Source organism: Cucumis melo, chromosome 4, assembly GCF_025177605.1.
Source record: "Cucumis melo cultivar AY chromosome 4, USDA_Cmelo_AY_1.0, whole genome shotgun sequence".
Taxonomy (NCBI): domain Eukaryota; kingdom Viridiplantae; phylum Streptophyta; class Magnoliopsida; order Cucurbitales; family Cucurbitaceae; genus Cucumis; species Cucumis melo.
The window spans coordinates 12,901,179-13,043,304 of NC_066860.1; the positions used below are offsets into that span (position 1 = coordinate 12,901,179).

Consider the following 142,126-nt stretch of genomic DNA (forward strand, 5'->3'; position numbering starts at 1 on the left):
CATTGAGGCATATACTGACTTGGACTGGACAGGATCTGTTGTTGACAGAAAGTCTACCTCCAGTTATTGTATATTTGTTTGGGGCAATCTTCTAACTTGGAGGAGTAAGAAGCAAAGTGTTGTGGCTAGAAGCAGTGCTGAGGCCGAATGTAGAGCTATAAGTTTGGGAATATATGAGAAAATTTGGCTTCAAAAAGTCCTGTCTAATCTTCATCGGGAATGTGAGACTCCATTAAAGCTCTTTTGTGATAATAAAGCTGCTATAAGTATTGCTAACAACCCAGTTCAACATGATAGAAATAAACATGATGAGATTGATCGGCATTTCATCAAAGAAAGACTTGACAGTGGAAGCATATGCATTTCGTACATCCCTTCGAGCCGACAGGTTACTGATGTCCTCACCAAGGGGCTTCTTAAGGCCAAGGATTCTAGGGACGCTTCATTTCTCGCATTAACCACTATTCCCCAAAACGAAGAACCCATCAAAACCATCTTGCCTCCAAAATCCCAATCCAAAATCAAAGCCAAAATTATCAGTTCACAATCTGACACACCACCACATCCTCCGACCAAGTCCAAAACACTACAAGCCTCTCCAAAAATCCAAAAGTTAACCTCCTCGCAATCTAAAATCAAATCGCCAAACCCTTCCTGTGAAATCCAAATACACACTTCCTATTCACAACAAAAGACCACTCCTCAATCTCTTGTTGCAACCTTGCTCGATCCATCCACCACAAAAACACCCAATCTTGAAGATCCCTTAACTAACCAGGGGATGAGTCAAACTAGGAGTTATTTCAAGATTCGCTCTGTGACCCACTTTCCTTCATTGATGATGCATTTAAGGAAACAGAGGATGTGACACTGAGTCTTGTGGTGTCGCCTAAAGAAATCCTGGAGAAGGTGGTTGATGACCCACTCCAAGAGGGGAAGCAAACAAACCCTAAGAAAGTTGGCGAGACAAGCTTACCCTCACCACCAAAACAAACTCCAAAGGTCTTAACACAGAATGCCAAATAGAAGAAGGCAATGAGGGAAGTTGAAGAAGAGGTTGATGAGGATTACATCTACAAATTTATTGATCATTATGTCTATAAGACAATGGAAAGAGGATTTAAAGATGCAATTCAATGCTAAAGTAACCTACAAGAAATGCATTTACGAAGTCAAAAGCAATTACAAAATTTAGAGCTTCTAGTTGACAATGCAAGTGCTCATCATCAGACTCAAATCGATGAACTCAAGGTTGAAATGCATGAGCTTATAACAAAGAACCAAGAGCTTAAGGCGCAGAATGAACTAATAATAGGATTTATAAAGCAAACCACCGTACGGAATAACATTCAGTTCAGGTTAGCATTACGTTATCTCCACACAGAAATCTACAACATTATACCTATACATGAAGTCCCGCTGGAAATATCAAGACCCCTTACACGAAATGATCCTGAAGTACAGGATGCGCAAGATCCTTCTCAACCACCGAGATTTGATATCTTCTTTTGTAATTTTTAATTTATACTTATGTAATTTGTATTATCTATCATTTATGTCATTCGCAATGAAAGTACAAGTTTTGATGCAATTATTACGAGTTTAGTTTCCCTTGTCGCAAGCTTGACTCCCGCATTTAAGTATTTTAATTTTTCTTTGCGCTTCAATGATAACTTCATTGATATAATTTAAGCGAAAAAAAGTTTCATTTGTTATTTAGGAGTTTAACTTGTTAAGAAAACCTACTTAGGAAATATTTCTAAATAGTTCACTAGGCGAGCAAGCTTTACCTCAAACCTCTTTTGTAAAGTTTTTCTACGATAAATCTTATCATTCTTTTTTTAGCAATGAGGATCTTGCTTCGTTCTAAATTTGGAGGTGTGAAAGCTCCGAGCTAAAGCTTTTGAAACTTTTTGAAAATCCTATAAGGCATTTAAATAAGACATTTTAACATGAGTTAACACAAAGCCATAAATGTGAAATTTTCAAAAATTCTTTCATTCTTTTATTCAATTGAAAATAACAACTCCATGTTGACTCCTCTCAACAAAAATAAGAAGCAAAGCTTCAAAACAAAAATTTAAGAGTTGAGTTAATAAGTGGCGATAAAAGTTATAGGTGAGGAGAGGAATGGTCTCATAGGGTACCTATGATTTCCAACTCAATGTAAAGCCCCAACCAAATAAGTAAATAAGACGTTCTCTTTGCCAAAAAGGATTCAAACTCTTTGAAAATTTTAGCCATTTCTAAAAATCGAAAATAGGATTTTCTAGGGAATGAACAAGGATATTTTGAGTATTAAGCTTGTCATATTCTGAACTTGAAAATATTTTCATAGTGGAGAGTACGCGATGAGAGTAAACCCTAAATGGTGAATAAGACTAACTCACATTATGAGAAGTTTAAGAATACGAAGAAGAAGGTAAGTTTTGGAGGTGGAATTGTGCTTGGGGACAAGTAGTGATACAGAGTGATGCTTGAGGACAAGCATTGTTCTAAATTTAGGGCTGTGATAACTTATAAAAATAAAAGTTATTATGGCCTTTTAGGTAGAACAATGAAGCCAAAACGCATGATAAATATGTTAAAACGCATAGCTTCTATCGCAAATTCATAACTATTAGATAATACAACTTGCATAAGTCTCCATGTCTGCTTTACCCTATTTTTCAATGTTTTATCGCAGGATTATTAAAAAAAAAGAGTCAGTGAATCGCAAAGGAGACGTGAGAAGAAGCTCGTCTGGCAACCAAACATCTCTAGACGAGGAGTCACATTAGCACGCGAGGAAGACTCGCTAGAAGACAAGAATGGTAGTTGGAGTTTATGTGGCTTGACAAACACTATAATGGGTGCTAACATGATCAAAAGAATAGAAGTTTACCATCAAAAGTAGCCAATCAAAAGACTTCATCTCTACCAAGTGAACTATCCGACCTGAATGGGCCAAACCCTAAAGAGCTCCATTAGAGCCGGCGAAAAGGACTAGCCTTTCCACCCTCTGTAAAAGTTCTTCTTCTCTAATCTATCTTGTAAGTGAGAGCTTTGAGAGAGATTAGAGACATATCATTTCCTTCTCCCTAACTTGTAATATTCTTCATTCTCTTTACTTTCCATTTTTTTATTTCATTGTAATGTATAGTGTTCATATTGTACGGTAGCCTAAGGCCTACATTCTTTAAAACATTACATATTTATACCTTTTCAATCTATCATTCCTTTATTGTTCATCCATCAAAGTGTTATAAGTTGTTTAGGCTCGTGATAAGTTCTTGATAAGAAGTCTAGCTTATAAGGTTTATCGTATTAATTGAGCTATAATCATTGCTTGGCTAGCGTCTGTTGTCAACTACTTGAGAGAGTAAGTAACAAGGATATAGCTAACGCCAGCAAGAGGGAGTTTGGAGACAAACTCCACCTTGGCGATTAAACCTCCATCATTTGTGTCCCAAAAGGATAACAAGTGTGGTGACTTGGCAAGTGTGGTAATATAAGTCTTATATGTAAACACTTCTAGATAAATATCACTTAACTAAGCTTTATCATTTGCATCCCAAGAGGCAAGCAAATGTGGCATTTAAGGTACTGAGAGGTGCTCACCTTAATCAAAAGCTAGTTGACTAATCTCAAGGTTGTTGCATGGCTTAATCGCCTATCGACGCAAAGACATTCCTTCACTCTTTCTTAATTCAAGTTAGTTCACATTCTATCTCTCCACCATTCTAATCACTTTCTACATAATCTCTAGTGTAGATATTAAGTCAGCATAGACACATTTACTTAATAAAGTATAGTTAGATATTGTATACCGCCTAGATGAAGAAGTAAGCTTTATAACTAAGATTTGATATTCATTTCCTATGTTCGACCATGGACTTCCCAGAAAATCTATCATTTCGCTTACAATTGGACAAGTGATAGGAAAACTTGTACTTAGCGAGAGGATTTAGTAACTACGCCAGGATTAGAGACATAGTGAGCATCTCGCATGAAATGACCATGACTCGCAGCATAAAGATTAAGACTATAAATAGAATAAACACTGGATCCCTAAATTTGAACTTAAATTCAATAAGAAAAATTTTAAAATGATGGAGGATTAATCACCAAGATGAAGTTTGTCTCTAAAGTCCCTCTTACATGTGTTAGCCATATCCTTGCTACTTACTCTCTCGAGTAGTTAGAGACAGATGCTGTCAAGCGATGATTATAGCTCAACTAATGCGATAAACCTTATAAACTAGGCTTCTTATCAAGAACTTGTCACAAATCTAAACTACTTCTAACACTTTGACAAATGAACAGTAAAGCAGTGATAGATTGAAAGTGGATAAATATGCAATGTATTGAAGAATGTAGGCCTTAGGCCACTGTACAATATGAACACTATAAACAATGAAATACAAAAATGGAAAATAAAGAGAATGAAGAATATTACAAGTTAGGGAGAGGGAAATGGTGGAATATTTCTCTAAGCTCTCACTTACAAGATTGATCGGAGAATAAAGTAGAATCTTTTATAGAGAGCAGAAAGGCTAGTCTTTTCCGCTAGCTCCAATGGAGCTCTCAACGTTTTGACCCATTCAGGCCAGCCAGTTCACTTGTAGAGATGAAGTCCTTTTATAGGCTACTTTTGGTGAGCTTCTATTCTTCTAATTATGTCAGTGTTGCTTGCACCATTTGTCAAGTCACATCAACTCCAACTACCATTCTTATTTATTAGTGAATCTTCCTCGCGTGTTGATGTGATTTCTCGCTTAGAGATGTTTGATCACTAAACAAGCTTCTTATTGCATAGTACACGCTCCTCTGCGATTCATTGACTCTTCTTTTCTTTATAGTCCTATGATGAAACACTGAAAAAAGGGTAAAACAGGCCTGGAGACTTACGCCAGTTGTATATTTTGATACTTATGAATTTGCGATAAAGCCACATGTTTTGACACATTTATCAAGCATTTTAGCTTCATTGTTCTACCTAAAATGTCATAATAACTTGTATTTTTACAAGTTATCAACTAGCATTATCCCTTAAAATGAATGAAACATTAATTTTAATCAAAGAAGGGAAAAGAAATAATTTTAAAAGGATCGGATAACCTAATAATAATAATTTGAAAAATAACCTAAAAATAAGATTAAAAAAATAATGAGAAGATGAATTTTAAAAATATTATTATAATTAAACTAAGAGCATATTTGGAAAAACTCAAAAAATATTTTTCAAAAATTCATTTTTATTTAAACACTTTTGATAAAAACTTCTTAAAATAAAAACACAAATGCATTTTAAAATTGTTTTAAAAAGTATTTATTATATATACTAAAAATGTTTGTATTAAAATTTTTCAAGGTTGATCAATGGCGATCAAATGTTGGTTGATGGCAGTCGCCCAATAGAAATTCGTTAATGGAGTCAAAGAAGGTGGTAGTTGGAGATTGGCAAGCAACGATCTTCGAAAGTGGTGTTGAAAGGTTGGTCGACGAACTTCCCAACCCTTGAAACAAATACCCCTTGGGGTTGAAGAATAGTAAGAACATGTGGGTTATTTTAAATCATAATCATAATCCCAACTAAAACTAAACATTGCCCCAAACAAAGAAAAATTATTATAGCCCACTTCACTCTACTCTTAGTCCTAACCATGTCCAAAATATTCATGATATCTATTACCAAAAAAAAAAAAAAAACAATTCATAAATGAAAAACAAAAAAAAATCACAAATTCATATTTTCTAAATTAAATATATATTTTTAACCAAAAAGATATTTTCAACTTGAGACCCAACCTAACCCAACAAAAACAATCTACATTCAAACAAACTCAACCTAGAAAACAAAATTATCCCAACCCAATCATCATAGTATAGGTTAGTAGTCAAGATTGTTCGGTTTATGTTAGATGATTTGAACACCCCTAGGTTTAGGAGGTAAATTGGTAATTCATTTTTTTTAAAAAAAAAGTTTAATAATAAAAAATACCCCTCAACTTTGTACTTTACGTTAAAAATACCTCTAAACTTTAAAAAATTTAAATAATGTCGTTAAACTTAAGAAAAAAATGTTAAAAGATATTCATACCGTTAGTTTTGAATGAAAACTGTTAAAGTTTTGTTTCAAAAATATCTCTAAGCTATTGAAAAGTTTCATACGTACCTTAAATTTAAAAAATAAAAAATAAAAAATAAAAAATATTTCCACTTATATAAATATTAAACCAATTTTCTCAACAACCAAACCAAAATTTTAAGTTAAAACATAAATTTTCACAAAATTTTCAAATAAAAACTTCTCCTTAAAACATACTAAAACAATTAATCAAACAAAAAATAAATAAATACTTTTGAAAATATCCTTAATCTTTCAACTTTTCAAGAATACTCATAACTTAAAGAAAAATGTTTTTGTTGTTTCATAGCGCTAGCCTTAGTACCGTCTTACTTTTCTATTTTTCTTCCTTTTTCTCTCATCTCTTCTACCATACAAATAAATAAATAAATTTACATACTTGAGTAAGATATTTTGACTCTAATAAGAATAAAGAGTAGAATGAAAATATGGAAGAATTTTAGGATTCAAATGTTTTAAGGAAGTTGTAAGTTAATAGTTTTGTGTGCGTTAATAGTCAAATTAATTTTTTATTGGTTTAGTATTCAAAGAGAAATTTTTGTTTTGAAATTTTGATCCAAAATAACAGTAGGGCTATTAGGAAAAATAAATCTCAACGTCGTCGTTTAAGCTAGCATCCTTCAAACTACCTTCGGTTCTTTCCTGACTACAAGTCGTTTCCATTTCTTCACCGCCAATCGCATTGAGTAGCTCTTCAATCTCTGCAATACGTTCTCCACTGGTTAGCAATCTTTCTTTAATTTGTGATCTTCTTCGTTTCTTGTAATTTCTAGACCTGGCATTTTGATTCGTTTTTGTTCTGTTACTCGTCTAATAGTTTTTTTTTTCCGTATTCCAACTTGGAATTGTTCTAATCTCCGATGTCTGTAATTTTACTGTCTTCTGCGATTCAAGGACTGTTTTCGTGGGTTTGTGTAATTATAAGTTTATTAGGTTTCTTGAACTATCTATGCTAGCAATTAATTATTTGTGTTGTGTGATTCTGTGATTAAATATTACAGCCTAGGTGTATTTTTCGGTTAATGATTTGAGATTTTATTATTAGTGTCTTGATGGGATGGAAATTGTGAGCATATGGGCCGTCATGAGAAGTAACTTTTATCAGTGTTCGAGGTTTTGGTGTATCTTGGCTATAATAGTCAATCCCAGGAGGAGATTGAAGTTTTTAAATCTTAGTTTTTACTTTGTTAGTTAAGAATGGATCGTCTTTTTTTATCCAAAGATTTTAATAGTAATTTATTGCCCTTTATTTTTTGTCTATTGCTGGGACACCTTTGACCTTCTATCTCTGTCTCTCTCTTGGATCTAACTCTTTTGGCACTCTCTTGGAATTCTTAGAACTTTTGGGTTTATTCTTCTTATGAGTACATCTTTGTTGAATTTCAGAATTTGTGCTTGCAAGAAAATAGATTTGGTCTATCTGGAAGTAACATTGCCATGGCTGGTTGAAATATTGGTCTTTCCAGATCAATGAAGGGGGAAGGGCATTAGAATGTTATAAGATTTTCTCACCAGCTGTACATCCATGGAAAGTTCAGCTGTGTTGCTTGGATCCAAGGGCCTAATAAGGAAACATGAGTTTGTTAGAGTCATTATACAATGTTTATATTCATTTGGTTACCAAAAATCTGCGCTATGTTTGGAAGCCGAGTCTGGAATTTCATACAAGTCTAGTGATTTCAAGTTGTTGGAGTCTCAAATTTTTAGTGGTAATTGGTATGGTTGCATTGACACAATAAATGGTATCAAGGGTTTGACTGATGATGTAAGAGTTTCCACCTTATTTCTTGTATTAAAACATTGTTTGCTCGAGTACTCTAACTGTGGGGATGATGCGTCAGCACTAGCTATGTTGCGTAAAGAGGCTCCAATATTCCATTTTAGTAAAGATAAAATCCACAAGCTTGCTTACAGCATATTTACTTCTAAGGACATGAATTTGGATTGTTCAAATGACAATGTCATTCATGAATTACGGAAAAAGTTGCTGCGAGATTTGGAGAAAACCCTACCTCCACCAACTTGTTTGCCTGATAGAAGGCTGGAGCAGCTCGTTGAAACCACTGTAATGGCGCAGATAGATTCATGTATGTATCATAATTTTTCGGGTGCAGTTTCAATCTACGAGGACCACTGCTGTGGCAGGGATCAAATTCCAACAGAGACAATTCAGGTGCATTTTATTATACTCATATCCTTGTTTATATTCTCCTTCGATTAGATGACTTTGAAAAAACTGATTTCATATGTATCATGATGGAACATAAATATTTGGGAAAATAGGTATATGTTTAAAAGGTCCCTCAATTAATTTTGTACTTTTATTTTAAATAATTATATGACATTTTAAATTAGAAGAATAATTTCTAAAAGTCATATCCTCTCTACAACTATTTTTTAAAAATTTAAATATCATATAATTATTTTTTAATAATCAAACAAAAAATACTTGTAGGACCCTCTAAACCTATTTTTAAAAATTCGATTACTAAAAATGTACATTTTGAAAACTTAGGGTTTAGGAACCAAATGGATCTATTATTATAAACCTAGGGACTAAAAAGGTACAATTCTAAAACTTAGGGACCAAACGCACATGTTCATGAAAACTTGGGGGACTAAAAAGGTAGTTTTCCCTAAATATTTTCACAATTGGATTGAGTCCTCTCAAAATCATTTGAGTAGGATATGAATATTATTTCTACAAGCAAATCCATCATGGATTAAATTCAGAAGTCATGGCTACATAGAGGCATAGATTACGTACTTGGAATAGTAAATATCTGTCGATTATTTCCTTTGTTAATTCTTTGCTTTCTTGTTAGTATATTCATTGCATGTAAAGATATATTTGTGTATTTATTCCTCATTTTGTATTTTCCGACATTGTATTGGGTATTGTATTGGGTATTTCTTCTATTTAAGAAAACCCTTTTTATTCTAAGTGAAATAAAAGAAAATACATTTTACACATGGTATCAAAGCAAAAATAACATGTAAACCCTAAAAACCCTAATTTTCTTAAAAACAAAAAAACCTTAATTTCCTACGCCGCCTCCATTGTCCTCTACCATCATTTTTGGCCCTTCAGAGTTTGTCGCCCACCACGTCTCCTTCGTCGCTCGTTTTAAGTCGTGTTTTGATTATTTTTTTTGCGGGTCCTTCTAGGGTTTGGCTTCTTTCTGTCGGTCGGACAAGTCTGAGCCATGGCCGCCATGTCCAACCTCATAACGCCGTAGGTCACCGTCTACTGCCGTCGCCACCAAATTTCTCTTTTTTTTCTTTTTTTTTCTTTCAGAATTGCTCTTTTTCCTTTTGGGTCCATATTTCTTCAGCAATATGGCAAACACTAAGTTCACTACCACTAAAGTCCTAGGCAACCGCACCCTAACCAACAGTCCCACTGTTCAAATCACTACCATTTGGCTTAATGGGGATAACTTTCTTCGTTGGTCCCAAAGTGTTCAGATGCATATTCTTGGACAATCGAAGAATGGTTACACTACTAGAGATAAAATCACCCCTAGACCAGCTGATCCTTCATTTGCCAGGTGGGATAATGAAAACTCCATGGTTATGACCTGGCTAGTAAATTCCATGGTTGAAGACATCAATTGTAACTGCATATACTACTCTACAGCCAAGGAATTATGGGATAGTGTTACTCAGATGTATTCTGATTTGGGGCAACCAATCACAAGTATTTGAGTTGAATCTTAAACTGGGTGATATACGACAAGGAGACAACTCCACTACACAATATTTTCACTCCATAAAAAGTATTTGGCAAGACCTTGATCTCTTTGATACATATGAATGGAAATCTATAGAAGACCAAAAGCATTACTGGAAAACTGTAGAAGATGGTTGTATTTACAAATTCCTTGCTGGCCTCTAAGTTAAGTTTCATGAGGTTAGAGATAGGATACTTGGTAAACTACTCTTCCATCAATTAATGATGTTTTTTTTAAGTTTGCTAGGAAGAAAGTCTTAGGAATGTTATGATTGGCAAAAGACCTGTTGATTCAGTTGAGAGTTCTACATTGGTGACTAAAAATACTGCTTTAAAGGCGTTTGACCAACCCGACAAGACATGAAAAATCTCGTGTCTAGTGTGATTATTGCAATAAACCTCGGCATACACGTGAAACTTGTTGGAAACTTCATTGAAAACCTGCGAACCGGAAAAGTTCTAAGAAAGGAGAGAGGAATTCTCATCAACATGCCTCTGATGCTACTGTTGTTGACTCCAACCCTTTTAACAAAGAGCATATCGATCAAATCTTGAAGCTGTTAAAAACTAATTCATCATCTAGTAATCCTAGTGTTTCCTTGGCACAATTAGGTAATTGTTCTCAAGCCAAAACTCCTCTTCGTGGATTATAGATTTAAGAGCATTGGACCATAGGACTAGTCTCTCATGCCTTTTCAAATCATACTCTCCTATATATTGCAATGAAAAAATTTGCATGGTCGATGGTAGTTTCGGAAAAGGAACTATTCCTTTGACAACAAAACTCACGTTACATTTTGTCCTTCATGTTTCAAAATTAGCCTTTAATTTTTCATATGTTAGTAAAATCTCTAAGGATGCTAATTGTCATGTTGTCTTTTGTGAATCTCATTGTACTTTTTAGGATCAGGACTCGGAAGAGACGATTGGACGTGCTAAGATGATTGGTGTTCTCTATTACTTTGATGAAGTTATAGTTAGTCATAAAATAGCTCAGGACTTGCGTAGTGCTTGTTCTTCTTCCGTTAAAGATACTATAGTTCTTAGGCATCGTAGATTAGTGCATCCAAATTTCTTTTACTTCCAAATTTATTTAAAATTGTTCAAATTTTCAGTGTGAAAGTTGCATTTTTGCTAAACATCGTTGATCCACGTATTTGCCCAAACCTTACACGGCTTTCTCACCGTTTTACTTGTTTCATACCGATGTGTGGGGTATGTCTAAAGTTTTGACTCATAGTGGTAAGCATTGGTTTGTTACCTTTATCGATGATCACACTCGTTTAACTTGGCTTTATCCTTTAACAAAAAAATCAGAGGTAAAAGAGGTTTTTGTTCGATTTTACAATATGATTCCGACCCAATCCCAAACTAAAATCTGCATTCTCCACTCAAATAATGGTACTAAATATTTTAACCAACAATTAACCAATTTTTGCAAGATAATGGTATTTTTCATCAAGCTACATGTCGACATACTCCTTAGCAAAATGGCATTGTTGAGCGAAAAAATACACTTACTTAAAGTTGCTCATGCCCTTATGTTTTGCATGTACCAAACTATTTGTGGGGTGATGCAGTCCTTACTATTGCGTATCTCATAAATCAAATGCCAACTAAAGTTTTGAATTTTAGAACGCCTCTGAATCACTTCAAATAGTTTTTTCCTACTGATAGGTTGCTTTTTTGACTTACTAATATAAAATTTTGGGTGTCCTACTTATGTTCATACTCCTACCCCCTACACTAACTAAACTTTACCCTCGAGCCATTAAATGCATTTTTATAGGTCATGTCTCCCATAAGAATGCTTACAAATGTTTCCATCGACCATTCAATCAAAAAGTTTCTTGAGAGTATGGACGTTTCTTTCTTAGAAATCAACCTTTTTTAGCCCAAATTCTCTTCAAGGGGAGACACCTAAACTTGAAGATAATTTATGGGACACTTCACCTACTCAAAACATCATTGGTCCTGAAATTATGAGTTCTAATCCTTTGATACCGAATGTGGAAAGTTCTTCTTCAGGGGGAGAAACACCACAAAAACCTGAACTTCAAGTATATACTAGAAGAAACTTACCTCAAAGTAATCGAGAATAGACAGTTGATCTTTCACAGGACCATTCTAATTCTCCAAGGAATGATTCTGCAAATCCAGGTAACATACATTCTCCTTCTCACAATTTGCCCAATACTTCTCATCATTTTCCTAGTCCTCCTTCTCATAATTCCTTACCCGGTGTTTCTAATCTTGAGATTCCAATTGTCCATAGGAAAGGTACCCGTCAATTTGCCAAATATCCCGTTGCAAACTATATTTCTTATCATAGATTGTCTAACAATCATAAAGCCTTCACATAAAAAATAACAACGTGTTCTAAGGAATATACAGGAGGCCCTAAATGATTTGAATTGGAAATTGGCTGTAATGGAAGAGATGAATGCGCTGAAACAAAATTCACATGGGACAGTTGAACTTCCTAAAGACAAGAAAACAGTTGGATGTGAATGGGTATTCATTGTGAAATGTAAAGATGATAGTAGAATTGAAAGGTACAAAGCCAGATTGGTTGATAAGGGGTTTACTTAGACCTATGGAGTTGATTATCAAGAAACATTTGCTTTAGTTGCTAAAATTAATTCCATTAAAATTTTGCTATATGTTGCAGTTAATTTTGATTGGCCTCTTTACCAACGGGATGTTAAGAATGTCTTTCTCAATGGGGATTTTGAAGAAGAGGTATTTATGGACTTGCCACCTGGTTTTGAGATAGATCTCGGGATTAACAAAGAGTGAAAGTTAAAGAAATCATTATACAATCTTAAACAATCTCCTAGAGCCTGGTTTGAATGTTTTGAAAAAGCAGTACGAGCTATGGATTTAGTCAAAGAGAAGCCAATCATACTATGTTCTATAAACATACAAGAAATGACAAGGCTATGGATTTGATAGTTTATGTTGATGATATCATTCTAATAGGTAATGATGACACAGAATTGACTTTCGTGAAAAAAAAAGTTAGCTGATGATTTCCAAATCAAAGACCTAGTAACTTTAAAATATTTCCTAGGCATGGAGTTTGCCAAGTCAAAAAGTGGCATTTTTGTTAACCAGAGGAATTATATTTTTTATCTACCGAAAGAAATAGGTTTACTTGGCTGTAGGGTAGCTGAAACTCCCATTGAGTAGAACCCGAAATTGGAAGTTGCTACGGAAAAGAAAATAAAAGAAAAAGAAAAATACCAGAAACTTGTAGGGGACTTATATCTCTCACACACGTCTTGACTTCACTTTTGCAACTAGTATGGCAAGTTAGTTCATGCATGCTCTTGGACCAGCTCATTTTATTGTTATTTATAGAATTCTAAGATATTTGAAAGGTACTCTAGGAAAAGGCGTATTGTTTAAAAAACATGACCACTTAAATGTCGAAGTGTACATTGATGCTGATTGGGCAGGTAGCACAACTAATAGAAGATCCACTTTTGGTGGTTGCTCCTTTGTTGGAGGAAATCTAGTTACTTGGTGAAGTAAAAAACAAAGCGTGGTTGCAAGTAGTGCAGAAGCAGAATTTAGGGCATTAGCTCATGGTATTTGTAAGGGTATATGGATAAGAAGACTATTAGAAGAATTGAGATTCTCTCAGACAATGCCTATGCGCATTTGTTTTGATAATAAGGCAGCAATTTCCATTGTCCACAATCTAGTCCTTTATGAGAGGACGAAACATATTGTAGTTTTCAACATTTCATAAAGGAGAAGATTATTCGAGGAATAATATGCATCCTTTATCTTCTGATAATGTAACAAATTGCAGTTGTGTTATAGGTCTTCCAAAGTGGCAATTCAATAACTTAATTTACAAGCCGTCTATGGATGGTATCTTCGAACCAACTTGAGGAGTGTTGATTATTTCCTTTGTTAATTCTTTACTTTATTGTTAATATTTTCATTGTATTTAAAGATATATTTGTCTATTTATTTTTTCCTTATTTGTATTTTCCTACTTTGTATTGGCTATTTCTTCTATTTAAGAAGACTGTTTCTTTCTAAGTTAAATAAGAGGATACATTTTACACAATATCTCATTGTTTCTGAAGGACAAAATATTATTAGATAAATCCAGTAGTCTGGAATATGTAGGAACATTTGGTTCTCTGGATTAAAAGAAGCTCCACGACGTTTGCTTTTTCTCATATAGATTTTGAGTGAGTGATGTTTGTGTTGGTTGGATTTTTTGGTAAATGCATCTGCCTCTTTGAAATTTTGCCTCTTTCTGTAATTTTTCTTCTAGCTCAATACATTGCATGAATATGATTGAAATTTGAAATTAAATGATCTTTGATCCTAGCCTTTTTCACTCCATGCTCAGTTTGCGAGGGCAAAAGAAAGAAAGTTTTACCCACGTTGGACTGCTCAATATCTTGTTGGACGCCTTAATTTTATTTTTTAAAACAAAATTTCTCGCTATGCAGGTTTTAACAGAGCATAAGAATGAAGTTTGGTTTGTTCAGTTTTCTAATAATGGAGAATACTTGGCCTCTTCATCCAGTGATTGTTCAGCTATTATATGGAAGGTACCCTTAAGATCTCATTTCTTTAATCTAATAATATTAGGGTTGTCATTCTTATTAATGTTTACTGAACAAACAAGGATTCATTAGTAATCAAAAGGAGTCGAAATGCACCAAAGGAAGGGAGACGAGCCATCTACCAGTCTTGGACCTAAATAAAACCTCCCCAATCGAGATTTAATTGAAGTTATCTTTTCAATGTTGCCTATCTTATAAACTTCGCATTTAGAATTAGAAAGACAAATAGATTCTAGATCAGATTTGCCAATTCATTCCAGGCCCCTCAAAACATTATCCATTTTCAATTTGACCTTAGAGATTGGATTGTGAACATTAGGTCTTCGAAGCATTGGTCTACCTTCTAGTACCTTGCATAAGGAATTAGGATTCTTAATTGATTGCGGGTTTAGAATGATCAAATCTTTAGTAACGTTTGAAGCATACTCAATTCAAGACATTAGCCTTAATTGGCTGGCATTCTTACATAAGTAGTCATTTTTTAGTTTCTAGTCTTATTTATTTTGGGGGATTTTTTTGTATTATCAGATTCTTTAATATCCTAGTGTTGTTTGGTAGTTTGTTGTCTTTGGTGTGTATTTTTCTTTTAGAGTTATGGTTCAAATTGTATCCATGTAGGTTTGGATTTTTCTTTTCAATCAAAGTCGGGATGTGATGAGAGTGCTATGGAGTGTCAACCTAGTTGTGATTTCCGGGTGCATTTACTGATCTCTTAGGCTTTGATCCTGTCTCTTCATTGTACTCAAACATTACTTCATCTAATCATTTTCTTAACGCTTTTTCAAAAAAAAGGATGATCAAATCTTTATTTTGATATCTATTATGAAGTGTATGCCTACTTTGTGTCACCAAATAAGTGGTTGGACATGCCCACAGGAAACTCTCTCGTGGTTTACTCATTAATTTAACATTTACAATTTCAACATCTCACCCCCACATAGCTTATTTCAAATGACGAATTTGAATCATGGGCTAGATTTCTATATTTTGAAATTATGAAATCAATCTAGGGTCATAGTCTTTATATGTGGCTGTGTGGGTGGTCTTACGAATTAACGACTTTATCTGTATTGGTTGTGCTCTTCATGCCATAGCTTTTAAAGAATTGACATTCAATTCATTGTTAGATGACTTTGTGGTTAGCCAACAACATGCGAAACTACTTTTCTTAAACTAGAGTGAAGTTCTTGCTCTTTTGATTTATGACCCAGTGCAATCTGGGGTAAATCCTGGAGTTGCTTTCTAACCAATTTCTTCATAAAACATTGAACTTTAGTTTCATTTTGGTTTGTCATTAGAACTATGCTTTACATTTGTAATTGTTGTTTTCTTGTAGAGAATGTTTGGCTTACCAGTTGAGTTCATATTTCTTCTCATGGCTTGGGGTGGAATGAACAAGGAAAGATTATATATGAAAGTATTTGGAATGTAAAACTTCTCCGATCTCAATATTTTTTCTGGCCCCACCACGACAGATAATGACTTGCGACATAAAATTGAACTTATAGAGCACTAAAGACATATTTCTAGTTTACAATCCCACAAATGAATAATATTTTTTACAAACCAAAATCAATATAATCTATTTTTATAGTAATTCAAGATTGAGCTAAATAATTCTAAAACTCTCCAAATCTAAGCTTATTAAGATTCCTTCCTCATTTTTTTCTCCATTTCCCTTCTCTCCTTTCCAGCCTCCCTCGGTTTTTCTTTCTGATCTTCTCTTATTGGCGCTTCCTCTCTTTTGGGTGTGGATGAAGTTTGAGTTTTCTTTTCAGTGTCCAGTCCTGTTAGAAGTCCTGGAAAATGCGTTCAATTACTTCTAAGTGTATCAGACAAAAGGAAATTTTAGTTATCGACTTGAAGGGATGAAGATAACTACAAAGTTAAAATTATTAAAAGAAATGAGATATTTATGAGTTCATGTTGTAAAGGGACTGTGGTTGGATTATGTTTTGGATGACATGATGTGTACCTCCTCTAAGTCTAAACTTTTTAGGCAAATCAAAAAAAAATTATGAAGTGCTGTAGGGGGGGGAGGGATTCCTACAAGTTTCAAACGTCGTGAGGAATGAACGTAACAGACAGAACTTACTAGTGTGCCAACTGGCATTGATACTTAATTCAAAGGGGTGGAAATCACTCAGGGTAACTTTAGGAATATTGTAATTTTAAAAAGTAACTTCTAAGATATAGTTGTTTGAAACTCATGACATAATTAGGCCATTTTAGCCGAGAGACAGATTTCAACTATAGGTTAGGCGAGTCTGACACCATGAATTCTGCTATCATGGGCTTCAATTTATCTATTTGTTCTAATGCCTCTTGAGATGGGCTGTTCGAGAGCTTTTGTGAAGGAGGCTGATGGTGATAGTTCTGCTAGAGGCCTTTCCTTGTGGTAGAAGGTTGGCGGATAAATTGGGAGAGAAGAATTATTATTTATAGGAGATGCTTGTATGATGATTGAGCTAAATGAGACAGTAGACTCTGAGGGCATTGTTAACCCCTCCCAACCAGACAGACACATGTTGCAGTACCCTTAAAACTGAAGCTAAACTCTTGTAATTGGCATATAATGGAAAATTTTGGTGAAATTTGGAAGTGAGATGCAACTATTGAAGGTATCAAGAAAAAACAAAGGTTAACCTGCACACACCTCGACTATTCTTATGGGACCGGCCACTGACCCTACAAATCTATGTTTTTCTGAGGAGCAGTCATTCTTCTTGCAAATCAGACTCGATTACTTGATTGAAAGTTTATTCTTTCTGAACATTCCTATCCGAATGTTAGCAGCCCAGAGAAAAGTCACTATGATTTAGATAAGGAAACTCACGTTTGAACAGTGTGAGAACAAGGCATCTCGGGTGAGAAATTAGTAGCTTCGTTTTGTTTTGGTTTTTTTTTTTTTTTTTTTGGGGGGGTGGTGGTGGTGGGGGGCAATAGCAGGATACCATCAGTCTAGCAATCTCAAGTGTCAATGAGATCTCATTTGGTAGTTGCAGCCTACAGGTGTTGGTGCTACCTCTCAATGGCCTCGATGAGAACATGCTGCGGGATGGTCTTGATGAACATCTCAAAATTCTATATCATATTGTGTTATATATTCCCTTTTCTTTTGGCATTATTATTTTTTAATAAGACTACCTTGACCCGAATATACTCTGTAAGTTTAGTTTTTTACGTATTCTGTGGTAGGTGCTGGAAGATGGTAAACTGACGTTGAGACACATACTTAGAAGCCACCAAAGTCAAGTTTCCTTTGTAGCATGGAGTCCCGATGATGCAAAGTTGCTCACGTGTGGACACGCTGAGGTCCTCAAGCTATGGGACGTTGAAACAGGTACCTGCAAGCACACGTTTGAAGATCATGGCTTTATTGTCAGCTCGTGCGCATGGTTTCCCGACTCAAAGAGACTTGTTTGTGGCAGCGCTGACCCTGAGATGGGTATCCACTTGTGGGACTGTGAAGGAAACGAGATAAAAGCCTGGAGAGGATCAAGGATGCCTAAGATATTGGATCTTGCAGTAACCCCCGATGGAGAAAATCTTATAAGCATTTTTTTGGATAAAGAAATCCGTATTCTTAATCTGGAGTCAAATGCTGAAAGAGTCATATCAGAGGACCACTCTATCTCATCATTATCAATCTCAGGAGATGGCAAGTTTTTCATTGTCAACCTCAACAACCAAGAGATACACATGTGGGATGTTGCAGGGGAGTGGCAGCAGCCGCTGAAGTACACTGGCCACCAACAGAATAAGTACGTAATTCGGTCCTGCTTCGGGGGGGTGAATAGTGCATTTATCGCCAGTGGTAGCGAAAATTCAGAGGTGAGAATCTGTGTTTGTGTCGGCATTTCTCATACGAAGAAAATCTCACTTCTGAACTTCCATATCCCAACAGTTATTCAATTAACTTCAGAAGTTCTTATTATGCAGGTTTACATCTGGAGCAGGCATAGCAGTAAGCCAATTGAGGTATTATCTGGACATTCAACGACTGTCAACTGCGTCAGCTGGAACCCGAAACGGCCAAAAATGTTAGCATCAGCAAGTGACGATCAGACGATACGTATCTGGGGACCAACGTCATCTAAGAATGTCAAGCCTGGACAAAGCTAATGAAACAAAACAACTTGGTAAAATCTACATAGCTTATTTTGTTTCTTGGATTGTATTCTCACTTGTGATGCCTTCATATATCTGTATATTTTCTGTTGTCATCCTTCAAAATTTTGGCATTTAAGTAAAGCTTCTTGTAAAATCCATCTCGTGTTCTCTGTTTTACTGTTAATACATTTTTGAGGAAGTTAGACCCTGACCACGATAGAATTCATCCATTCTTTATAAGCTTTCAAAGGCTTTTTTTCCTTTTTTTTTTCTTTATTTCTTTTCTAATCGCCGGAATAGATAACAATTTAGAGCTCTACCAATCCTCCTCTGGATGAGATTTTGTTTAACTTTTGAATTATAGTCCGCAATCAATTCCAATCCATGGTGGTCATTTATTTAGGAATTCTACAAGTTTCCTTGACATCCAAATGGTGTAGGATTAAGTGGGTTCAGATTGCGGTTCGAACAAGCTGATTTGAACACGCACGAATATTAAAAAAAAAAAAAAAAAAAAAAAAGATATGGTAATGGTTTCGAGATGGATAGCCAAGAAACAAAAGCATTAAAACTAAAATAAAACAATTGAAACTAAAATCACATTAACCCAAATGGTTGAATAGATTGTAATGGTACCATGTGAAAATGCTACATTAATATCTAAATTTATACTAGATGGCAAAAGAATATGATTAGATAGACTTGTTACCATGATGTTACGATGAGTCAACAATTCGACTCTTTAAAACTTAGATTTATTATTTGGAATTTTTTAGTTGGAAAAACTAGATGTGCAAATGAGGCTTAGACATTTGTTCATTCTATTCATGATCCGTTGCCCATGACTTAATTTTTCATGCTTGACAAAGTATATATTTGGCAATCTGGGTTGAAAGCCACCCTCCTTGGGTGGATCCTGCTATTTCTAAAGTTTTCTTATTCTTGTTCTTCTATTGTACTTTAAAAGGCTTGAAAGGGAGAAACAGTGGGTTATTGAGTTCGATTTGATATTGATGAATAATACATCCCAAACATTATTGAGTTATATTTATATTGACAATGCAACTGTGTTTTGTTTCTAAGCTTCAAATGTCTCTAAGTTTTAGAAAAAGGAATGTTAAAAGAGTTAAAAAGAAACATTGGCATCTAAATTTGAGAGATTGTCATTCTCTATTATGTGTGTAACAAACTGAGGACACAAATAGGACCGATTCTTAAAGGACCTTTTACAACTACACTAAAGTAAAGTAAAGTAAAAGTTTTACTCACAATTGTTCATAACAAAATGCAATATATATAATATGTAATTCACTTCGAAGGAAAGAAAAAGGCAAGTATTATTTTATATGAAACCAAAATCTAAAACTGTCATTACTTACAGACCCATAGAACAAAGAAAGAAAAAGAAAAACACAAACAAAAGTTAAACCTATATACAACAAAACAATCCTTAAGATATATTAAGTAAACAAAAAAAAACCAAAACTAAAAATGTACATCACCAACGATTCAATTTAAAGCCACAGAGAAAAAAAGAAATTTATTTCTTCCCTTCAAAGCTTCTCCTCTTCATCATTATACACATAAGCCAAACCACCGTGACTCGTCAAATCCATTCCGGCCATCTCCTCCTCCGCCGTGATCCTCAACAACTCAAACTTATGCAACAACCAAAAAACAACCCCCATTGTCACACTAACCCAACCAACAATCGACAAAATTTGCACCAAATGAGCGGCCAACAACCACCCTCCGCCACCCATCAGCATCCCGTACGGCCTTTCCGGCAACCCTGGATATATCTCATTCACGTAAGCTTGTTTTGCAAATAACCCTGTGAACAAAATCCCCCAGGCCCCACATCCCCCGTGTAATTGCGCCGCCTCTAATGGATCGTCGTACTTCAATTTCTCCGCTAATTTGTTGAAACCAATCAATACCCAAGCTGCGAAAAACCCACAAACAATCGCTGCCCATGGATCCACCACCGCGCACCCGGAGGTTATGGCGGCAAATCCACCTAATAGACCGTTGCAAACATCGGTCACATTCCAATGCCCGACGAGGAGCCGTTTGCCGAAGAGAGTGGTTAGTGCGGCTGTGCAACCGGCCAGGGTTGTGGTGACGGCGGTGCGGCCGATGGCGCTCCATTGGCCGTAATAAGGGGCGGCGGGGTGGCCGTAGGCTTTGAGGATGTTGAGGAATGAACCGGGGTTGAAGCCGTACCAGCCGAACCAGAGTAGGAAAGTGCCGAGAACCACCAGTGTGCCGCTGTGGCCACGCAGGGCGACGGACCGGCCGGCGTGATCGAACCGGCCGATTCGAGGTCCTTCTATGAGGGCGCCCCATAAACCGGCGATTCCGCCGACCATGTGAACGACGCCGGAGCCGGCGAAGTCGATTACTCCGGAGCCGAAAAGGAGATTGTCGGACCGAGCGGCACTTCCCCAACCATCGGATGACCAAAACCAATGAGAAACAATTGGATATACCAAACCTATGAATCAAATTTAAACAAACATTAATGGATCATTCCAATCATAAATTTTATTCTCATTGAATTTGTTAAATTACCATGTTAGGTCTTTAATTTTAATAAATTTCATTTTTTTTCTTTTCAATTTTTTAAAATCCTCAAAAGTTAAATTTTCTTTTTCTAACATTGAACAAGCAAAAATGATTTTATTTTGAATAATGTTTGTTTTGGTTAGTGATCAAAATAATGAAATTTTAAAACAATAGATTCAAGGAAAAATCCAATAATTCAACATAAATAATACTGGTTAAATCAAAATAATCATAAAATATAATATAAGATTCTCCACACAACTCACTTTAAAATTTTACTTTAAATTTAAAGAAAATAATAATAAATCTACCATATTCAAAGCTTCATTCATATCACAACTTTCATACACAAAAAAGGAATAAAAAAAAGAATTCCTTTTTCTTCTTTCAGATTCCAGAGTAGATAGAAATCAAAATCAAGCAACGAATTGGGTTGAAAATGGTTAAGAAACACTATCAAATTCAAAATTCACAAATAATAATAATAATAATTAGAAGAAAAAAAGACTGACCAGTCAAAACAGAAGAATAGATCAAATAAGCAACAAATTGAGTTCTTTCAGCGATGGATCCACTCGTAATTCCAGCAGCAGCAATTGCAAATGCCCATTGAAACAAAAAGAACCCATAATCAAACGAAGAAGATGGGAATTGTGAAAGCCCAAAATAATGATGCCCAATGAAGGAGTTTGAAGGTGTTCCAAATGCCAAAGCAAATCCAAACACATAATAAAATATTCCACCAGTTGCTGCATCAAGAACATTTGTTAACATTATATTCATTGTGTTTTTTGCCCTAACTGATCCAGCACAAAGCATTGCGAATCCAAGCTGCATTGCAAATACAAGGTATGCTGAAAACAAAAGGTATGTGTTGTCAACTGCGTAGGTCGTGTCCACGAATTTCGTCGAGACAGACTCAAATCGGCTGCAAATGTACTCGGCGACGGCAGTGGCATTGGCTGAGCCGCCGAGGAGGTGGTGGAGGTCGGCAGTGGAGCAGGCCATTTCTGCCATGGCTGGAGGAGGGGAGGAGGAGATGACAAATTGTAGGGTGAAAATAAGAGGGGGGGTTTATAAGTGGTTTGTAAGAAATTGAAAAAAACTACAATGCTTGCTGTTTTTGTGCAACCCAATTAAACATTACCACGTAGCAAACAAAACAAAAAGGTTAATCCCATCATTGTTTTTGTACCGTTTGATTGTTAAGGTAGGTGTGCTTCAAAGGGTGTCCGACGGTTAACATGAAACAGTGGAGTTGTAGGGGATTCATGGAATCATTTGTGAATCTATGGGGTCTGGTAATGAATGAGTCAAAGTAGAGAGAGATTCTTGTGGATTCCAAAGATGGAAGAGAGAAATGCCAAATGTGGGAACAGAGTTTCAACGAGATCCTCAATAATAGGCTAAGGGGTAACAGCCAAATAAACAAATCTACACTCCCATTCTCTATGCTGTCAACTATCGAAGAATTTGAAAATAATTTTTTCCTCAAAATGTAATGAAAGTTCTATAAATTGGAAAATTATTCATTAATGTAATTTGTTGGTTTTGATATAGTTAGATGTATGAGGTTAGAAACAAAGTTTATGGTACTACATCAAATATGTTAACCTACCTATGTACATATTGATGAACTCAAAAAAAATTCATAAAATATATAATACATACTTGAACCAGAAATGCGTGACAAGTAATAAATGGCTATAAAACTTAGTAGAAGTTTGAATAAATACATTCAATTGAAAGAGGGCAATTCTCTTTTAAAAGAAGGAAGAAAAGATTATGGCATTACCACATGCCTAATTTGCATCGACTAATTAGGCATTGACCTAGTTAATTTGAAAGAGTGAGAGTTATCGAATTTTATACGTCTAATCATTTTTAAAATAATCTTCCAACAAATACTTGTAAATATCTAAAGACCAAGAAATTTTGAATTCAAATATACCTATTTAGGTTTACACTTTAAAAAAAAAAAAAAACGTAATCTTGATAAATGATATAAATTAATTTGATAAAATTACAAGAAGTTATACATTTTTTTTCACAAAAATATTCAAATTAAATAGCAAAAATTTATTTTTGTGACAAAGAATCTGCTCATTGTTATATTAATAGAAAAAACGTAAAATAATTAAAATTCATCAGAATTCCAGAGGTGTCCATTGTTGAGATGCACTCTCATCCTTGATTGTTAAGATTCTCCAATTCCCTATTATATGGGATGCGAAGGAACATGTTGATAATAATAAAGTAATAAAGTAATGCTTAGACGAATATTAATTCTTCCATTTTCTTTTATTTACAAGTTTAAGCTAGGTAACAAAATTGAGATTTCATTGAATGAATTTGAATCGCAAGTCCAATCTTATTTCATTTACTTAGGATTATGAATAAAACTACTATTACTATTATTACTAAACATAACTTGCTTTATGGTTATTGATAATGCTAGACCCTAGTAACAAACCATAAATATGTTAGATCTCTGGGTTCATAACTCTATAACAGTAATAGTATTTGTAATGAAAACGATTAAGGTTAGTCGATCCCATGTAAATATTCCATCAATTCCTTAGTCATATTACATTCTATGATTACAAAAATTGATGTGGATCTCACGTTTCATAAACAAACAAATGTAATTAAATGAGACTCATTTTTTAAATTACCATCCTTTGAATTACGTTTTTTAATAGATAAATAATACCTTAATTGTGCATGGAATGGGAGATTTGAACATCTAGCTATCATAATCAACCGAAAGAAACTCATTAAGACCAGTGATGTGGGGGGATTTGATCCAATGTCTTTTAGGCCATAGGCATTTGTCTAAAGACCTACGTTTAGGTTAGCTTCTGACCAAATATTTCAATCAAATTGATTTTTAAATCAACTAAGAAAAAGGAAAATCTTGGAAAAATAAATAAATGTGATAATAATGGTAAAATGGTTTAGATTGCACAAGAACAAGTACTATAACCTATCCTAAGTCAATCATGAAAACAAAATTTGAGAAAAAACAGAAAATGGAGAGAACCAGGATTGACCTAAGCAAAAAGTTGCTATGGAACTTACACTGGTACAACATATGCTCTACTTGATCCAATAAACTTACGAGGGAGGAACCCATCTCCCAGCTTTGAAATCTTTATAAAATTTTGAGTTTCTTGAAACAAGATAAAAGACTGCATCCAAAAAAAACAAATATAGAAAATATAAAGTCGTTTTCATTAATTAAGATGCAAAGAGTAGTAGTTATGATGTTGGAAATTGATTGGGGTAACATCACACCTGGAATTCCTGGTATAATGTAGTTCGGCTCCTTTAGAACGTTGTGAAGCGTTCTCCTTTCATGAACTTTGATCCATTTAGAAGACCCTTTATCTGAAAAAATAGTGCAAATAAATCTGATGACACGACAGTTTCAAAAGTATAGTCACCAAACTCAAATATTGATCTCGTCTTTTTTAGGACAAAAGGAATATAAGAATTTGAACTTCCAGCCTCAATAAAAAAAAGTGCATGCCAACAATTACTATTGAGCTTTGTTCACTTTATCTGAACATTGAGCTCTGTAGAAGTGCTAACAGATGTTTATACGCACACAAAAAAAATCATCTGCCAACGTATGGAAAATGGGAAAAAATGAACTGTTAGGCCCCCAATTTCATACATATAGAAGGAGGAAATCAGGGGAGGGCATGTTGGGAAATAACAGAAGACGGGTGGAGGAGAGTATCTTGGAGGGGCCCACTAGTGAGGAATACATAAGGAGTGTTTCTGGGGATTGGGGAGGGAGGTCATATTTTGGGAAAAGCTATCAAGGTCTTTTTGGGAGATGAATTCAGCCTTCTCGAAGGAACTGGGAGACGAGTCTTTGTTTACTGCTTTCTGCTTTCCATTTCTGTGTTGCCATTTACATTTTTGTATTGCTCTTTTGTTGCTTGTGAACTCTTTGTTATTTTCTATTGATACAAAAATCGGATGTTTGAGCATTTCCAACCCACCGGAAAGGAGCTTAAGAGCTCAGTTGATTCAAATCAAGCAAGAAGGGACCTATCCCTAACCAAGGCCGAATGTTCACTGAAAACACTCACCAAGACCTGGGAAGAAGAGCAGGGATTCTAAATCGAATTTCACAATTTGGAAATTGAAATAGAAAGTGAAGGAATGGAAGAAACCAGTGAAAAAGGGGAGGGTGAAGAACTCCCACTAATCTGAGCATTGCTGATGCAAAATGCAACCGTCTTTTGGTTGCCAAAGGATTTGCCTCCAGAAAGAACTAACGACCATCATATCCTAACCTTGGAGGGACAGCCGCCAAAAAATGTTGCCGTACAAATATGGGTATATCTGGAAGGCTGAAATTGAGAAACTAAGATGCTATAGACCGGGATCATTCGGCTGAGTCGGAGTATGTACTTGAGTCCAGTACTTTTGGAGAAAAAGAAAGATACAGGGTAGAGGTTTTGCGTTGACTATTGCAAAACTCTACCAAGTCATAATAGCGGACAAGTTTCCAATACGAATGATTGAAGAACTGTTAGATGAATTACAAGGAGCTGCTGTCTTTTCTAAATTAGACCTGCGATCCGGGTATCATCAAATACGAATGAAAGAGAGCAACATAGAGAAAACTGTCTTTCAAACTCATGAAGGTCACTACGAGTTCTTAGTTATGTCGTTTGGATTGACCAGTGCACCGGCTACCTTTCAAACGTTAATTAATCAAGTATTCAGGCCGTTCCTAAGACGGTTTGTGTTGGTATTCTTTGATGACATATTGGTCTACAGTACGGATATAATCGAACATGAAAAACATCTAAGAGTGGTCTTTAACATCCTCAAGGATGATAAATTTGTTTATGTTAGAATTAGTAGGGCTTTGTCTTTAGAGTATTTTTGGAAAGAATAATATAGAAGATTTTATTTCCTAAATCTTTTCCTTTCTTACTCCGATTGTATTCTATTTATTCTCTCCCTTTGTACCTATTGTATTCATTCGTAAGAAAAATAATAAACTTAAGTATCGTGGTTTTTCTCCCGGTTCTCGAGTTTCCACGTAAGCCTCGTGTTGGTGTTAATTGCTTTTAATATGGTATCAGAGCAAAGCAATAACGAAACCTTAGAAACTAATCTAGGAGAAACCCAGATCGCAACTGAACCCGTCACTGTCGCTGCCGTCATGGAGAAACTGCTCCAAAACCTACAGAAACCACCGATCTACTCAACGGGAGTGGTTTCGCAGCCATACGCGCCACCGCCTGACCAAAAACTGCCTCACGTGCCGCTTCGGTCTGACGCATGGGCCCACGCGTCGACGTCTTTTCATCTCACCACCCAACCCATTTCCCTCTACGCGCCGTCGGATGTCCAACCGCCATACCCTTCCGGCCATCTGCATCATCACGCGCCGCCTATGCACTTCGAACAACAACCCTCAATTGTAGATCTGTCAAATCTGTACAGTAAGCATCTGTTGTATGTTGACTCTTTACAGCAACCGTTGTTTTCTGGTAACGGGATTGATCAACCCCAGAACCATTGAAGCAGGCGAGTCTTCGACGCATTCCAAACCAATCGAGTTGTCAATGTATTCCAAGAACCCGGTAACTTCATTCCCTAATTTACCGTCAAATTATATAATTGGCTCTTTGGGTTCATTTACAGAGAATTTTTCAGGTGAAATTAAATGGGCAAAATTATTTATCTTGGTCCCAATCAATAAAGATGTTCCTCAAAGTTCACCACCAGTTCGGCTTCTTAACTGGAGAGACTGTACGTCCTCCACCAGGAGACGCCTTGGAACGACTCTGGAAAGGGGAGGACTCACTTATTTTATTCGGTCCATGCTGATTAATAGTATGGAACCACAGATTGGCAAGTCTCTACTATATGCACAGCAAAATATTTGTGGGATACAACTCAGATCCTTTACTCGAAAGGACAGAATGCTTCTTGGTTGTATACACTGCGAAAACACGTCCATAATTGCAAACAAGGGACCCTGGACGTGACTACCTATTTTAACAAGCTCTCTCTCCTCTGGCAAGAGATGGATTTGTGCAGAGAGACAGTTTGGGACACACCAAATGACGGTACACAATATGCTAAACTTGAAGAGGCTGACCGTGTTTATGACTTCCTTGCAAGATTTAATCCCAAATTTGATACTGTTTATGGTCGTATACTCGGATAAAGACCTCTTCCCTCCCTAATGGGAGTGTGTTTTGAAGTCCACCTGGAAGAGGATCGCACTAATGCCATGGGTGTACTAACTACCCCTACCATTGACTCTGCTGCCTTTAGCGCTTAGTCCTCAAATCATGGTAGTGACAAGAATAATGGGAAGTCAATCCTTGTGTGTGAGCACTGCAAGAAATAATGGCACAACAAAGATCAGTGTTGGAAACTCCACGGTCGTCCCCCAGGAGGTAAAAAACGGTCCTCCAACGAGAAACAGAACTCAGGACGTGCCTACATTAGTGAGACTACCCCTGCCAGCACTTCTCAATCAACTGGTCCTACTGCAAGCCAGACCAAGACTCCGACTCTGGGTGCCATTGCTCAGTCAGGTATGCCTCAGTCCCTTGGGCTTATTAGCGTTGATGGGAAGAATCCCTAGATCTTAGACTCGGGGGCTACAGATCACTTGACATGTTCTTTGGAACACTTTGTCTAATATGCCCCGTGTGCCGGTAATGAAAAAATCCGAATAGCTGACAGCTCTCTAACTCCAATTGCTGACAAAGGACAAGTAGTTCCTTTTGACAGTTTTGCTCTCCAGAATGTTTTGCATGTCCCTAAACTATCTTACAATTTGTTATCTATAAGCAAGATTACTCGTGAGTTGCATTGTAAAGCTATCTTCTTACTTGAATCGGTTTATTTTCAGGACATGAGCTCGAGGAGGACGATTGGCACTACCCGACATAGCAGGGGACTTTATATCCTTGATGATGATACCTCCTGTAGTAGTTTCTCTAGGGTTAGTTTATTATCGTCCTACTTTAGCACTTCTGAACAAGATTGTATGTTGTGGCATTTTCGACTGGGCAACCCAAACTTTACATATATGCAATGTTTATTTCCCCACCTTTTCTCTAAACTTGACGTCTCTTCTCTATCTTGTGATGTGTGTACCCGAGCTAAACATCGGGTCTCTTTTTCCTCACAACCATATAAACCTACACAACCGTTTACCCTTATCCATAGTGACGTTTGGGGTCCTTCCAAGGTCAGCATTTCATCGAGAAAGCGGTGGTTTGTAACTTTCACCGATGACCATACCCGTCTTACCTGGGTCTACCTTATCACAGATAAATCCGAGGTTTCATCCATTTTCCAAAACTTCTATCATACTATTGAAACACAATTCCATACAAAAATTGCAATTCTTCGGAGTGATAATGGTCGAGAATTTCAAAACCATAACCTTAGTGAATTTCTTGCTTCCAAGGGAATTGTTCACCAAAGCTCGTGTGCCTACACTCCTCAACAAAATGGAGTGGCCGCGAACGAAAAAACCGTCACCTTATGGAAGTAGCCCGTTCCCTTATGCTTTCCACTTCCCTTCCATCATCCCTGTGGAGAGATGCTATTCTTACAAACGCTCACTTAATCAATAGAATGCTTTCTAGTATCCTCCACCTTCAAACTCCCTTAGATTGTCTTAAAGAGAACCCCTCTACTCGTCTTGTTTCTGAGGTTCCTTTTCGTGTATTTGGGTGTACCACTTATTTTCATAATTTTGGCCCTAATCAGACCAAATTTACCCCTCAGGCTCAGGCTTGTGTGTTTGTTGAGTGTGCCCTTCACCATCGCAGTTATAAATTGTTTTCACCCACCGTCTAGGAAATACTTTGTCACTATAGATGTTACTTTCTGCGAGAACCGACCCTACTTTCCCGTTAGCCATCTTCAGGGGGTGAATGTGAGTGAAGAGTCTAACAGCACCTTTGAATTTATTGAACCTACTCCTAGTACCGTATCTGACGTTGATCCTCATCCCATAATCCTACCCACAAACCAAGTTCCCTGGAAAACATATTACAGGAGAAATCTCATAAAGGAAGTTGGGTCCCCTACTAGTCAACCGCCAGCTCCAGTCCAAGACTTCGAACCTCCTCGAGACCAAGGTATGGAAAACCCTACAGAACCGTGTACTAATAATACGATGAGTGAGAATGACAGGTCTAGTGTTGTTCTTGAAAATGTGAAAGAAAATAACCGCGGTGATGAGATTGAGGTTAGAATAGAAACCAGTAGCAATGAAGCTGAACAGGGTCATATAAGGAAACTTGATGAGTATGATCCCTCTCTTGACATTCCCATTGCTTTGAGAAAAGGTACAAGGTCGTGCACAAAACATCCCATTTGCAACTATGTTTCCTATGATAATCTCTCTCCACAGTTTAGAGCGTCTACAGCAAACCTTGTCTCTACCATAATACCGAAAAATATCTACACTGCTCTAGAGTGTCCTTAATGGAAAAATGTTGTTATGGAAGAGATGAAGGCTCTTGAAAAGAATAGAACTTGGGAGATCTGTGCTCTACCAAAAAGACATAAAACTGTAGGATGCAAAAGGGTTGTTCTCTCTCAAATACAAAGCAGATGGTATGCTTGATAGACACAAGGCAAGATTAGTTGCAAAGGGATTTACTCAGACCTATGGTATTGACTATTCAGAAACTTTTTATCCAGTTGCTAAGTTGAATACTGTTAGAGTCCTACTATCTGTTGCTGTGAACAAAGATTGACCTCTATACCAGCTAGATGTTAAGAATGCTTTTTTGAATGGAGACCTTATGGAGGAAGTCTACATGAACCCTCCGCCAGGATTTGAAACCCAATTTGGTCAGCAGATGTGTAAACTCCAGAAATCCCTATATGGTCTGAAACAGTCTCCAAGAGCATGGTTTGAAATCAAGGATTTGGAAATCTGAAATATCCCTAAGGGTACAGGCAAGGGCACTCTTACCATACTTTATTTACAAAGGTTTCCAAGACAGGAAAGATTGTTGTTCTAATAGTTTATGTGGATGACATTGTTTTGACTGGAGATGATCAAACAGAAATCAATCAACTAAAGCAAAGAATGGGTGATGACTTTGAAATCAAGGATTTGGAAATCTGAAATATTTCCTTAAAATGGAGGTGGCCAGATCTAAAGAAGGTATCTCCGTGTCTCAGAGAAAATAAACCCTAACCGAGACAGGTATGTTGGGATGTTGTCCTGCTGATACTTCTATTGAATTCAACAGTAAATTAGGAAACTCTGATGATCAAGTTCCAGTTGATAAAGAACAATATCAACGCTTTGTAGGTAAACTAATTTACTTATCCCATACTCGTCTTGATATTTCCTTCGTTGTGAGTGTTGTCAGTCAGTTTATGCAGGCTCCCCATGAGAAACATATGGAAGCTGTTAACAGAATTCTGAGATACTTAAAAAATACACCTGGTAAAGGGTTGATGTTTAGATAAACCATTGAGGCATATACTGATTCAAATTGGGCAGGATCTATTGTTGACAGAAAGTCTACCTCCGGTTATTGTACCTTTGTTTGGGGCAATCTTGTAACTTGGAGGAGTAAGAAGTTAAGTGTTGTGGCCAGGAGCAGCGCTGAGGCTGAATATAGAGCTATGAGTTTGGGAATATGTGAGGAAATTTGACTCCAGAAAGTCTTGTTAGATCTTCATCAAGCATGTGAGACACTATTGAAGCTTTTTTGTGATAATAAAGTCACTTTTAGTATTGCTAACAACCCAGTTCAACATGATAGAACTAAACATGTTGAGATTGATCGGTATTTCATCAAAGAAAGACTTGACAATAGAAGCATATACATTCCGTACATTCCTTTGAGCCAACAGGTTGCTAATGTTTTCACCAAGGGGCTTCTTAGACTACACTTCAACCTTTGTTTTAGCAAGTTAGGACTCATTGATAGTTACATCCCAACTTTAGGGGGAGTGTTAGAATGAGTAGGGCTTTGTCCTTAAAATATTTTTGGAAAGAATAATATAGAAGATTTTATTTCCTAAATCTTTTCCTTTCTTACTCCTATTGTATTCTATTTATTCTCTCCCTTTGTACCTATTGTATTCATTCGTAAGAAAAATAATAAAAACTAAAGTATCGTTGTTTTTCTCCTGGTTCTCGGATTTCCACATAAGCCTCGTGTTGGTGTTAATTGCTTTCAATAGTTTATCTTGAGGACAAGGAGCACTTCGAGGTGAGCAATATTATTAGGCCCCCAATTATTCATAAAAGTAAAAGGAGAGAATCAGGAGAGCGCATGTTAGGAAATAAGTAGAAGACAGGTGGAGGAGAGTATCTTGGAAGGGCTCACTATTGAGGAATATATAAGGAATGTATTGGGGATTTGGGGAGGGAGATCATATTTTGCAAAAAGTTACTGAGGGCTTTTTGGGAGAAGAATCCATTCTTCTTGAAGGAGCTGGGAGACAAGTCTTTGTTTACTGCTTTCTGCTTTCCATTTCTGTGTTGCTGTTTACATTTTCGTATTGCTCTTTCGTTGCTTGTGAACTCTTTTAGTATTTTCTATTAATATAAAGATAGCAGAGAGTACTGTCTCTATTCTCCATTTGTATTGGGATTTTCTGAGTTTCAGGGAAGAGTCCTAACATAAACAAAAAGATTGAAGGAGAATAAATATCGAGCCCAACAATGCCCTCATTTCCCTTTCTTCCGAATGTACTTATGATTAGGCAGTCGCATGGATTCAGTGTTCAAGACAAATAATGAAGATTGAGAAGAATTTTCTTGCATAGCTATACATCTAATAAGGTATACGTCCAAATAACCAAAAAGGGAACTATGATGGTAACAGATAAATTTTTCTACAAAAACAAAAATGAAAGGCTTACTTACTTGCAGAAGTGGTATGATTTGAATCTTCAACTGCGTCTTTCTCGTCAAGCGCAATGCTTTGTGCATTAGAAGCAGCAGTTCCCTCTAGAAAATTTCTTAAAATTCTCTCTTTTGATAGACAAATTCCTGAACCAGCCTGATAAAACCAGAATTAAAGATCACTAATTTGGACAAAACTAATTGATTGAAAGGACTATAAAGCTCAAACCATCAACCAAGATGCAAAACCTGTCCCCTATCATAAGTACGTACATAAACAAGGAAAGTCGCATAACCCTACGCCAGAACTAGAAACCTCACTCCATTACTAGCTTGTAGTTCAGAAGAAAACAGACACAATTTATGTCCATGCAGAAACTTGCAAACACGTAGCTCAATAAAATAAATAAATAAAACTGTGAAGCTCTCAATGTATGTTCTATTTGATGAATTATCAAAAAGAGGGTATTTCTATGTAGCATAACCACATGTAATAGATACCTCATAATATAGTTCAACTGCTTCACGGGTATATTTGTTTTCTGCATCCCATGGCAAAGGAGGACAACCTTCTGCAAACATGTTTGAAAGTTAAGGATTCTAGAAGCAGAAAGACATACTTGATAATCGATGGTTTTCCAATATCACAAATTTGTCAGCTCAAATGAAAATCATTACAAAAGTTCTCATTTAATTAAAAATAAAAATAAAAAGAGGAAGAAAAAAAGGAAAAGAAAAAGAAAAGGGAAAAAAAGGATATCATATCCAGATGAGCTGAAAACATATCAACCTCACAGAAATCCTCGATGAAGTCGCTGGACATAACCTCTGCATACAGTAAAAGAACTGGCCAGTGGAGAATGTTATTTTTATCTAATACCGGCTTTCTTAATCCAGTTAGTTCTTGATATGCCGCCTTCCCAATCTTAAAACCTCTATGCACGATTGCAGAAACAAGTTTCTGCACAATTTACAAGAAAGCAAAAATTGAGCAACTAAATGATAAAGCAGAAGTATGATCATAAGTTGTTCTTACGAAACCTCTGCCTCTGCAATAGCCTTTGTAACTAGAGCCTCACGTTGTTCCTGCTCCAATATCAGTGAATCAATCTGCCTCTCAATCTTTTTGATTTCTACATTATTTGGGTCGCACCTTATACCACTTACACAGTAGGACTTTGCTTCATCTAATAAATTCAGGGAAAGAGATGCTTTAGCAGCTCGATAAATTGCCTACATAACAATCACATCATTTAATTAAACTACATAATTTTAATTCAAGCAAGAGGGGAAACATTATATTAGAGAGGCTCATAACTTAGTATAGAAGTTAAGATTATAACATTGATGGGTCTTTTTTCCTGAACAGAGAATAAAGTTACAAGAACGTAAGGAAACACATCTATCTGGAGAAAAAATAAATTATCACCTTGATGTTTGTGGGACACAAATTGATTGCCTCCTCAGCATCATTTAGGGCTCGTCTATTGTTTCCAAGAAGTAAATTCACATGAGCTCTATTTGCATAAAGAACAGAGTTCTCAGAGTTGCTTAGGACTTTCTGATTAATTGCCTTAGTGTAGCAATCAATAGCATCAGTATAGTGCTTTTTACCCAACCTGACAAATTCATTCCCCTTTTCCTGCAAAGAGAAAAAAATAGGAAACTTAAAAGATAAAACCGGATCTACCCAAACGGAGAGTGAGATTGATAGAGTTCATTCTAACATGTTATCAAATGATAGTATCTACCAACACCACATGGAGACTGATATTGATAGAGTTCATTTGAACTTGTTTATCAAAAGATATTGAGACATTGAGCATTAATGGTCATGTTTTAGTGATTTTGAAATTGGTAAAATCACTTTAGGCCTGTTAAAAATCACTTCAAAACATATCTTTAATCATTTATGACCAATTTTAATTGTATGAACAATGTGTACAAAAGTATAAAACCAAACATTAAACTGCTTTGAATGATTAAATATATGTTTATAGTGATTTTGTCGATGATAAAGTGATTTTTAACTAATTAAAAACCCTACCAATCAAGACCAAATTTCAGTTCCATTCAAATTTCAAGTTCAAACAATAGATTACCGGATTCAGAAACTTAATTTCCTCATCACAGATTAGACTTTACCAAATTTTCAGCAATAAACATATGAAAAGCCACCAGTATTAGATTGTACTTTCACAATACTCATACTGAAGAACAAAAAAAATACAAGATGACTAAAAAACGACGGGAAAAGCTACAGAAGAATAATAAATTATCACACCAAGACTTTCAAGTGATCACCTTCTGAAGTACTATTGAACATTGGCATACCCATCTTTAAAACAAAATAGAGAAAAAGAGAGAACTACAAGCTCAACTCAATCACTTCTATTCATGTCCAACTTCTTGTAAAAAAAGTATTCAGCCTAACTCGTAGGGATTTAGAGCAATTAAGCAAACCGCATGAATTTAAGTATTTAACAAACCACGATTAACAAATCAAGCTACAAAACAATGAAGTCATCCGCAACGGGCAAAAATAAATTTCCAATCATTTCAAGTCACCAGAAAGTAGAATTTCTTATTTAGAACTCGTGAAAACATAAATATGATATAGAGAGAGACCTTGAACTCGAGGGCAGAACTCTCTTTGAGAGCAGCTATGGCATCAAGGTCAGCTTTCTCATTCTCTGTTAAGGGATTCGAACCATCCTCCATCCATAGGGCCATAACTCTTTCCAACTTTTATCAGACCAAGGAAAGAGAAAGCAGAGAAGGAGCTCAACTCGAGAGGGAGGAGAAAAGATGGAAGGCAAGAGTGTTAGAGAATTAAGGAGGGGCACCGGAAAGTTTCACAAACTAACACAAAAAGAAAATTATATGAGTGGCCCTTTTGTTATATATAAAATGCCATTTTTATCCTTAGTATGGAATGAAATGTCACTTTGTTTGACTAATATTCCTAAAACATTGAGAGAATGTAAGTCGACTTAAAAAGAATTATTTTTATTGGACAATATCCAAACTAATTTTATTAACTGATATCCGAACTAATTTTGCTAAGTAGTCTCTCAATTTTTGTTAAGATGAAGTTCCAATTTTTATTAGAAGATGCCCTAATTTTTATTAAATGATCTATTAATCTTTATTAAGTCTATCTCTTATCTTTTATTAAGCAATCTTCCATTTTTTATTAAATGAACTCTCATTTTCTATTAGACGATGATCTCACAATTTTTATTAAATGATCTCCCAATTTTTATTAAGCAGACTTTTAACTTTTATTAAACGATTCCAATGTCTAGACGATCTTTGAACTCTTCGATCTCCCAACTTTTGTTAAACGATTTACCAACTCTTATTAAACTATTCTCAAGTTTTATTAAATGATTTTTCATCTCCTATTATCATGAAAGAAAAATATTTCGTAAAAACTTACATTCTCTTTGTTTTTGGATCTTGCTCTATAGAAGACAAGTTTATAGGAGAGAGAAAACTACCCTTTGTTAAGAATTTGAGGAGAGAGGATAAAAATAGTATTTCGCAGTTTACCGAAATGAGTCCGTCATAAAAAGGTTTTTAGTTATTGTTCTATATTAAGAAATTTTTGGAGGAGAGAGCACGAAGAAAGAAAAAGTGGAATGAATTGTGTCCTCATCTAGGGATAATTGTAAGAAATAGTTGAAAATTTAGGTTTGTATTTCACATATAATATAACACATTGTTTAGTCAATTGTTTCGATGAGGTTTCCTATCACAATCCAAAGCAACGTCCACATCTTTGTTTCATGAAACATGTTAACTGTCAATCATAATGACAAATCTCAATTGAGAGAAAAATTAGCCAGAATCTCCCATAATGCAGCATCAAATTATTTATACTTGTCTATTTACTTTTTAGAAAAAGAAATATCAGTTTGTATTTCTAAATTTTGAGTTGTATTAATAGAAAGACCATTGAAACAATTAAAATTGATACAATTTTCATTTTAATTAAAAATATTTACGAATAATAATCAAACTATATTGACCTAAATTTTGTAAATCTGTAATATATTTGCACTTTGTGCCTTTACATTGAAGCTTCTCACAAGATCAAAGAGGTCACTTGTAACCATGAATGGTTTTAAGTTGAATACTTCTAGGAGACACTACTCTGATGGAGTGTCTTTAAAATATATTTAGAATTTTTTAATTTAATTTTTCAAAAGTTCTTGTAATTAGCCCCAAAAAAATGTACAGGGGAGGTAAAGAACAACTCCAATTTCAAGTTATCAACAGTAAAGTTAGCTGGAACTACAGCAAGAGTATTGCACAAATAATATACACAAGGCAAGGGTATACTCATATCTAACAAAAAGAATGGTACAACGCTATATCTTTCCGGACCTAAATTCTTACTGGTTAACAAGTAGCCTGCTATACTATATCAAATCGAACTTGAGACTGCCAAAACTCCCACCACTTTGGCATGGCCGAAGGATCTGCAGCTTGGTCTTCCCGTCCCCTATTTGTCCGTCTCCAATTTTTTATCTCAACCATGACGGCCAGCAAAGCTAAACAGCACAACAATTGCATGTGATTGATCATTTATCTTCCTCCTCAGAATCAGACTTTGCGAAAACAGGTTCTGGCTGAGTATGTGAATACGCCGGTGCAATGTATTTTGGATCATTTGCTGCAACATCAGCATACTTCAGAATAGCTTCTCTTGGATCTTCTTCCATCCATGTCTCCTTAATCAAACCTCCTTGCTGTAAGATGTAAAACAATCAATTCGTTCCCAGTTCCAAAAACAAACAGAGAGAACAAAAAATGTTTTGAGTTTTGAAAAAAATTGGACGATGGTTACCTTCATAAGATACTGGGTTAGTAAACTTCCTTGACTTGTACCAACCCTTCCACCAAAGCCTGGTCCGTTAATCGGGAGTTCGGGTTTGTGAGACTTGAGTGGGTCCTTGAGTATCTTCTCTCGCTGGCGCTTTCGGCTTGGTGCATCTCTAAATAATGGTAGGGCATGTGGGTTGTGAATAACAGGTTTAGCCTCAAAATCATCAACAGATTTTTTCCTTGGTGCACGTGCGACACACACAAGAGCTCCTCTCTCACTTAGTGTTGGATCATACAGTACATGCGTTCCTCCCTGGCTTTTATCTCCAGAAGTAGCAAATATCTTGACAAGGGAAAAAAAAGAATGTGGAACTCGGTAAGTTATCTGCATTGTTTTAATTTACAGAGTAGGAAAAACTTCAAAAATCAAAATAAATAATGCATCCTAATTTGTTTATAGAAATAACTACTTTCTTGAAAGGAAAAGAAAAAAGAAAAGTCAAAAGAATGCCGCATGCAAAAAACCAAACCCCAAAAACCCATCTGAAGAAAGGGGGCCAGGTCCAAGGAATAACTAAAAAAGTCAAGGAATCACTTGGGTCCCTTCCGCACTATGTTATTTCTCTCACCCCAAAGGTTTCATAGCAAAGGACACCCCCGCTAAACATAAGAATCAACCCTTCACTCTAAAAGGCAGATGAAGGAGAAACTCCCCAATTGAGCTGTTAACATCCCACTGGTGAGTATGTGTAAAACCAAACTCCTAGAAGACGTGATTCCACACAAACCTCACAGACTCGCAACACGACATCCTGGCAAATGGAGAATCGATTACACTGTCAGCATCCCTCTGGTGAGTCTACGTAAAACCAAACTCCTAGGAGAAGCGATTCCACACAAACCTCACCGACTCATAATGTGCCGTCCTAATGACTCCAACCCAGCATGGGAACAACCAAAATACCAAGTGCAAACATTAAAATATTTACATGCGACTATGTGAGAGTAGAAAATTTTATATAATGCATTGTTCCATGCACGGAAAAATGTTTTAGGCTATATTGGGGATGATAATGTGGCAATTAACGACAGAAAGATGCCCTTACGCAATGGGAAGAGAAGGGCTGATGCCCAGTACAAGTTGGGGTTAGATGCAGCAAATGAATGCAATTTCATAATATAGAAATCACGAGTAAGTTTCAATGGCATGTCTACATCTTCCAGATCATACATAGTAAGCTCTTCCATGCTTCATAAGAAGGTTCTAATATTAATATTTCATGTGTTTTGTATCATGTCAAATATGGAGGAAAATTGAATGTACCTGATTCAGCTTTGGGTGCCAAGCACACTGCACAACACTAGAAGTAGGGGATATTCCTACCCTAGAAACAAGTTCCAGCTTTGTTCTGTCGTAGAAGCAGAGCAGACCCCCCGTTTGGCTATCTTTCTCGACAGATGTTCCAGTCAGAAAGAGTTGCTCATCAGGACTAAATGCAATATTTGTTTGGGCATAGTTATTTGGGAGATCATCAAACACCTTGAGAGGTTTTTTCATCTGGCGCAGATCCCAAACCTGAGAAGCGGAATATAGTTACAACTTACAGGTAGCAAGGAAGGCAAACGAACAACAAGAAACAAGTGAAAGTAAATTCTCTAAGTTTGCTGAAAACATACCTTCAGCGAACCATCAAAGCTTCGGGACAGTAAAATTTTCCCATCACTTGAAAACTTAAGAGCAGTAATGTCATCTGAATGACTATTTTCAACGTGTATGTCAGGCCTACTTCCCCATCCAGGCTTAAGATTCCATATCTGCATACCACAGATGGCAAGATGTGTTAAAGTTGAAGAACAGACTAAACTAATGAGAATGCAAAGAAGCTCCATCTGGGGAAACAAGAACTAAAAAACAGTTCCAAGCATTGAAGTTAATTGCCAAGAGAAATGTGAGTCAGAGTGACAATTGACGATACCTGAATAGAACCATCGCCTATGCCACCTGCAATGCTTTTTCCTTCGCGATCCCAAGCACATGTTGTCACAGGAATTCTTCCCGGCCTAGCCAACTTTGGTTTGATAACCTACACATTGAATTACCGGCAGGCATTAATTTGGAAGGCCTTGATCCAATATGTGTCTTCACCAGCATACTTTACGGTTTACAATTTCAATTTTTAATGGTAAATTGTGCTATGTTAGCCAAAAAAACAAGAAACAACTAAATAATAGCATGCAACAGGGGAGAGAGGGGGGAAAAAGAGGTAAAAATATCTAATTCTTTCCAGTTCCCCATAAATCTCTCTTTAGCATTAAACATCACACATATTACAGATGCAAACATTTCTTTTCCAGCACCTACTAGAAGCCAGTGTATCAAACTAACAAATAATCCAACAGGAGAAAAACTTTCTGCAGAACAATTATTTAAAGCTACTACAGGAGTACTGGTACACATTGAAAGAATATCATGTTATTTAAATGCAATAAATTAAAAGAAAAAAGAAAACCTGCTTTTGACTCTTGAAGTCATTTACATCCCATATTCGCAGAGATCCGTCTTCAGATGATGTCAAAATTGTCTCTTTAGTTTTAGGGTGCCACTCTCCACAAGTCAGTCCAGATATGTGCCCTTTAGTGTTCTTCAGGTCACGTATATACATATCTCCCTTCATAAACTCTCCTAAAGTAAGTCCATCACGATCATAAATCTGAAATGCCAGTAAGATAAACATTACATAAATACTAGGTGCTTCCATAAGCTACAGGCTCATATAACAATTGAAAATCTTCATTCAGTACCTTGGCTTGAGCTGAGCCTGTCACACACAAAAAGCGGTCAGCTGTTGGACTCCAACTAAGATTACGAATTTGATGACCTTCAAATGGTTCCAACTGTCTGAAGGATTGCAAACGAGAATTCATCCCTTGAAAGTCATACATTCGTACTGTATAGTCATAACTACCAGAAAGAACTCTAGATCCAGTGTGGTCAACAGCAAGAGCAGAAACTACCTGTCAAAAATCATTCAAAATTAATATACAAGTTTATGACATCTCCGTCACTACCATAAAGCCAAGCCTCATGTTAAAAGGTAAATATGTACCAAAATCTAGTAACTTATTGACACTAAATGTCAACTCTTGTAATCTTATTTTTTATTATTATCAGTTTAATATTTTGCAGGGGGGTCCCTTCTACCCCTGCTTTTGGGTCTACTTCCTTTTGGAATTGATGTAAGCCTAAACTGTAAGATTGTTACAGCCAAATAACTGTAAAACTATTACAGTCAAAAAACTGTCAACAGTTACATAACTAATTGTAACCTCCAAAACCTATTATAAATAGAACATTTCCACCACATTGGTGATAGAGATAAAATTTCAGAAAAGATATTGGTTGTTACACCAAATTGGTATCCGAGCTTTATCGGACTTGGGACCGATGGCTAATCATCGCGGCAGAGGAACAACAAGAGGCAGGAGAAACGCCCGTCCTCTCTCCAAGAACCTTAACCAGACATTTGCTGTCAGTTGAGAATTCGTTGGAGGGAATTCGAGAGACCTTGGATGCTGTAGTTAGAAGATTAGATGCAATGAATCACCCATAGCAGCAACTGGAAGAAGAACAGCCGAACCCATATCAATGGGGAGCAAGAAGGAGAAGAGGTGCAGAACTTCAGGGAGGCTGTAGAATTCAAGAAAGAAAAAAATCATCAAGAAAGAAGAATAAATCAGTTTTGAAGGGGAAACAGACACGAGGAACAGTGGCTGGAAAATCAAGATCATAATCAAGATTGGAGTTCCTCGAGCGAAGAAGTAGGAAGTGATGCTACCATAAACAACAGAGGACATCGATTTGCACCTTACAGAGAACGAAGGGCAGAAGCATATGAATATAAAATGAAGATCGACCTCCCTATATACGACGGTAAACGAAATATTGAAACCTTTCTTGACTGGATAAAGAACACTGAATTTTTTTCAATTATATTGGTACAGCCAAGCACAAGAAGGTTCATTTGGTGGCTTTGAAACTAAAAGGTGGAGCATCAGCCTGGTGGGATCAAGTAGCAGTTAATCAGCAAAAACAAGGGAGGCAGACAATTCGGTCATGGGAAAAAATGAAGAAATTAATGAAGCAAAGGTCCTTACCTCCCAACTACAAACAAACACTGTATACACAATACCAGAATTGCCGTCAAGGATACCGAAAAACAGCAGAATACATTGAGGAGTTCCACCGGTTAGGAGCTCGGACGAACTTGATGGAAAGTGAACAACATTTGATTGCTAGATTTACAGGAGGATTACGAATGGACCTAAGGGAGAAAGTAAAACTCCAACGTTTTCAATGGCTATCAGAAGTCATAGCTTATCCAGAAACAGTAGAAGAAATGGTGGAAAGTCAATCGAAATTTACAAGAAAAGGATTTTGGGAAACTTCCACATCCAAAAATACTTTGGCACCTCAAGCGATCAATAAAGCTAAGGTGATAGAAAAAGATAAAGAACCAGAGAAGAAGGATGATCATAACAGTAAAGAAGAAACCACTGAAGCTAATAAAAAGTCCAGAAACCCTTATAATAGGCCTTTCTCAGGGACTTGCTATCGGTGTGGACAAGCTGGCCATCCTTCAATCTCCTACCCTCAGCAAAAAACAGTTGCATTTGTTGATGATGAAGAACTAATTCAGGGCAGTAATGAAGAAGATGAGCAAGATGCAGAATTAATTGAGGCTGATGAAGGAGACAACCTATCTTGTGTTCTACAAAAAGTTTTGATAGCTCCAAAAGAACATCAACCACAGAGCCATAGTCTCTTCAAAACAAGGTGCACGGTTCAAGGGAAAATTTGTAATGTTATCATTGATAGTGGCAGCAGTGAAAACTTTGTTTCAAAGGAATAGTGGCAGCCTTGAATCTGAAAGTTGAACCTCATTCCAAACCTTATAAGATTGGATGGATAAAGAAAGGAGGAGAAGCTCAAATTTCATAAATATGTCCCGTCCCATTATCCATTGGCAATAGTTATAAAGACCAAGCGGTATGTGATGTTCTCGAAATGGATGTATGTCATATACTCTTGGGAAGGCCATGGCAATATGATACTCGAGCCTTGCATAAGGGGAGAGAAAACACTTATGAATTTCAATGAATGAATAAAAAGGTAATCCTCCAACCATTAAAAAGAAGAATGAAGAGGGGATAAAGAAAATTAAGAAAAACAGCAGCCTCTTTTGACTATCAGTGGAAAGAAATTAATTAAAGAGTGTGAAGCTGACATCTTGGGATTAGTTGTGACTAATTAGAATAAGAAAGAAGAAGCTACTGAAATCCCTGAAGAAGTGCAAGAGTTGTTTGATAAATTCCCCAATATCATTAAAGAACCAACCAAATTGCCTCCCTTGTGTGACATTCGACATAATGAGCTGGTACCAAGGGCTACACTACATAATATGCCACATTACAGGATGAGTCCAAAAGAATATGTTGTTTTGCAACAGACAATTAAAGAGTTGCTGAAAAAGGGACATATTCGACCTAGTTTAAGCTCGTGTGCAGTCCCTGCCCTATTGACACTAAAGGATGGAAGCTGGAGAATGTGTGTTGATAGTAGAGCAATTAATAGAATTACAATGAAGTACAGGCTCCCCATTCCAAGAATCAATGATCTTCTTGACCAACTTGGAGGAGCACTGATTTTTTCCAAAATTGACTTGAGGAGTGGATATCACCAAATCAGAATAAGGCCGGGAGATGAATGAAAGACTGCTTTCAAAACAAATGAAGGCCTCCTTGAATGGCTTGTAATGCCATTTGGACTCTCTAACGCTCCTAGCACCTTTATGAGGCTCATGAACCAAGTACTTCACCCTTCCCTTAATAAATTTGTCATTGTTTATTTTGATGACATTTTGGTTTTCAGCAGAACACTAGACGAACATCATGTGCATCTACAACAGTTGTTCGAAGCTTTGGCCAAGAATGAATTATATATCAACCTCAAGAAATGCATATTTTGCATGGAAGAAATAGCATTCTTGGGATTCATCATTCGGAAGAATCATATCCTAATGGATGAAAAGAAAGTTAAAGCTATAAAAAACTGGCCTATACATACTTCAGTAAAAGAAGTTCAAGCATTTGTTGGCTTAGCATCATTCTACAGGAAATTTATTCACAACTTCAACACCATTGCTGCACCTATTACTGATTGCTTGAAGAAAGGAACCTTCCTATGGGGAAATAAACAACAAGACAGCTTTGAACTATTGAAGGAAAATCTGAGTAACAATCCAGTTTTGAAACTCCCAGATTTTTCCCAACCATTTGCGGTTGCTGTAGATGCTTGTGGAACCGGTATTGGAGCTGTCTTATCTCAATCGGGTCATCCTATTGAATACTTCAGTGAGAAACTCAGTCCATCAAGGCAGACATGGAGTACCTATGAACAAGAGATGTATGCCCTCGTTCGTGCATTAAAACAGTGGGAGCATTACCTACTGTCTAAAGAGTTTCTCCTAATAACAGACCATTTCTCCCTAAAATACCTCCAAGCCCAGAAATCTATCAACAAAATGCATGCTAGATGGATCTCCATTTTACAGAGATTCGAATTTGTTATCAAGAACAAAGCTGGAAAAAAAAAACAGAGTGGCTGATGCACTAAGTAGAAAACATTCCCTACTTTCTACACTATCAACAGAAGTAATGGCATTCAAGCATCTACCAGACTTATATGAAGATGATGTTAACTTCAATAAGCCATGGTATAAATGCATTCATCATCTCAAAGCAGGAGAATTTCATATTGTTGATGGATTTTTATTTAAAGGAGAAAAATTATGCATACCCTACACTTCTCTAAGAGAAGCTTTATTAAAAGAAGCACACTCGGGAGGACCAGCTGGTCACTTTAGGCAAGACAAAACCTTTCAATACTTTCCTCCAGATATCATTGGCCACAACTACGAAAGGATACCAATAATATTGTAAAGAGATGCATTATCTGTCAAACAACCAAAGGCACAAGTACTAATGTTGGATTATACAGCCCTCTACCAATTCCTACAACTATATGAGAGGATCTATCAGTAGATTTTTAGGATTACCTAAAACACAAAGACAACATGATGCTGTAATGGTAGTTGTAGCCAGATTCAGAAAAATGGCCCATTTCCTACCCTGCAAGAAGACTAATGATGTTGTCTATATTGCTAATCTCTTCTTTAGAGAGATAGTCCGACTCCATGGAATACTTAAACCTATTGTGTTTGACAGGGATGTGAAATTACTAAGCCATTTTTGGCGAGCTCTATGGAAGAAACTAGACACCACTCTTAAATTCAGCACTACAGCTCACCCCCAAACAGATGGCCAAACAGAAGTCACCAATAGAACTTTGGGAAATCTAATTCATTGCCTAAGTGGCTCAAAGCCCAAACAATGGGACCTAGCACTAGCTTAAGCTAAATTCGCCTTCAACAATATGAAAAATAGATCAACCAGGAGATGCCCCTTTGAGATTGTCTCTACTAGAAGCCCAAGACTTACATTTGACTTAGCTAATCTACCATCAAATGTAGATATCAGCAATGAAGCAGAAAATATGATTGACAGAATACAAAATCTGCACAAAGAGGTACATGATCATCTACAAAAAAAACCACTTTATCTTATAAACAAGATAAAGACAAGACAAGAAGAGAGGTGAAATTCAAAGAAGGAGATCTTGTGATGATTCATTTGAAGAAAAACCGGTTCCCAACAGGAACTTACAACAAATTAAAAGACAGATAGTTAGGGCCTTGCAAAATATTAGCTGAATATGGAGATAATGCCTATAGAATTAAGCTACCAGACGACCTACACATCAACCCTGTTTTTAACATAGCAGATTTGAAGCCCTACTATGCTCCAGACGGATTTCAATTAGCTGAGTAATACAACTCAGGGACGAGTTGGTTTTGGGAGGGGTGGATTTGATGTAAGCCTAAACGGTAAGATTGTTACAGCAGATTGTTACAGCCAAAGAACTGTAAAACTGTTACAGTAAAAAAACTGTTAACAGTTACATAACTAATTGCAACCTCCAAAACCTATTATAAATAGAACATCCCCACCACATTGGTGATAGAGATAAAATTTCAGAAAAGATATTGGTTGTTACACCAGGAATTCAGCCCTTGGAATATATATCTTCGCTTCTTATCAAATGTATGGTCTGAGAATAAGGAAGCCTAAGGCCTTGGACATCAATATTAAACAATCATCTTATAGGTTGGATGTTCTGATCTTTCTAAAACGAATATCTATATATCGACACTTCTCGATTAAATATAATGTTGCTGGTTTGCCACTTAGTTTTCCCACAATCGTTTGCTACATTGCTGTATTCAAAACAACAATACTAATAACGCCATCCGATTCCTAAGAGTCTAAGACTGCAATGCTTGTGAACATAATGCAAGTCCATGAGGAATTATTCTTGAAACATACACTATTCTGAGTCAGCAATAATAATGGAGCCCCTCGCTAAAAGTATATAAACCGAAAGACTAAAATGGCCTATCATATCCATTCACCGTTCTCTTACTCTATGCTCCATACATCTTTTTTCGTTCAAGAGAGGCTAACCTAATACTAATAATATTAAATTTGAATTGACATGGGATAGGAAAAGAAACAATCTTTGATTTGCACTCGTACTTTCACCATAAACATCGCAAAATGGCTCATTAAACCCATGCAAAAGCCAAGCAGAGTCAATGAATGCGAATAATAGTTAGAGATCAAAATTATTTAAGTAAAACCCAACTTCAGCAGCTTGACTAATTCAAGTTACCTCGATAACCAATGCTTGAAAACAAGCCAACCCTGAACACGTTGAGGGGCCAAAACTAGAGGCACTAACTAAAAGAAGTATAATAAGTTCACTCTTTCCTGATTTGAGGCTATGGACAAACTAGCAAGAAGCTGAATAGAGTGAAAAATAGAGCAGTCCAAACCTTAGTATGGCCCTTGAGCACGATCTCGTTGCTCTGCGGAATTCGAAACCGATTCTCCTCATATTCTTCCTCCTCCACATCCGAATCCTCCAGATTCGATCTCGGCGGCGGAGGTGGTGGTCCAATCATTTCACCATCGTCATCTTCGTCGTCATCTGAACCCTCACCAGCCGGCGGCGGTAGCGGAGGCCCAATAATTACATCATCATCGTCATCTTCATTCAATTTCGACTCAATGGGCGGGCGTGGCGGACCAATCTTGGGACCATCACTGTCACGCGTGATCCCACTAGGCCCAGAGTCGTTCATAACAGGTGGGTTAAGGGTTTTGGAAGTGCGAAGTGAATTGAGCCAGGCTTTGGAGGAGGAAGAGATAGAAGGAAGGGCATTGTCATTCTGTGAGGAAGAAGATTTCTCTGGAATGCTCACAGAAGTGTTACGACGAGTGGTATTGTGGATGGCTTCGAGAGGGGTTTGCGCTTTCGATTGCTTGCCGAATGTGAGAGGGAATTGAGCTCTGATGCCATCGTATATCTCCGCTTCGTCCTCCATATTCTTCCGAAGGAATTTTCTTTCGTTCAACCTAAGGACGATATCAGTTCGAAAGCGAAACCGTATATCTATTTACCCCGTCCGCCGTTAACGAAATCTAAAAATTTTGCACCGCTGAGGAGGACTCTGCCCTTCGCGAAAATTTCATAAACTAACAAAAAATTGTGAGTGACCTATTTCTATAAGCCACGTTAATCGACATTTTGACCTTTCTCTATTAAGATCATCAACTCTAACATTATGTTTATTTTCTCTCTCTTTCCGACCAACTTTTCTATGCGTTCTTTAGCAACATTCCACCTATGTATTTATTCTCGACTATCATTTAATACTTTACATTGAATGATCTTGAATTGTATCGACCATGGGATAAGAAAAGTCGCTCTCGAACATTGAATTTCATTCTCATTCTCTACTCTTCACGTTCTTCTCCAATCGTTCTCTATCAAAATTTCAAGCGAAACTCCTCTCCTTCCTTCTTATTTGCTCAAATTTGTCTTTAGAATCAAACAGTTGGACCTAAAGTAATATGGCTTTTTTCTTTTAATATTAATTGTTGTCTAATGAAGTCTTCATGATCGTATAGATATTAAAAACGACTATGGAACTTGTACTAAACAATCATGCATAAGTATTAAGATATCTTTAATTTCACATGCACGATCGTTTAGTTAAACCTAAACTATTGCAAAGACTTTATTGAACAATCATGCACGTTAAATCTTCATCGTGTAATAAACTAAAACTCTTCACAATTACTCAGTGTAGGGTTCAAAATCAATGTTCATGCATAGCATTATTGTATAATTTGGTGTGAAATGGGACCAGACCTTCAAAAACTATGTGGGGGTCAGATTAAAGGATTGAATATGAAGAAATATATTACATATTTCGAACTAGTGAGTACTCTGCACCAAATCGATTCAGATATGTTTGATATACACATCAAATGTTATTACGATCTAAATGTGTCAACTCCTTCAACTCATATAATCAATGATGAAGACCTCAATTTTTTTAAAAGGTAGTGAAACATCCAAAATGCCCTTATACACATCAATCGTACTTAAAGAAGTCATCAAGGTTGACATAGATTATACGTATTATTAGTGCAATTGCCTGATCCTGACCATTCCATCAAATGGTATTTCTTTCTTGTCTCCATTGTACGATAACAGTGCGTCATGTCACCTAAATGACGATAGGAATGAATTTTGTGAGGGTCAGATGAACCATCGTATGACGACGTCATCATAATCTCTCACAAAATTGTTTAAACGACAATGATATAAGGGTTGGTCAAATTTTCTTTCCAAAGCATGACTTATTGGTTAAGTTATCCATACTAGCAATATGAAATAATTTTGACTATCGTGTAACAAAGTCATTAAAAAGTCTATTAACTTTGAGATGTTTGATGGAGGAATGTAAGTCTATTAACTTTGAGATGTTTGATGGAGGAATGCAAGTGTCGAATTCATGCTACTAGAATGGATGAAAGTGATTCGTTCAAAGTGAAGAAGTATCTAAATGAAAATACATGTTTCCTAGAAATTAGATTGGGTAATCATTGCTAAGCCAAAAGTTGGGTTATCAGACACTTGATAAAATCCAAATATGAACAAGTGGATTGTACATACCACCCACGAGATATAATTGAAGATATTCGACAAGATTACAATGTGAACATAACGTATGGAAGAGCTTATCACACAAGGAAACACATGGTTCACCAGAAGGATCATATGCTCTTGTTAAATTCTATGAAGAGGCATTGAAGATTGCAAATCTAGGTACGATATTGGAGATTGAGATTATAGACGATCTGTACTTTAAATAGTATTTGTGGCATTGGGCCCATGCCTTTGGAAATTCTTGAATTGCATTCATCTCGTTATCGTGGTTGACTATACCCACCAACAAGAAAATATATAGGTATGTTGTTGATAGCAACTTGTATTGACGAGAACAACAAGATATATCTGGTTGCACTTGTCATTGTAGATGGTAAGGACGATGCATCTTGGTTGTGATTCATGTCCAATTTGAGGGCATTGGTAGGAAGCATTTTGAACTTGGTTATTATGTCTAATCGTGATTTGTCCATTGCAAAATCTATATCGCTAAGCATTTCATGCACTATAAATATATCATAGTCGTAATAATCTGATAGGCAGGTTCAAGAACAAGGACGTAATTTCATATTTTTATCTTGTTGTTAAGGCATATAGGATGGTTGGGTTTCAAATATACTGGGCTAAACTCGATCAGTATCCTAGTGTGACGATGTAGCTTAAAGACGTTGAACTCCATCGATAGGCACATGTATATCAAGTTCGTTGTAGGTATGATAAGATGACTATACTAACATAATCGAATGAATGAATGAAGTCCTAAAAAATGCACGCGAGCTTCCAATAATCAAGTTTTTGGAATACATTCACGAGCAACTATAAGGTCAGTTCTACATTCGGCGGACCTAAGTTATGCCTTGCACAACCATTGTTTCCGATTTTGCAATGTCTTTAATAAAGAAACCCCAGGTATTGTCTAGAACATATAAAGCTTTTCCTGTGGATATGTACATGATTAAGTGGATTATAGATACTTGAGGGATATAGTTGATCTTTGGTCACATACATGCACATGCATGGAGTATAATTGCATGGAGATCCCATGCTCCCATGCAAAAACTACGACGACCCTTCAAAACATCAACATTCAAACTCTATGCTCGAAATGGTTCACTGGCGAATGTATCATTGCTTCTTATGTTGAACCTATCTACCTAGTTGGTCATAGACAAGAATGAAGACCACAACTAGATTTACAAAAATTTATACCAAATTCATTATTGTCTCAACCTAAATTACACCTCAAATTTCCATCTCTCTCAATTCTCTTCACCTATTGGGTCCCACAACCCAACCCGATTCTAAGTTCAAAAATAGCGGGTCAACACTGGTGGTGGTCCCCGGTTCGGGTTTGTGAATAGTAGAGATGTCCATTTAACCCGTGGGGACCCGCCCCGAATGGGGTGGAAAATCTCCGATTACACGAAAAAGGAAAAGGGAGCGAGGAAATTTGTTCCCCATTGGCAACACAGGGCCGTGGATGGGGAATACATTCCCATACTACGACCCCACCCCACCCCGAATATAAATATAATTAATATATATATATATATATATATATATATATATATATATATATATATCTATTTACTTATTTAATAATATGTAAATGTGTTAAAAAAAAAACCTATTTTGATATTATTCCTTTTTTTTTTCTCTATTACATTTATTTATTCTTTTCCCCTGATTTCATTTCTTTGTTGTGAATTTTTCTTAAAAAGTATATGTATATGTTTTGCCTTGACTTGTAATTTGTAAACTTATATTTAAAAGATATGTTGTTGTGTCTTAAAAAATATGTTGTAATTGGAGACTTTGTTAGAATACTTATGGATTGATCTTTGATTTTTTTGTATATATCTTTGAATTTTATGGATGGATTTCTAAATTTATATTCTAATAGTTGAAAAATGAGATTAATGTTAAAAAAAACAAAACGGGGAATATTTCCCCACGGGGAACCCAACCCCTGCCCCGTTCCTCGTGGGAAAAATGACGGGGATGAGGAATGATATAGGGGGCGGGGACGGGGACGGGGAGTGGCATCCCCGGCCTCGCCCTGCCACGTGGACATCTCTAGTGAGGAGATTACGAGGATTGGAAAGCTATGAAGGTACATTTTCTTTTTAACGCTAATTTTGTTTAATTAAGATAGATTCAAGCATGTTAATTACTAAATAGTTTAGTTGCAATTAGAGTAAAATAGATTCTATATTTCCACTACGGATGTCTCTTTTTCTTTCATACACAAACTGTCCCGCAATATTTAAAACCAACAAAGGTATATATGAAATTTATGAATAAATGATCAGGCTTCATAAGCTTTTCTTATTTTGTTATACATGTCATAAATATTTAGAAGTTTTATTACATTTATGTAAACTATTTTTTCATTGTTATTTTAACCCATAAAATTTGAACTAAAAAGCTAAAACTAATTTATAGTTTAAATAAACACACAAAATAGAGAGAATTCTATTGAAAAAGGAAATAAAAAAAATTGATGTGAATTACTTAAAAATCACATATTTATTTGGTGGCAATCCATTCATGCTACTTTGTAACTGTGGTAATTCTCTTTTGATTTTTCTTGGCTACTCTTCATTTACATATATATCATTTCGATTGTGTATACCACATTTTTATTGAATGCCAGATCATGTAAATAAATTGTTTTCAAAAATCTTCCAAAAGAAAAGGTTTGATTACATTGAGAAAATGAAGTTATTAAAAAAAAAAAAAAAAGAAAATGGATAAATAAACAAATTGATATTGTTATTTTAAACTTTTGACTAATCTCTATCTCTTTTTGGTGATTCACAAATGGAGACTCCACCTTGTTGTTTATATATGTCTCAGGAGAGAGAGAAGGACAAGAGACTCATTTGGTCTACTTTTGCTTTTTTTTTAATGCATATTTATCATAATATTAATTTCAAAACCATTTTTAAAACATTAGTTGTTTTTAAATCCACAATTGGTAAAATCTTTCTCAATTTAAATATGAATATTTAATTTTAACATTAATATACGATAGTGGATGTAGTATTTAGGATTATTTACTACATGAATTAGAGTTATTTGATTTAAAATGCATTCGGTTAATGCATGACATAATTGAAATTAACCAAAATTTAGAAAGACATTTTTGTCCAAAATTTTAAAAACCATTTTTAAAATAGTATTGATATTGATATTTGATATTTGATATTTGATATTTGATGTTGATATTTAGCCTGAATTATAATATCCAATCGATACCTTCGTCGTCTTCATTATTTATCCGCTTCACCACTGATTGTTGGTTGCTTCGTCGGATTATTCAAACATCTCCCCGGACTCGGTTTCGAGAAGTCCGAGCAGAGAAATGTAGGTCATCAACTCTAATATACCCTTTTCTCGATTCTTCGTTTTTTGTTCTATTTGACGACAGTATAGGGGTTTCGGCTATTTGATTGTTGTTTCTGTTCTTCTATGGTTTATTTTTGAGTCCACAGGGATAATGAATTGAAGCCGATGGATGCTGAGCAACTCAGAGAACGTGCTCATAAAATGGTGGATTTCATTGCTGATTATTACAAAAACATCGAGGATTTCCCCGTGCTCAGCCAAGTAGAGGTTGCATTGCTTTTTCCTAGGATCCTCTTTCTTTTCTGTTCTTCGTATTGATTGCTTTTAGTTTTACTTGTTGATTTCTGAATGATAATTATGTATTACGCATTTTAGTATGTGAGTGTGAATTAGACGTTTCTCAACGTGGAAGAGCACAATTTTATCTATTACGTACTTCCATTGTTGTTCAAATTTTTTCTTGACCTACTTTCAATCTTGTTCAAAATGTTATTCACAAATTTCTTTCACTTTTTTTTTTTAAAAATAAATTTTTATGTTATTTTATTTTATTTTTTTGGCTTTTGTATTGTGATTATGCAATTTATTTAAATTTAACGCTGCTCTTTATTTCTTAAGTTTCGAAGTTGAAGTTGAATTTGATTGTATTTTTGTTTTTCACTTAATCGTCTTTTGCTTATGATTTTTTTTTTTGAAAAGCTGTTTGTCATATTTTTTTCTCTCGTCACTTTTTTAACTTTTTTCCTCAATTGCGAACAAAATGAAATATATGCGGCCCAACATTTATTCATTTATTTATTTATATTTTGAAACTATTGTAAAAAATACAAATTTTAAAGGTATATTTTAATGATTAAACTCGGCTAATATTTCTAAATTGATTTTAGAAAGTAATGAAGCATATTGAAAGTAAAAGTGTTACCAAAATGGATGATAATTCAGTGGTGTTATTTTTGGTTTTACTAAGTGTTAATAAAGCTGTTCTTATAATTTTACTTTTAATTTCCATTAATGGAGACCTTATTTCCATTTAAAAATAACATAAAAGGAAAAACTAAAAGTTGATGACAAAATGGACTCAGTAATTAACATGGACTTCTTCCTTTGAGTTAAAGGTTTAAATCTCCTCATCCCATGCACTTTTTCATTTTTTCCTTCTGATATGCCTTTTGGTATTTCCATGCAGCCCGGTTATCTTCGAAATCTTCTACCAGAATCTGCACCTCATAATCCGGAATCACTGCAAAGTGTTCTTGATGGTAAAATTTATTATTCTTCTTGTGGAAGGATGAAATAATAAGTAATACCCCAAAACGTTTGGACTCTTTAGTGGGACAGACTCAAAAGTATTTTATATAGTTCAAGGCATTTAACAGTATTAAGTGTAACATGATTTGGAATTATTGATTAATAATTTAACCATGAAATTTTATTCGTAAAAAGAATATAAAGTCAGTAAAATGCGAGTAGGAAACTCTCTAGGTTTTTTTTGGGTTAATGTTCGAGTCTTAGATAGTTCAATGGGTTTTGTAATCATATTGTCAATAAATTCTTTTCGTGATTCAGATGTCCAGAAAAAGATTTTTCCGGGTGTAACACATTGGCAGAGCCCCAACTACTTCGCTTATTATCCTTCTAACAGTAGCATTGCTGGATTTCTTGGGGAAATGCTCAGTGCAGCTTTTAATGTTATTGGTTTTAGTTGGGTAACTTCTCCAGCTGCTACAGAACTTGAGATGATAGTTCTTGATTGGCTTGCCAAATTACTGAAGCTGCCTGATGACTTTCTCTCGTCAGGTAGTTTTGTCGATTGTGATGGTGCTTTTGAATGTTTTTGATGAACAATGAAGCTTTCTCTTACATTCAATTTAAGTGTTTGTTTTATATTTGTAACATTCTTATTAAGTGAGGATCTCTGCTGAGGTTAGTTCATTCAAACAGGGAAACTATGAAGCTCAAGCAGCTAATTAAATATTGTGTTATTGACTTATATTTCAGGCATGGTTGAGAGTGATTTTTTAATTGACTGAAATCACTTTGGTCTTGCACTTCCAACATGTCTTTAATCATTCAAAAATCAAATTGATAATTGATTTTACACTGAACACTATTTTCGTACCACCAAAATTGTTTTTTGAATGATTAAAAACATTCTTTCAAGTGATTTTGAATATCGTAAATGTGTATGATGTTTTTCTTTTAAATGAATCAATTAATTTTGTGTACCTTACACTAATAAGGCTTCCTTTATACTTACACTAATAAGGCTTCCTTTATACTTGTTATATTAATATACCATGCTAGAAAGTTAAACTGGGAAGCTACTTTTTTTTACGGTAGTTTGGAGTTCCTCATAGAATGGAAAATAAAATAAAGTAATTATGTTTTCTATTGCTGGACGTAATTCCGTGCTCAAGGAATTTGATGTCAAGGTTGCTCGAGAAACTTGTGGAAAGATAAGGACGTAGAGGAACTATTGAGTTTTAGTTTGGTTTTATGCTTTGGTTTGCTTTAAGATATTCTGTGAACTTGTGAAATGTATGTAATAAAACAAGAATCTTGCTGCAGGAAAAGGCGGGGGAGTAATACAGGGAACTGCCAGTGAAGCTGTTTTAGTCGTGCTACTGGCCGCCCGTGATCGAGCTCTAAGAAGATTTGGAAAAGATTACCTTAAGAAACTAGTGGTTTATGCATCTGATCAAACGCACTCTGCTTTACAAAAGGCATGCCAGGTAATTTGAAGGTGTAATATTCAAGCTTGAATCAAGGTTCTAACTTTGTTCTTAAAAATTTACCTCATTGAGGTGATTTATCATTTCATTAAGCACGTTATATTATGAATGGTGCAAAAATCTATCACAAACACAACCTTTTGAACAAATGCCTTAAGGTTGTCTGTATTATTTTGATTGTCAGTTGGTTAAATAAGTATGGACTCCAATGAATAAGCTCCTGGCCTATTTAAATGTATATTTTTGTTCTGCATTTTTTGGTAGATTGGAGGCATTCATCCTGAGAATTGCAGATGGTTGAAAGCAGATATTTCTACCAATTATGCTCTTTCTCCCAATGTTCTTTCTGAAGAACTTTCACGTGATACAGCCAGAGGATTAATTCCATTTTTCTTATGTGCTACAGTAAGTACGAAGAATATGCTTGCTTAAGATCTATAATTTCATTAAATAAAAGTTGTTTTGCCGCAGTATTTATGGTTCCACCCACCATCTGGCTTCATCGAGTTTTCATAGTTCAGTCTACTATTTGACCTAGTATAATTTAACAATGGCCTTTAGAAGTTCTTCAGTGAATTAAGTCTGTTTCTTGAACTGCTCGATTTTGTTGGTTTATGCTGGCCAATCTGATTTCCAACTTCAGTCTTATTTTTCCTGAGGAAGAAAGTAACAAAGCAAATAAACATTGAAGATAAATACTGAAGAAGAACCCATGTACCAGATTCTTTTTCTGAAACACTAGGTTTAGTCTTTTAACTAGGATTTTGATCGTCTTTTACCTGACTATAACAGGCTCATGTATTAATATTATAGTATTGACTGCAGAAATGTGTTTCACAAGAGTGGAACTAGCAATTTTCACAGAGAGGAAAAAGTTTATATTTGAACGACTTATATTTTATAGGCTTTCAATTCTAAAAATTTGGATGGGAAGTGTTTTTTTTTTCCTTGTCCTCTCCCTAAGGGCTAAGACAGTTACAGGGTCAATTGCCCCATCCTTCCATCTACGCTCACTCCTAATTCTGTGTGTTCAGTAAGATTTGGTGTTTTTGCATGCAGGTTGGCACTACATCATCAACAGCTGTAGATCCTCTCCCTGAACTAGGAAGTATTGCTAAGGTTAGCACTTTTTTATCCTCTGAATTGAAATGGCATAGCTTCTGAATTTTTTACGTTTTTTCCACTTTTGACTTTGATGATTGAACTTTCAAAATGTACATTTTGGTCCCAGACATCAGAGTTTACTTTATTTTGGTCTTAAACTTTTAAAATATCTATTTTAACCGCTCAAAATAACTATTTTGGCCCACGTGTCCAATGCTTGTGTTAGAAATAGTGGGCTTAGGTTATGTTGAAAGCCCAAGGGTACTTAAGATTTACTTTGCCCTAATTTTTTATTATTTTAATAAGGCTCGTGTTGCCTATAAATACTTCTCCGTTAGTACCTTATTATCATAAGAAAATAATAAGAAATATTAGTATCGTGGTTTTTTTTCCCAACACTAGGGTTTTCACGTAAATTTGTTTTTTGTACGTCTCTACTTTCAATAGCTTGAAATCGTACACATTCTAACATATTAATACTTATTCAAAGCTATGTCCTTAATTTTTTAAAAACAAAATGTAGGCAAGAACTAAAATGGTTATTTTTTGAAGTAAAATAGACATATAAAGCGACTAACGATGTTTAAGAATGTTTTGTGGAAAAGCAAAAGGGAATATTACTTTTGACAAGCCTTTCTATATTAACCGATGTTTTGGGATTGGATGTAATGAGTGAAACATGGGGATTATGTAATTGGGAAGGCTAGAGCTAAATTGAATTGCCATCTGCTCTGCTAGCAATAAATAACATGATATATACAAAGCACGTGCTAAGTGGTTTCATGTAGTCTTCATTCACATGCAATGTACACATATGTAAAAAAACAAAAAAACTATTCGTTTTGTATTTATGATTCATAGATTTTCTCTGATTGAATTTTAGCCAAAAGAATTTATCATGAGCAGAACCCTTGCTGTTGACAGAGGCACGAAATGTGGTTTCACGTTGATGCTGCTTATGCTGGAAGTGCATGTGTATGTCCTGAATATCGACAGTACATTGACGGTGTTGAAGAAGCTGACTCATTCAATATGAATCTTCACAAGTGGTTCTTGACAAACTTCGATTGTTCAGTACTGTGGGTCAAGGTATATGCGTAACAATATCTGATGTCCGCTAACAGGATTTCAAAATGAAATGTCTGCTTTCTTTGATAGAATATGTGTTAGCATGGTTATGTATGTTCATGGTATATGAATTCTCTAAGTCTGATAGATTCCTCGCACTACCTCCTTCCATAAAGAGCAAAAAGGTAGAAACCAAATGTAGTTGAGTTGAGTTCACTTCCATTCCTTTATCCACACTATTTTGGGCACATTAGAAAATCATTTGGTGGATCGACTATCTGTTACTTCCTAACTAGTATAAGATCTAAATATATTGATATTGAAAGCAATAAACATGAAAGCAAGGCTTATGTGGAAACCATAGTACCAGAAGAAAAACCACGATATTGTTACTCTTATTATTTTCCGACGATTTACAAAGGTACAATGAGGGAGATTAAATGGAACACACAAAGATATAAAAAAAAAAGTTTATGGTAAGCCTTTCCATAAATAACTTTTTCCATAAACACCCCAAAGGCCAAGCCCACAAATTCGAACACTCCCCCTTAAGTTGGGACATAAATATCAATGAGGCCCAACTTGCTAACACAAAGGTCGAAGTTTAGTCTGAGAAGCCCCTTGGTGAGAACATCAGCAACTTGTTGGCTCGAAGGGATGTACGAAATGCTTATGCTTCCACTGTCAAGTCTTTCTTTGATGAAATGTCGATCAATCTCAACATGTTTAGTTCTATCATGTTGAATTGGGTTGTTAGCAATACCAATAGCGGCTTTATTATCACAAAAAGCTTTAATGGTGTCTCACATTTCTGATGAAGATCATATTGGACTTTCTGGAGCCAAATTTCCTCACATATTCCTAAACTCATATCTCGGTATTCGGTCTCAGCGCTGCTCTTGATCACGTCACTTTGCTTCTTACTCCTCCAAGTTACAAGATTGCCCCAAACAAAGGTACAATAACTGGAGGTAGACTTTTTGTCAAGAACAAATCCTGTCCAGTTTGAGTTAGTTTATGCCTCAAAGGTTTTTCTGTCTGTCTTTCTAAACATCAACCATTTACCAAGTGTCATTTTCAAGTATCTCAAAATTCTATTGACAGCTTCCATGTGTTTTTCATAGGGGACCTGCATAAACTGGCTGAAAACACTCACAACAAATGAAATATCAGGACGAGTATGGGATAAGTAAATCAATTTACCCACAAGTCACTGATATTATTCTTTATCAACTGGTATCTACAAGACGCTGATATTGTTCTTTATCATCAGAGTTTGCTAGTTTACAGTTGAATTCAATGAGTGTCAGTAAAACGACATCCCAACATACCTATTTCGGTTAGCAAATCAAGAGTGTATTTTCTCTAAGTCACGGAGATGCCTTCTTTAGATTTGGTCATCTCCAATCCAAGGAAATATTTCAGATTTCCCAAATCTTTGATTTCAAATTCATCATTCATTCTCTGTTTTAGTTGATTGATTTCAGTCTGATCATCTCCAGACAAAACAATGTCATCTACATAAACTATCAAAGCTGCAATCTTTCCTATCTTAGAAACCTTTGTAAATAAAGTGTGATCAGAGTGTCCCTGACTGTACCCTTGGGACTAAACAAAGGTAGTGAATCTGTTAAACCATGCTCTGGACGATTGTTTCAGACAATATAAGGATTTATGGAGTTTACATACTTGTCGACCAAATTGGACTTCAAATCTCGGTAGGGGGTAGACTTCCTCCACTAGGTCTCCATTCAGAAAAGCATTCTTAACATCTAGTTGGTATAGAAGTCAATCTTTGTTCACACTGCAACAGATAGCAAGACTCTAGTAATATTCAACTTAGCAACTTGAGAAAAAGTTTCTAAATAATCAACATAAGTTTGAGTAAATCTCTTTGCAACTAACCTTGTCTTGTGTCAGTCAAGAGTTCCATCTGCTTTGTATTTGAGAGAGAACGCCTATTTGCATCCCACAGTTTTGTGTCCCTTAGGTAGAGCACAAATCTCTTAAGTTTTATTCTTTTCAAGAGTCTTATCTCTTCCATGACAGCATTCTTCCATTCAGGACACTCTAAAGCAGTGTAGATATTTTTCGGCATTCTTCCATTCAAGACAACTATGGAGAGAGATTATCCTAGGAAACATAGTAGCAAATGGGATGTTTAGTATAGGACCTAGTACCTTTCCTCAGAGCAATGGGAATGTCAAGAGAGGGATCATACTCATCAAGTTTCCTTGTATGACCCTGTTCAGCTTCATTATTATTGAATCCTATCTAGCCTCAGTCTCATCACCATTATTCTTTTCTTCCACATTTTCAAGAACAACATCAGGTCTGTCATTCTCAGTTCAGTAGGGTTTTCCATACCTTGATCTCGAGGATGTTCAAAGTCTTGTACTGGAGCCGGCGACTGACTAGTAGGGGATCCAACTTCCTTTATAAGATTCCTCTTGTAATATGTTTTCCAGGGAACTTGGTTTGTGGAGAGGACTATGGGATGAGGATCAGAGTCAGACACAGTACTTGGAGTAGGTTCGATAAACTCTAAGGTACTGTTAGACTCTGAAGATGACCAACGGAAAGTAAGGTCGGTCCTTACAAAAAGTACATCCATAGTGACGGAGTATTTCCTTGATGGCAAATGAAAACATTTGTAACCACGTTGATGAAGGGGATACTCAACAAATACAGAATGACTGAGCCCGAGGGGTAAATTTGGTCTAATTAGGGTCTGAAATTATAGACATAAGCAGTACACGAAGGGGAACCTTAGAGATTAGACAAGTAGAGGGGTAGGGCTCTTTAAGACAATCTAAGGGAGTCTGAAGGTGGAGGATACGAGAAGACATTCTATTGATTAAATAAGTTGCTATAAAAATAGCATCTCCTCATAGGTATAAAGGGAAGTAGATAGCATAAGGGAACGAGCTACCTTTAAAAGATGACGGTTTTTTTCTACTCGGCCACCTCATTTTGTTGAAGAGTGTAGGTGCATGAGTTTTGGTGAACAATCCCCTTAGAGGCTAGGAATTCACTAAGGTTATGGTTTTGGAATTCCCAACTATTATCACTCCGAAGAATTGCAATTTTTGTATGGAATTGTGTTTCAATGGTGTGATAGAAGTTTTGACAAATAGAGGAAACCCCATATTTATCGATAATAAGGTAGATCCAGGTAAGACGGGCATGATCGTCAATGAAAGTTACAAACTACCGTTTCTCAGATGAGGTGATGATCTTAGAAGTTAGAAGGACTCGAACATCACTATGGATAAGGGTAAACTGTTGTGTGAATTTATATGGTTGTGAGGGAAATGAAACTCAATGTTTTGCCTAGATACACACATCACAAGATAGAGAGGAGACATCAATTTTAGAAAAATGATGGGAAAACAAATATTTCATATAATTAAAGTTTGGGTGACCCAATTGAAAATGTCACAACATACAATCATGTTCAGAAGTGCAAAATAAAAAAACAGTGAACTAGCCCTAGAGATATTACTACCAGAGGTATCATCATCAAGAATGTAAAGTCCCCCGCTATGTCGGGTAGTGCCAATCGTGCTCCTCAAGCTCATGTCTTGAAAACAAACAGATTTAGGTAAGAAGATAGCTTTACATGTTGCTCACAAGTGATCTTGCTTTTAGATGGCGAATTGTAAGACAATTTAGGTACATGCAAAACATTCTAGGGAGCAAGACCATAAAAGGAAACTATTTGTTCTTTCCCAGCAATCGGGGCTAAAGAGTCATCGACTATTCTAATTTTTTCATTACCGGCACAAGAGGCATAAGAGATAAAGTGCTCCGAAGAACTTGTCAAGTGATTTGTGGCCCTCGAGTCTAAAATCCAGGGATTTTTTCCATCAACACTAATAAACCCTAGGGACTGAGGCATACCTGACTGGACAATGACACAAAGAGTAAGAGTCTTGGTCTGGTTTGCAGTAGAGCCAGTTGACTGAGATGTGCTGGCAGTGGTAGTCTCTCTAATGTGAGCATGCCCTGTGTTTTGTTTCTCATTGGAGGACCATTTCTTATCTTCTAAGGGACGACTGTGGAGTTTCCAACATTGATCCTTGGTCTGCCACTGTTTCTTGTAGTGCTGACAAATAAGGATTGATTTTCCATTATTTTTGTCATTATCATGAGTCAAGGATCGGGCACTAAAGGCATGGTAGTCAGTATAACCATGACATTAGTACGATCTTTTTTAAGACGGACTTCAAAACACACTTCCATTAAGGAAGGAAGAGATCTTTGTCCAAGTATACGACCATAAACAGTATCAAATTTAGGATTAAGCCCTGCAAGAAAATCATAAATACGGTCAGCCTCCTCAAGTTTAGCATATTGTATACCATCATTTGACATGTCTCAACCTATCTCCCTGCACAAATCCATGTCATCTCCTTATTGAGATAGGAAGTCACGTCCAGGGTCCCTTATTTGCAATCATGGACTTGTTTTCTCAGTGTATGCAATCGAGAGGCATTCTGAGGCTTCGAGTAAAGGGTCTAAGTTGTATCCCATGAATCTTTTGCAGTAGCTGCATACAGTAGAGGCTTGTTAATATGAAGTTTCATACTATTAATCAACATGGACCAAATGAGTGAGTCCTCTAATTCCCAGAGTTGTTCCAAGGCGTCACCCAATGGAGGAAGAATAGTCTCTCCAGTTAAGAACCTGAATTGGTGGCGGCCTTCATGGAACATCTTTACTCTTTGGGACCATGAAAAATAATTTTGCCTATTTAATTTCTCACTTGGAAAATTCCTTGTAGACGATCCCAATGGACCAATTATATAATTTGAAGCAAATTAGGGAACTAAGTTATCTGGTTCTTGGAAGACATCGACAACTTGATTGGTTTGGAATGCGTCAAAGACTCGTCCGCTTCAACCCCCGATTGATTATGGAGTTGTTCAGTCCTGTTACTATAGAAAAAAGGTTGCTGTAAAGGGTTGACGGACAGCGGAGCCTTGCTGTACAGACTTGACAAATTTGTGGTAGAGGGTTGCTGTCCGGAGGGCATAGACAGTGCGTGGGTTGCGGCTGACTAGAAGGGTATGACGGTTGGAAAGACGACGGAGCGTGGAGGAAGCTAGGATGGGCGTAGAGATGAAAAGACGGCGGTGCGTGGGCCCACGTGCCTGACACAGGTGGCGCATGAGGCTGTTCATTGCCAGACGGCGGTGAAGGTGTTCCTATTAGGTAGATCGACGGTCTCTGAATTTGTTGGAGCAAATTTTCCATGGTGGTGGCGACAGTGGCGACTTCTGGTTTGGTTTGGGTTTCTCCTAGATTGTTTTCTAGTGTTTTATTATTGTTTGTCTCTGATACCATATTGAAAGCAATAAACACGATGACGAAGCTTATGTGGAAACTTGAGTACCGGGAGCAAAACGACGATATTGTTACTCTTATTATTATCTGATAATTTACAAAGTTACAATGAGGGAGATTAAATAGAATACACAAATATATAAGAAAAGGGAAAAAAAAAAAGGATAATGGTAAGTATTTCCATAAATAATTTTTTCCATAAACACCCTAAGGGCCAAGCCCACAAATTCTAACAATTGATGTGTAAAGATGAAGAAAAACAAGATAAATCAAGTTCAGGGTACTTGGGAACCTCCATCATCAGCATACTAACTCAAGCCTTTAACCACTCAACTAATGCCTACCCTCACTAGTTCACCCTCCCTTCATTACATAGGATTCAGTAACTAACTTCTTAGCTAATTACCCTTATACCCCTTATTAATATCATACTAATATATTTTTATCTAGGTTCCTTACACTATATTTCTGTTCTTTTGCATATATTTTCGGTCGTCAAAGTTAATTCACATGTGTTGTGGCCACAGGACAGACATGCCTTGATCCGGTCTCTTTCTACAAATCCTGAGTACTTGAAGAACAAAGTAAGTGTGACCAACCATCAGCCTAATTTGTTGAGAACTCTTGCAATGCAATTATGCTAGTAGAAATTGCAATTGTTGATTTGTATTGTTTGTGTATAACTCTTTTGCGTGCTGGATCTTTAAATGCTATTGACATTGCAGGCCTCCGAAGCAGAACTGGTTGTGGATTACAAAGATTGGCAAATTCCACTTGGGCGCCGTTTTAGGTGTGCCTCCAAAGTTGAAATGATATGTGTTTATAAAGGTTTCTACATTTTCATTCTAAGGGATATTAATATATAAAATGTAACCAGAAGACACTTGATACCCTGTCTAAACGACGAACTGCAACTGTGAACAGGTATTATCTGTCCGGAAGTCTTCTAAAAATTCATTATATCAAGTAAAACCTTTGTGATGGAGAAGAAAAATGCACCACTATACTCCGTGATTATAGATTATACTAGAAGAAACCTGCATGGATTTTTTTTTTTTTTTTTTTTGTATGAACATTTTCTATTTTAACACTTGTTTCTGAGAAATGTTATATAGTCCAAGTAATCCTATGCTTTTCTTGTCTTAGATCATTGAAAGTCTGGTTGGTGTTGCGACTGTATGGTACAGAAAACCTTCAAAAATACATAAGAAATCATATCAGGTTGGCTGAACGTTTTGAAGCACTTGTACGTGAAGATCCAAGGTTTGAGGTTGTAAATTCTTTTCTTGCCCTTTTGTTCTGTAGTATTGCTTCCTTTACGCCCTTAGCATCAAAGAATAGTCACGACATACTCTAGTGGCATTTTAGTAAAAAATGATAAGAAAATTGAGAATAATAAGAACAAAATGGCCGTGTTTGGTACGGTCAAAGCGTCATTCTTAAAAAGTTTATTGTGCAGATTGTTACACCAAGGATTTTCTCTCTAGTATGTTTTCGCCTTCTGCCATCTCGCAAAAATGAAGATGGAGGTAACAGACTAAATCAAAGCCTGTTAGATGCTGTAAATGCTAGCGGAAATATTTTCATTTCTCACACGGTAAGTTGTTCCAATTTGTAGAGTCGTAGAAATCCCCAGCTGGTTATTGTGTTTTAGTGACTATGTATGTGTACTTTGTATGACATTGAAGTATTGATATAATTAAATTTAAGCTTAAATACTATTTTGGTCCTTATACCTTTGTCTTTAGTCTATTTTGGTCCTCGAACTTTATAAAGATGATCACTTTGATCCCTTAAAAGTTAAATAAAAACAAAAATGAAGGGGCCAACCAAGATGGGCATCTTTAAAAGTGTAATGTCCAAATAAACCAAAGTTGAAAGTATTCAAACCAAAGCTAAAAGTTCATGAACCAAAGTACTCAAACTCAATAGGAGGCCTTGTGTTCAAACTCTTGGCTCTAATTAATATTGGCTTTCACATGTTAGGTCATCTACAAATTTTCAAGCCTACATGTGATGTGAGAGTTGAAGTATTGATGTAACTAAGTTTTGTAATTAGTATAACTCATTTTGAGTTAAGCTTTAAGGTTGATAGGTGAATTAATTTTCTTTTGGCATTGTAAATGCAAGAGGAATGAGAATTAAGGTGTGTTTTAAATTAACCAAAATTGCAGGTTTTATCAGGAAAATACATACTTCGATTTGCAGTAGGGGCGCCACTGACAGAGGAAAAGCATATTAATTCTGCTTGGAAGTTATTGCAAGATGCGGCTTCCACTTTGCTTGCTATTTGAGAACGTAAGTTAGATCTTTGATCTAATTCACTTTTATTTTCAAGTTTTATTTACATCATAATCTTGTTTGTTTCCACTTGTCTCAGTTGACATGCATCACCTCTCTTAAAATTAGAAGTTCAAATCTTCCATTCATCTCTCTTCAAATTAGAAGTTCAAATCTTCCCATTCTTAAAATTACTGTAAAAGAAAGTATTTTATTTATCTTCAACTTCCATTCATCTCTTGAAATTAGAAGTTCAAATCTTCCTTTCTTAAAATTACTGTAAAAGAAAGTATTTGATTTATCTTCCATTCTTAAAATTACTGTAAAAGAAAGTATTTGATTCTTCATGTTTCAAACTATTGATTTAACTTTGACATTAAGTTGTCGCCATGCATTAGTCGAGAGATGAATGAAGTAAACACTTTGTCAGCCTACCAAATTGAGTTTAGTAACTAGTGTCACAAACTCTTCTTTTGAGGTCAAAGATTTGACTCGGTCACCACAATTGTTATACTAAAAAGTAATATTTTAGAAATTAAAAGTGAGCTTTTTTTTCTATGTAGCCTTTTTGCAAAGAACTTGGTTGTAGATAGAGGAAGCTTTACAAACCAAGAAATCTGAATTGAATCAAAGGAAGTTGAAGAGTTGCAATGTTTGGAACTTCAAAATTTATTTGAACACCCAAGAGTCATAATTTAGATTCATTCACATTTTTAAGGGATTATGTATTTATTTTAATGTTATATGTTTTCATTTATTAAAGTAGTTGAAAGAGTATAAAATAAAATGGTGTGTCCTTTGATTTAATATTTTAATTAGTATAAATAGAGTTGAAGTCTCCACATTTAAAAGAAGAATTTCGATGAATGAAATTTGAGAACTCTAAAATGTAGAATTTTGTTCTTGTGTGTTCTTGTGGTGATAGAACGCATGAATATTTGGAGCATTCGTTAACAATAACTAATACCTTAAAACTAAATTAGATTATTTTCAGAAAATTGTTTATGGACCGGCTAATAAACATATAATAATTCTATTTGTATACGTTAATACTTTGAATCATTGAATATTTGCAATTTGAAACTATTTAAAACTAAATCATAGAAATTCAAACTCTTAGCAAAAAGAAAGTGTTTTCAATGAAACCAGAATAAATAGTTACTGACAAACCAACCTCAGAGACAACTACCCCTCAAATCATAAAAGTAAAAAAAAAAAAAAAAAAAAAAAAAAAAAAAAAAAAAAAAAAAAAAAACAATCAAATAAATGAAATTAATGGACGTATTTATTTTATCACTTATTTGTCATGAAGGGGATATGATGATTGAAAATCTATTATAGCTAAAATTGATTATAGCTATTTCCAATCATAAAGTGAAATGGCTTTATTTGAGTTCTAGCCCTGAAATTTAGGGTTGTTTCCAACTTTATTTTGATTAAATTATATAACATATTATCGAAAGTATTTTTTATACCAAAATTCGAGAGTTGCAAAGTCCAGTAAAATTAATGAAATCTATCCCAAAAAATTCAAGGTTCATGATAATAACCTTCTATTTTAAAGAAAATGAGAACCGAGAAACAAATATAAGATTGAAACGAATACACACGATTCACATATGCATGAAAAACATCAATCAACCATCTCATGGGTTGCTTTAAAACAGCCAGCAGCTGTGACCTTAGTACATGTCAACATTGAAGGGAAGACATTGGAGGGGGCATGACATTAAATTCTTGATTCAAGATTGCTGGTGCATTACCATCTAAAATTTAAAATTTCTGACATAGAGGATGATTGATTTTAGATCCTTCATTTTGGAGCCTTTCTTTTTTTTTTTTTTAAAAAAAATACAATAAAAGAATTATAATGAGTAATATTTTTAGAGCTAATAATTAAATATATAACAACATTTTAAAAAATAACATATAGAAATTAAAATCTAAAATGATTTGGTAAATGGGATTTTTATTTTAAGCCACTTTCATTTAAAAATCATAAAAAAATAAATGGGAAGTATTTACCAAAAAAATTGATAAGAGGAAGTGCAAAGGTGTAGGCATGATGATAATTAAAATTTGTAATATGTAGTGATATGGAGAAGTTAGTGGCATCCCACTCAAAACCATTACCCACAGACATGGCCTTCATCCCAACATGCTTCCCTTTAACTTAACTAAATGCACATAACATAATCAATTCATAAATCAGAGTTTAAGGACCACTAACTCATTTCACACTCTTTTTTTATGCGTCTTTTTCCATTTTTTTTTTTTTTGTCGCCGCCTTCTTTATTCTTATTTTCATTTTTGTCCATCTCTTCTTTGCATCATCATCATCATCATCATCATCATCATCATCATCATCATCATCATCATCATCATCATCATCATCAATAATAATAATAATAACAATAAATTTGTAGTCTTTGAAACAATTCTATGCCCAACATTGACTAATCCATTACCTTTTGTTTCTTCTCATTGTTTATGCAATAAGTCCAAAACTACGGATTTGACCTTTCAAATATGGTTTTATTTAATTATATAATTCTTTTCATTTACCTAACCTTATATACCCAAAGTTTACGATATTAATGTCCATATAAATATTAATTATAATCGTTGTTTTCGTGGAATATTCATGGAAACTTCTAGAAACAAAAGAAAAAAAAAAAAAAAGACAAATCGAAATCCATTTTTATTATTTTTAAATAAATAAACATGTTCATTATTTATATTATATTTATTTTGTAGCAATTTAATGTTTATTGTTTTATGTCTCGTGGATTTTTTTTCGCATTAGTTTAATGAAATTGATTCACCCTCCATAATCAATTTTAAACTCATAAAAACTTAAAAATATCGACATGCAAATGAAAAGTGAAAATTTAATATTGCTTGTATTGTAGGTTGACGAAACATTACTCAAGTTTTTCACCTTTCCCTCTGGAAGGTGAAAATAAGCTAAATTAGATTATACTTGAATGAAGTTTTGTAAGTTGATAAAACTTTAGAATGGGGTATTTATGAAAGTTTTTTTTTTTTTTTTTTTAATAATTATTTTATAAGACTAAAATTATAGAATTTAATGTTTGTATTATGAAAGAAATAAGAGGAAGGAAGAGTTGGTGTATTGATGTATTTCCAAACCCATTTAAATTGATAATCATCGTTTGGTGTTAAGACCAAAAAGTGAACTTTCTGATTAGAGCGTTTACTTTTATATGAATTATAAATTTAAGAAAGAATATAATGATCATAGCTTTGTTTTGATGAAGCCTCACATAAAAATTAAAAAAATTATCAAACTATATTCTAATAATGTGATTAATTCTCTTTTTTACTTTTCAACTGCTTTAATTTAAATTATTATCATAATTAATCACTTATGAGTTTTAATGGAATTTGTTTAATCATTTCTATCAACTTTAACTACAATATTCCAACCTCTAAACTTCAAAGTTGTATTACTTTTTTCTTTTCTTTTCTTTTTCCTTTTTAATTAACATATTTTGCTTCTTGTTCAACTATGAGAAATCTATTTTTTTTTCTTTATCCCAATATTTTGACTTTAGTATTTATTTTGTACATTAAAGTTTTCATCTCAACTTATGAATTTAATTTACTATTTTATTCTAAACTTTGGATTTTTATTTATTTATCATGATCTTAGATTTCAAGATTTATATTTTTAATCTAGAATTTTCACTAAATACATATACTATATATATATATATATATACATATATTGAAAAATTGTTATAGATATAGTAAAAAAATTAAATTACTTACAAAATATAGTAACAAATTTAAATGGGCGTTGTAAAGAGTGATGAATTTTTCTATATTTTGTAAGTAGTTTCAATATTTTGGTATTTTTGAAAAAATCTTACATATGACTTTTCATGTTTAGTAATAACATCTATTATTTAATTTAAAATAATTATAATTATAATTATAATATCTATTAATTAAGAAATTTTTTAAAAACTAGAAAAAATTGACAAATTATTTATATTCCACGTAACAAAACCTAATACACTTGGTTTGTCTATGTAAATATTTTGTCAAATGTTTTAGTTTCGACGATTATTTACAATTTTATAAATAAGTACAATCTTCTCTTTGTTACTACTAAAATTAATTAAAAAAAATTACTTGATAATCATTTTAATCTAATCAATATTCATTTGTTTCAAATACTTAAAATGACTATTTAATAGTACGAGGTTAAAAGTATAAATCTTAAGATATATGAATCGAATTGAAAAGAAAAACTCAATTCTCAAAGTTAAAAATTGTAGTATTTTGAAGTCTCCATAGACTAACTTGAAATCTTACATTTTGAAATTTAGGAACTAAATGAAAACTAAATTCAAAATCATGAATAAAAAATGAGCGAGCGTGTCTATATATATGTGCGTTACTGCTTTATTGGTTAGAAAATTTACTTTTTACTTTTTGTATTGAATATTGTTTTCCTTTTCGGGACCTTCCTCTTTTGGTCTCCCATCTGTGTTAGGAGTTTTCCTTGTTTGGTTGTGATCCTCTTTCCTTCTTGGCATTATATTAAATATAAAAATGTGGTTTTTTTGGTTGCTTTGCGGTTTACCGAAGAACCCTAGAAAAGTTTATCAAGCAAGTGAGGTTGTTTTGATCGACACGTTTTTTTGAAGTAATCATTAGAAGAAGAAAATCTCAAACAACCTTTGTGAAGATGGTAGTAATTACTAACTTTGTATTTGACATTGTTGAGAAGAATCATACAAAGTTAGGGGAGCTTAACTTTAGAGATCTCTAGAGGATTCTCATTTAGAGTAGCCTGAAGAGAGAGATCATGATTAACCAAGTTTTAACAAGTTTAGGGAGAACCTAGACTTTATCTTGTGGGATTTGTCATATAGTTCATCACTTAGGATAAGTTGTGTACTTTAAATCTCTTAAACTTTAGTGAATATTTTTTCTCAATTGGATAAATGACCCCCAAGATGTAGGTTATGTTATACCAAACTGTGTTATTTTTGTTTTTCACGTTGTTGGTTATATTATATTGTCAACGTAAAACCACTAGGCCGTTAATACAATATATCAATTTTGAGATGAGAAGAAGAATTATTGCAACAAGTTGGAATTTTGGGCCAATAATAAGTGTAATTGGATTGAAGTGATTATGGCCAATGACAAAGAGAAATCTTCCCTAAAGAAATAATGCTCTCAAACAACAAAGTTCTAATTCGTATAAAGATTATGAAAAGTTTTCTAATACAACCCTAAGTTAGACTATGTATGTATATAGTCTTACAACAGAATAACATAATTAACTAATGAATTCTAACTCAAAGCTAATTAATCTAAATAATTAGCAACTTAAAAAGTATTAATCATCTAAATTAAAATACTAAATTACCTTATAATTATTCATATCAGTAGTTACAACATTTCTTAAGAAGTGCAAATATAACCATTTTAATTCTCAATCTTCTTATTTGTTCTATTTTTATTTGTATCATACTTTCTTCTTATATGTTTAATTCCTTACCATATTATCCTCCTTTAGTCTTATTCGGATTTCATTATTTTTTTCTCTTCTTTACGTAATTTCCTCTCTCTTGTTATTTTGTTGGTATACATCAATAAAACTCTATAAGTAGTCTTTGATATAAATGGTAGATTTCGGTTATTGTTGATAGTTTTCAAATGAAACAAATTTATAAATCGTCGTCGTAGACTTTATGGAGTTTTACAGACAATACCTCGCACAATTCATGAAAAAGTCTATCCATGTTCAAGTATCATCAATAGGCTCTCTTATAGATACTAATATAAATCTATGATACTATCCTATAATTCAGCAGAGACAAATAAATTATTGATATAAAAAAAAAAAATGTTGGTTAGAAAGAGGAATATTTCAATCCCATATTCGAATATAACACCAAAGAAAATCGACTGAGGTAACAATAAAAACTCAGTTCAAAACAGAAGCATTTAATATGAAGCATGTGGTAGAATTTATTTATTCGATGATATAAAAGCTAAAAAAAAAAAAGGAAAAAAAAGGAACTGTTTTTTGAAAGAGAGAGAAAAGATTTATTTAAAAATTGAGGTTGAAAATATTAATAATAATAATAATAATAATTAAAAAGAGTGAAATAGAAAGAAAAGATGCCTAATGTCATTTGCCAGATCTGAGCCCCCACAAAACCGAGTGAAGTTAGATCCCATACATCCAATCCTTCCCCTCCACCACCTCTTTTTTCTTTTTCTACATAATTCCACTCATTATTATTATTTCTTTTAAATAATCAAAACATTTATAGTAATAAATATGCTCTTAGTTTCTACTGCCTTTATATTACTAATATTGTATCATTTATTTTCTTTAGTAGGTTTCTTACAAAATCATTCATTCTTGCTGAACATATATAAATGTGAAAATATTAATACGTTGATAAAAATTTAATAATAAAATTTCGTTCAAAAAATCAAAATGATATGGAACAGATGGATTGATTTAATTTTTCTTTTACTAATCTATTAAACACAAAATTAAAATGCTAAACTACAAATTTAATTTTTTAACTAAAGATTTGTTTTTTATTTAAATTTTAAACTTTCATGAGGGTCTAATATGTTAATAAGGCGTGTTAATTAAGTTTTTATTTATTTATTTATATTCTCACGTTATTTTGAAAATAATTTTTCTTTCATTTATTTGTATTCTCACATTATTTTTCAAATAAATTTGGAAATGACACGTTTTTGTCATTTTTATTAGAGAACTATATTATATTTAGAATTGACCCCATTAATTACAAAATTTAAAATTTAATATGTTTAGAAGCTCTAATTTAAGTCTTGATTTTAAGAGCACTATTTATTTACCTTTTTACCTTTTCTCTTTGGCCATGCAGCGTAATTGCCGGATTGGCAACAAAATTTCATAAGCAGACACGTGGAAGATTAACACGTGGCGCAATCGTAGCGTCTACCGACAACAGTCCAATACCGGTGGGCGGATCGCTTCCCTTCACAGTTTCACGGCGTCCCCATTTCTTCTTTATATTTTACTTCGCTTACTTCCTTCCCATTTTCTCTCTCTCTCTCTCTCTCTCTCTCGAAAATCCTAAAGAACCAAAACAAAATTTCACTCCAAATTTTCTCTCAACAATCAGAATCACTACTCTGTAAGTCTCTCAATCTCTTCTTCTTTTTCCGACATTGATTATGCATATACACGTCTTTGAAGATCCATTCTGATTCCTTTTCAATGTTTGCTTCTTATAATGTTATGTCACCGACTAAATCATCATATAATTCCTCGTCTTTCGTGTTTTCATTTACTCTAACGTTCCATCTCATTGAGTTGCGTCTTCTTTCTATCTCTCTAGATTCGGTCGCATTGCGCGTCGTTTACGTCACGAAGTTTGAATCCTCTGATTGATTGTCTAATACTTTGCGTTTTTTCCAGTTATTTCGATTGTTTTTTGTTCGCATCGGAATTCATAGTCGAAGTCGAACGAGCTATTTGACCATTGGAGACGGTGTTTTTTTTCTTCTCCTTTGTTGATTTTGGATTTTGGAGATGGATTTGTGAGTGATTCCTGCGAAATGGAGACCTGGCGGTTTTCTGGATTTGGTGATTGTGATTCCATCCGATGAGACGCCGCCCGGTAGTGATTGCCCCGTTGGAGCATATGGAGAGAGGAGCCGGGAAGAATCAGAACTCTCGGCTTTGTTTTTTAGCGTTGTTGTCGGCGTTTTTCTGGATCCTATTATTGTACTTTCATTTTGTGGTGCTTGGAGGTCACTCTGTTGATGAATCAATCACATTAAACCCTGAAGATGGACCTGTTAACTTGCCTGTAGTCCGGAAGTTTGCCCCTTCTCGTGTAGTAGATGCGCCGAAAATTGATGTGAAATCAATTCGTGAGCCTCCGAAGCCTGTTGATCGGGAGCCTAAGTTCACTGCCAAACCTGAGATTCAGACATTTCCGTTCGTTAAAGCATTGAAAACTGTTGAAAATAAGAGTGATCCATGTGGCGGGAGGTATATATTTGTTCATGATCTTCCTTCTAGGTTTAATGAGGATATGTTGAAGGAGTGTAAGAGTCTAAGCCTTTGGACAAATATGTGCAAGTTCACAACTAATGCTGGGCTTGGTCCACCACTTGAAAATGTGGAAGGAGTGTTTTCAGATACAGGCTGGTATGCAACAAATCAGTTTGCGGTCGATGTGATTTTCAGTAATCGAATGAAGCAATATGATTGTTTGACTAAGGATTCTTCCATTGCTGCTGCTTTCTTCGTGCCATTTTATGCTGGGTTTGATATTGCGAGATACCTTTGGGGATATAATATATCTACTAGAGATAGAGCTTCACTTGATTTGGTGAACTGGCTCGAGAAAAGGCCCGAATGGGGCATTATGGGCGGTCGAGATCACTTCCTTGTTGCTGGTAGGATCACATGGGATTTCAGGAGGCTTTCTGAGGAAGAAAGAGATTGGGGAAACAAGCTTCTGTTTTTACCTGCTGCTAAGAACATGTCCATGCTTGTAGTTGAATCAAGCCCATGGAATGCCAATGATTTTGGTATTCCATATCCAACATATTTCCATCCTGCAAAGGATTCTGATGTCTTTATTTGGCAGGATCGGATGAGAAAACTCGAACGGAAATGGGTGTTCTCTTTCGCAGGTGCTCCACGCCCCGACAATCCCAAGTCAATAAGAGGGCAGATTATTGATCAATGTAAGAATTCTAAGGTCTGCAAGCTGCTGGAATGCGATTTTGGGGAGAGCAAGTGCCATTCTCCTAGTAGTATAATGCAAATGTTTCAGAGCTCTCTTTTCTGCCTGCAACCTCAGGGCGATTCATACACCAGAAGATCTGCTTTCGATGCGATGTTAGCCGGTTGCATACCTGTCTTCTTCCATCCGGGATCAGCATACACCCAATATACTTGGCATCTCCCAAAGAATTTTACAAGATATTCAGTATTCATCCCAGAGGATGATATCCGCAAGAGGAACATTAGCATAGAAGAAAGGCTTGCTCAAATTTCACCTGAGCAGCTGAAGCTAATGCAGGAGGAGGTCATCTCTATGATTCCAAGATTGGTATATGCTGATCCGCGCTCCAAGTTGGAAACCTTGAAAGATGCTTTTGATGTCTCTGTGCAAGCGATTATCAACAAGGTGACAAAGTTGAGGAAAGACATAATTGAAGGGCACACCAATGACAATTTTATCGAGGAGAATAGTTGGAAATATGAGTTACTGGAAGATGGGCAGCGGGAAGTTGGACCTCATGAATGGGATCCTTTCTTCTCTAAACCAAAGGATGGGGATTCTGGTGATACGTCGGCCGAAGCTGCAAAAAATTCATGGAAAAATGAGCAGAGAGACAAATCATGAAACTGATCGGCTGAAGTTGATTGATACGTCAGTAAACATACCATTGGCGGTTAATTAGCTCAAATAGAAGCCTAAAGAAAAGCTTCCAGCATCAAACCAAGGACTTCTTTTTATAGATTGAAAGCTTAATCATCCTCCAGCTAAACAGGGCTGCCCTTCAAAAACAAAGCAGTGAGTATTTGCTGTCCTATTAATTATAGTTTTGTTATACAGAAATCATAGTTCTTTATTACATGCCTTTCTCAGTAATTCTTTGTATTGAGAGTTGTCATTTTATTGGCCAGATTTTTCTTCTGCAAACAATGCACAAATCATATGATTTAGATTTATTAGTCATGAATGCTTCACTTTTTTTGAAGTGAGCATTAATTCTCATCTTAGTGGAACGATACCAGAATTGAGTTATATTATTTGAAAAATTTTCCCCCTTAAGAAATGTGTTGGTTTCATTGCCAAAAAAAAAGTCTGTTTCGTTGGAGTATTAATTAAAGTTATTGTTCGGATTTTCTCGAAAGGGCATATGATTTGTAAGGTGTGAGCCATCAGATTGCAGCGTCTTTCAGTAAAAAGAAAATCTTGGGTGAGTCTATTTTTGATTGAAGGTGGTTCTGAATGTCATCCACCATACATTGGATCTCGTTATTCCAAATCTTGTTCTATCTATGTTTAACTTTAGGCTCGAGTAGTGGAATTGCATAATTGAAATGAAAATAATTGTGCTCTTTGCGAGCTCTTTCATTCCTTTTTTTTTTTTCTCTATTAGACACTAGGCAACAAAGTGAAAGAGAGTTTTCCTTTAGAGTGGCACCATTCCGCCATGGAAGGTGGCGGCCTTTTGACTGTATATTACAACTCTAGCATGATTTGCAAGGTGTGGGCTATCAAATTTCGAAGAGTGAGTCGATGTTAAATGGTTTTAATGTCATTGATAATGAATTAAATCTCGTTATTCATGAATACATTGTACTATATACGAAGATCGAGACACTATGATGCCATATTATATTACCAAGTGAATCCACTAAGGTTCGCATCATGTATACAAGATATAGACACTATGGTGTGATGTTAAACTACTAGCTGAATCCAATAAATTAAAAAGATAAAATTATGATTATATTGATCTTGTAAAATATAGTAATACAATCATCTTCAACATAAGTGGTTTCGATCTATAATTGAAGATCATAAATGGAAAGAAGGGAGTACAAATGACAAGATTTCACCAATAATCATGGCATGAGCATAATCCTTTTTCAAAATGATGAAATCGATTACGATCTCGAATGATTATTTTCCTCTCAAATCTAACTGAAAGATGTTTCATAAATGAATGACAATCATCACAAATTCTAAGATTCTTCATGATCCTTATTGTCCTTTTATCTTTCATATTAAGAATTGCAAAAGCAACAGCCAATTTTTCACTGTGGTAACTTAAAGAATGCTCTCTTTCTTCCTCTTCGATATCGTGTAGTACGTTTTCCGTTTGCATCATGTAACCCCTGTTTCTTAGTTTTCCAATAATTGAGCTCAAGAACTTTGTTATGTTCTCAGATTGTGGATGGGAATTATCCCCAGAAACGAACTCATGAACTGTTTGGTCAACATTAATCAAACTGCACCCAGGTTTTTTGCCTATTCTTTTTTCTCTCATCTTACTCCTCATTGATGTCTTTTCTTCCCATCTACCAGCTGCTCCGTATACATTGGATAGAAGCACGAAATCACCATCGTGCGAAGAGCTTATCTTGGAAATCTTCGCCTTCACCTTTTCAACTAAATTGAGATTGTTATGATTCACACACGCTCCAAGAAGAGTCCTCCAGATGATTGAATCTGGTTTCATTGGCATTCTTTCAACAAATTCATAAGCTTCATTCAATAGGCCTGCCCGACCAAGAAGATCAACCATACAACCATAATGCTCTAGAAGAGGATCCATCCGATAGACTTTCCGAATGCTTTCAAAAATGTCCCTACCTTCTTTTACAAGACCGCCATGGCTACAAGCTACTAAGACACCAGTGAACGTAATATAATCTGGTTGAACCCCTGAATTTCTCATGCTATGAAACATTGCTAAAGCCTCCGTGCTACGCCCGTGAACCCCAAGCCCATTGATTAGGGTCGTCCATGTCAATACATTCCTCACTGCCATTTCTTCGAATACAACAATTGATTCATCAATAGATCCACATCTGGAGAACATATCAATAAGAGCAGTTCCTAAAGCAACAGAGATTCCCAAGCCAAGTCTGCCGATAAACGTTCGAACCCAACGACCCAATTCTAAATCTCCCAAATGTGAGATTGCAGATATCACACTAAGCATGGTTACCTCATCAGGCACTACTTTATCTTCCAATTGCATTTTCTGAAACAAGGCCAAAGCCTCAGATGCATGGCCATTATTAAGAAAAGAAGCAATAATAGTAGACCAAGAAACAGAATCCCTCTCAGACATTTCATCAAACACCTTAACTGCCATCTCCAATGACCCACAATACCCGTAAACACAAATCAAAGCATTTTGCACAAAAATATCAGAGTCCAAACCATGCTTAACAATAAGGGAATGCAAGTGAAGGTTGATTTGCAATCGAGAACATGCTTTGAGAACAAAAGGGAATGTGAAATTATCAAAAGGGATGCCGTTGGAACGCATGGCAAAGAAATAGGACAAAGAATGAGAAGGAAAGAGGTGAGAATGTGATCGTATGATGGTGTTACAAGCGAAAGTATCTGGAGAAGGAATTCGAGAGAATACATAACGAGTATAAGATAAGCTTTCGGGAGCTGTAGCAACACAGGAAAGAAGAAGGGTACGGAGAGAAAGAGGATCAGTCTGCTTACCACTTTTGATTATGTAACAATGGAGTTTGTAAACACTGTTCATGAAAGCTTGTACAGTTCAGAGTACAAACCTGAGAATTACTTCAAGCATTCAATGAAAAGTACCGATCATTACACTGAAGTATAGGGTGTCGATTATGTTGTTCTTACGAAATCCGAACAAAATTTGTTGATGTTCGGACCTCAAAGACAGAGGAAGAAACTTTGAATCTATCCAAGAATGACGAATAATTACTCAAAAGTTGGATCAATGGATATCAAAATGAACCTTGATTTTGTTTAGACAAAACCTTTAAAACCAAAGCTTAGGATTTTAATTGACCAATAGACAAATAGGTTTAATAATGGATAATTTTCATAAATGTAACCTAACATAAAATTATTTATGTTTCGGGTAACTAAGTCAAGTTAAATATTTTTTAAATATTTCAGATTTTTTTTTCGTCTTTCTTCTCCTTGTTCCGATTTCTTTCATTGGCTTTTTTTTTGTCGCCGCAATTTCTTTCCATGTCTTTCTTCTTTTCCTCTCCTTTTTTACGTCGTTTAGATTTGAACAAATCTAAGCGACGGTATACAAAAAATAGAAAAATTTAAACGATAGTGTATAAAGAATCTTGAAAAAAATCATTTACAATGAAGTAGCCAAAATGTAAACAGTAAAAAAAATAAATTGTAGACAAATCTAGACGATCACCAAAAGAATTAAATAAAATTGTTTAACCAAATCTAAATGATCACGTACCAAATTTTGAAAAAAAAAAAAAATTTAGATTTGAGTTTAAATATAAATAATAAAATTAAACTATAGAATTGAAAAAAACAAATTGTAGTCTAATCTAAATGATCATGTACCAAACAATAGTCAAATCTAAACGATCCTTTACCAAATATATTACGCATACGTTGTTGACAGTGTGGTTGACGAGACATTTTTGGTATTTTCTACGATGGGCTTATAAGCTTTTTCTGTTTTCGAATTGTTCTTAAATATTTTTCCGCTTTGTTATATTTTTGAAAAGACCCCTTTAATAATTTACGGTACATTTAGATTTGAAATATTTTTTATAGAAAAAATTTTATATAAAAAAACTTCATAAATATAAAGGTTAATTTTTATAAATATAACCCAAATATTTACGCCGGATAACAAAATGAAAAGTGCATGAACCTCACCGTTTTTTTAATATCTTTTGCACTTTGTTTTTATCATCTTTCTTCCCTTCCTCTCTTCCATTTTTTTTTCATTCCATGCCTTTTTCTTCTACGATAGTTTTTTTAAAATATTTTCGTTTGTCCTTCCTTTTCCATCTTTTTTTTTCTGCAATTTTTTTTTTCCATTTTCATCGTCTTTTTCTCTTCTTGTTCAATTTTTCTTTTGTTTTTTTTTGAATTTTTATTTGGTTTAACTTTGTTTTTTTTTTTTTTTTTTATTTATTTAAGATTGTTTGTCAAATATAAAATATCGTGAAAAGAAAATCGGGATATTGGATAGCCAAATGTAAACCTACTAATTTTAAAAAAATCGTTTAGACTTTAGTAGCCAAATTTAAACGATCGTGTATTAAATCTAAATGATAGTGTACCAAATCGATCTAAACGATCTTATACCAAATCTAAACAATTGTGTACCAAATTTAAACGATTAAATGTAAATGATTGTGTACCAAGGAATAGTCAAATTTAAACGACTGTGTATTAAAGAATCTTAAAAAAATCGTTTACGGGGAAAAAACCCAGAGGCTCATGGTGAAAAATTCAAAAAGAATAATAAAAAGGGAAACTTTTATAAATGTAACAAAACATCAAACTATTTACGACCCATATAACAAAACCCATAAAGTTAACCATTTTTTAAATATTTCAGGTTTGCCCTTCCATCTTTATTTTCTTCATCGCAATTCGTCTTCCTCATCTTTCTTATTTCTTATTTTTTTCTACACTTTCTTTCCATCATCTTTCTTATTTTTCAACTCTTCATTTATGTCGTTTAATCTTTTCATCATTTTCTTTTTTTTCCTTTTTTTTTTGCTTTTCCATCGTCTTTCTACTTTTTATCTTTTTTTTTTTGCTGCGATTTCTTTCCATTGTCTTTCTTTTTTTTTTTTACGTCGTGTATAAAGAATCTTAAAAAATATCATTTAGATTGGAGTAGCCAAATGTAAACTATCGTGTAAAAAAGTAAACAATCATGTAAAAAACCAAAAGATCGTGTATAAAGAATCTTGAAAAAAAATATTTTAGATTGGAGTAGCCAAATGTAAACGATCGTTTATAAAAAGTAAACGATCATGTAAAAAAAATAAAAGATCGTGTATAAAGAATCTTGAAAAAAATCATTTGGATTGGAGTAGCCAAATATAAACAATCGTGTAAAAAAAGTAAACGATCGTATAAAGAAATCTAAACGATCGTGTACCAAAAGAGTTAAAAAAATCGTGCACCAAATTTTGAAAAAAAAAATCATTTAGATTTGGGTCCCCAAATCTAAACGATCCTGTAAGCAAATTTAAATGTAACCAAATTAAACGATCGTATAACAAAATTAAGCGATAAAATTAAAAAGATAAATGGTAGCCATATCTAAACGATCGCGTATCAAATAAAAACCAATCTAAACGATCACAAATATATTATACGCATGTTGTTGATGACGTGGTTGACAAGACATTTTTAGTATTTTACACCGCGAACCTAAGAGCTTTTTCTGTTTTTAGAATTATTTTATAAAATATAAATATTTTGCCGCTTTTTTATGTTTTTGAAAAGATCCCTAATAAAAACATAATTCAAACAAGAATATGTAGATGGTTTTTGTAATTGTGAAATTTCTAATTTTCTTTTCAAAAGTTTCATGTGTAGATTATAATAATATAATACCGAAAAGAATATGTATGGGAAGTTCTTTGCGGTAATGACTCCCTGAATTCCTTTTTAAAATCTAAAAGTTTATCCAAAAATTCAAAAAGTAAGAATTAGCGAGAAGTTTCGAATGAGAAAACAAGCAATTTCTAGTGATTAAACTAGAGTATAGTTGGCAAGTACATAAACAAGACAATTTATAAAATATATCGTCTTACGTACTAAACAATATATGCGATGTATATACTACTACAAAAACAGACTCTCTTGACGGTTTTAAACTGTCAAGAATGATTATTCTTGACAGTTTTAAAACTGTCATTGAATCCAGTGTCAAGAAAGACAAACTTCTTGACGGTTGGTAAAAACGTCAAGAATAGTGAACGTTGACGGTTTATGACCGTCAAATATTCAATTTTTCATGACAATTTAAAACCGCCAAGAATATAAGTGTTAATGACAGTTTAGAACCGGTAAGAATGTGAGTATGCATGACAAAAACCGTCAAGAATACGAATATTTATGACATTTTAAAACCGTCAAGAAGGGCTTGCTTGACATACTCAAGAGCAGACTTGAGATTGGAATCTCTAAACCCTTTCTCCGTTAGTTCTCTGAGATGTTGAGCTTCTGATTTCTCTTGAGTTACTGCATTCATAATGATAGAGCGGCAACAAAGGAGGAGGGAGTTCCTTATCATATTTTGCTGTCTTCAAAATGCAAACGAGGAAAAATTGAATCAAGTATCACATGAAGCTCTAATCCACTTTTTTGGACTTGGAAATTTCGTGACAATCATAAGGTAATTAGATAACTAAAAGGTAATTAGATGACAATCATAAGGTAATTAGATGACAATCAAATTTAAATGATTATTTCAAAAGGCTAAAATGAAAAAAAAAAAAAAAGTAGAATATAATAATCAGATGGTAACCAAATGTCTATTTCAAAAAGCTAACTAAAATTGAAAAAAAAAAGCAATCAATCGACAATTAGAAGGTAATTAAATAAAGACAATTAGAAGGTAATTAAATAACTATCTCAGTATTTTATTAAGCTTCCAATGGTCAATTTTCATAGTGGCAATGAGATGATCAACAATGTTATGTAGATTACAAAAATGAAGAATAATTAGAAACTACATAGTAATTAAAAAATGTAAGGTAATTAGATGACAATCATAATGTAATAGAAAAATTCTTAGCAATTGATGAAAAAAAAAATGGAAGGTAATCATATAATAATATGATGGTAATAAAAAACTATTTAATAATTGACAAAAGATGGAAGATCATGAGATGATTATAGATAATCTACTTAGTAATTATAAAAATAAAAAATAAATAAGATCAATGGATAGTAAATGATATCATATTAAATTAAATAACAATGAGATGGTAAATCAGTATCATTAACAATTAGATAACAATGTACATCAAATAGCAATCGGACAATAATCAAACAACAATCAAATATAAATCGATATCATTTATAATTAGTGATAATAAGATGACAATCAGATAACAACCAGACGGTAATCAAATGCAGTAACACATTTCTAACTATGAAGGCATTTTAGCCATCTGAAAATTAAATTCCAATTGGGTTGGACTTGGTAATTTGTCATTCCTACAAAATTTAAAATGTTAGATCATGAACTCAATTTTCATTTTATATTTTGTCATAAGTGTAAATGGCCCTAAATAAAAAGAATAAGCAAAATAAGAGCTTACATAGAATGTCTACACATACATGTTTCCACATGAACAATTTATTATCACATCTTATGTACTAAATACAACGAGGATAGAATCCATAATGTTCCATGTTCTTATATTATAGACCATTTAGACTATTAACTTGAATGTGACTCACTTTTATGTCCTACATAAAGTTCAAGTATTCATATAGTCAAGGAACCTTAGTTATTAGGTTTGGAGTTTAAAATGAGCAAAAACCTCAACATCTTGGAGAAGCACTCAAAATTATATGACATATAATGCTATAATTTCTACAAAACGAGTGATGTGACGCTCAACAGGCATCGAAAATCTAACAGTTACTTGAGGGGAAAGAAAACATTGGAAAGCAATAGTTAAAACTCGATGAATGGCAAGTTTATAAAAAATTTGTAAAAACATACTTTCAATAGAGAATCGTTAAACATAGTTTTGATATTCAAGGCATGACTAAACTTCCTTAGACACATATTATGAAACAGTCACTTTTAAAAACACACCCAACATGTCCATATCTAAGTCAAACACGATAGAATATAACAAATAAGCATAACTCACACATGTTCAATATCAACAATGAAACATGCAGTCATACCAAGCTCACACATATTTGTCATACAACTTGTATCATATGTCGGTCTACCACGACAAAACACACTAAATATACGACCAAGAAGAGCTCAAAATCTACAAACTATGTTTTCCTGATAATCTCGTGCAAACAATATTTTGATTTAAATATTATTTGATATACCTAGTTGTTTTCGATCGATACAACGATATAGAAGTATTTTTTTTATCTATAATTTAACCTATAATTTAATATTTATAGATTAAGTACATGTTGGATGTATAATTTAATTTGATGTAGACAAGAGATATAAAATACCAAATCCTTAAACTGAAATCTTTGTTGACTGGAAGACAAGAACATCAGTCGAAGACGGATTTTCTACACTGAAAATTTCAAAGCAAGAAATCTATGGTAGAAATTTGTAAAAATTATTAAACTAACCTGACAATAACTCAATATCAATATCTCTATAAATCATAAAACTTAATCCCCCATGTATTCATTGTGACTTTAGTTCTTCCAAGTCACTACAATTGGGCTTCTAACTTTGTATTTGCTATTCTCACAATGAATCCATGTCAAATCCCCTTCTGTAAACCTCACTTTTCTTCCTTCCTTTCCCTTTTCAGACATAAACCATACCTTATAATTCAAGCTTTGATTCACGTGTTTGAACACCAAGCGCCGTGGCTTAACTCGAACTCTTACTCCTTCAGGTGCAGTAACTTTCACTTCATAGATTGAATTTGTGCTCCCAACATTCGTCAACCGTCTTGAAACCATCTTACTCGTCGTTCCATGCTTAAAAATGACAGACATGGAAGGATAATTCAAGGTGAAGCCTTTGTTCATCTGCAAAACTTTGTGGCAACTAACATTCATGTGGGTGATAATGAAGATTTCTGAATGAGTATATCCAAGAGCACAAAGATGAATGATATATTCATATGGTTTGATATCATAGACTAGACCAGGATCAATTGCTTTTGTTGGGTTTACATGACCAGCTCCCATTGCAAAAACATCAGCTGGTTTGTTGCCATCAAGAATTTGCTTACCAAAATGATCAGTAACATCAGCAGTTGTCATAATGGCTGATTTGATAGCTGCAGGTGTCCATTTTGGATGAGCTGAATGGATTAGAGCTGTAATTCCACTGACATGGGGACAAGCCATGGAAGTTCCTGACATGACAGTGAAGTTTGATCTTCTAGAATCTTCTGGAAGGCTAGTTGGACCAAGATTTTGAGGCCAAGCTGCTATAATGTTAACACCAGGAGCAATTACATCAGGTTTGAGAGTTGAAGGATTTGAGAGGCTTGGACCCCTTGATGAAAACTGAGCTACTGAAGGAGCTCTTGATCTTCCAATCACAGTTCCTCCAAATTGGATTCTGGCTTTTGGATTGGTTGTGGTGTTAATGTAAGCTTTTAAGCGATTTGCTTCTGCAAATCCAATCAAAGTGGCGGGCAAAACATGAACATCAACCAAGTCTTCCTCTAGGTTTATCTCTGAATTTGCAAGGATCATAGCAGCACCTCCAGATTCCTTCACAATTTGCCCCTTTTCCGATCTGCCGTTGACACCACGGTCGCAAACCACCATTTTGCCTTGTACTTTTTCTCTCGGAAGAGACCCTTTTAAGCAAAGCTCACCTCCCATTTGCCCTCCAGTCAAATAAACCACTTCAAGCTCCTTGGTAGCTTGCTTGAACTTGTTTCCAGGGTACATTGATTCGCCGTAAATGGCTTCTCCATTGCTTAGTCGAACAATAGCTGGAAATCTTCGGTCAAGTGTGCCTGCACCAATGGTGGTGATCCAAGGAGCTACATTGGCAACAGAGCTTTGAGTTGGACCATTGTTTCCTGCTGCACAGACAACTGAGATCCCATGCTGCATTGCCCGAAAACTTCCAATGGCAATACTATCATCGAAAAACGGAAGCGGGAAGCCACCAAGTGAAAGGGAGAGAATGTCAACACCATCGCTTATAGCAGAATCCATGGCTGCTACAATATCCGAGCTATAACAGCCACTAAACCAACAAACCTTGTACACCGCAATGTGGGCTCCTGGGGCCATCCCTTGCGCCACACCAGCTCCATTACCGAACACGCTAGCATCAGCAACGGAAGCACCCGCAGCTGTAGAAGACGTGTGAGTCCCATGACCATGAGAGTCTCTTGGGGAGACATACTCCTGGACAACATCGGAAGGCAGCGACGAAGCCACATGATGTCCTTTGATAAAGAACTTAGCACCAATGAGTTTCCTGTTACAATTAGAGGAATTAAAATCTTGCCCTTCTTGGCAAGCCCCTCGCCATTTTTGTGGAATTGGGGGCATTTTGGAATCACTAAAGCTTGGACTCTCAGGCCAAACTCCAGTGTCAAGAAGCCCAACTATTGCCCCTTGGCCCATTGAGGACTTTTGCCAGACACCTTGTGTGCCAACACTAAGCCCCAAGAACTTATGAGAGTAAGTCGTCTGAATTTGATACTTTCTATCTTCTCTAACAGCTACAACATCAGGCAACTTCTTTAAATACTCAAGCTCAGTTTCAGTTAACTGAGCTGCAAAACCTTCCATAGCATTAGAATAAGAGTAAAGCAAGCGAGAAGAAGAGTCTTCTTCGGCAGAAAGAGTTTGTTCAAGAAAAGAAAGGTGCCATTGAAGCTTAGAATCAAAAACAGAGGTGATTAAACCATGCGGGTGGAGTTGAATGATGTAAGTTTGAAGAGTGGAAGTGTTTGGTTGAACAAGAAGTGAAAGAAAATAGAGAAAAAGAAGAAAACCCATACGGGTATTGAAATCCATGATTGATAACAAAGAGCAAGACAGTGATCCTTGAAGTTGAGTTCATGATTTTGAAGAAAAAATTGATGGGTATTTGAAGGAGGAAGAAGAGGAGGAGGAGTTTGTGAAATTCTGAGTGTAAAATATGAAACTCGTGAAATTGAAGAGCTCTTCATCACGAGGATCCTTTGTGTTGTAGAGCTTCAAGGACTGAGAAATTTGATGGATGGTGGAGCTGAAGGGAATTGGTAATTGATCAAAAACTTCACGAGAAGTAATGGAGACATTTAAAAGGATTTGAATTCAAAAAGTTTTGTGTGTGAATTTTTGTTTCCTAAAAGGAGTATGTTGAGAGAATTTGAAGAAAGGAATGAAGAAGGAATATAAATTTTGGTGTCATTTAATGCAAAAAACGCTCTTCCTTTTCATTTGTTTTTCTTTCCTTTGTATTGTATCCCTTCCATTCCATTACCTCCTGCATTTTTCTTGTCCTTATTATTGTTAATAACAATAACAATAACAATGTCAACATGATTGTTTTCCATGATCAACACGATTGTTTAAATTTGAAGTCTTTTTCCATCGTAAAAAAAGAACTAGAACATCGTGTATCATGACTTAAACAATCGTAGATAATTCATTTAGATTGTATTATACAATTGTTTAAAAGAAGATTACTCGTGGACACATGTGGCTGATCAATCGTGTGTTGATTGGGGTATTTTTAGTATTTTCTATGGTAGACCTGTAAACTTTTTCTATTTTCAAAATTGTTTTATACAATGTAAATATTTTACCAATTTCGTTATACTTTTAAAAAAACCCTAAATATATCAATTTTCGTATATATATTTTATTTTAAATTAATGATAAGATTAAATCCGTTCATAAAATTTGCTAAATATTATTAATAAAAATAATTGAGAATTTAAGGCATTTATGAAATATTGTATCATTCCTCTCCATTTTTTATATAAATATATAGGAACTTTTAAAAAATATAACAAAGCGTAAAATATTTAAATTGTATAGAAAAATTTCAAAAATGGAAAAAGCTCAAAGACCCACAATGGAAAAAACCAAAAATGCTCCCATTAACCATGTCGTCAACAACGTGTGTAATATATTTGATACACGATCATTTAGATTTGGCTATTCTTTCATATATGATCGTTTAGATTTTGTCATTTAGATTTATATAGACAAATTTAAACGATTTATTTTTTAAATTTTTTGTACACGATCGTTTAATTTAGTAACACAATCGTTTAGATTTGGTTAGACGATCGTTTAAATTTGGTTACACAATCGTTTAGATTAAGGTAGTCAAATCTAAATGATTTTTTTTCAAGATTTGGTACAAGATCATTTAGATTTGACTAAAGGATTTTTTTTTGGTTCACGATTGTTTATTTTTTCAAAATTATTTGGTACACAATCGTTTAAATTTGACTAAACGATTTTTTTAAGATTCTTTTGGTACACGATCGTTTATTTTTTTTTTTTTGTACAAGATCGTTTAGATTTGGTTACTCAAATCTAAACGATTTTTTTGGAATTCTTTATACACGATCGTTTAGATTTAGCTAATTTTTGTACACAATCATTTATATTTTGCTACTCAAATTTAAACAACGTTTTTTTTCAAGTATTTTATATTTAGTATACGATATTGAACAACCAAATAAAAATTTAAAAAATGGATTTTTTATATTTGTTACATAATCTTGAACTAAATAACAACTTGAAAAAAAAAAAGAAGAAAAGAAGAAAGACGATAGAAAAAAAATCCGAGACGAAGAGAAGAGAAAAACGGGGAAGAAAGACAATAAAAAGGAATGACAAATCTACAATATTTTAAGAATGGCTAATTCCATAGGTTTTGTTATATGGACCGTAAATATTTTACCGGTTTCATATATTTATGAAATATTTCCTAAATATAATTATTATGAAAAGAAGAATTTTCTTCCGGTTGTTGTCTGTTATTTTATGGGGGCTTTCCATAATTCCGGCCCAAGTTCGGGCCCAATCCTAAGAAGATGACGATGAAACAAATTAGACCGTTTTTGTTTTCCCTTTACATTTTTATAAGTTGAAAGAAAAAGTGCAAACAAAAAGAAAAAGCTTATTATAATCATTTAAAAGAAAAAAGAAAAAAGAAAAAAAACTAATAAGTCCTTATAAAGAGAACATCTACCTAGGTCTCCACACTTAATGGGTATCCCATTCCACACTTACCTTGGTAGAAAAACAAAATTTCTAACACAATAGATGCTAGGGATTAGACGATAAAATTACAAAATTTACTATCGTAGTGTCGAGTTAATCACATTCTTTATTTTAGTTACCTTAGTATCCAAATCACTAAAAACTTGAACAATATCCCTCCAACACTGATTATTGTTCAACAATATAATATGCTGATAAAAAGAGACACAATCTCAATAACTAACTAAGAGGTCATAAGTTCAATTCATGGTGGCTACTTATTTAATATCGTAAAATTATCGTAAAATTAGAATACACACATATAAAAAAGAAACAATATATTATAGTGATAAATAATATAAATTCAGAGCACTTCTAAAAAGGTCATGAATTGGATATTAGTTTGGGAAACATTTCATCATATCAAAGAATCAATAAAAAGATAAAATTTAGAATAATTAAAAAAAAAAAAAGAAGACTAAAATTGAGAACATATTTGACATCACCCATAAATAGAGAGATGGTTTTTAGATCACTGTACCTAAAAACCTAACACATACACTTTGAATTATATAAATTGTCAAATCAAATTTAGTAAATGAATATTATAAAAGAGAATAATAATAACAATAATAATAATAATAATAGAAACTGTGGGTCCCATGGAAATAGGGCTCCACATCTGATGCACGTGCGACATGTGCAACCACTACTTACTGTTTCTGTCTCACTGTGTTGGTTAGGTTGTGAGCATAAATGCATGTGGAAGCACTCCATCCCTCTCTCCATTCTCATATTCATCTCAAAAATCAACCTACTTAAATCCTTTCTAAAATATCCCTATCCTCCCCCTTTCTTTCTTTTTTTTTTTTTAAATGTTTTTACTCCCCGTATTTCTACTCAATTCTAAATTTAGTTTTTATTTCTACTTCATTGTTGTCTTCTTTTCTAAAAACTATTAACCTTCCTTTTTACATCATACATTTTTCTTCCAGCATCCACTAAGGTTGGACATTTGAAAGTAAATGAACAATAATTGAATAAGTCACAAAGGACCAAAATTAAATGATATTAACATTCAATTTTATATCTAGGTCTCTCGAATGAAAGCGTCTAATATGTCTCAAACATATACAAAGATCTTGAAGATTTTATATATAGTACATTCATATTTTTTCAAGAAAAGAAAATGTTTAATAAGTCGATGGTTTACGAGATATAAAATTTAAAATTTAAAGATTCATTGGATGCGAAATTGAAAGTTTAAGACACTTTGGATGTATTTTTATTTGTTGGGTTCATAAACTTATTAAACAAAAAAAAAAAAAAAAAAAAAAACTAGAAAAGCAAAAATGGTTTTGATTAAGCATGTAAATAATTTAACCGCTATGTTCTCTGTTCAATGATAGGAAAACAGATACATAGCTAAGAAGCTGCTATTTCACATGGGTATGTTCTAATTAAACAGTAGTAGTGTTTTTGCATTACTTTTTTGGCCATTTAAAAGAAAAGAAAAAAGTGTATTAATTCACTTATTTCTCTCTCTATTTTTAGTGTAGGAATTTTGGGGTAGCTTCACATGTGGCCATGTGAATTTTGGCAGATTAACAAAAAGAAAAGCAAAATAAAATAAAAATAAAAAGATTGTTTGTCTAATAGAAAATGGCAGTTGGTGGGATCAATCAGACCATGATTGGAATAGTGCATTTAATTTGATACTATTTTTTTTTTCCAGTTTTGTTCCCTACTTTTATAATTATTTATCTCATAATCTTAATTGATTTCAGCGCCTTCTTTTTTATTTTACTACTTTATGCTAAATGTTTTACCCAAATTTCAATCTCCTAACTTTTAGACTCACATCAAAACTATCAACCCTATCATACTTTCATCAATTAAACTAGAATGAAATTAATCCTTTTTTTCTTCTTGTGCAATGTTGATGTCAAATTTTAAATATGGGCGAACTAAACGTACTTGACATTCACGTAACACTATCAGTGAAATTGCTTGAAGATAAAATGAATATGTTCTGCAAAAGAGAAAACCTAGGTTGTTTATACTGCGCCTGAAGAATCTGCCCTCACATGAAAGTTGTAATGATGTATTTATAGAAAAAGTTGACATAGATTGTTTCCTAGGATTAGAGTCGCCTCAAGATAATTAGATAACCTACTAGACCTAGGGACCAGTATGATTTCATGCTTGGCTAGGATCAACCTAGCCATCTTGCTTAGATCATATCTCAGGCCTAAAATGATTTCATGGGTTGGGTCATGGATAAAGCATGCTCCACAAGGCGTTTGGCAAGATCTCAGCCTTGATCTTAGTCAAGGTCAAGCCTGCAGTCATCCCAAGTTAACCTTCTCTTTCTTAACTCATTTTGGTTTTTAGTTGCCACTTTCAAAATTTGTATTATGCTTCCTCTTGACTTTATCGTTTCTATTTGTGCAATTGTACCATTCAATTAAAAGTCACCCATAACATATACAAAAATAAAAATCAAGACACAAAAATTGTACCTTTTTAAATGTTTAAGGGTCAAAATAAACCAAAGTTAAAAGTAGAAGGATAAAAAAGAACCTTTTGAGAGTAGGGATCAAAATGAACCAAACTTGAAGTATGTGTGTGTGCATGCGCTCGTTGGTCGCCACACCAAAGGATGTCGAATCCTTCAGTGGATCAAATTAAATTTTTGTATCTACCTTAATTTTGTAGTATTAGTGTAGTATGGTCGAACCACAGATAATCGTGTGTTTCGTAGATAAAATGCTTATAACATCAAGGTAATCAACAGTGGTTGGTTTAGTGTTTTGCAAGAAATTGAAGACAATAGAAAATAAGAGAGACAACGTGTAAACCCTACACCTAAGGTCACTTAAGTTTGTGGAAGGATAGGTTGGGTTAAAGTTAAGTTGAGAAGTAATTCAAATAAGGGTTAAATTTAAGTTTTGCAAAAATAACAAGGTATCATTTTTGGTAAGTTAGCATTGGAAGGTCTTTGTAAGAGTGTCATGATTGGTGGAAGAAGAAAAGTTTTGTTAAGGTTATTAGATGAATTTTAATATTTAGAGTTGTATGGTTAAAGGAAGCCAAGTTATATAAAGTTAAGGAAAAGGAAGTTGTCGGCTAAGTGGATGTGTTCAGAGTTGTCATAAAGATATTTTTGATAAGTCCATTGCTAGGCGAAATCGGCATGGTAGGCGATAAAAAGAAGGTTGAGAACTTCCAAGGAGGTAGCTAGGCAGCCAAGACATGAATTAAGTTGCTTTGGGCGTGAAAACCTCTAAAGGGAGTGTCTTGTGCGGCCAAATATACATAGGCAAGAAGAGGTGAGGCATGAAGGGGTTGGTAGGCTAAGTACGGATGAAAGAGGGCCTAGGCATGAAAGATGGAAGACCATGTGTTTGTACAAGGAAGCCTTGTGTGCGAGAAGGGCTTATGTGGCCAAGTAAGAAAGGTTAGTTAGGTGATTTACTTGAAGACTTTGGTGTGGATCTTTAAGATGGGCAAGGTGATAAGTCTCGTGGGTGTTCTTTGCATGTCGGGCAAGTGGTTTACAGATGTCCACAACATGCATAGGTCATTTTTGTGGCAAGTAGGAGATGTCAAAGGGTTAGCATGCAAGGTGCCCTATATAAGAGTCACTTAAGAATAGAAGAACTCACAAATCACTTGTGCGCTTTGCTTCAAATCACATGAAAATTTTACATATTGAGTTTTGTTTCCAAAGTAGGGATGTCGAACAAAAGTGAGGCGAGGAAGATTAGGTTTCAATTCAAGAAAGAGAGAAATGTCATTTTTTGGAGCAATCTAAGTAGTGTTCACTTTTCAAAAGCTGCAAGATGCATCTCTTAGAATTTTAAGCTAAAATTTTGAGTTAAGTAAGTTATGAAATGTTTAAGAAACTTTGTAGAAAAAAGTATTCTCATTCAAGTTATGGATTTTTAATTATAAACTTGCAAAGTTGAGTTAAAGTTCTGGATAGAAAAATAGTTCTGGGTAGTGCTTGAGGTTGGTTGAGTGTCAAGAAAGGTAAGGCGAGTTGGGCACAAGTTTTGAGAAAAGAAGGTTATTTTGGAGTAGGATTATGCATTAGGACTAGTTCTAGATGCTTGACCAAAGGGGCGTGCGGCATGCTTTGCACATAAGGACAAGCAAAGCGTAAGGTGCGCACGGCTAAGGAGGCACGTGCAATAGGCCCTGCATACAAGGACGCACATGATGCTCAAGCACACAACTGAGTGAGGCGTGCAACATGCCCTGTGCATGAGGTTGGCACAAGGCAAGACTGGGTAGAGCCCTGTGCGAGCACACCTCTCTACTGCCCATGCTTGCATGCTAGTCTATGTCAAAAGATATTTTTAGGCTATTTTGGTGATTTTTGGCATTTGTAAGTAGAGTTTTGATATTTTCATGATCAAGGGGAATTAATTGGACTTAATTACCATTATTTCAGATCAAGAAGAAATTGGGCAAATCTATAGGCCAAGGATCTAAGTTCGTATCTATGAGTGAAAATGAATTTCTAAAGTGGTTTCTAACCATGTTTTACAAGTTATTATTCAAAGAATTTTTTGAGCTAAATGTTTAAGTTATATTGATTTACATTAAAATTTTCAAAGCATATCTTTAAAATGCTTAACATGCTTTGAGTTATCTGATCATTTATAAATTATTACTAAAGCATATGATTTGTTAAAAGTATTTGATAAAGAATGATTGCTAAGGAATATCTATGGCTAGCAAGAGAAAATGAGTTTGACAAGACATGGTTCAGTTTGCTTTATGCAAAAGATCCTTCACGTATTAAGACGTTGTTTACAAGCTTATGATTTTATACATGTTTTGTCTAATCCAAGTTATCTCAAAATGGTCCTATAGGTAGAGGTTATAGGGCGTCGAGGAATTTGAGATAAGGGCACTTATCTTCGAGGAACAAAATTAGAGACGCCTATCTCTAAGTAATTGAGTTAGGGATACCCCTCTATGAGGTTTAGATTTGGTAATGAGCTTGCTCTACCATCTCTCGAGGAGTAGATTCTAGGGTTCTAGACGAAGAAAAACCCATACTTAAGTTACTTTTTTCTAAATGTTTGCCAAGCTAAAGTATTTATGATATTGTTATGATTATTGTTTAAATGTTTATGAAATGTTGTTTAAGAACCTAGCTACTGAGTATGCTCATTTAGCTCATACTTTCCATAATGTTTTCCAGTATCTAAGGTAGAGGTCGTGTTCTCGGAGCCTGATACGTTGTTGTCTGTCTACTGAAGGGTTCTATCTTCCTTTTGTATGTTGTCGTATTGTTTTGAACTTGGTTCATAAGCCATGTAATGCTAATGTTTAAAATTAGAGTCAAGTTGTGAGTGAATCTTGTAACTAAGTTAAGCAAGGTTGGGTTAAAGGTCGGGTTGCACTGTTGTTTTATTTATGAGTTGTGTTATTTGCTTCCGCGTGTGTTTTATTTAAAGTTTAATGGTTAAGGGTTAGCTAATGTCATTGAGAAGGGAACATTATCATTTGACTTCACGCCATCTCTCGAGCTGAGTGGGTGGTACGGGAGGGGGTGTGACATAGTGTTGTGAAATTATGATTAAAAAGACCTAGGTTACGTTTGTTTATAAATTTCCTCATTTAGCTTAATTGATCACCGAACTCTAAATTACACTTCTTGCACAAGTCTAGCCAAATTGATTAGTAATGCTAATCAACCGACCTAATTAACTTAACTAGTCGACATGAGTAGATGAATACATGTTAATCACTTGTACTAAATGCATTAAGCTTTAAAAATTATGCTAGAATGTGGTTCTAATCAGAAATGCCTACTTAGAAACCTAATTTTTTTCGTTGATTAAATCAATGTTCATTAGGAGTCTGCTCACAATTGACAAGTTAATCTAACATCTTGCTACTTTGTGATTTATATGTAGAAATTTAATTCCTTGCAAAAGCATGTGCACATCATGCAATTGGGATTCAATTTCGAAAAAAACATAAAAAACAAAGAAGTCGACGTACATTTGTTACATGATAAACAAATTGAACATTTATAATGGTTATCAAGAGATTACATAGAAAAAAGGACTAATCCTTGAAGATCCTAATATTAACAAAATTCCTCTCTTCTCAGGAACATGAACGGGAACACCTTTTAATTTCATGTACCGAATACCATGAACAAAGTAAGAACTCTAACAACACCACCACTCAATAACTAAACGTGTTTGAAAATGGATATCGTTTTAAGAAAAGATACAAGCAATCATACAACAATACAAGAGAGGTTAAACAAACAATATGCAATTGATTAGGTTAAAGTACCACCCTTTCAAACAATCAAAAGATTATTTAAACACAATCTCACTATTCAAGATATTGATAAAAGAAATGTAATATGCAGTGAAAGAAAGGGATTCAACCCAAGGAAATTTGTCCATAGGGTTAACAATTCAAGAATCAAAGAACAATACAATAGGGTGTTTGGTGTGGTGACAAAGCAAGAATTAAAAATTAAATCAACTACATCTTTTTGGTAATATTTTTTAAGGGATAAGCACAACAAAATCAACTTAAATCAATAAAAGTGGGAACGGTGGGTTCTAACAATTTTTCTATCATGAAACAAGGATGGATTGCAATTTAAATTCAACCCACAACTAATTAGTTCAAAAAATGAATCAAGAATCAATCCAAAATTCATACTAAGTCCAAAGAAATCATTTTTATCTTAGCAGTTTCAATGAAATCTTTAGAATTTGCATTAAGTTTTTAGGCTTCAATGTTATGACAATCAAGAGCAAGGAATGTCTTTTATCTCAATAAAAATTCATTAGTTGAAATTCTAATTGGAAATTAAAGAAATATAATAGGAAATAACATTCTAAAGATCAATTAAAAAATTCTCAACTATCTAGGCTTCAAAGAATACGCTTAGCACCTCTAGAAATTTAAGATAATTCATATAATCTTGGATGATCAAGCAAATCAAACAAGAATTAATTTGAAAAACAAGAATGAAAATTCAACTCAAAATTGAATTAAAAACAATTAAAACATGAATTCTTAAGAAAAATATGGTAGAACTACCATTCTCAAGAAAGTACATTAGTTAGACCATCTTCTTCAAGGTAGCTTCAAAAAAAGTGTCATTTCTTGAAAGAAAATTGAAAATATTTTATTTATTTTAGAGCAGAATTTTACAGAGAGCTTCATGCTCTAAGTTGAGTAAAATTCAGAAAATGAAGTGCTAATTTTGATTTACAAGGCAAAAATAGGCTTAAATAGGCCAATAAAGTCGAATAGGCAGATAAAGGAGCACACATTTTTTTCGTTAAAGTTTCGTAGTGTCGTGGTGCTTGATTTGGGTGTCGCAATGCTGGGTATCACTGACATGGATGTTACGGCGCTGAGTTGAAAGCTACTTCATTTAGGCAACTACTGCCTTTCGATGCCACAATGCTAGGGCCACACCTGGTTTTGGAAAAAAAGAAAGAAAATACAACTTTTGGATGTTTTGGTCCGTTTTTGCTCGTTTTAGTTTTGAATTAAGTGATATTTGTTGCGTTGAACTCATTGAAATGTCTAAATCATTATTTTCTATAAATTGAAGATTTAATGAATAAGTAGTGAAATATGATCCTATCGGTGACTTTTCTATTCTCTATCAACGAATGAAATTGAGTAATTTCATTTTGTTTTGAAAGAGAAAAATGTTATGGAGAAAGATTAATAGAAGAATGTTACTTTATTAAGTGATTTTTAGCAATAATTTCTACTTCTACGATGTCTCACGCCCATCCATCTTTTTCATTCAATAGAGATGTGAGAGATTTGGGGGGAAGTTACATCAACTCCCCACCCACGTGAATAACTTCCTAGTAATGGGAAGTTATTAACTATATATACATATATGTGTATCAATCAATAATCAATTAATTAACTATTAATTAATTAATTATGTGAGGTGCATTTTAATCATATTATAATGTAAATATTATGTCACCTATAGCTTTATTATGATTCACATTAATTATAGTTCATTCATATAATTAATATTAGAATCTCATTTAAATATATTACTCTTTTATATATATATATATAGTTTTTAAATTATAAATTACATTTATAATTAACTATATTATATAATGTATCAACCTCCATTATGGTTTATAGGGATAATTTTATTTCCCTTACAAAATTATCGATTCAAATTTCTTTATAATGTTTATTCTTTATTTTATCTTTAGTGAAGCTAGCAAGGGAATCTTATGAAATTATCGTTTATAACCAATCAACAGTAAGTCAATCATTTACAATTGCTCCTAACTATAACTTAATCAAATTATCGTTTTACCCCTATAGTTACATATAACTCCTTAAATTCTTCCACTAGAACAAATATAGGCTTTAATGTCGCTTGGGAAAAATGAAAAAAGACCATTAATGTCGGTTTTGAAAAAGCGGACCTTTAATGTCGGTGGAGAACCGACATTAAAGACTAAGCTTTAATGTCGGTTTTAAAACGACATTAAAGGTCCGCCATTTTGAAAACCGACATTAAAGGTCCATTTTAATTTTAATTTTAATTTTTTTTATTTTTTGAATAAATTAGACACTTTAATGTCCTTTTTCCACCGACATTAAAGGTCCATTTAATTTTTTTTTAATAATTTTTTTTGTGAAAAAATAACATTCTCTCTCTTACTTTACCCTTTTCGACCGTCTGCTATACGAAACCATTCGACCATATTCGACATCTCCCTCGTCTTCTCCGAACGACTCCCCTCCATTTCTTCTCCGATCGACGCCACCATTTTCTTCGACACCACCATTTTTATCGCCGCCACCATTGTTCTGTTCGCCCACCCTTGGAATCAAATTCGGCCGCATTTCTCTCCTTCTAAAGAAACTCATCCGCTCGTCCGCGTTCACAGCAACCAGCAACCAGGTTCACCCACCCTTGGAATCAAATTCGTCCGCGTTCACAAAAAACATCCTCTCACATTCACAGCAACGACGGTAAAATTTCCATCTTCTTTCAAGTGGTCGCGACTTTAATTTGGGGTTTTTAGCATGTTTTAATGTATTGTACTTATTCATTCTTGTTCATCAATTCGAAATTTTAATGTATTAGTTTTAGGTTTTAGCTGTTACCAGGATATATATGGAAGATTGAGTATATGGTCGACCATTGGAAAATGAAAAAAAATGAAGAAGAAATACAATCCTAATGTTCTGCTACAAGTATCGTGACTGGAAATTTTACCATTTCAGATTGTTGAAGGAAAAAAGCTTTTGAATCCTCGTACAGACATAGAGAAAGAAAAACTCAAAAGGGTAAAAACACCGATTCCATTGGCATTATAAGCTGAGAAATCAAAATGAGTCAATAACTATTTGTTTGTTTGTTCTTCTTTCTTTTTAAACTTTATTTCTAGTATCAGTTACATTCTTGTATATTTAGTTTTTTCTTATAACAACTTAGACATCATTTTCAACCCTTGGATGCTTATTTTATTTTTTCTCATGCGTATATTTCTTGCTTCTGGGTTTTTTATCTGAAAAACTGACTATCTTTGAGTGCCTTTATTGTAATCTCATTAATTTTTGAACCAAGTATATTATATATTGGTATGGATGTTGGAGTTGGAGCAACCATGGACTTATGTTTTCTTTTTAAAAATATTTTTTATTTGAAAAAGCTGCTTACGACTGTACTTTTTGATTGCATCACTTCCAAAGTCTAAGGTTTTGCAATGCACAAGAAGATTTCAAAGCCCATTCCAAACAGCTTCTTCATTGTACTAAGAGATAGAAGAAAATGGATTATAGCAAAAAAAAAAAAAAAGTTAACAAAAAAAGGAAAGGAAGGGTACACAACGCCAGAAATCAAGAGTTTTGGAGAGAGAGAAATAGAAAAAGAAAAAAGAAAAAAAGTTTTAGAGAGAGAGTTTCAAGTCATTCTTCTATTTTTCAAGCTTATCTTGTACCTCATTTCTCAAGCTTTTATTTTTTGTTTGTTTGTTTGATAAGTTTTAGAAGAAGAAGCTTGTTGTGGGTAAGTTCATTCTAAAGCTTTGATCAAAGCTCATTATTATTCACAACTTTACACGTTTCCATTTCTTGTAGGTTGTCTAACAAGCTTAAGGAACTTTTTGAACTGGTTCTATGAGCTTGCCTATTCTCCAAATCAGAGCTTAGTAATAAACGTAACTTTTGTTTTAAAGGTTAGAACACTTTCTTCTTATAACACTTGCATAATTATGCAATTTGATATTCAAATGTTCTTTAACTTGGCGCCGAATTGTTTACGATCAGGGAAGCTTTATAAATCTTCTAGCGAAGCTTAGAAAATGGTTAGTAACTTTCTTACGTTCAGATTTCAACACTTTTCTTTTGTATGCTAGTTTAGTTTAGTTGCTACGTTCGTATGTAAACTCTACTTGACTTATTTCTTATACTTTCATTAGGCTTTTCGACTTGGTATGGTGCTTCTTGTTTTGAATGCTTCTTAGATATTGTCATCTGTGTGAAACTTCTAATTTCTAATTTTATTTATTTGTTTGAAACTTCTCATTTTTGATTGAATTTTGATTGAATTGATATAGAACCTCCCTCTGTTATGTATATACCTTATTTACGCGAATTGGCTTCCCATAGAGCTTGATCATATTTAGCACCTTAATTGCCTGCAAAATCATTGAGAATGGAAAATCAAGATAACTTCCGAAAGCATATAACTATGAGGATAAAAAGGCAAAAGAGTCCACAACATAACATACATAATCTGCATCTTCCTCACTGCGAAACTCAATGAATCCATACCCTTGATGCAAATTAGTGACTCTATCCTTAGGAACATACACATTAACTACAAAACAAGAAGTGGGTACAGTTTGTTTAAGGAAATAATCCAACCAAGAATAAGAAGGGAACAAAAATAACTTCAACAGAATTTTCAGAAATCCCTAAGAGTTCATTAGGAAAAAGAAATGAACGAACTCACCAACTGGACCGGCTTGAACAAACAGCTGCCAAAGCAACTCTTCAGAAACCTGGCAGGGCACACAAAAAACAGTAAAAGGGTATGATAAAAATGAAATTAGAAGAACGGGGAAACCCTAGACGAAGGGTTTTGAAGGTGAATTAGTTGATTCCGAAAGGAGAAAGAAGAGAAAATTGATTTTCTGGTGAGTTTTAGTCGTATATGTTCTGTTTTAGCCGTGGGTTCTGCTTGGGTTTGCAGTGGGGTGTTCGTGGTCTTCGGTCTCCTATTTGTGTGAAACTTCTAATTTCTAATTTTATTTATTTGTTTGAAACTTCTCATTTTTGATTGAATTTTGATTGAATTGATATAGAACCTCCCTCTGTTATGTATATGCCTGTTAATGCTCCAAAGAAAGTCTTTTATCTATCATTGTTCTTAGAATTGAATGATCCCCAATTTTCCCCATCTTCTACATACCCTTCAAATCTTTAACATCGATTTCACCTTTCTTATGCATTTTCCTTTACATCCTGATTAACTAACGATTTGCCATGGTTACCAGAGATTTGGGACGCACTACGAGCAGCTGCCGAAGCCGAGCTTTCTCTTGCACAAGTAATTGTTTATTTCTTGGTCAAACTGGAAGTTCTTACTTTCTACTGGGTTCATAGAAAGGAATCAAAAAACTATTCTCTTTAGAATTAGCTTAACTTAGACAGGAAAATGAATGGAGAAAATAAAGCTATAACATTGCTGTAGTTGCAAGAAGTTCTTATAAAGTGGGGCAGTAGCTGTGGGTATTTATAGGCTAAAGGAGCTCAAAAAGTGAGGCAAAACTTTTCCTACTAATATGGGTTTAGTTTTTAATTAATAATAATAGTAAAAGGGTAATTGTGCTTAGTGATGTGTCTGAGAAAAAGGTTAATCAATTCTTCGCCGAAAGTTTCTTTTTTTCTTTTGTGTGAAAATGATGTTTCCATTTTACAGAAATCTGTGAAAATATATATTTTTTGAGAAAGTTAAATATATATATATATATATATATATATATATATATATATATATATATATATATATATATATATAATAAATGAAGGTAGAAAAGTGGAAGGTAAAAGAAGGTTGGATATTATATTGGTGAGTAAATAGGGAGATGAGTAGATCATAAGAGGAAGGAAGGTAAGGCAAGTGGGAGTTATGGGCTGATCAGTGAGTCAGTCAGTCGGGGCTCTCAAGGGTTTTGTGTTTACTCCATCCCTAACAAAATGACAACTTCCATTACTTATGGAACTTCAAGTTGAAGTTTAACTTTGTGACGTATTTTTCAATACCACTTTTTTTTCTTCTCTATATCTTTAAAGTTTAAGTTTGAGACACAAACTTCAACTAATTCTAAAGCAAAACTAACTTCAGTTTTTATATGAGCTTAGCTATTTTAACGTAATATAAACAAGATAGATGTTTGTAGACATATTATCACTATTAGTTCTTGAAAGAAAAGGCTTAGTTCTTATTTATTTATATTTTGGAAATGGCATATTTATTTTGAAATGAGTTGGAAAAGAGATTCCAAATTTCATGTGTGTGTATAGATTTTGGTAGTATAATGTATTTATGTTTAAAGTTCGTAATATAACTGCTATATTTATGGTATGTCATTACTTTGCTTTATAATGTATTTATGTTTAAGTTCGTAACATAATTGTTATGCTTATGTATGTTGACTTTGCTTATTAATGTATTTTCGTTTTTTGCAGATTCATAGATGGAGGATAGCAGTGAGGATGAAAGAGAAATGCTTCCAGAAGTAAGAAAGAAATCATTTGTTCCACGTGGGCCAACTACTATGTCTGAGTTGGCCTTAGTGAGAAATTCTGGGCAAAAGTTGCCCATTCAATTTAATGAACACGGACAACCTGTTGGAGCCACGTCTAAGAAAATGCAAAGTTACATTGGTGTGTGCGTTCGACAACAGATTCCTATCACATACAACTCTTGGAAAGAAGTTCCGAATGAGCTAAAAGATAAAATCTATGATTGTATATCGGTATGAGTTCTATTATTATGTTTTTCATATAATGTAGTTTGCTTTACACTCTAAGTTTAACTAAGCTTAACTAAGCTTTTCTTTTTTTTGTGTAGATGTCGTTCGATTTACAACCCAATGCTAAACATTCTATACTTATGTCTGCATCAAGAAAGTTTCGAACGTTCAAGACCACGTTAACTCAGAAGTATATACTTCCGTCTAAGGATCAACCATCACTCTTGCAGTTTCCTCCCAAAATCTATTCTCATATAAATCAAGAAGATTGGGAATCGTTTGTGGATGCTAGACTAAGTGAAGAATGGGAGGTAAATAAGTTTAAATTTTCACTTTAATTTTGTTTTGATATCTACCTACAAACTAATACGTTGTACAGGATTATAGTCGTATTCAAAGGGAAAGAAGGTCGAAATGCGTATACAATCACCACATGTCACGTAAGGGTATGCTAATCTTGCCGATGAACTAGTGAGTATTTCTAATTAAATTGAAGAATTTATCTTAATATGTTGTTGTTAATTAAATATCTATCTTTTGTTGTAGAAAATAACGCATGATGTTTCCTATCGTTCAACTCTTTGGAAAGAAGCACGGAAAGGAAAAAATAATGATTATTTTGATGATGCTACTCGAGATTGTGCCTCTCGGATTGTAAGTATACTTATGATTACAATATATAATCTTTTGTTAACCTAACTGATGATGAATTGTTTTATACTTGTATTGTTTTATAGGATGAATTAGTTGAAACAAATAAAAATGAGGACATCTTGACTGACACATTGGGTTCCAAGGAGCACGGTGGACGTGTAAGAGGCGTGGGTGCTTTCGTCTCTCAATCACAATATTTCAACACAGTAAAAGGGAAGGAGAAAATGTGTCATAAAGAAGAGGATGACTCGAGATGCAAAAGTGACAAGAAGAGAAGTAATCACTCGAGGTCATCCATTGGAAGTATTAATATAGATCTTGATGCCGATGAGGACACACCTACCAACAAAGGAGTGGAGGTAATTGACTTTGTTGTCACTTTTAGTTTTTTAACGATATAGGATCAATTGTTCTTAACTATGCTTTTAATATTTGTAAAGGGAACACCATGCCAATTGTCTATAGGATCCATTAATAATATTGTTGCAGTAGCCACAATAGTTGAGGATAACATTGGATGTCCCAATGTTAAAGTTCTAGTAGACGTGGTTACGGGAGAAAATTTGACTATACCCAATCCAGTGAAGGGAAAGATAGAGACTTTAAATCAAGCATTGGGTAACATTATAGAATGGTCTCGTCGGCTTGTTTCTACGATCAATGACAAACAAGTGTGTATCTTTTTTTACTATTTAAGTTTTGATTTTATTTGTATATGTATTTTGAATTTAGAACCTTGGTTGTGATAGGAGCATTCAACTAGGAAGGATGTCGTATACCCTTCAAATTATACTGACGTTAACGGGATTATTAAGCTTTTAAATAGACATGCCATGAACAACATGAAGGATGTAGACATGATTCACATCCCAATGAACGAGCTAATATTTGGAAGTGACAAATTTGTTTATTTAGCTCGTGAAGATTTGTTGCATTACTGCGGCATGGTTGAAATCGGTATATGTGTATACTAGCGTATATTACGTAAGTAGACAACTTATACTCATCTCTATCTCCAATACCACTGTTGTAGTTAGTTTGTTGATATTTTAACTATGGTTGCTTTTACTTAGATGTCTTTGGGATAAATGTGACTGTGCAAAGAATTTTTTTGTCATTGACCAATCAAAAATATCGTCACATATCAAAGATCGTGATCTTCGATCCAGAAATTTAGCCAACCAGCTAGAAGCAGTTAACTTGGAACAGAAAGTGCTAATTCCATATAATACCGGGTAAATAAAGAAGAGAAACACATTAATATATTTCCATTGAGCTTAAATGTGTACTCACATTGAAGATGTTGTTTATTGTAGTTTTCATTGGATGTTGCATGTTATCGATCTTCGTGAAAATTGTGTTTATGTTTTGGACTCTCTTCGGAGTAAAGTCAATGAAGACATTCATGGAATCATAAATGTGTAAGTGTATTTACTTTATTACTTCTTATTTAACTTTCTTGTCTTCTAATGTTTCATAATATTTAGAGGGTTGAAGACATGGCAAGCGAAACACGATCTACAACGCTATCGATCAACTCCAAAATGGAGACCTGTAAAGGTAATTTGCATTTACAGGTAATTATTTTTTTTGAAACATAAGATTAATTTGTATTCAATTTATATACATACAGTGCCCTCGTCAATTGGATTCTGTAGGGTGCGGGTACTACGTGCAAAAGTACATACATGAGATAGTGCATAATTCTAGTACTTCTATTACTAACCTTGTAAGTTTCTACTTTAACTTTTTAAATATTACAATTTATGATCCAAACTCATACTTTCCATATCTTTCTCTTTGTGTGTAGTTCAATACCAAAAATGCATATAGGCAGGAGGAGATTGATGAGATTCGAACTGAATGGGCAGCTTTTGTTAGCAGATTTGTGTAAGTAGTTGCTTTTTGTAGTTAGGTTAGTAGTTGATTTTTGTAGTTAGGTTAGTAGTTGATTTTTGTAGTTAGGTTAGTAGTTGGTCAAGTTAAGTTTTTGTAGGGACGGGCAGTCCTATAGTTTTTTGAAGGGCAGGTGGTCCCGTACTAATTGCTGTTTGTTAGATAGTTTGTACCTATACTTTAGTTAGTGAAGGAACTTTCTATTGTGTTTATAAATCACGATCTTATATATTATCTTTATATTTTTGAGTTTTCACTTACAGTTGTTGGTTGTTTATTTAAATATGTGATTAGGAGTTGGATGATTTTATTTGTTGTAATACTATGTAGAAGGGTGGAAAGGTGTGCTGATATTTTAGGTGTTGGATGATCGTATTTGTTGTAGTACTATATGGAAGTGTGGAAAAGTGTGCTCGTATTTTAGTGTTGGATCTTATGCATTGTAGGTGTTTATTATTGGTTTGCCATGGATGGCAAGATGTGTTATTTGATATGTGTGATTATATATAAGTGGATATATTGGAGGATTTGGAGTAGTTGGACTTATAGTGTTGAATATAGTTGTGTTTATTGATATGTGATTATATGTAAGTGTTGGATGATGTGTATTTGTTGTAATTCTATATGGAAGTGTATGCTGGAATTTTAGGTATTATTGTGTGCATTGCTGAAATTTTAGGTATTATTGTGTGCATTGAGTAGTAGGCACTATAGCCAGTGTGCAAGCCATTTTTTTATTTTTTTACAATATACGATGACGAACATTTCCGGACGTAATTCGACTCAAATAATATCGGTTTTGCCGTCATAAAAACTATTATAAGTACGACATGAAATGTATCTTTAACGTGGGTATAAAAACGACATTAAATGTGTCTTTAATGTCGGTGGAAAAACGACATTAAATGTGTCTTTAATGTCGGTGGAAAAACGACATTAAAGATGTGTCATAAGCGACATTAAAGACATCTTTAATGTTGGTTTAAAAACGACATTAAAGATAGCTTTAATGTCGGTTATAAACCGACATTAAAGATGGACCGACATTAAAGACCTTCAATAACACCTTCAAAGATGTCGGTTTATAACCGACATAGAAGGTCTTTAATGTCGATTTATAACCGACATTAAAGACATCTTTAATGTCGGTTTTAAACCGATATTAAAGCCCAAGCGACATTAAAGGCCTTTAATAACGCTCACAAAGATGTCGGTCGCCAAGTGACATTAAAGGCCTTTAATGTCGGTTTTAAACCGACATTAAATGCCAGATTTCTTGTAGTGTTCTGATCTTTCACTATAAACTAAACCCTTTTATGTCAATGAGAAAGGGCTCATTCATCAAGATCTGAAATCAGCTATTAAGGGAAAAAAATTCATCTACTTACCCTTAAGACGAGAAGAAATGAATTTCACTTGGAGTAGCTATGTTCTCAGTTCCCTACTTGGATAGATCCCAAAACGGTAGGCTTGTTGAGTCGTCGAACTTGGTCAACTCTGACCCATACAGATCGAAGGATTACCCTCATAGATAAGAGTTCACAACTCACTCAGGATTAAAGCCGAGTCACCTATGCTCATTCTATTGAAATGTTTATCTCTTCAATACATGATGTTATAAAGAAAAATTAGACATTTCGTGGTTCGATCTTGTACAAACTCTTTGTATAGGATACCCTCACTCACATGTCTTCACATGAACGATTAGAATCACATCGTTTGTAACACGTAAAACCTCTTGTAACAATTACATAGTAGGTCATATTCGTAGTGTTACTAAGATAAAGAACCTAACCTTATCCCTAAGCTACAAACCTTTTTTGTTAATTATTAAACATGATCCAACCTATGTCAACCACATACATGTTTGAGTTTGCATAAAATAACCATGGATCTTAGTTTATTTGACTGAGTTAAACCAAATATAAACAAATCAAATAACTCTTTATTTTATTGAATAAATAATTTATATTTACAAAGATTATAAACTACAAGAATCAAAGATATTTAGGACACCAATCCTAACATTATAGACATAACAAAATTTAAATCAATAGTAACTAATTATGCAATCCAAAATAGTTTGTCAAACAATCTACTGATAAAAGGATCAATAATCAGATTATTCAAGAGAGAAGATTAGACAAGAGTACAAAATAGTTGAGATGAAGAACAAGTCTCGCAAACTCATTTAAAAGGGAAAAACTTCTAAACTCAAGCTAAAACTACTTACCTTGGCCAAGAATCATCCCCTAATCAATAGTGAATGATTAGTATAACCCAATTGAATTTGCAAAGAAAAATACTATGTAAAGTGTAAAAAAAAATGAAGAGAGAATGGAGGATTTCGCTTGTGTTCATATTCATGCCCTAATTGGTAAAAAAGAAATAAATATATATTATCAAGCAAGTGTTTTGCAATATGGATCAACAACATGGTGCTTAATCCCACTTTTCTGCAGCAATGTGGGACAATGGGCATATACATGCAACACGACTGCAAACATTTTTGTAAAATCTTTAAAGGGTAGTGACACTTTATGCATCTAGGGATTCTTTACGATTGCTCTGGTGTTGTGTATCTTCAAAGGCTACTAACTTAGGCATCACACAAAATGCCCTATGCTAAGGGGTATTTTTGTAATTTTTCTTCTTTCTTTGTTGATGCATTAGAGTTTGTTTCGGATATTTTGGTAATTTTGCCTCTTCTTTACCAAAGTTCACAAGTGGACCCAAATCTAAAGGAAAACATGTATTTGCATAGAGGTTCACACATTCCAAAAGTGAAAACCCTTGAATTTTGAGTCAACCAACTAAGCTCAAAGAGTTTCAGAGAGGAGAGAAATGACAAATTGAGCTTGTCACTTGCACTCTGAACCTTTGAGGGTCATACACTCAATTTGACACACCAGTACATGTGTAAACTCCCGCGGGTGTTAGAGAAAAATGTTATATCAATAATTTCATATTGTCAGATTAAGGAGAATAAGTAAGCAACTCTCTCTGTGCCTAATTGAGATAAATAATACATGTAATGACTTAGGTCTCAGAGTGTACTTAACTTGACAGCACATCAGTACAAGTACCTTCACGCAAGTTAACTCAAGTCACTTGTCCGAACTAAAATAGTGGACTAAAAGAGTGTCAAAGACATGCAGCAAGTTTTCCATGACAACAATCTTTGTATTTTAAAATATATTTATAACATGTTAAGACATACTATTGAACAATTTATATATATAAATCTTATCATTACTCTGATATACTTTTCGCAATTGATATTAAATTGTTAAAAGATATAACATAGAAAATGTAATTTTGTTTAGAATCCATAATTGTACATAAAAGAAAGTTGAAGGGAGTAAATGATTGGTAAAGTTGAGGAACGTTTTTAAAAAATAAAAAGAAATTTGTAGAGAGAGAGAGAGAGAGAGAGAAAATGGGGAATAGGATTTAGGGATGGGGGTGTCCTACAATCTAGATTTGGTGTCTATTGGGATGGGTAGTGAAGAAGAAGATTATTATTATTATTATTATTATTATTAAGGGGTATTTTGTCCTTATTTTGGTGTTTGTGTTTATGTCATTGTTATAACATGGGGAGGAAGATTCCTTCGTCACAATCCATCTCTTCATCCCAACACTCTTTCGTTCGGTGGGTTTTATGGCTAACCATTCTATCCAATCACCTCCTTAACAATATCTTTCCAATTTAATTATCTAAGCTTTAACATTTATTTTAATTTTCATAAATATAACAAACCACAAAAATTATTTATTTAGTAACAAAGTTTATGAAGTTAGTCATTTTTTAAATATATTCCAAATTTGTTAGCTCTTCTATCTCTCTTCTCCTCATCATCGTCTTTCTTCTTTTCCTCTTCTTTTATTTTGGGTTGTTTAGATTTGAGATTGTATACAAAAAATAGTCAAATCTAAAATACGGTATATAAAGAATCTTAAAAAAAAATTGTTCAAATTGGAATAGCCAAATCTAAACGATTAAAAAAAATAAATAAACAAATCTAAACGATCCTATACCAAATTTTTAAAAACAATTGTTTAGATTTGGGTAGCCAAATCAAACGAATGTGTAACCAAATTAAACGATTCGTATAACCAAATTAAATGATATAATTGAAAAAATAAGTTGTTTAGATTTGTCTATTCAAATTTAAACGATCAAATTTAAACAATAGCCAAGTCTAAACGATCGTTGTATTTTTCATTGTGGGTCTATGGACTTTTTCCGTTTTTCGAAATTATTCAGTCTAAATATTTAGCCGTTTGGTTATATTTTTAAAAAGACCTCCTATTAAAATGGATTTCAGTTTAGTAGAAAATCTGAAAACAAAAATTCAAAAATAAAGAATTGTAATTGAAGTTTTCAGATATATGTTTGGCAAATTCAAAAATTGGATTCTAATTTAGACAATTTCAAACTAGTTATAGTTACTCACTAAATATTAGTATACAACAAATTAATAATAATTCATTTGTAAACCTGATTTTATGTTTAAAAAATTGTAGAATTATTATTTTTATATATTATATAATGTATAAAATAAATTGGAATTGTTGTCCCTATGGCTTGGAAGAAATTAAAATTTAGTTTAGTTTGATAAGAAATTCATAAATAATCTCTAAGGTAGAAATTCAAGAACGTTTAACAAACCATATAGTTTATTTATGGAGTTATATGAAACCATATGAACTAAATTCTAAAGTTTAAAACTACTTTTTCACTGGCTTTTAACTTTTTATCCGAATGATGGAATTTAGAATTTAATATAACTTATAATAATTACATAATACACATTTTAAATTTAGAAAAAATTGAATTGAGTTTATAGTTGTTTTTCAGAATTGTTTTCAGCCGAATACCAAACATGCCCATAGCTTCATCTCCATCCTAAAAGTAAGTGGGAAAAAAAAAAGTACAAAAGTGGCATTTCTCTCCATTTTTAACATTGAACTTCTAATCAAAAGTAAATAATTGAAGAGAAACGTTTACTTTAAGAAACTAAATAATAATAATTAAATAAATAAATAATTTTACTATTTGTAATGATTTAATCGTTTTATTTTAAAATCCTAAACAATTTAGTCTATGGTTACATGTAACAATTTATTTTTTAGAGACCCTATCTGCCAGACGCAAATGTCTTTCCACCTTTGTAATCCTTTAACTTAGTTCCTATTAGAAAAAAAAAATTATAAAAGCAAGGAGTTTTTAAAAAATAGAACAAAACGCAAAAATATTTACATTGTATAGAATAATTATAAAAAATAGAAAACATCCAAAAGCCTACAATGTGAAATAATCAACCACACATACGCATAGAAAGCGTAGCACATGATCGTTCAGATATTGATACACGATCGCTCAAATCTTGGTAAACAGTCTTGGTACATGATCTTGTATAAGATCTAAACAATTTTGTACGAAATCTAAATGAGGTATATAATCTTATAACAAGATAGTTTCGAGATTGGTAAACAATCGTATAATATAATCTAAACGATTTTCGGATCCGTATACATAATCGTTTACCATAACTACACGGTCGTTTAAGAAATATTACAATGATAGACTATAGTGCAGTGAAATAAGATACTTTAAACAATCGAGTTGACCATGGTGTAAACAATCGTGTTGACTATGGTGTAAACAATCGTGTTAACCATGGTAAATGATCGTATTGATCATAGTAAGCGATCGTGTTGGTTAGGGTAAGCGATCATATTGTCCAATGTAAATAATTGTTAAAAGCTTCAAATTTAACGACTGTGTTGACTATGGTAAACAATCGTAATAAGACAAGCAATTGAGTCGAGAGATTGAAATGAGCTTAAGAAAAAAGTAACTAGGCTTTGAGCCAGCCTGATCAGCTTCGATCTCGACCAAGGATGAGGTCATGGCCAACCTTCTTTGTTTGGCAAATGGAGCATACTATGACCTATTTGAACTTTGAGAATAGGATGGATGTAGGTCAAAAGTTCAAACCAACCTTCTTTGCTTCAATCTCAACCAATAGATAAGGTTAAGGTAAAGCTTCGAAATTTAGATGAATAGAGCATGCGAAATTCATGCCCTAAGCCATTTAGCTTGAAAGATAACCTAACTTATCTAGGATTAAAAAACTCATATCCTAATTTCAGCTGAATTAATTAAAACACTAGATCAAATTCTCAGTAAATATATTATTATAGCTCCAATATACGAGACATCTAGAAATTTCTAAATTCTTTTTTTATGATTGAGTTCTTTTAGTGATTTGGGAATAAGAGTTTTTTTTTTCTTTTCTTTGTTGTAGTGCTCTATTCCTCGTTACAAATTTATTATTGTTATTACGCAAAAATCTTTTTTTTTTTTTGCAAAGTTTGAAGCATTATTGAGATAGTCATTTAAGAAAGAAGAAAAGAAAAAAAAAACTTTATGACATATTCTAATCCCTTGAAATAAATGTTAGAAAGATACAAAAGAGGATTTGCAATAAAACAAACCAAATTAATTAGCCATGATAATAGTTTATGGGTTTACTTTTTACATGAAATGTCCAAACTTTTTGTAGATCAAAATTATTTTATTTGTAGAAATTTGGTGTAACCTATGCTTCAATTTTATGAATCTTTGTCATGCTTAGGATTTACCCTTCCAATTTTAATTCCTAAAGTTGAGAGTTTCAAGAAGATTTAGTAAAAGCCTAAAATCATTTGATCATGTAGTCTTGGGTTTCACACCCTTTGCAAAATAATATAGCATCCAACCCAAATTCAAAGTGGCTTTAAACTATAAAATTTATTCACAACTTTTCCTTTCTTTTCTTTTTTTCTTTTTCTTTTTTCTTTCTCTTTTAATAAAGCTCTTACACAATGTCAAATAATAATAATAATAATAATAATAATAATAATAATAATAATAATAATAATAATAATAATAATAATAATAATAATAATAATAAATTATCTTATTTCAAATAATGTTAGATTGAAGTTAACTCAATTATTTAAACATTTTTTTCCTTAAATGATTAGAAGAAACTTAGAGAAATTACTTAAATATTCATGAAGTGTAGGGAAAAACTCACAAATTAAGTTATTATACATAGAGTCTAGAGGAATATGATTTAAATCTATCCAAATGGCTATAAAACTCCTTTTCTTTTTCTTTTAATCATATTTAAACATTATACATTTACTTTACAAATCATACATTCACTCGTCAAAATCTAAACCACCAAATTTTCAGTATAAGGGTTAGAATTATTAGTTCAATGTATGAAATTTTAAGTTTGTATCTATTTGGTCTTTAAATTTAAAAATATCTAATTTAAAAATCTAACAATCGTTTTGTCCCAATCAAAGTTTTAAAATATCAATGAATTTGATGCATAATGAATCCATAAAAGTTAATTATGTAACAAGTAGATACGGATTTCTAAAATGTTGGTATATGAGAAGAATTAAGGTTATATTAAACTAAAAATTGAAATTCTAAATTAAGTAAAGTAACCATGTCTAATTTTGAAAGTGTAATATGATGAAATTGAAAACTTAGGATGGAAAATGAAACCATTGGCAAAGTATAGGTGTCAATCATTTTTTGTTCATAATCATATTATGCCAATTATTGTTGTGACATATAGTGCCTGAAAAAAGGAAGGTGGGAATTAAAATATTATCTAGAAAGGGTACAAATGAAACTAGACTCACATTTGGACGACTCACACACACCAAGTTGACTAAATCTTCTTCCTGAAGAGGGTTGGAAAAATAACAATTTAATTATTTTGAATAATATAGTGCTAAGTTTAGGTTTCAAAATCTAAATTCAATCATTTCAATCAACATCTATTAGTAACTATTAGTATCGATGAATATTTACCATTGTCATCAGACAATAACATTTTATTATATTTATAAATAAGTTGACTTATTTTATTATATTTTAAAATAACGGAATTTTTTTTTTTGGGTTAAAATAGAGGTAAAAAGGGTGGAAAGGAAAAAAAGAATCACATTAGGATGAGTCGCACATCAAGTTGACTATCTTCTTCAAATCTGCATTATGTAAAATTTAATTGTTTTTTTTTTCCTTTTTGAAGAAAAATGCTGTGTTCATAGAAAGAGGAGGAGCAATAATAGTAATAAGAGATAGAGCACATAATTCTCTTCCATGTTTAATGTCGGAGAAACTTTCAAATAAATCCAAATCCTTCTTCGTCATTATTTGCAGATTTAACAGCTCACTTACAACCCCCCATCAAATTTTTTTCAGTTCCATAGTTCGATTCCATCATTTCTTTTTTATGTAATTCCATTTATATATTTAAATTCACACACCGCATCTTACCCAAATTCTTCCCACTACCAAAAACCTCTCTCTCTCTCTTTCTTTCTCTCTGTTCTTTTGATTTTTCTGAAAATGGTGGAAATCTGAGAGAAATCAAGAAGTGGGTATGCCGAAAAAGAGGATGAAATCGATAACCCAGATTTTTTTTTGTGTGTTTCTATACTGTTGTATTGGTTTTTACACTCACTGTTCTGCTTCTGGGTTTAGTGAGGAAGCTTTGGCTTTGGCTTCGATTAAATCGGGGCTTGTTGATCCATTGAAATGGCTCAGAGATTGGAAGTTGGGCGATGGAAATGACAAGTTTGCAAAGCATTGTAATTGGACTGGAGTTCTGTGCAACTCAGAAGGAGCTGTTGAGAAACTAAGCCTTTCTCGTATGAATCTCAGCGGCATTTTGTCCAACGACTTACAGAAATTAACAAAGCTTACTTCTCTTGACTTGAGCTGCAATGGGTTTTCATCTTCTTTGCCAAAATCTATTGGCAATCTCACTTCCTTGAAGAGTTTTGATGTGAGTCAAAACTATTTCGTCGGTGAAATTCCTGTGGGGTTTGGGGGAGTGGTTGGATTGACGAATTTCAATGCTTCAAGCAACAATTTCTCTGGTTTAATCCCTGAAGATCTTGGAAATGCAACTTTAATGGAGATTTTGGATCTTCGGGGGAGTTTTCTTGAAGGGCCAATTCCTATATCTTTCAAGAACTTGCAGAAGTTGAAGTTTCTTGGACTTTCTGGGAACAATCTGACCGGTCGAATCCCGGCCGAGATCGGTCAGATGTCATCGTTAGAGACTGTTATTATTGGATACAATGAGTTTGAAGGAGGGATTCCATCAGAATTTGGAAATCTCACTAATCTGAAGTATCTTGATTTGGCTGTGGGTAATCTTGGTGGTGGGATTCCTACTGAGCTTGGGAGGCTTAAAGAACTTGAGACTTTGTTCCTTTATAAGAACCAATTCGAAGATCGAATTCCATCATCGATTGGCAATGCTACTTCATTAGTCTTTCTTGATCTTTCAGACAACAAGTTAACAGGGGAGATTCCAGCTGAGGTTGCTGAATTGAAGAACTTGCAGCTGCTGAATTTGATGTGCAACAAGCTATCTGGTGAAGTGCCTCCTGGAATTGGAGGGCTGACAAAATTGCAGGTTCTAGAGCTTTGGAACAACTCTTTTTCGGGCCAATTGCCTGCCGATCTCGGCAAGAACTCGGAGTTGGTATGGTTGGATGTTTCATCCAATTCCTTCTCTGGTCCAATTCCTGCTTCTTTATGTAATAGAAGCAATCTAACCAAGCTCATCCTCTTCAACAATGCCTTTTCGGGTTCGATTCCAATTGGATTGTCATCGTGTTACTCGCTCGTTCGTGTTCGAATGCAGAACAATCTGCTATCTGGTACGATTCCAGTTGGTTTTGGAAAGCTTGGGAAACTCCAGAGGCTAGAATTAGCCAACAACAGTCTTTTTGGTAGTATCCCAAGTGATATTTCATCTTCCACGTCCCTTTCTTTTATCGATCTCTCTGAAAATGACCTCCATTCTTCTCTTCCTCCCTCAATTCTCTCCATTCCGAATCTTCAAACTTTTATAGTCTCTGACAATAACTTAGAAGGTGAAATTCCAGATCAATTTCAGGAATGTCCTGCACTTTCCCTTCTTGATCTATCTTCAAACCATTTCACAGGAAGCATTCCAGAAAGCATTGCTTCATGTGAGAGATTGGTAAATCTGAATCTTAGAAACAATAAGTTAACCGGAGAAATCCCAAAACAGATTGCAAATATGCCTTCATTGTCCGTCCTGGATCTATCAAATAACTCTCTTACTGGTAGAATACCCGATAATTTCGGTATATCCCCTGCACTTGAATCGCTTAATGTGTCATACAATAAGCTTGAGGGTCCAGTGCCATTAAATGGTGTGTTAAGAACAATCAATCCGAGTGATCTTCAAGGTAATGCTGGTCTATGTGGAGCTGTCCTACCTCCATGTTCACCAAATTTAGCATATACATCAGGGCATGGGAACTCGCACACGTCACACATTATCACCGGTTGGGTCATTGGAATATCTGGATTGTTAGCAATCTGTATCACTCTTTTCGCTGTTCGATCGCTGTACAAGAGATGGTACTCAAGTGGAAGTTGTTTTGAAGGGAGATATGAAATGGGTGGTGGAGATTGGCCATGGAGATTGATGGCGTTCCAAAGGCTTGGATTCACAAGCAGTGACATTTTGACTTGCATCAAGGAATCAAATGTAATTGGAATGGGAGCAACTGGGATTGTGTATAAAGCTGAAATGCCACAACTAAAGACAATTGTGGCAGTTAAAAAGCTGTGGAGATCACAACCAGATCTTGAAATTGGAAGTTGTGAAGGTTTAGTAGGAGAAGTGAATTTGCTGGGGAAGTTAAGGCACAGGAACATAGTTCGCTTACTTGGATTCATGCACAACGATGTCGATGTCATGATCATCTATGAGTTTATGCAAAATGGGAGCCTTGGAGAAGCCTTACATGGAAAACAAGCAGGGAGGCTGCTTGTAGACTGGGTTTCAAGATACAACATAGCGATTGGAGTTGCGCAAGGTTTAGCTTATCTCCATCACGATTGCAACCCACCCATCATACATCGTGACGTTAAGCCAAATAATATACTTCTTGATTCAAATCTCGAAGCACGGTTAGCTGATTTCGGTTTGGCACGGATGATGGCTCGAAAGAACGAGACGGTTTCAATGGTAGCTGGATCCTATGGATACATTGCCCCAGGTATGTTTTGTTTTTCGACATTTCTTATTAACAAATGCAAGGGTAGAAGTTACTGAACTCCAAGATTAACCATTTTGCAGAATATGGATACACTTTAAAGGTGGATGAAAAGATTGACATTTACAGCTACGGCGTTGTTCTTCTAGAGCTACTAACAGGGAAGAAACCATTAGATCCCGAGTTCGGAGAATCTGTGGACATTGTTGAATGGATAAAAAGGAAAGTTAGAGACAATAGGCCTTTAGAAGAAGCATTAGATCCCAATCTGGGGAACTTCAAGCATGTTCAAGAAGAAATGCTGTTTGTTCTTAGAATAGCACTTCTCTGCACAGCAAAGCATCCAAAAGACAGACCTTCCATGAGAGATATAATAACAATGCTTGGAGAAGCAAAACCAAGGAGAAAAAGCAACAGTGGGAATGAAGGATTTGGAACTAACAAAGAGAAGCCAGTTTTCAGCACTTCACCTGTAAATGGCCTTCTTTAGGAAGAAGGAAACAAAGGAGTTCTCTAATGAATTGGCCTTAAAATCCCAGCCCCCCATTTTGATCCTTTTACATTCATCATTGTACGTAGGATTGATCCACTTTTTTTACTCTGTTTCTTAATTAATTGTAATGATTGGCTCATAATTTGTTGGGTGTGTACAAGAGCAGATAATGTATAGTATAAATTGCATATCTGCCATTAGAATGTTAATTCTTTTTTACCTTTCATGGACAAAACCAGAAATCTTGGGGGTAGCAAATATAAATTGAAAATGGAAAGGCTTGTATAACAAATATCATTTGAAGTTTCAAGCAATATATATAAGAGCAATACAAGCATTGTTGTAATCCATTTTTTTTCTAAATGAAATTCCAAAATTTCCCCTGTTTAAACACACATAAGCACATCATCATCTCCCATCTCCATTGAGTGAGAAGAAAACTAAAACAGGGAATATTACAGCATTTGAAGAAAAAAAAAAGCCCTTCATGGCCAAAAAAGGCTTAAGCTGAGCATTATTTGCTCTCATATTCACAACAAACATTCCCACATCCGTATCTGTGCATGGCTTTATGGCTACGACTTCCAAATTACACAAGTTGACAATTCCCAGAGCAGAGGGAATAATAATAATAATAATAAGAAGAAGAAGAAGAAGAAGAAGAAGAAGAAGAAGAAGAAAAGACCAATCCTTTTGCATTCAAAATGCTTCGCCTATTACCTCATTTACACAGTTTTTCAAGCTTTGCCTCAGTCCCATGCATATTGGCCTTCCTCAAATAAGACCACCAATCCCTTCTCTTGCTGCTAAAGAGCTTCAAACTCCCCACAGAGAATAGGTGTCGTGCTAAAGAAAATGAAAATGAAAAATAAAACATCTTCAGTTGGTGAGTTCCAATCTTGCTGGCAGATCACCTGCCAATTTGATTGAGTTCTGTTGCTCTCATTATCCTGAGCCTCTTCACCGAGTGGGTAAACATTCTGGATGTATGATAAAGGAATCAAAATTATTATACCAGTAAGAAAAATGAAACAAAATAAAGAGAAAAGATGTCCATGTTGATAATAGAGTCCACTCGACGAGTTGAAGACTCAAGAGATCATTAATTTTAGAAGTAAAGATGGATGTTCAAATATAATTGATTCCCCCATACGATCTGGCTTAGGATTTTTCATTGTTTCAGACTCAAGCGGTTTTTTGGGTGGTGGAAAGAAGGAAAACCAAACATAACAAGAAAGAAAAGAAAATCAAAACAAATAGAAGAATACCCCACCTAAAAATTGCAAGACATGCTACATATAGAAAATTTCTAGCTCAGACGATTGTGCGAGATTAGGTTAAAAGTTTACGAAGTCCAACTTGAGGGCTCAGACCTCCAGCAGAAGAAAATGGGACCTTTTAGAAATTTTCTATTTCATTGCTTAAATATAAAATTTCGATCACACCAACTAGAGAGATAAGATGCATACCCCCAAGGAACATCGCCGACTAGCATCCAATCTCCTTCCCTGTCTTCATAAGTAAGCATGTACCCAGAATGTCCATTTAGTAATCTGGAGGGTCTCACTCCGTCATGTTCCTTTATGCTTGATCCTGCATCAGAAGACAAAGCATCATTATTGGATTTCAAACAGTGAACATCAAACTTTATGACTTAGTTCTAGAGCCACAAATTTCATGATAAAATAACAATAAATGTATGAGTTATAAATTGTTGCTTCACGAGGTATTCTCCACAATTCAATAAAGATAATGGTTGAGCCCACCCCAAGCAAGAAATTCCCTAAATTACTATCATTTAATTCAGGAAGAGAGTCTTTCTTCCTGAAATTCGCACTTTAATTTTTGAATTAACCTTCTGTTAGGCAGCTTTAGAGTAACCCTGCAGATCTTTATGGCAAAACTTAATTCCATTAAGGCAAAAAGAAGCATTAATACAATATAAATTGAACTCTAAAGGATATTCACTTCTTATTGAATTGCAAATACCCCATTTTAGAGATATTGAAACTACAAAATTCACTTCTAGTCACGAGATAGCAGAGGTCATAAAGGAATTACCAGTTGAGTTAACCAGAGCAGTAGGATCAAGGAACATGTTCTCAATTGTTTGGGCCAAGGTTTCATAGCTACTGTGAGCACTAAGGTTAACCTTTCGTCCAATGAGAACTCCATCCATATTCACCTTCACGTACACGGAATTTCTGGAATTCCTACTCTCTTCCTTTGATTGGTCTTTACCACTAATAATACTCTTGAGCGCTCCTTCCTTCTGATGCTTGTTTTTATCCTTTCCAGCATCTACCTTGAATTCTTCTACAGAATGAGGTTTTGCCTGGTTAACCAAGGTACTGATCCTAGAAGCTCTGATTGGGGGCCAACCCACAACCTGGCTACTTCTGAAAGTAAATAAAAAATATTACAATATAATCCACCGTGCCAAAATCAAAGTTACTAACATCATTAAAGCTTCTCTGTTTTTTTTTTCAAGCATCCTCAAAATATATAGGTGACTACTGTGACATTCAAAGTTACCTGAGAAAAAGATTGATGCATTTGAGATGTGAAATTCTACACATTACCTGATGCTAAAATTTTAAATATGCGTAGTTTTGAGATTTCTCTTTTCCGACGACTCATGAGACAAATGTTACGAAACTGTAACCACCTTTGCCCAAGCCAAACAAATAAGCTGTAAACTATGGTGCTACATAGGTTTGAATCTTGATAGCTAACTATATAGAATATTAAATGTCTTGGAAACGAGTCGTATGTTGGCTTGAACATGTGCACGAATATTAGGGAGGGGCAAAAACCTTCATAAAACTGTTTTAGTCTACATGCCACTCAAACTTAAAACAGGTATATTCACAGATTCTGTTCTTGACACCTCCAAATGATGAAAGTAAGCCCTAGAGTGTATTTTTATGTTTCATTAATCCATTAAGCCCAGAAATCCATACGATACATCATTTAACTCACAAACTAGAAGACTACTGATTTACTAATCCAGAAGGTCAAGTAAAATCTACCTCACTCAACTCCAAAGACTAGTATTCTACAAACCAGAAGATAAGTCATCGATTACGTGACATGGGAACTACTCAACCTTCAGTATAAGAAGAATAATTGCCTCCATTTCTAATTATTACTCCAGAATCCCGTTAAGCAAAAAGTAGCCGGTCAAAGTGCACTCAAAGAATGTTTCACATACTGCAACTATTACTATTTCAACAATACAATTAGGCCAAGTGCATAAAAACCTATCGGTATGCAATTCCGAAGTACAGATAGGAATTTATTTTGTAAATGATCCCAAAGATAGATTTTCTAAAACTGTTTTTAGGAACCATTGAAAAAGTAAAGATTATTGTGTGCTTAAAGTCACTTTCATGATCTAAAAATAAACTTTTTTTTTCCTTTTTTTATAAGAAATGATTTCTTTGATTGAATAAAATATCCAAAGAGAAAGGAAAAAGAGGGGCACCATTCAGAGACAGACAAAAAAGGTTTCCAATTATTGATAAGGAAGGAAAAGTATGACTATGTATAGATGGTATATGAGTGTATCATTACACCAGAAAATCTATATCTATATCTATATCTATGCTATATATAAAAGCCTCTATATGGAGAAATTTTTTCTCCCTATTTTACCCTTTCTTTATAACCATTTTCATTACTAATTTGATGGGTAATTTTGTCATTTTTAAATCAAATGTAATATTGATAATTAAATCACTTGAATCAACTCTTAAAAGCTACCTCACACCACTATCCTCATTGTTGTAATTGTTTTTTTAGTTTTTCTTTCTTTTATCATTAACCTTTTATTTGAGTTCTATTAATAAAAATGATTTCTAATTATTAATTATCATTAAATGTAATCAAACGTGAATAATGTAGAATATGAAATGTCTTTATCTATTTATCTCTAAAAAGAAAATCACCCTAGAATTTATGACTTTACCTTTAATTTATAGTTACATTGATTTCAAAACTTTTAGAATTTTAGTAGTTTTGCAATATCATTCTTGTTACTATAAAAGGAGCCTTCTTCACTACATTTTATAAAACTCGTCTTCTTTTGGTTTCTTTTGCACACACCCCAATTTCTCTCAAGATTCATTTTTTAATTTAAAGAATGATAGGTAAGGACTTTTTTTTTGTTCCTTCATCTACACTTTTTTCTCTAGCAATTTTTTTTTGTATGATTGACAGACAAACAAAAAATTATTAAGGATTTTCATTGCACTTCAAGAGTTTTAAGTAATTATGTATCTCTTCTACTCATGCTAGCAAATGTTTGTGGAATAAATTTACAGGTTAGAAGATTATTCTTAAAAAAGATAAAAGGTTAGAAGATTATTCTTGTGTCTTTGTAGACCATCAATATGGATGTTTTCTTTGTTTTGATATTTTCATTATTGACTTGGTTCTTTTTTGTACTAAAAAAAGACAAGCACACTATGACATAGGCTTAATTACTTGGTAACTACAAATATGTTTTTAGGTTTTTCATTTTCTTTTAATTGATATACTAATCTTCTTCTTGCTACAATAATAATAAATAATGTGAAGTACTTTATTTTATTATATATTTTAGAATCAAAGTAACCTACCTCTAAACAAAATATTTGTTATAATTTAAGAAATTTTGTGTTGATTACAATCTCTCATTTTTAAAATAGTGTTTTATAGAACTCATTAAATTACTCGAAGTCTTTTCTTTCAAGTACAAAAAACTTAACATTCTCACCTTTCCCCTTTTTCCTTTTAGGTTAATTTTTTTTATTTCAATGTTTATTAAAGGTACTTCAAGTCTTATCTTTCAAATACAAAAATCTTATACCCTTCTATTATTTTAGCAATTTTTTTACTTCTTCAATTATCTTTGCATATATAATTTTTCAAAGAGAATCTATCAGGAAAAAAATATAATTCAAAGATGAATGTGACAGATCACGATATTGAAAAATGTTTGAAGTATCACGGGCATCGAACGTCTTAAGTACTAGATGTATACAAAATACAAACATCTTTCTGGCAAGTGATCATAAAGGTAAACTAAGAAACGAATACTCCAAATATGTTATTGTCCAATTTTCTTATAAGAAGTAGTGCAAAAGATTTTGCAGATCCTCAGCAGCCTCTAAATAATGAATATTGGTTTTGTATCTTTCACTCTTCCAAACAGATTTTAGGATTTATGTGGGTGGAAAGATAAACCTTTATTTAGCCAGTAGGAGTGGTATTAGGGAGTTCTTAAAATATTAAGAGTATATCAATAATTAGCAAGGGAGTTTGCTATACTTGCTCGTTATAAATAGAGGAGGGAAATGAAGAAGAATGTACAATATTTTGGCGAATGGTTTAGAGCTTGAGAGTGATCTCAAAATTTGAAGAGTCCAAGTACCTTGAAAACTTGGTTTATCTTGTAATTTTCTATCATTTATCTTTCAATATATTTGGATTCTATCACAAACTTAAGTGCTCGAAAGAACATCATATCAAGCACATTTGCTGCAACCTAACTTGAGAATTAGAATCTAAGTCTAGAAATTGAGCTTGGAGCCTCCCAGTCATTTTCCTTTACCAGACACGTCAATAAGCTAGGATTGGATTGAGCTGATAAAAAGAAAAGGAGTATTGAGAAAAAAGAACCAGATTTCCATGCTTTAGTGCTTCTACGTACTCCACGGCATCAACCCTCAGAAAAACAGGAATGACATACAAAGAAACCAAAATCAACTCCCAATTTTAGCTTATGAACCTCAGAGAATTTTCATTATTTCCATTCCTTTTCCTTTTCCTTTTCCTTTTCCTTCCTTTCCTTTAATTATGTGATATTATCAATAAATATCGCCTGCATAATTGGTCAATGATGTTGTGATACAGTAAACTATATTCAAATATAACTTGGCAAGGATCCACTACTCTAAATCAATCTGTAAAAGCACAAATTCAGAAACAAAAGGAAAAGGTACGAAAAGGAGAATATTCTTTTTCTTTAATTTGAAAAGTCTTTGAGACTCATAAGCTAGATTGTGAGTTGAACATTTATTAGCTCAAACCAATGCTTGGGTTATCTTGAAGTTTCATTATATAGATTGCCTTGACTTGGAGAGTTAATTTAAAAAAAAAAAACAGAGAGCAGTTCCGTCAAATCATATCAAGGCATCTCGTTCTTTGATGTTTAGCAAGGCCAGTTATCAATTTTTCTCAGAGCCGTATCATATTTAATTAGATGAAGTACGGCAGAGCACCAAACTATAGAAATTCAAAATGATTCCCTTTCTATATTAAGCTTACTGTTTACTTTTTGGATGAGGAAGAGGGAACCAAAAGAACCATAAAAGGAAGCAACAGCAAACCTATCTGTCAGTATCCGATTCATCAAGATAAACATCCAGAAATTCGAATCAAATAATGTACTCAAAAAGCAAAGCCAGCGAACCACATGCAATTTCACAGCTAGGGGAGTAAGTAAACTGAATTAACATTACTAGTAATTATGTTGATGAATAAATCTAAAATTGGTAGGAATCAATCAATTATACAGTGAATTCCTCTCATGGGGAAAAAAATTAGAAATCAGTATAGGTACCTGCCGCCATTAGTCGTCGGAGAAGAATCAGAATTTGTGTTGGAGCCATCAGTGACATTGACTCCACGAAGAGAAGACGAGGAACAAACAGATGAAGTGGAAGAAGAAGAAGAAGAGATGGATGAAGGAAAATCCTCAGCCGTTAAAATTCTACGAAATTGAATCCCTCCAGAGGAGGTTTTGTGAATGTTACGCGGGGAATCACGAACACCAAGACAAAGCCCTAACCCCAATTCGATTTCGGAATCATCGGGGGAGGAAGAGTCCTCAGAGGACAAAACCATATTATCATCTTTGGAAATAGTCGACATAGAATGTTGAGAAAGCATGAAATTGAAGGAAGATTGAGAAGGGGGATTTAAGGAAAGAGGGTGGTTGGGTTTGATTAGAAAAGAAGTAATTGGAAGAAGGAGGAGAAGGAAAGGAAAAGCAAGGGTGGGTTTTAATGGAGGTGGAGTAGGGAGGAAGATGGAGATAGAAATGGTAATGGGAATTGAATTTTATGAAGGAATTGGACCCTACCTGTCTGGGTTATGCGCCTCCATCTCCATCATTGTCTTTTTCTCTACTCTACTCTTCTTCCTTCTCTTCTATGCTTCCTTTTCTTTCTCCTTGATGTCTAAAATGTTTCTTCTCTTTTCTCTTTTCTCTTTTCTCGATAATTTCAAATTCTCTTATATTTATTTAAGAGATGATGTTATGGAAGAATCTTTACCTTCTCATTTTCTTCTCACAATTATTCAATATTAGGTGGTTACACTTCGAATTCTCAAAAAAGTGCTCTATTCTTTTATTGCATTAATACTGATGGAAATGTTATGATTAACCGTTAGAATCATATGTTTGAATCAAAATGATAAACATATATATAAATAGTGTACAGAGAATGTTGAAAAAAGAGTCTTACTGGGTAATGCCAAAATAATTAATTAATTTACCAAAAATTTGATGGGAGGAGCCAAACTAGGCTTGGCGGCTCGGCTGGAAAAGAACAGGGATCGGCTCGGCTTGAAGGTTGGGGATCAGCTCGGCTCGCGGCACAGACAAGCGCGGCTCGTGGCGTGGGATGGGCGCACGCGGGCTCGGCTTACGGCTCGGAGTGGGCGTGCGCGGGCGTGGAGTGGTTTCGGGTTCGGGCGTCGGCCAAAACGCGGGTTCAGCTTCGGGCGCCGGAGCTGCGCGCGTACAGCTCGAAGTGTGGACGTCGGCGAGGCGGACGCGGCTGGCTGGCAGACGCGGCTTCGACTGCTCAGCGTTGGATTGAAGCGACGCGATGCGGCTTCGGCTGCTCTGCCTCGGATCGAAGCGGCACGACGCGGCTTCGGCTGCTCTGACTCGGATCGAAGCGGCGCGACGGAGCTTCGGCTTGCAGACGCGAAGGGTGATGCGGGTGGTTCGGCTTCGGGCGACGGCTGCGAGAGACGGGCTGTGCGGCGGACGCTCGACGGCGGCTAGGGTGGAGAAAAAAATTGGGCTAGGGTTTTTCTTGGGAAGGTGATGAATTACACGCCTCCCAATGCCCCTTTTTAAAAGAAACAATAAATAAAAAAAATAACAATTATTACTTCCCTTTCTTCTTTTTTTTTTCTACTTTTAATCCAATAACAACCATCCACTCTCTCTCTTCATTAATCCAACAATTTACCCTTTCCAAGACATTAATTAATTTTGTTACCTTCACAATTAATTATTTTATTTTATCCTTAAACTTCAATAATTAAGTAATCAACTAAGGTAACTCTTTAACCTTAATTAAGTATAAGGTAAAAAATAATCCAATTCCATAACAATTTCGAATTTACAAATTTACTCTTGCGATGAACAAATGAAAACCCCAATCTGTTGGGGCGTTACAACCTTCCCTCCTTAGGAAACTTTCGTCCTCGAAAGTTCTAATCCTCGAACAGCTCGGGGTACTGAGCCCTCATGTCCTTTTCTCTCTCCCACGTGGCCTCTTCCACTCCATGGTTCTGCCAAAGGACTTTGACCAGTGAAATTTCTCGACTACGAAGCTTCTTAACCTCCCTTGCCAAGATCTCGACAGGCTGCTCCTCATAGCTCAAGTTCTCGCTGACTTGCAGTGGCTCGAAGTCCACTACATGCGTCGGGTCTGCGACATACCTCCTCAGCATGGAGACATGGAATACGTCATGCACTGCAGAGAAAGATGGGGGCAACGCCAAGCGGTAGGCCACGGGGCCAATCAGCTCCAGTATCTCAAACGGCCCTACGAAGCGTGGACTCAGCTTCCCCTTCTTCACGAACCTCAGAACACCCTTCATAGGTGCTACCTTCAGAAAGACCATGTCTCCCACCTCAAACTTGAGATTCTTACGTCGTACATCAGCATAACTCTTCTGTCTGCTCTGTGCTGTCAGCATACGAGCTCGGATCTTCTGTATGGCTGCATTGGTAGTCTGCACTAACTCGGGGCCTAGCATCCTCTGCTCTCTAACCTCGCCCCAACAGACAGGAGATCTACAGCACTTGCCATACAGAGCCTCAAACGGTGCCAAACCGATAGTAGCCTGGTAGCTGTTATTATAGGCAAACTCCATCAGATGCAGATGGGAGTCCCAACTTCCTGAAAACTCTAGCACGCAGGCCCGCAGCATGTCTTCCAAAATCTGGTTCAATCTCTCTGTCTGACCATCAGTCTGAGGGTGGAATGCCGTGCTGAAGTCTAACCTCGTACCTAATGCAAGTTGAAGTCCTTTCCAGAACTTCGATGTGAAATGAGCGTCTCTGTCTGAAATGATGGATACGGGTACTCCATGTAGTCTCACAATCTCTGTCATATATAGCTGCCCCCACTTACTGGCAGTGTAAGTGGATTTCCCTGGCACGAAATGGGCCGACTTCGTGAGTCTGTCGACAACAACCCAGATCACTGTATAGCCCTTTAGGGTCTTGGGCAGTCCCGTAATAAAATCCATCGACACACTCTCCCACTTCCACCCTGGCACACTCAAGGGTTGTAACAACCCGGCTGGACGCTGTCTAGGTGCCTTCACCTGCTGGCACACCAAGCACCTACTGACAAAGTCTGCCACTTCCCTCTTCATGTTCCTCCACCATTAGACACTCCTCAAGTCCTGGTACATCTTCGTACTTCCAGGGTGCATGGTAAATGGAGAACTGTGAGCTTCAGTCAAAAGTTCTGTCTTGACTGCGTTGTCTTCCGGCACACACAGGCGTCCCTCAAACATAAGACCATCGTCAGAGGATATGGAGAAGTCCTCACCTTGCCATGTCTCTACCAAACGACGCTTCTCGACCAAGTAAGGATCATTCAGCTGAGCAACGATAATCTTTTGCCTCAAGGTTGGCTGAACTGACAACTGAGCCAACTGTGAGGTAACCTCTCCTACTGAGACTGCAATCTCGGCTCTCTCAAAATCTCTGAGTAAGGGGGTTTGCTTGGTGATCAGCGCTGCTGAATGTGCAACCTTCATACTCAGCGCGTCAGCCACTACATTTGCTTTACCTGGGTGGTACAGAATCTCGCAGTCATAGTCTTTCACCAACTCGAGCCACCTCCTCTGCCTCATGTTCAACTCCTTCTGGGTGAAAAAGTACTTCAGGCTCTTGTGGTCAGTGTAAATCTGTATCTTCTCACCGTACAGGTAGTGCCTCCATATCTTCAGTGCAAAGACTACAGCTGCCAGCTCTAAGTCGTGGGTAGGGTAGTTCTGCTCATGACTCTTCAACTGACGGGAGGCATAAGCAACTACCTTACCTTGCTGCATCAGAACACAGCCCAGTCCCTTCTTGGAGGCATCACTATAGATCACAAAGCTTTCCGACCCATCGGGCACTGTCAGGACTGGTGCAGTCACCAGCTTCTGCTTGAGCTCCTGGAAGCTACTCTCGCATGCTGGGCTCCAAACAAAAAGGGTTCCCTTCCTGGTCAACTGGGTCAACGGGCTGGCTATACGTGAGAAGTCTTCCACGAACCTCCTGTAGCAACCTGCCAAGCCTAGAAAACTTCGAATTTCACTAACTGTGGATGGTCGAGGCCAGTTGGTCACCACCTCGATCTTTGCTGGATCCACAGAAACTCCCTCACTAGAAACCACGTGGCCAAGGAACGTCACCTTCTTTAACCAGAATTCACACTTGGAGAACTTGGCATACAACTTGTTGGCTCGAAGAGTCTCCAAAACCTGGTGCAAGTGCTCCTCGTGCTCAGCCTCAGTTTTTGAGTAAATCAAGGTGTCATCAATGAAGACTATGACGAACAAGTCTAGGAAGTCCTTAAACACCCTGTTCATCAAATCCATGAACACTGCAGGGGCATTAGTCAAGCCAAAAGACATCACAATGAACTCGTAATGTCCGTACCTCGATCGAAAGGCCGTCTTGGGAATGTCACTGTCCCTAATCCTCAATTGGTGATAGCCTGATCGCAGGTCGATCTTGGAAAAGATAGTGGCTCCCTGCAACTGATCAAACAAGTCATCAATCCTAGGCAAGGGGTAGCGATTTTTAACTATCACCTTGTTCAGCTCTCGGTAGTCAATACAAAGGTGCATCGACCCATCCTTCTTCTTCACGAACAACACTGGGGCTCCCCAAGGTGACACACTGGGCCGGATGAAACCCTTGTCCAGCAACTCCTGTAACTGGACCTTCAACTCTTTTAGCTCGGCTGGAGCCATTCTGTAAGGGGCCCTCGAGATAGGGGCAGTGTCTGGCTCTAACTCGATGGCGAAGTCTACCTCTCTGGGAGGCGGAAGTTCTGAGAGTTCGTCGGGGAAAACATCAGGGTACTCCCTTACCACTGGTTCGGAAGATAGGGAAACTTCTGGCTCTCTAATATCTACTACGCTTGCCAAGATGCCACAAGTACCCTGGCTGAGTAGTTTACTAGCCTTCATGGCTGAGATGACCTTGGGTACACATACCATGCCTGCCCCCCTAAACTTGAAACTAGGCACCGATGGAGGATTAAAGACGACTTCCTTACCAAAACAGTCTATGCTTGCATGGTTAGCTGACAGCCAATCCATGCCTAAAATCACATCGAAATCCTGCATGTCTAACACTAGCAGGGTCACGTCTAACTCATGCTTCGCTATCTCTACTCGACATGCCTTTATTTTTTCTTTAGACGACAGGACCTCCCCAGATGGAGTAGAAACAACCAAAACACTACCCAGGGGTTCTACTTCTAAACCCACATACTGAACGAATACAGAGGATATAAACGAGTGGGATGACCCAGAGTCAAATAGTACGAAAGCATAATGCCCCAAGATTGGAAGCGTACCTGTCACCACGGTACCAGCTCGCTCGGCCTCCTGCCGGGTAGTGGCAAAAACTCTCCCCTGCTGGGAAGCAGAAGGCTGGTGCGGTGTCGTCTCAAAGGGTTTCCGAGGACACGCGTCAGTAGTGTGCCCCGGCTGTCTGCACCTGAAGTAGACTCCACTCCCAGCCAAGCAACGACCTCCATGGACTCTCCCACAGGTAGTACAAGCGGGTAGCTCTCTCAGAGTCCTCCCGGCTGCTGCAAGCTCCCGTCAGTGTCTCTGAAAGGCACCTCCTGACCTCAGAGTTCGCTGCAGTATTACGTCAGGCTGCGTCTCCATCTTTCTCTTCTGTCCCAAGGCTGACCCTCTGCCGGCAGCCTTAGACGAATCAGCTCTCTCATGCAGGCTCAAATCCAGTGCTATACGTAGTGCATCAGCATGAGTGGCTGGCCGGAGAGCTCGGACAATGCCCTGAAGGTCTAGCCTGAGTCCTCTAACGAATTTCTCCGTCCTGGCAACCTCATCTCTTACCACATCGAGAGCAAAATGGGACAGCATGTCGAACTCGGCGTCGTACTGCTCCACAGTCATATTGCCTTGCTCCAAGTTTAGGAACTCTTGCAGCTTGGCGTGCTTCACGTTGGCAGAGAAGAACTTAGCATAGAAGTTCTCCTTGAACTGCTCCCAAGTTATCTTGCTGACGTTGCCCCCCAGCATTCTCTCAGCAGTCTCCCACCAGGCGGTGCCCCTATCCTCCAAGAAGAAAACTGCACACTGCACCTTCTGGTCTTCTGGGCACTTCATGTACCGAAAGATAGTCTCTATGGACGTCAACCACATTTGGGCCTTTGTGGGGTTGTCCATGGATCCGTCAAAGGTCTTAGGATTATACTTCCTAAAGTCTCTTAAGTGTTTAGCCTCAACCGATAGTTGAACTGGCACGGGTTGAGCTTCCACAGGGGCTGGAGGAGTGACGGTCTGGGCCTGGACAGGGGCGGCCTGGTTCTGCTGGGCAGCGAGGAAAGGCGCTAGAGCAACTTGCAGCATGTCCTGATAACGCTGCTCCATCGCGGCGAGATCCGTCTGGGTGACCGGTGCGTTAGGGTCGACCGCCGGCACAGCAGGTTGCTCCTCCGGCTGGTCACGACCGGCTCCTCTGCCTCCCCTACCACCTCCTCGACGTGTACCTCTACGTGGCGGCATTCTCCCTAAAATTTACCAATAAAACTTTTCACCACAAGGACTTAACACTCCTATCTCTAGGTCTAGTCTATTCAGGCAAAATTATAATCTTAACATTAGCAAGGCTTTAAGACATACCTGGCGAGTGACGAAGGACCGTATAGCCATAGGGTGAAGTAAAACCAAAATAAAACAATGACTTACATCGTAGGTCAGTCTACAGAACCTAAAACACTGGGCTCTGATACCAACTGTAACAACCCAACTTCTTATACTGAGTCGAAGTCATTACTAAATGTAGAACAAGTGGTTTAAGTCATAAAATTTAGTAAAGACGAATAAAATTTGAGAAATTTATTTATCAAAATCCAATCAAGTAATATGCGAAAATAAAATTTCATTCTAAATTCCTACTCGGGCCCTATCTACTTTTAAAAAAAAATAGTAAATAGTGAAGAAGACTAAAACTCGGGTACTAACGTTAAAAACAAGAATAAGCGGAAGCAGAAATCCCTATGGCTCGCCACGGTCACTTCTGGTCGCTCGCCAGCTTGCCCTTGCCCTTGCCTCGGACTCTACCTGAAAAACATGACATGAAGAGAGTGAGTATAAAATACTCAGTAAGGGACCCACTACTAGTCCCACTAGGTGCCTGTTAGCTTCTTATCAGAGTCCTATAACTGGTACCCAATCTCTGGCACGTTCCCGAACACGTGCAACATGCGCTCTCGTAGGAACGTAAATCTGGTCTTCGGTGTCCCGGGGGACACCTAGGACAATCGAGATGCGAGGACCCCGTCGAGTCACTCGAGTCATATCTATATCCATGCTAGACTGGTGTCCCATCGGACAACACAGTCCTAAATAGGTGGTGATCTCGAAGGACACCCATGCAGGTACGACTCTAATAGGCTAAGCTAACAGGTACCCTAACCCTAGCATACATACACATAGCATCATCATATAATCATAACAGATTAATCATCATATCACTCTCCATCTCAACAACCGTCGTACAGTCATAACAGTTCTCGTCATCACAATATTATGCCATAATATAACCATATCATCAATCGCATCATGCTATCGTCAATTTCATGCATCATACACTCTAGTCCTCAACATGCACGACTGACGATGTACGTGATCTCATAATTCTAAACATGGAGCTAGTAGTAGAAATCTCTTACCTGGAGATTTACTTGGCGAGTCCTAACCGCAAGACAAGTGTGCTTTCCAAGCAACGAGGTCCTAACTGTTTAATACGCCAAAAATTCATAATTAAGTCACCAACGACTAACGGCTCAAAACTCAGTTGAAATGACTTACCCTAGAAAGAGGTTGCAATGCTTGAGCCCTTACCGAAGAAATCCCACGCTGCAGCAGTTACTTGGCCCAAGACGTCCCTTAAGGAAGATAATTTAATTTAATTCCAAATCAAATTATTTAGTGTCCAAAAACATTGAGTCTTACTAGGTAATGCCAAAATAATTAATTAATTTACCAAAAATTTGATGGGAGGAGCCAAACTAGGCTTGGCGGCTCGGCTGGAAAAGAACAGGGACCGGCTCGGCTTGAAGGTTGGGGATCAGCTCGGCTCGCGGCACAGACAAGCGCGGCTCGTGGCGTGGGATGGGCGCACGCGGGCTCGGCTTACGGCTTGGAGTGGGCGTGCGCGGGCGTGGAGTGGTTTAGGGTTTGGGCGTCGGCCGAAACGCGGGTTCAGCTTCGGGCGCCGGAGCTGCGCGCGTACGGCTCAAAGTGTGGACATCGGCGAGGCGGACGCGGCTGGCTGGCAGACGCGGCTTCGACTGCTCAGCGTTTGATCGAAGCAACGCGACGCGACTTCGGCTGCTCTGCCTCGGATCGAAGCGGCGCGACGCGGGTGGTTCGGCTTCGGGCGACGGCTGCGAGAGACGGGCTGTGCGGCGGACGCTCGGCGGCGGCGAGGAGGGTGGCAGCGGCTAGGGTGGAGAAAAAAATTGGGCTAGGGTTTTTCTTGGGAAGGTGATGAATTACACGTCTCCCAATGCCCCTTTTTAAAAGAAACAATAAATAAAAAAAATAACAATTATTACTTCCCTTTCTTCTTTTTTTTTCTACTTTTAATCCAATAACAACCATCCACTCTCTCTCTTCATTAACCCAACAATTTACCCTTTCAAAGACATTAATTAATTTTGTTACCTTCACAATTAATTATTTTATTTTATCCTTAAACTTCAATAATTAAGTAATCAACCAAGGTAACTCTTTAACCTTAATTAAGTATAAGGTCAAAAATAATCCAATTCCATAACAATTTCGAATTTACAAATTTACTCTTGCGATGAACAAATGAAAACCCCAATCTGTTGGGGAGTTGCACAAAAGAATTAAAAAAAATTGTTTAGCCAAATCTAAACGATCGTGTACCAAAAAATCTTGTAAAAAATCGTTTAGCTAAATCTAAACGATCGTGTACCAAATCTAAAAAAAATCGTTTAGATTTGGCTATCCAAAAATCTAAACAATCGTGTAACCAAATCTAAACGTGTAACAAAATTAAGCGATTGTGCCAAATTAAGCGGTCGTGTAACCAAATTAAACAATAGTGTACAGAGAATGTTGAAAAAAGTCGTTTAGATTGGCTATCCAAATCTAAACGATCGTGTACCAAACAATAGTCAAATCTAAACGATTGTGTACCAAATATATTACGCACGTTGTTGACGACATAGTAGATGAGATATTTTTTATATTTTCATTGTGGGCTTGTGGGTTTTTTTTCCGTTTTTTGAATTGTTTTATATAGTATAAATATTTTTTCGCTTTGCTACCCTTATTTTTATTATATTATGCAAATTAATTATGATATATATTTTAGTCAAATTTGGTAATAATACATTGAATATCTTCCACAAAAGTAACGTTTTTATCTTAATTGCACATTGAAAAAAGGTTTTCTATCTACGGTTTACTACTTCCAGCATCTTTCACCATTTTTTCATCCATTTTACGTTGTCTTTCACTCGATTCTTTCAATTTTATTCAAATTCATACCAATATTTATTTTTTTAATCATCTCCTATCTAATGTCTTTCACCCTTTTTCCTTCCACTTATCCGGTGAGTGCATATATCATATTATTTTATCCGTTCAAGTTTTCGATAAAAAAATCCACTGTAAACTTTTCGGTCATCTCCTTCAATTATTTGTTTCATGTTATTAATTTTCTTTCTTGAATTGTGAAATATAATATACAGTATATAATAAAATTTTTTTCCATTTCTTATTTAAATACTAGTGTGCGGTTAATGAACTTCTTTTTTATAGTATATAATGACGTTCATGTCTCTTTCTTAGTATATACGATTGCATTATTAAAATGATTTTATGTTGTATTCATTATGCACGCTTTCATTTTCATGACAATACATAAGCAATGGCATATACTTATTATATACCATTGTATGCTTCAAATATTGTTATTATATGATCATTATATACTCGTGTATATTTGTAATAACACATAAGCAATGACTCATATATTTGCATTATTTCTTGTTAGGTATGCACACATATATTGTTATCTAATATTATGTTAAATATACAATGGTACATAATGATCTATTTAAATCGAAAACAGTTTCAATCATGGTAAGATTTTACAAATATTTAAATTCCAATATATGAAAATTAATGCAAATTTGAAGAAATATAATAAGTATATATAAAAAATTATTAAATTATGTGGAATATATGAAAAAGAATGCAAAACGAAAGAAAATGACAGGGTATATATACTTGATTAACTGTAAATAGGGGTATATATTGTAAATTACGTGTCATATATACTCCATTCATCGTAAATTTTATTTATCAAAAAAATTTACCAAGAAATTTCACGGACATACTTTCACAATTTCATACACATAATTAATAATATGAAACGAATATTCACTCATCGATTGAAAAAATTTGAAGGAGATGAACGTAATAAAAAAGAATGGATGGAGAGAGATCGGACAGATGAAAGAATTTTTTAACAAAATCACCAAAAGAAAAATAGTTAAGGGGTAATTTTGATTATAATATTATCATAATAGAACTAATCGCATACCATATTTATATACGATATCTAATAAATGCAAATCTTAATCACATGCAATGATCCACTTTCCTTATTTCGTTTTTCTATTTTTTTAATATTTTATTAATGATAAAGATGGATAGTTTGATCTTTTAAGCTTTACGTTTGTGTAAAATTGAAGCATATTAGAACACACTACAAGAGACGGGGTACTCCCGACGCTAAAAAACATCGACGAAAATGAAAAATACGTCGGGAAAGGATATGCCGACGTATTTCATGGAATCGGAACAAACGTGGGAGAACCGAATCGGGAGAGGCATTCCCGATGCTGTACCCACATAGGCGTCGGGAATGGCATTCCCGACGACGTCACATGTGTCGACAATAGTGGCATCGGAAATGCCTCTTTCTCGACGGACCTTATGCCGACGCACCTCGCGGCGTCGGGAATGCCTCTTTCGATGTTTTTTTCCCGACGTCTTTTGTGCGTTGGGACAACCTTCCTCGACGTCTCTTATGCATCATAGTCCCGACGTTTTATTGCGTCAGGAATTTCTTTTTATATATTTTTTTTAATATTTAATTTCTATTTTTTTGCCCTAAAATATTTTGGTCAAACATTCACAACGACGTTCGGATTGCTCAACTATTTTTCCCAACGTTTTGGATTAAATTAAAACAAATTGAATATAAATTAATAAATTAAGAAATATACAAACACAAATTAAAAAAAAGATCTAAAATTAATAATACGAATAAGTTCACAAAATATTAGTAAGTTTAATACAAAAAATGTAGTTAGGATTCAAACTCATTTTAGAAATCCTTTTTATGTTGAAGTCACTCTATAAGAATAACCATTCACCCTCAACAATCGACTAGCTTCCTCACCCAACTCTTGAGCCAAGAACCTCCTTTCAACTTCTTATCCGTATTCAAGCTTCCAAAAATTTCTAAAAATTCCTAGAATCTTGGAGATTTTCTTAATTCTTTTTTAACTTAACACGGTGTGAAAGCAACTTCAAAATGGTCTGACTTTATCTATTTATAGGCCTCTCTAGTGACATTTTCCATGTAATGATGATTTCAGTCGACGACGAAAATGGTTCAATCACAGGACGCCATGTGTCTCTGCCAAATCTTTATCTTGGATTTGGATTGAGCAACAAGGTCAAATCAATCGCCGGCCTACTGTTATAGGGGTTATGCTACTACCTCTTGGTGACGTAAGCTCAAACACCTAACAGCTCGTCGCGTTGCATATCTCCTATAAATATTCTTTATTGTGTAGTCGCCTGGCAAAACGCGAGTTACTTTTAAATGACAGTCTCACCGCATTTACTATTCCTTCCGACCAAGACGCGATCGGGGTCTTACGCTCCCACTTTCTCCACACTCTCAGAACGCTCTCTCTGCTTTCTGCCCACTCTAAAAAAAACTCATTGCCCTATAACTTAAGATCCCACGAGAAATTAAGGGGAAGGTGCGTTGAGCTTCTCTTTTTCACCGTAAAAAACCTTCTCATTTGCTTGATTTGCTTTCAATTATGAGGGTTGGAAAAAGAAGCGACGAAACTTTTCTCCTAAGTTAAGGTCTTGTATTTCTTTTTCCTTTTTTATAAATTTTCTTTCTTTTCTTTTCTCAATTTAAGGTGATTTTGATTAATTTCTGTGTATTTGTTAGATTAGGTTTGTTTGAATTCTGTTGAAATAAGTTTAGTTTGGCTTCAAATTTATTAGATTTATGATTTACTGTCTCATATCAGATTTATTTTAGTTCAATTTTAAGTTGATTTTAATTTAATTTGGCTTTTATTAAATTTATTGTTACTATGTTCATTAAATTTGTCGTGTGAATGACATATTAATATTAATCGATATTAATTGGTTATGTGACATTAATTAATTAAATAGACTTAATTAGTTATTAGTTTATCACTATGTATTCCACATTCTTATTTCACCAAACACATTGGTTTACTAATTTTTCTTTTTTCCTTTTTCTTCTTTTTCTTGGTGGAGTTCAATCTTGTTAAACATAATAAATTAATATTTTAAATTTCAAATCATCATATTTATATTTACCTACATTTTCATATAATTTGAATTTTGATTCCATGTATATTTGTAGTTTAAGATGTGAGAAAAAAACATTCGAATTCTTTTGTTTTTCTTTAACAGAAATGAATAAAAATAAGAGAAACTTAAATATATGTAACAAAATATCAAATTATTTACAGCCCTTGTAACAAAACCCATAAAGTTAGTCATTTTTTAAATATTTGAGGTTTGTCTTTTCATCTTTTTCTCTTTCTCGCGATGAAATCGTCTTTTTTTCTTGTGATTTCTTTCATCTCCTACGATTTCTTTCATCGTCTTTCTTTTTTTCCTCTTTTTTTCCTGCGATTTCTTTCCATAATCTTTCTTATTTTTTGATTCTTTTTTTACGTCATTAAATTTTTTCATCGTCTTTTTTCTTTTTTTTTTTTCGCTGTGATTTCTTTCCATCATTTTTCTTCTTTTCTGATTTTGCGATTTCTTTCAATGTCTTTTCTTCTTTTTTGATTCTTTTTTACATCATTTAATATTTTCTTCGTCTTTCTTCTTTTCTGATTCTTTTTTACGTCGTTTAATCCTTTTATCGTCTTTCTTCTTTTTTTTTTTTTTTCACTGTGATTTCTTTCCATTATCTTCTTCTTTTTCTCTTCTTTTTTTATGTCATTTGAATTTGGATAACCAAATATAAACGACCGTGTACAAAAAAATAGCAAATCTAAAAAATCGTGTATAAAATTTTTTTTGAAAAAGATCATTCAAATTGGAGTAGCCAAATGTAAACGATCATGTAAAAAAAATAAATCATCGGTAGACAAATTTAAATGATCGTGTACAAAAAGAATTAAAAAATTATTTAGCCAAATCTAAACGATCGTGTAGACAAATCTAAACGATCGTATAAAAAAAATAAATGATCGTGTAGCAAAAGAATTTAAAAAACTTGTTTAGTCAAATCTAAATGATCGTGTAGACAAATCTAAACGATCGTGTAGTAAAAGAATTTTAAAAAATCGTTTAGTCAAATCTAAACGATCGTGTAACCAAATTTAAACGTAACCAAATTAAACGATCGTGTAATAAAATTAAATGATAGAATTGAAAAAATAAATTGTAGCCATATCTAAACGATTGTGTACCAAACAATAGTCAAATTTAAATCTAAACAATCAAATCTAAATGATGGTGTAACCAAATTTAAACGTAACAAAATTAAACGATCGTGTACAAACAATCGCAAAATGTAAATGATCGCAAATATATTACGAGCGCGTTGTTGACAGCGTAGTTGACGGGGCATTTTTGATATTTTACACGGTGGGCCTCTGGGCTTTTTCTATTTTCGAAATTGTTCTATACAGTGTAAATACTTTGCCGCTTTTTTATATTTTTGAAAAGACCCCTAAAAATAAATGTTTAGTTTAGGATTGTTGTTAATATTTTGTTATTATTATTATTATTATTATTTATTTATTTTCCAATTTTCATGAGTACAAAATGCATAACAAAAAAATTCATTTGCTTTTTGCTAATTTTATATGAATATAAAATTTAAGTTGGGGAAGAAGTAATGTTTATTTGTGGGTTTTTTGATTTAAATTTCATAAATATATAAAATTTCTCCATTTGAAAATTAATCAATAAATTATCTTTAAAAAAGGAGAAATTTTTATAAATATAACAAACAACTAAAAATTTACGGCCTAACAAAATCCATGAAGTTAGTCATTTTTTAAATATTTCAGGTTTGCCTTTTCGTCTTTCTTCTTCTCTTCGCTGCAACTTCTTTCCATCATCTTTCTTCTTTTCCTGTTCTTCTTTTTTTCAAACTGTTATTTAGTTGTTCAAGATCGTGTAGACTTGAAAAAAAAAACGTCGTTTAGATTTGGGCATGTACAAAAAATAGCAAAATTTAAAAGATTATGTATAAAGAATCTTGAAAAAAATCATTTAGATTGAGGTAGTCAAATTTAAACGATCGTGTAAAAAAAATTAAACAATCGTGTAGACAAATCTAAACAATCATGTATCAAAAAAATTTAAAAAAATTGTTTAGCCAAATCTAAACGATCGCGTACCAAATAATTTTTTAAAAAATAAACGATCATGTAAACAAATCTAAACGATCATGAACCAAAGAATCTTGAAAAAGTTCGTTTAGCCAAATCTAAATGACAGTGTACCAAATTTTGAAAACAAAAAATCATTTAGATTTGACTACCCAAATCTAAACGACCAAATCTAAACAATTAAATCTAAACGATCATGTAACCAAATTAAAGGATAGAATTGAAAAAATAAATTGTTTAGATTTGGCTATCCAAATCTAAACGATTGTGTACCAAATATAAACGATTGTGTACCAAACAATAGCCAAATCTAAACGATCGTGTATCAAATATATTACACGTGTTGTTGACGGAACATTTTTTATATTTTCCATTGTGGGTGTATGGGATTTTTCCGTTTTCGGAATTGTTCTATACAATGTAAATATTTTGCCGCTTTGTTATATTTTTTAAAAGATCCCTTTAAAAAAATCAACAATTCTATATTTTAAAATGAGACTAAGTAGTATTTTTTTAAAATTTATTAATTCTTTAGATACATGAAATTTCCCATTAAACACCTAAGATGAAGATTAAAAATATCAAAGTTTGATATTTTAATATTCTTGAGGTGAATGAAATCATCCTTTGAAACCAAAATAAACTCCATTTTTTAATGGCTCTTATGCTACCCATAATTACCAATTTATGTTTTTTCTTAGATGTAGTTGAGAACCATGAGACATTTTAAGAAAACCAAATCAAAACTTTGTTTTGTGAACCTTTGTAATTTAGTTTAAAAGATAAATTTTAGTAGCAATTTTTATGAGTGTTGTAGGGTGTTAACACCTTTCCTACACACAAATGACTTTTAAACATAAATCTGAATTTACGTAGACCAATGTTTTTTTTTATAGTTTTTTTGGGTGACTAATCAGAGGTTAATGTGGTTGGTGTCGACTCAGAACCTATTTATTTTAAGATTAATTAACGAGGACATCGACCGCTCTATGTCATGATCATATTATGACACCTACGATGTTCAATTAAAAATCATCTATATAGAACTTTCTAAGAAACCGACATCGCCTTTCCAAAGTTTTTTTAACTACGATTTAAAGCAATTTCTTTTTAAAACAAAAAAGTGTTGTTTTGTCATAATAATTTTTTTTCAAGTAATGGCGAAATGGTTCGTGAAAACATTTTCCTTACAATGACAATTTAGAACTGACACCATACTGATTATTCAAAAACTTACTTGTTGGCTTTAAGGATGGTTTGCTATGAGTTTATCATTGTAGTATTTCTATCGCAAACCTCTCTTCACAGAATCAAAGGTGCATAATCATTAACATAATCTTACACGATAGGATAAACGATCGTTTACGCACCTCTCATCGACTTAATAATAAATTCGTTAATGGGTCATTGAGGTTCTATGTCTGCGACTACGCTACGTGATAAGACATGACCATAGCATACAATATGCTCGCTGTTTCTCTAGGTGAGGATCGTGCAATAAAATGTCACATCCTTTCCATGTGTAACCACTAAATCTGCGTTGAGTACAAGTTTTTCAATCGCTCACCCAAGTGTAAGCGAAGCGATAGGTTTCCTGGGTAAGCCAAGTCGAACATAAGAAATTTCTATCAATCTTAGTTATAATGTTTACTTCTTTCCAGATAATATAAATATCTATACAGTATAAAGTATGAGTATATGTGTGTACGTATTAAATCTACTATTTACACTAGAGATTCTATAGAAGGTGACATGGAGTGGTGTGGATATAAGGAGTGAACTAACTTGCGTTGAAGAATTGTGAAGGAAGGTTTCCGCGTTGTAGGCGATTAAGCCATACGACGGTTTTTAATGCGATAGACATCACTTAATCATCTTCTAATCAAGGCAAGTAACCTCTTGATGCTTAAACACCATACATGTTCACCTTTCAGGATACAAATGATAAAGATAGATTAGGCGATAGCTACCTAGATTTCCTTATTTATAAGAATCAAATCGCCTCTCTTTTAAGGTGGACAACCTCTCGGCATCAAATACCACACTTGTTTTCATTTTGGGAAACAAATGATGGAGGTCAATCGTCAGAATGGAGTTTGTTTCCAATCTCCTTTCTTCATGCATTTAGCTATGTCCTTACTACTTACTCTTTTGAGCAGTTGGCGACAAACGCTAGCCAAGCGATTGAGCCAAGCTCAACTGAATGCGATGAACCTTATAAGTAAAGATCTCTTATCACACACTTATCATGAACTTAAACTACTTATAACGCTTTAACAAGATGAATTATAAAGAAGTGACAAAAGGACAAGGAATAAAGATGAAATGTATTGATTGATGTAGGCCTTGTCCATGAAAGTATAAAAGTCAAAGCATTACATTAAAAGTGCAAAAATGGAAAGTAAAGAAGTGAGTCGAGCTGCAGAATGCCTCGTAAGCATTCCTTGGTTCTTTTATAAATTAAGGGAAAGGGTGGTGGTTTCTTTCTCTAATCTCACTTTAAGCTCTCACTCAGAAGTTGACTGAAGAAGAGAGGAAGAGGGAAAGAACTTCTAAAAAAGGGGAAAGGCTATTCCTTTCCACCAGCTCTCAGGGAGAGACCTCCTCGAAGCTGTCTAACTTTGGGTCGATTCAGACCTTCTTTACATGGTGGAGATGGAGGTACATATGTAAACTACTTTAGGTGAGAAATTTTTATTCTTCTACACATGTTAGTGCTGAAAGCAACTTTGTCAAGTCACATCAACTCCAACTACCATTTTTGTCTTTTAGTGAATCTCTTCGCATGATGATGTGGCCTATCACCCAATGAAGTTAATTGTCAGGCAATCTTCCTATCGCTTAAGCTTTCATACACGTTCTTCCTACAATTCACTATATTTCTTCTTTTCTTCATTATCATGCTATAAAACACTAAAAAACATAGTAAATCAGGCATGGAGACTTATGTAAGCTGTATTCTCTTATCTTTATGAATTTGCAGTAAAAGCTACGCGTTTTGAAACTTGTGAGCTGTTCTACCTAAAAGTCTATAATAACTTGTGATTCTATAAGTCATCACATACCCCTTTTCGATGGTTGTTTATTAACCGTCATCTAATATAATTGTTTTAAAACAAAACAACATTGTTTTGCTCGCGTAAGTTTCCTTACAATGCCAATGTAGAACAACTATCATGTCCAACTTTTTATGGTAGTTTGAAGTTGCAATCTAGAGTAAAATTTACCCACAACTGACATCATAAAGTCAATCTATCATTGTTTGTAAATTGTTGTTGAACGACTTATACGAAACCACGTTGTTTATTTTGTTGTAACACAATATTTGCTATCTTTTTTTTTCTCTTCATTATCAGCTTCTATTTGTAACTTCTTTTCCTATTCTTTTGCTTTTCACATTGTAAATCAGTTGTACAATATGTCTATATATCCACGACAATTCATCAATGAAAACACATAAGTGATATTTTCCAATTTCTCTCTTTTTATTTTTGATATGGTATCAAAGCAAACAAAAATATCTCTCTGTTCCTATTGATTTCGATTTATTCCATAACCTCCATACCTTGATCATCCCACTCTAGTGCTCTTCTTCTCTCCGCCATGGCCAGCAAAATCAATACCACTGCTGCTCCTTTTCCTTATGAGATTCATCACTTCGACAACCCGACTACTGTCCTCGTCACGTCCCTCCACACCGATGATAACTATGGGTCATGATGTCGCGCTATCACCATGGCATTGCGAGCTAAGAGCAAATTCGGTTTCGTCGATGACTTTCCTAATGTCGACCACTACAGCGGATGCGTTAATTGGTGACGTTGCAACAACCTTGTAAGTAGTTGGATTCTTAACTCTATCTCCCCAGAGATCCATCCTAACATCCTATACACTGATGTCACGAGTTAAATCTAGATCGACCTCCAAAAGAATGTCTCACAATCAAACACCCACAAGATCTATCAACTCAAACATTCGATGTCCAGGCTCAAACAAGAAGGTATGAGTGTCTCGACATATTTTACTCAACTCAAATCACTCTGGGATGAATTGAGCAACATCATCCCCTTCTCTCTTTGTGTCTACGGCAATGAGAAGTGCGTCACCGAGCAGCAAAACCAAGACCATGCCATAGAATTTCTTTAAGGACCCATGACAACTACTACGTAGTTAGCAGCCAAATCCTTCTGCTAGAACCATTTATCTACCCAAAAAAATCTACTTCGTGGTTCGCCAAGAAGAGATGCAGCAAGAACTCAACCTTTGTCTTATTTTGACCGTTGAGATCGTTGCTCTTCAAGCATCAAAACCACAATCCTAACAACATCACCCATTGATAAGTTGTAGAAATACAAATTATTATAGGCTTTTAGATAGATTAATGAGACCAAAATGTATAAGAAACATGTCAAAATGTGTGGCTTATGTTGTAAATTTATAAATATTTGGAAATACACTTTACATAAGCACTCCAGATGAGCTAGCAGGGGAACCTAATGGACCTATAGATCGTGGGCTCCAATAATCCGAGATTCTAGTGAACCATCCTCTGTACTGATAATGCTTCTCACCTAGCATTTGTCTTCGCCAAACGGGCTCCCCTCGCATGGCTCTTGTGCAATATCTTCTACGATTTACTAATCTCTTCTTTTGCTTTTATCCTGCGTTAAGACACTGAAGCACAGTAAAACAAACATAGATGCTTATGTAAATTGTATTTCTAAATAATTTTGCTTTTTCAACATAATCATGGCGTTTTGATACATTTCTTTTATATTTTGGCCTGTTATTCTATAAAAGAGGCTACAAAAACTTATATTTCTCCAATTTATTAGTAGGGTTTTATTCAAAATGATTAGGGTTTCTCGGAAGTGCTTCTTAATTATTTATATGCATGCAAGGTAGTCGTGGATCTGGTGATATGAGCTCTAATTGAGCAATTATCAAGCAACTAGACAGGGTTATGCATTCAAAAGTGCATTTCTATCCATGCATTGCTAATTTGCTAAAGATAAACAATGTCGCATGCTAGTTTTCCTCTTTATCATCCAATTGTAAGCGAAAAGAGGTTTCCTGGTAATTCTAGTGTCGAACATAGGGAATTTAAGATTCTAGTTTCACTGATTGTGCTATTAAATCATGTGTTATGGTTTATACAGTATAAAAATATGGACAGTGTATCCTCAATTCTACTAATTACACTACGGTGCCTCTGGTGGTGCAAGATGACATGGCGAGATGAGGGAAAATGAATAAAGAACTCATTATAAGCATGGTGATGAAGGAGTAGTCTAATCATCTGAATGTGATAACTTGAGCTCAATTATTCAAGGCGATACAAAGCATGTTTTAACTCTGAATTAAGGCGAGCTACCTCTTGGCGCCTCTGTCATACTTGCTCACCTTTCGAGACACAAATATACAAAGTTAAATCATGATTTATATCTAGTCATTTTGTAAATATTCTACGTTGTTTTTCCTTGATTAAGGCGGGCAATCTTTCGGTGCTTTCGCTACACATAGTGTCATGTTTTTCCTTGATTAAGATGGGCACCCTTTCGGTGCTTTCGCCACACATAGTGTCATTTCTATAATGTATGTAAAGGATGAATTTGGTGATAAGAATGCATTACTACAATCTTCTTGCCAAATGCGTAGTTAGGTATGTGTTCTCATTTTTTAGATGATTAGAAATTCAACTTCCTAAGGATAAGTTGGGTGACCTACTCATAGTAGCCTCTAGAGAGACTTCAAAGAGAGATGAAGAACAAAAAGAACAAGAAGAGCGAGAAAGGTTAGAGAAGGAAAAAGTAGAAAAAAAGGGCTGAGAAAGAAGAAAAAGAAAGAGAGAAGAAAGAAAGAGAAGAGAAAGCAGAAAAGAAAAGATTAGAATAAGAGAAGGAGATGGAAGAAAAGAAGAATAAAAAAGAGGAAAGGGAGAAACGAGAAAGAATGGAGAAGGAAAAGGAAGAAAAGAAGAAGAGAGAAGATGAGAAGAAGAAAGAAAAAGATGAGGCGATAAGAAGAAGATTGAAAAAGTGAAGTCTGGGCTGTTGAAAATTAAAGTGAAAATGCATGGCATTAAGGCCTTGGTGCAAGAGAAGAAGGAATCAAAGCTAAGGAAGCTTGAGCTTCTTAGCAAGGTGGAGAAAGTAGCCCTCTTTGCAGAGAAGGGCAAAGGCAAAAAGAAAACTTTTGATGAACACTGTGAGAAGCTTGAGAAAGAAATTGAGGAATTAAGTTCTTTGGAGGACGAGGCATCAAGACCGGCAAAAAAAGAGGAAAGTCACAATGAAAAAGAAGGTCTTGAGAGTGCAATTTGAAAAGAGACGAGCTGAAAATGCAAAAAGAAAGCCTTAAAAGGATGAAGAGGAAGTGAGTAAGGAAAGTGATTCAAAATGACCACTCTTCGCTTCCCAAGTTAGCAAACAATTTATGATAGAGAAGGGGATCTATCCATACCAAGGAACCATGCCAGAGTTCCTCGTGGCATCCATCAGAGCGTTTAGATGGAAAAGATTCTTCCAAGGGGTGATTGCAATAAGACCAGACGTAGTGAAGATATTTTACAAAGGGTACATCAACGAAGAAGAGCACTACGCCATGGTCAAAGGACAAAAAGTATACTTTGGACCAAACACAATCAATGAGCTCTTTGGGTTAGAGGCCAATGAAAAATAGAGCATGAAATTTTAAAAAACCTACAAGGGCATGCTTTTAAAGATACGTTGAAGAGAGTTACTTGGTCTGGGACAAAATGGGACATGACGTCAATAGGAAAGTACCAGTTCTTTCCACACAACCTAAACACAGAAGCTAACATCTGGTTGGTATTTGTGAAGGAGAAGGTCATGCCTACTCGCCATGATAGCACCATCTCCATGGAATGAATAATGTTAGTATACTGAATAATGGAGGAGATACTGGTGAACATAAGCGAGATAATAAGTGAGCACATCATAGCATGGGTCAAGCATCCCCGTAGAGCAAGACCCTACTCACACCTAATTGAAAATTTGTGCTTAAAGGCATGTCTGACGTTACATAAGCTTCCTTTAGGTAGAGGTGAAGGATGGGGTTTTGTCCTCCTCAACCCCTCATCACATAATTGCCATCTACAAGAACAAGTCTAAGTTAAAACATCTTAAAACCAAACAAGACGATAAATTACAGGTTGAAGAAATGGATGATAAAGATGAAGAAGAGAAAGAGGAAGATTATGTCCCACTAAAACGCAAAAGAAAAGGTGAGAAGGACACCTTTGAATTAAAGAGAGTAAAATCTG

General features: G+C 34.9%; 10 protein-coding genes across 21 annotated transcripts; 4 read left to right on the forward strand and 6 right to left on the reverse strand.

The window, feature by feature from the left end:
* The first annotated feature begins 6,698 nt into the window (after positions 1–6,698).
* Positions 6,699–19,092, forward strand: LOC103489827 (WD repeat-containing protein WDS homolog). Of its 2 annotated transcripts, XM_008449135.2 has the most exons (5): positions 6,699–6,851; positions 7,517–8,303; positions 14,342–14,443; positions 17,657–18,292; positions 18,401–19,092. In XM_008449135.2, exons 2-5 carry the CDS (start codon positions 7,656–7,658, stop codon positions 18,581–18,583), a joined length of 1,569 nt encoding a protein of 522 aa, XP_008447357.2. In that variant the 5' UTR covers positions 6,699–6,851; positions 7,517–7,655; the 3' UTR covers positions 18,584–19,092. The 2 variants fall into 2 exon arrangements, with proteins under 2 accessions (XP_008447357.2, XP_050939296.1); XM_051083339.1 differs by lacking the exon at positions 14,342–14,443.
* A 798-nt stretch (positions 19,093–19,890) lies between these two features.
* LOC103489828 (ammonium transporter 1 member 2) lies at positions 19,891–22,578 on the reverse strand. The gene is made up of 2 exons (XM_008449136.3): positions 21,652–22,578; positions 19,891–21,068 (listed from the first exon to the last, which is right to left on the reverse strand). The coding sequence occupies exons 1-2, from the start codon at positions 22,154–22,156 to the stop codon at positions 20,125–20,127; spliced, it is 1,449 nt and encodes a 482-aa protein (XP_008447358.1). The 5' UTR covers positions 22,157–22,578; the 3' UTR covers positions 19,891–20,124.
* Positions 22,579–23,116: 538 nt separating this feature from the next.
* On the reverse strand, positions 23,117–34,898 carry LOC103489830 (uncharacterized). 2 transcript variants are annotated; one of them, XM_051083270.1, is made up of 9 exons: positions 34,653–34,898; positions 33,454–33,666; positions 33,066–33,257; positions 32,783–32,985; positions 32,526–32,604; positions 32,046–32,181; positions 24,437–24,529; positions 24,221–24,330; positions 23,117–23,354 (listed from the first exon to the last, which is right to left on the reverse strand). In XM_051083270.1, the coding sequence occupies exons 1-8, from the start codon at positions 34,755–34,757 to the stop codon at positions 24,257–24,259; spliced, it is 1,095 nt and encodes a 364-aa protein (XP_050939227.1). In that variant the 5' UTR covers positions 34,758–34,898; the 3' UTR covers positions 23,117–23,354; positions 24,221–24,256. The 2 variants fall into 2 exon arrangements, with proteins under 2 accessions (XP_050939227.1, XP_050939226.1); XM_051083269.1 differs by lacking the exon at positions 23,117–23,354 and having other exon boundaries at positions 24,057–24,330.
* Positions 34,899–36,275: 1,377 nt separating this feature from the next.
* LOC103489831 (uncharacterized) lies at positions 36,276–46,681 on the reverse strand. Its single transcript, XM_008449140.3, has 8 exons — positions 45,869–46,681; positions 39,660–39,872; positions 39,368–39,568; positions 38,834–38,941; positions 38,535–38,672; positions 38,182–38,433; positions 36,880–37,200; positions 36,276–36,781 (listed from the first exon to the last, which is right to left on the reverse strand). The coding sequence occupies exons 1-8, from the start codon at positions 46,418–46,420 to the stop codon at positions 36,614–36,616; spliced, it is 1,953 nt and encodes a 650-aa protein (XP_008447362.2). The 5' UTR covers positions 46,421–46,681; the 3' UTR covers positions 36,276–36,613.
* Positions 46,682–51,148: 4,467 nt separating this feature from the next.
* On the forward strand, positions 51,149–64,745 carry LOC103489832 (tyrosine decarboxylase 2). 7 transcript variants are annotated; one of them, XM_008449141.3, is made up of 14 exons: positions 51,149–51,423; positions 51,552–51,672; positions 52,592–52,664; positions 52,972–53,202; positions 53,974–54,137; positions 54,402–54,542; positions 55,197–55,256; positions 56,166–56,330; positions 62,186–62,242; positions 62,384–62,448; positions 62,805–62,928; positions 63,118–63,255; positions 63,833–63,956; positions 64,502–64,745. In XM_008449141.3, coding segments are annotated over exons 1-13 (1,461 nt in total). In that variant the 5' UTR covers positions 51,149–51,421; the 3' UTR covers positions 63,953–63,956; positions 64,502–64,745. The 7 variants fall into 7 exon arrangements, 6 of the variants coding, with proteins under 6 accessions (XP_008447363.1, XP_008447365.1, XP_008447366.1 ...); XM_008449143.3 differs by lacking the exon at positions 64,502–64,745 and adding an exon at positions 64,039–64,318 and having other exon boundaries at positions 51,260–51,423; XR_007820100.1 differs by lacking the exon at positions 64,502–64,745 and having other exon boundaries at positions 51,260–51,423; positions 62,805–62,921; positions 63,833–63,844.
* Positions 64,746–70,971: 6,226 nt separating this feature from the next.
* On the forward strand, positions 70,972–76,653 carry LOC103489833 (xyloglucan galactosyltransferase MUR3). Of its 4 annotated transcripts, none has more exons than XR_007820101.1 (3): positions 70,972–71,128; positions 71,413–73,531; positions 75,056–76,653. XR_007820101.1 is itself a non-coding variant. In XM_008449145.3 (2 exons), the coding sequence occupies exon 2, from the start codon at positions 71,600–71,602 to the stop codon at positions 73,358–73,360; it is 1,761 nt and encodes a 586-aa protein (XP_008447367.2). In that variant the 5' UTR covers positions 70,972–71,128; positions 71,413–71,599; the 3' UTR covers positions 73,361–73,796. The 4 variants fall into 4 exon arrangements, 1 of the variants encoding a protein (XP_008447367.2); XR_007820102.1 differs by lacking the exon at positions 75,056–76,653 and adding an exon at positions 74,124–74,141; XR_007820103.1 differs by lacking the exon at positions 75,056–76,653 and adding an exon at positions 73,876–74,100.
* On the reverse strand, positions 74,455–76,259 carry LOC103489835 (pentatricopeptide repeat-containing protein At4g21065-like). Its single transcript, XM_008449146.3, has one exon. The coding sequence runs from the start codon at positions 76,257–76,259 to the stop codon at positions 74,583–74,585; it is 1,677 nt and encodes a 558-aa protein (XP_008447368.1). The 3' UTR covers positions 74,455–74,582.
* Positions 76,654–81,695: 5,042 nt separating the features above from the next.
* Positions 81,696–84,634, reverse strand: LOC103489836 (subtilisin-like protease SBT1.2). Its single transcript, XM_008449147.3, has one exon. It carries the CDS (start codon positions 84,203–84,205, stop codon positions 81,899–81,901), a length of 2,307 nt encoding a protein of 768 aa, XP_008447369.1. The 5' UTR covers positions 84,206–84,634; the 3' UTR covers positions 81,696–81,898.
* A 25,409-nt stretch (positions 84,635–110,043) lies between these two features.
* On the forward strand, positions 110,044–113,952 carry LOC103489838 (MDIS1-interacting receptor like kinase 1). Its single transcript, XM_008449151.3, has 2 exons — positions 110,044–113,112; positions 113,193–113,952. The coding sequence occupies exons 1-2, from the start codon at positions 110,445–110,447 to the stop codon at positions 113,597–113,599; spliced, it is 3,075 nt and encodes a 1,024-aa protein (XP_008447373.2). The 5' UTR covers positions 110,044–110,444; the 3' UTR covers positions 113,600–113,952.
* On the reverse strand, positions 113,883–120,806 carry LOC103489837 (auxin-responsive protein IAA11). Its single transcript, XM_008449148.3, has 4 exons — positions 120,210–120,806; positions 115,664–116,001; positions 115,072–115,195; positions 113,883–114,582 (listed from the first exon to the last, which is right to left on the reverse strand). The coding sequence occupies exons 1-4, from the start codon at positions 120,536–120,538 to the stop codon at positions 114,513–114,515; spliced, it is 861 nt and encodes a 286-aa protein (XP_008447370.2). The 5' UTR covers positions 120,539–120,806; the 3' UTR covers positions 113,883–114,512.
* Between the last annotated feature and the right edge of the window lie 21,320 nt (positions 120,807–142,126).

What these genes read in the sequence shown, in the direction of transcription:
- LOC103489827 (XM_008449135.2), top strand. Translation starts at nt 7,656, where the DNA reads ATGGAAAGTTCAGCTGTGTTGCTTGGATCCAAGGGCCTAATAAGGAAA. An exon ending in GTTCAGCTATTATATGGAAG is followed by an intron (nt 14,444 to 17,656) that starts GTACCCTTAAGA and finishes ATTCTGTGGTAG; the next exon opens with GTGCTGGAAGATGGTAAACT. An exon ending in GTGGTAGCGAAAATTCAGAG is followed by an intron (nt 18,293 to 18,400) that starts GTGAGAATCTGT and finishes CTTATTATGCAG; the next exon opens with GTTTACATCTGGAGCAGGCA.
- LOC103489828 (XM_008449136.3), bottom strand. Translation starts at nt 22,156, where the DNA reads ATGGCAGAAATGGCCTGCTCCACTGCCGACCTCCACCACCTCCTCGGC. An exon ending in CTATTCTTCTGTTTTGACTG is followed by an intron (nt 21,069 to 21,651) that starts GTCAGTCTTTTT and finishes TTTGATTCATAG; the next exon opens with GTTTGGTATATCCAATTGTT.
- LOC103489830 (XM_051083270.1), bottom strand. Translation starts at nt 34,757, where the DNA reads ATGGCCCTATGGATGGAGGATGGTTCGAATCCCTTAACAGAGAATGAG. An exon ending in TGTGTCCCACAAACATCAAG is followed by an intron (nt 33,258 to 33,453) that starts GTGATAATTTAT and finishes ATTGTTATGTAG; the next exon opens with GCAATTTATCGAGCTGCTAA. An exon ending in CAGTTGAACTATATTATGAG is followed by an intron (nt 32,182 to 32,525) that starts GTATCTATTACA and finishes TGGTTTTATCAG; the next exon opens with GCTGGTTCAGGAATTTGTCT.
- LOC103489831 (XM_008449140.3), bottom strand. Translation starts at nt 46,420, where the DNA reads ATGGAGGACGAAGCGGAGATATACGATGGCATCAGAGCTCAATTCCCT. An exon ending in TGCTCAAGGGCCATACTAAG is followed by an intron (nt 39,873 to 45,868) that starts GTTTGGACTGCT and finishes GATTTTTGACAG; the next exon opens with GTAGTTTCTGCTCTTGCTGT. An exon ending in TAACCCAGTATCTTATGAAG is followed by an intron (nt 36,782 to 36,879) that starts GTAACCATCGTC and finishes TACATCTTACAG; the next exon opens with CAAGGAGGTTTGATTAAGGA.
- LOC103489832 (XM_008449141.3), top strand. An exon ending in CCGTGCTCAGCCAAGTAGAG is followed by an intron (nt 51,673 to 52,591) that starts GTTGCATTGCTT and finishes ATTTCCATGCAG; the next exon opens with CCCGGTTATCTTCGAAATCT. An exon ending in ATATTTTCATTTCTCACACG is followed by an intron (nt 63,256 to 63,832) that starts GTAAGTTGTTCC and finishes CCAAAATTGCAG; the next exon opens with GTTTTATCAGGAAAATACAT.
- LOC103489833 (XM_008449145.3), top strand. Translation starts at nt 71,600, where the DNA reads ATGAGACGCCGCCCGGTAGTGATTGCCCCGTTGGAGCATATGGAGAGA.
- LOC103489835 (XM_008449146.3), bottom strand. Translation starts at nt 76,259, where the DNA reads ATGAACAGTGTTTACAAACTCCATTGTTACATAATCAAAAGTGGTAAG.
- LOC103489836 (XM_008449147.3), bottom strand. Translation starts at nt 84,205, where the DNA reads ATGGATTTCAATACCCGTATGGGTTTTCTTCTTTTTCTCTATTTTCTT.
- LOC103489838 (XM_008449151.3), top strand. Translation starts at nt 110,445, where the DNA reads ATGCCGAAAAAGAGGATGAAATCGATAACCCAGATTTTTTTTTGTGTG. An exon ending in CTATGGATACATTGCCCCAG is followed by an intron (nt 113,113 to 113,192) that starts GTATGTTTTGTT and finishes ACCATTTTGCAG; the next exon opens with AATATGGATACACTTTAAAG.
- LOC103489837 (XM_008449148.3), bottom strand. Translation starts at nt 120,538, where the DNA reads ATGCTTTCTCAACATTCTATGTCGACTATTTCCAAAGATGATAATATG. An exon ending in CCGACGACTAATGGCGGCAG is followed by an intron (nt 116,002 to 120,209) that starts GTACCTATACTG and finishes ATTTACTTTCAG; the next exon opens with AAGTAGCCAGGTTGTGGGTT. An exon ending in GTCGGCGATGTTCCTTGGGG is followed by an intron (nt 114,583 to 115,071) that starts GTATGCATCTTA and finishes TCATACATCCAG; the next exon opens with AATGTTTACCCACTCGGTGA.